Source organism: Muscardinus avellanarius (assembly GCF_963383645.1).
Source record: "Muscardinus avellanarius genome assembly, chromosome: 16".
NCBI classification, from domain to species: domain Eukaryota; kingdom Metazoa; phylum Chordata; class Mammalia; order Rodentia; family Gliridae; genus Muscardinus; species Muscardinus avellanarius.
In genome coordinates, this window is record NC_137802.1 from 35,449,513 (window position 1) to 35,593,691 (window position 144,179).

The 144,179-nt window shown below is 40.9% G+C and overlaps 1 protein-coding gene across 1 annotated transcript; it reads right to left on the reverse strand.

Annotated features, from left to right (window-relative positions):
• Positions 1–2,451: 2,451 nt before the first annotated feature.
• Positions 2,452–108,513, reverse strand: MED13 (mediator complex subunit 13; the record flags this gene model as incomplete). The annotated part of the gene is made up of 30 exons (XM_080713403.1): positions 2,452–2,584; positions 3,435–3,535; positions 7,697–7,870; positions 10,910–11,058; positions 12,577–12,762; positions 12,879–13,037; positions 16,957–17,099; positions 19,007–19,230; positions 19,400–19,591; positions 21,622–21,841; positions 24,356–24,806; positions 26,461–26,650; positions 28,771–28,994; positions 31,359–31,520; positions 39,329–40,245; positions 41,595–41,791; positions 42,060–42,274; positions 42,413–42,503; positions 45,358–45,479; positions 50,733–50,814; positions 52,532–52,745; positions 67,718–68,395; positions 75,238–75,348; positions 75,509–75,671; positions 76,138–76,332; positions 78,936–79,133; positions 80,882–81,027; positions 89,348–89,516; positions 106,638–106,872; positions 108,448–108,513. 30 exons carry the CDS (start codon positions 108,511–108,513, stop codon positions 2,452–2,454), a joined length of 6,507 nt encoding a protein of 2,168 aa, XP_080569529.1.
• Positions 108,514–144,179: the final 35,666 nt, after the last annotated feature.

The window sequence follows — 144,179 nt, forward strand, 5'->3', positions numbered from 1 at the left end:
TTTCTTTCTGAAATAAGTCAAGCGACTTTTTTAATGGCTATTTAATAACTTTCTATTTCAATGTGAACTGATATACGAAGGGAAGAAAACAACTTTATCAGTAAGTCCTGTATGTTTGGGTACTATTCCCTGATTCCCAGATAAACAAGGAATTGTATACTGGGTTCCCTCCTTATGGCTCCATGTAAAAGAAACTGTCAGGGAATAATTTTTTTAAATCGGTTTTCAAACTGAGGTGTGGTTACCATAGGTTAGTGATTTTAAACTGAGGATATAGCTTTTATTTTTTAAAGTCACTATTGAGCTAAGTATATAAAAAAAATATTCTTTTTATAGAAATTCCAAATAAGCATCTTTCCCCTCAAATCTCAGACAAGTTTTTTTTTTTTAAAGAAAGTACAGAACAAAACATGCCAACAGAATCTGTGGTGTTTTAGCATAATTTAAAAACAAACACACAGATGTGACCTTTAAATTTAATATCTAAATATGCTGACCATTGGGATTGCATTATAATCTTGAAGAAATAATTGAAAACTTTTGTAACCAACTGTTTTCTTTATAGAAAAAAAGATTTACTAAGGTTTTCATATACACAATTTGAAGAAGTTAAACTGTTGATAAGAAAGTGGTATTTATGCCAAGCATATAGCATTTACAAAACAAGTTTCAGTAAAAAAATATACTGAATTAAGAGTTTTGTAAATACAATTATTTTTTCCTTGTAGATAATTAAGGAGTATACAAATAAGAATTTTGCTAGACTGTTTCCAGGAAAGATAGGTAGACTTGGCGACTGTGAATTCAAGTCAGCGACGCAGGCGAGGGGCTAACTTGGGCTCTCTTGTGAGCAGCACTGTAAAAAGGATTTGTCAAGGGGGTAAAGCCTGCGTAAAAGCAGTTATATTGGCATGTGCAAACAAGAAGGGGGAAAGCTGTATTGAAGGAAGGGGTGAATTAAAGTCCCTAAAATTCAAGTCCCTTCTTTAGGGAGGTGAGACCTCCTTGGCATACGCCTTACTTAGTTTGAGCTGTGTGATAGAAAGGTACAGACTCTGGTGTTTGGGACTGCCATCTCCAAACCAAGAAAATTAAATAAATAAAAGGCAAAGGGAAACAGATTAAGTTTAGAAAATGGTTCGATCACTAGTGGAATAAGAGTCTGAATACCAGAATTCACTGAGAATCTATTTACACCACAGTTTGATTGCACACACACACCCATACATTTGCATACGCTCACACATTCCCAACCTTTAATTTAAAAAAAAAAAAAAAGTCAAACAATCAAGAGTGACTGCTCTTAAAATAATTTGTAAAATGCCTAGAGCTGGGCTAAATTTCAACCTTATAGCAGATCCTGCAGAAAAACTTCATAATTAATAATATTCCCATGCCTAAATGTGCCACTGTTAAAACTGAAAAGAAATTTAAGCATGTAACATTAAACACCAAAATTAGTTTAAGCATTCAGTAGCAAATGTTTTTCTTGTAAAACTATGTTTCTTTCGCTGGAAATGGCCTGAAATATTAGTCATAGCCCTAAACCATAGTACAAAATATAACTGAAGAATTCTCATTTGATTCTAAGTTAAACCACCTAACAATATCACTTGTATATTGCCATCGTGTTATTCCGTAAAGGTGTGATATATAAAATGCTGTAAGACCCGGTACCTTTTCAATTTATAAACACAGTGAACTTCATTACTGTACATGTACTCTGCAACTACAGCTTAGCTGTAAATCCTCCACACACAATGGTATGGACATTATTCCCCCTCTATCCCCGTTAAACTGTACATTGAGACAATACAAATTTACTGTCCCACCCACCCCTTACAAAAAAATAATACTCTAAAAGCAACCCTACTGCAACTTTTTAATTAAGACGATTACATATATTTTAGACCAATTGCTTTAAAGCAAGAAGGCAGTATAAACCTTCTAGGAAAATTTTTATAAAAGAGGTTAAGAAATATAAGACAATTTATACATTTAAAAACTTACAATAAATAAGAGATGCAGGCATTTTTGAATACTAGATACTATAATCCAATACAAGAACATCTTGGTGTTCTAAAGCCATATGTTGAAAATCATGTTCCTCATGTTTCCTCTCCATGCTTTTAATATTCATTTACCATGACTGGGTACTATGGCTCATTACTTTTCACAAATACTGTGACCAGAAAAACAGGTTAATTTTTGCTACGAAAATGTTATAATACGTTTTTGTATGATCAGTCATCATTCTAAAGAGTTCAATACAGTCAATGAAAAATAGCAGGGTTATAGCCCCTCCCCTCAAGTCAAAACAATATTTGTTGAAGTAATAAGAATTAGACCCCATCACAAATGACTTTTACTGAGAAGATAATTGTAACTTAATCCTGCAGCAAAATATCTTTTTTCCTTGTTCTTTTCTTGCACAGTTCCAACAAATGAAGATCACAGCATATTCATGATAAAGTTATATAACTGATTCAGCACCACAAAATGAATTGGGAGACATGAGCGTCTGTCCTGGATTGCAGGGTCACAGGTTAGCCAGGAGAGTGCATTGTACTGTTCCAAAACAAACCTGAAAAGCAAAGAAAAGAAACTGTGTTAGTCATGTACCTATTTCCAATGTAAAGTTTGGAAGCAGTTTTCAGTTATGATATTCAAGATTCAAAGTAAACTTTTAAAAGAGTGGAAGACAGTCCTTAGAACTAATTTCACAAAATTATTCTCAGGCTAGGGATGCAGCTCAGTGGTAGAGCATTTGCCTACCTGCGAAAGGCCCTGGTTTCAATCTCCACTTCATTAAAAAAAAAATAGCCAGAGCCAGGGATGGTGGCACACCCTTGTAATCCCAGCATTTGGCAGGTGGCAGGTTGAGACAGGAGGATCATGGTTGTGGACAGCCTCAGTTACTTAGTGAAGCCATTTGCAACTCAGTGAGACCCTATTTCAAAATAAAGAATAAAAAAAAAAAAAAAATAGGGTTGAGGGGTGTAACGCAGAGGCAGAATGCCCCTGGAGTTTCATCCCCTAGTACTGCAAAAAAAAAAAAAAAAAAAAAAAAAAAAAGCCAGGGGGTGCTGGTGCACACTTGAAATCCTAGAACTTACAAAGTTTCAGGTTCAAGAACAGCCTGAGCAACTTAGTAAGACTCAGCAACTTAGCAAAACTTGTTTCAAAATAAAAAATAGGGCTGTAACTCAGAGGTAGAATTGTCCTGGGCTTACTACCCAGGACTCCTTCCTCAGCAAATTTTCAGAAGTTAGAGTATTCATGTGAGAAAAGCACTCATTCTGCATAATAGAATTTTTTCTAGAGATCAAAGGTTATACAAGAGGAAACTAGCCAAAAATGAAAAGAATACATAAAAATCTACATTAGATTCTCTTGAAGTTGCAATGGAGAACAGTGAGTAGTAAAAGCTGTACCTGAGGACGTCTGAAGTCTGATTTGAGTCAAGTGGGTGGGAGTGTTTACTGTGAAGCAGCTCATCAGATTGCACTGAAGGCACGTGGAGGTGCAAAGAGGCCTAAAAAGCAACAGATAAGCAGTCAGCACTGGGGGAGAAAAGTCAGATAGTTTTACCTTATTCTCCCAATGTATGCTCCTTGAGAAAATGCATTTTAGTTTTATGTTATGAATGGGAGCCACAACCAAAAATGCTTGGTCTCCTTGCTTAATTAATTGATTACTAAAGTAATTTTTCTTTTTTGGCATACTGGGGATGGAACCCAGGGGCATTCTATCTCCGAGTGACACCCCCAGCCCTATTTTTAATTCTTTATTTTGAAACAGGCTCTCACTGAGTTGCAAAGGGCCTCAATAAGTAGCTGAGGCTGTCCACAAACCGCAATCCTCCTGTATTAGCCTCCCAAATGCTGGGATTACAAGCATGTGCCACCACACCCGGCTTATTAAGGTAAGTTTTTTTGTGTGTGGTACTGGGGATGAGACCCAGGGCCTTTTTCTACCTCCAGGCTATCCTCCCAGACCTATTTTATACTTTATTTGGAAACAGGGTCTCACTAAATTGCTAAAAGCCTAAGTAGTTGAGGCTGGCTTTGAGCCTGTGCAATCTTCCTGTCTCAGCCTCCCAAATGCTGGGATTACAAGTGTGCACCACCACACTCAGCTTCTAAAGTAATTTTTCTTCCTTTTTTTTTTTTGGTGGTACTGAGGCTGGAACGCAGGGGCATCCTACCTCCGAGCTACACCCCCAGCCCTATGGTTTTTTGTTTTTTTTTTTTTTTTTATTCTTTATTCTGCAACAGGGTTTCAGAGTTGCAAAGGGCCTCACTAAGTAGCTGAGGCTGTCCACAAACTGTGATCCTCCTGTTTCAGCCTCCCAAATGCTGGGATTACAAGTGTGTGCCACATGATTGGCTTCCTAAAGTAATTTTTAAGTGCAAAACTTATACTGAGTCTTCCTACTTCCTTTACTTTTACTGTTTTTGAAATCTCATAATTCTTAAAAAAGATCTCCAATTAGCTGGGCGTAATGGCACATACTTGTAATCCCAGTGCTCGGGAGGTTGAGACAGGAGGATCACATAGGTTCGAAGCCAGCCTCAGCTACTTAAGTGAGGCTCTCAGCAACTTAGTGAGACTCTGTTTCCAAATAAAATATAAAATAGGTCTGGGAGTATAGCCCAGAGGTAGAAAAGCCCCTGGGTTCCACCCCTAGTACCACCCAAAAAAAAAAAAAATACCCCAATTATTTTTCTAAGATTAATTTGCCTATATGTGAAAATGTTTAAGGAAATAATAGACTAATAATAAATTTCATAATAGAGGCTATTTCATAAATGGCATATCCACTTATGGCATATCCACTTATGGCAGTGAATAAGAGCAGAAAAAAATGTGCTACTTTTCTTCACATTTTAGTTAAATAAGCTGAATAGTTTTGTTTACAATTCAGTATATATATATAATAGTGTTTAAAAGCTGTGACAACAACCGGGTGTGATGGCACACGCTTGTAATCCCCACGCTTGGGAGGTGGAAACAGGAGGAATGCTCTGGCTTAAGAGACCCTGTTTCCAAATAAAAAGTATAAAATAAGACTGGGAGTGTAGCCCGGAGGTAGAAGGGTTTCCAGGAACCCCAGTACCACCAAAAAAAAAAAAAAAAAAAAAAAAAAAAAAAAAAAACCACACAAAAAAAACCAAAAAGCAGCTGTGACAACAGAATGGTGGTCCACGTTTGTACTCCCAGTACTTGGGAGGCTGAGACAGGAGGATCAAAGGTTCAAAAACAGCCTCAACAAGTAGTGAGACTTTCATGGACCTAGTGAGACCCTGTTTCAAAATAAATATAAAATAGGGCTGGGAGTATATCGCAGAGGCAGAATGCCCAGTGAATTCCATTCTATATACTATAAAAGGTATGTATAAACTCTGTGTAGTATATTCAGGAATATAACCAAAAATATGTATTTTTGAACCATCTATCCATCTATAAACTATTGATTTATGAGTTACAAACAAATGTCTCACATGGCAGATCACTACAAATTAAATGAATGTTAATTAGTAGCAGTGCTAAATTCCTAGGGTACAACCATCTAGGTAACAACCCACTATAATTCCAAGCAAGGAGAAACATACCAGGTGGTACTGCCTACAATACAGAACTAACATGGGATGCATGAGAAACAAGTGAACAGAATCATGGTAAGATATGCCTTACCTGGTAATTCAGAACCAGAAGTCCTAATCTTGTTATACTGTATCTGAGGTGACTGCCCACTTTATACTATCCTCTCTGCAATAAATATTGAGTAGAAAAGAATCTGGATAGTCCCTTGGACTCTTTGTAAAAGTAGTGTTTCCTAAAAAAATGTGCCCTGAAACACTAAGGTTGTGAGTTAGAAATAGGTGTTATACAATTCTTGATTTGTGTATTAAAATAAATCTTGGAAATGCTGGTTTAACAATACTATTGACTGTTATATTTCAAAGCTCTGATTCCAAGGACTACTATTCTGCAGAAACCCCCTTGGGAAGATGTTCTTGGAATGAAACTTGTTTATCTATCAGGAGAGGGAAAAAAAGTCAGAAGATAAAACTACTTATTACCTTGGCTGGCACTCTCTAGATACATTATCTCATTATAGCTTAATGGTACAGTGCTTTTCTTTCTTTTTTTTTTTTTTCTTTTGGTGGTACTGGGGTTCCTGGAAGCCCTTCTACCTCCAGGCTACACTCCCAGACCTCTTTTTATATTTTTATTTGGAAACAGGGTCTCTTAAGCCAGAACAAGCGGCTGGCTTCGAACCTGCGCGATCCTCCTGTCTCTGCCTCCCAAGCGCGGGGATTACAAGCGTGCGCCACCATGCCCGGCTTGGTACAGTGCTTTTCTATGCTAAACAAGGTCCTGGTTCAATCAACCCCCAATACTTCAAAAAAAAAAAAAAAAAATTCAGTCCAGATCTTAGTTGTTGTATTTATGAAAGTGCTACAAAAGTCCATTGTTTAATCTCAAATATCACTGACTCAGTAAGATGTGAGCTAAGGGTACCAAAATTTAATAACAATAAACAAAAAAGAATTAAGAAGCATGATATCTTTAACTGGGCAAGTTGGCTACATAGCTGTAGTCTTATCTATTCAGAAGAATGAGGCAAGAGCTCACATTTGAGGTCAGCCTAAACAACAAAGCTAGACCCTGTCTCAAGAACAAAAAACAAACAAAAAAAGGGGGCAAAAGACCTGTACTATAGGTAAGGTAAACACTAAAATACAACCCCAACAAACTAAACCAAAGTATGTAACTTTACCCTACAAGCAAAAACTCAGCAAGTATTTAAATTTGCATGACTTATGATAAAGAAACTGCCAGGTGGGCAAGATGTACTATAATCCCAGTACTCGGAAGGCTGAGACAGGAGGATCACGGGTTCCAGAGCAGCCACAGCAACTTTTCAAAGTAAAAATAAAAAGCTGGGCCAGACATGGTGGCACAAGCTTAAAATCCCAGTACCTGGGAAGCTGAGACAGGGCTGGGGGTATAGCTCAGAGGTACAATGTCCCTGGGTTCAATCCCTAGTACAAACAACAAAACAAAACCTGGGCATGGTGGAAGGTACATGCTTGTAATCCCAATAACTGGGAAAGTATACAGAAAGCCTCAGCAATTTAGTGAGGCCCTCCAAAACTTTAGTGAGACCCTGCTTCAAAATAAAAAGAGGGCTGGTGGTGTAGCTCATAGATAAACCATCCCTGAGTTCAAACCCCAATACAAAAATAACAACGAAAAAATACCAGAAGTTTCACTTATAAACAGAGGTGAAACTACACATATATTTTCAGGTACTGAGGATGGAACCAAAGGGCATTCTACATCTGAGCTACACCCACATCCCTATTTTTTATTCTTAATTTTGAAAACAGGGTCTCACTGAGTTGCAAAAGGCCTCACTAAGTGGCTGAGGCTGGCTGAGAACCCACATCCTCCTGTCTCAGCCTCCAAAAGGCTGGGATTACAAGCGTGCACCACCACGCCGGGCTTAAAATTTGAGTTATTGCATAACTAGGTAATTCTCTGTGGTATCTATAGAGTCACATGTGGCAAAACATTTAAGAACTTATAATTTAAATAAGCTACAAGACTTCAAAAACCCACTTCTATATTTCTAAGACTCAAGTCAATTATGATTCTTTAGGAACAGGCATAGAAATGGTAATACCTTAAGAAAAAGGGGACACTGATATTGTGCTTGAGGACATGCTGACCAGAACCAGTCAGGTAATGGACCCGCTTTGGCAGTTGATACGAAGTACCCAAGGGCCAATGGTTGCTGAAGAATATTAGTTACTTCATCATGAGATTCTGTTGAAAGTAGCCGATCAGTACCCTGACCCTAAAAACACAAAATTAAAAGTGTATTGTTAGTTCAATAACTATACTTATGTGCCAGATATAAATAACAAATTTCTTAAGTCAAACTCATTACATTATGGAAAGTTTAAAAGAAAAAAACTACTGAAGAACACTGTAAACTCAATGTCTACATGAAATGAATATGCAAAAGTTGCATAAGGAGATGAATCTGCCAACTGTTTAACAAGCTTTTTTATTATTATGCCAAGGGTGTGTGTGTACACATAAACTTTCTCAGGTGAGTAAAAAAATGCAAAATGGTCAATGACATAACTTCTTTCCTAAGAGTCTCTCAAACATTCCCTGACAATCAAGTCCCAAACCAGAAGTGTAGCTCTGTTCATCAAGCACTATCTATAAAATGCACTTAAGAGGCTTTTGGAAAGCATTATGGTAATATGAAGGGAATAATACTAGTGATGTTCATATCCTTTAGATTAAGTCAATTATTTCTTTGTACTTAAACATGTAAATGCAGGAAAACATTCATTACATCAAAATCAATATCAGAAAAAAATACTTAAATGCCCAACACTTTGGGAATGACATAAGAAGTTATGGTATAGCAACAACTTAATATTTAAAAGATTATTGTTATTGAGAGCCAGGCGCGGTGGCACATGCTTGTAATCCAAGCATTCGGGAGGCTGGGGCAGGAGCACTGCGGTTCATGAAGAGCCTCTGCTACTTAGGCCCTTTGCAAATCAGTGAGACTGTTTCAAAAAAAGAATAAAAAATAGAGCTGAGGGTGTAGCTCAGAGGTAAAATGCCCCTGGGTTCCATCCTCAGCACCACACCAAAAAGGATTATACTTATTGAAATTTGAATATAAATATATATAGAGAGAGCCAGGCGTGGTGGCACACGCTTGTAATCCCTGCACTTGGGAGGCTGAGACAGGAGGATTGCACAGGTTTGAAGCCAGCCTCAGCTACTTAGTGAGGCTCTCAGCAATTCAGTTACACCCTGTTTCCAAATAAAATATAAAATGGGTCTGGGAGTATAGCCCGGAGATAGAAAGCCTCTGGGTTCCACCCCCAGTACCACACACACAAAAAAAACCCACTATATATATAAAAAGAAAATAATTTGCCGGGCGTGGTGGCACACGCTTGTAATCCCAGCATTCGGGAGGCTGAGATAGAAGGATCGCGGTTTGAGGACAGCCTCAGCTACTTAGGGAGGCCCTTTGCAACTCAGTGAGACCCTGTTTGAAAATAAAGAATAAAAAATAGGGCAGGGGGTGTAGCTCAGAGGTCAAATGCCTCTGGGTTCCTTCCCCAGACGCTCAATAATAATAATAATAATAATAATAATAATAATAATAATAATTTGCTAAAAGTAAAATTTGTTTTATGAAGGTGGTGGGATGCTGGGCATGTTGGTGCACGCTTGTAATCTCAGCATTTGGGAGGCGGAGACCAGAGAATTACGGTTCATAGACAGCCTCAGTTACTTAGCAAGGCCCTTCGCAATTCAGTGAGACGCTGTTTCAAAAATAAAGACTAAAAATTAAGGCTGGGGATGTAGCTTGGAGGTGGAATGCCCCTGGGTTCTATCCCCAGTATCACCCCTCCCCCCAAAAAGGTGGAGAGATTATTGGTGCATATAGACATACACACATACATAGACAAATTTCAATAATCTCACTTCTTTGCAGTGAGGAAAGGAAGATGCAGCCCAGTGTGGTAGTGCATGCTTGTAATCCCAGCAATTGGGAGGCAAAGACAAGAGGACCGCAGGTTTGCAGCCGGCCTCAGGTACTTAATAAAACCTTGTTTCAAAATAAAGACTAAAAAATAGGGCTGGAGGTGGAGCTCAGAAGTAGAATACCCCTGGGTTCAATGGCCAGAACTACAATGAAAGAAGGGAGGGAGGGATAAATTCAATCAAACCCAATTACTTTTTTTTTTGGTACTGGGGATGGAACCCAGGGTCTCTCTACCTCTGAGCTATACCCCCAGCCCTATTTTTTTTTATTGAAACAGGGTCTTACTAAGTTGCAAAGGACCTAAGTAGCTGAGGCAGTCTGCGAACCACGATTCTCCAGTCTCAGCCTCCTGAATGCTGGGATTACAAGTGTGCGCCACCACGCCTGGCTTAAGCCCAATTACTTTTGATTTCAAACATACACTACAGGCCAGGCGTGGAGGCGCATGCTTGTAATCCCCGCACTTGGGAGGCTGAGACAGGAGGATCGCATGGGTGAGGCTCTCAGCAACTTAGTGAGACCCTGTTTCCAAATAAAGTATAAAATAGGTCTTGGAGTATAGCCTGGAGGTAGAAACCCTCTGGGTTCCACCCCCAGTACCACAAAAAAAAAAAAAAAAAACAAAAAAAAAAAAAAAAAACCACCATACTATAAAAAGAGACTGAATGGCACCATGGTCAATATTTTATCTGTTCTTTGAGAAAATGACTCTTTCCTTCTTTCTTTCTTTCTTTCTTTCTTTCTTTCTTTCTTTCTTTCTTTTTTTTTGTGGATCTGGGGACGGAACCCAGGGGCACTTGACCTCTAGGCCACATCCCCTGTCCTATTTTTATTCTTTATTTTGAAACAGGGTCTCTCCAAGTTGCAAAGAGCCTCACTAAGTAGCTGAGGCTGTCTTTGAACTGTGATCCTCTGATTTCAGCCTCCCGAATGCTGGGATTACAAGCGTGCGCCACCACGCCCGGCTGAATATTTCTATTATGTTCCTCGTCACAGCTGTGATACGAATATAAGCTCTTAAGGCCATATACTGAATCTCAAAGATCCTATAATTCTGTATCTGAAGATGTGGTGAAGGATGCTAATGCCACAAAATCTACAACAGGATTCAGAAAAAGTAGAGCCTTAGAGACCCTCTACTGAATGTCCAATTCAAAGTATTGGTATCTATAAGGTAGAAATGGCATAAAGGTACAATTAATTTCACCTTTTGCTACTATCAAAGAAAACTGTTCTATTTCATTTACTAGTACCTTATTAAATGAATAAATGACATTTAGATAAAGCAAACTTCGATAGCAGAATTACCTTGCCAGCATCACCTCCATGGGGGTAATGAGATCCTGGAGAATGCACAGGAGACGCAGTTGGAGATGCAGGAAGGATATTAATAATATCAGGATCAAGATCATCTCCTGTGTCTAATAAATCAAAGATACCCATTCCATCTGCTCCATCTATACAGAACAAAGGAAAGAAATTAAATACTCCATTTTCCATATCCCATGGTTATTTGTAATTGAGCCAGGTGTGGTGGTGCATACTTGTAATCCCAGTATTTGGGAGGCTGAGACAGGAGGAATGCAGTTCACAGACAGCCTTAGCTACTTAGTGAGGCCCTTTGAAAAATCTGTGAGACCCTGTTTCAAAATAAAGAATAAAAAGTCAGGCTGGGGGTATAGCTTGGAGGTAGAACGGCCCTGGGTTCAAGCCTCTGTGCCACAAAAACATGAATAAATAAAAATTTAAAAAAATAACGTTTAATCAAAATGGGTTAATTTAAAGCCAGGTGTGGTGGCAGATGTCTATTATACCAATGCTTAGGAGATTAAGACAGGAGAATTGCAGGTTCAAGACCACACTCAGTAATTTAGCAAGACTCGCAGCAATCTAGCAAGACCCTGTTTCAAAACAAAAAGGCTATGGTGTAGCTTGAAGATAGAATATCGCTGTGTTAAATCCCCAGTACCATCGCCAAAAATAAATAAATAAATAAATAAATAAACAAACAAACAAACCACCAAGTGGGGTGTTATGGACTGTCTGTCTCCCATAGGTCAAGAACTGTGCTAATGGCCACATAAACAATCATACACTAGTCTGAATAATGGCTTCCAAATTATGTCCATGTCCTACCTCAGCAATCTGCGAACACGTGACCATACAGGATTATGTAGGTGTTATTAAGCTAAGGATCCTGTGATGGGGAAATTATTTTAGATTATCCAGGCAGGCCCAATAATCACAATTTTTTTTTTCTTTCGGAGGTGCCAGGGACCAAAAGCAGGACTCACACATGCCAGCCAAGTGTTCTACCACTGAGTTATCCTAACAGCCCCACCAGGTCCTGATGAGAGGGCAGTAGCACTAGAGTCAAGTCAGGAGGCTGATGACACTACACTGCTAGCATTCAAGATGAGGCAAGAGGGCACAAAACCAGGAATGCAAGTGGCTTCTAAATGCTGACAATGGAAAGGAACAGATTATCCTCAAGAGTCCCAAGTGAAATCAACCCTGCTGACATGCTGAACAGGGTTCAGTGAGGCTGATTTTGGAAACCTTCAGAACTATAAAATAAAGAATGCTCTTTTAAGCCACTCAATATGAAGTAATTTGTTATAGCAACATTAGGAAACTAATAAAATGCAAACAGTATTACAGAAGATAAAAATACTTTTTTGTTCTTTTACAGTACTGGGGATAGAACTCAAGGGACATTCTACCTCTAAGCTACATCCCCAGCCCTATTTTTTATTTTGAAACATGGTCTCACTGAGTTGCAAAGGGCCTCACTAAGTAGCTGAGGCTGGCTTCAAACCTGCGCAATCCTTCTGTCTCAGCCTCCCGAATGCTGGGAGTACAAGTGTCTTCTTAAGTATATGAACTAGGAGTTCACAGCCAACCTGGGTAATAAAACCAGCCCCCAAGACCCTGTCTCAAAAATCAAAAACAGCTTTCAGGAACAATTCACTTACCATTGTTGGGATTGAAAGCTAAATCCAAATTTTCAGTGGTGTAAGTAGCTGAAGCTACTTGTACAGAAGCAGAAGTAGGGAATACAAGTATATGCGTACATGATGTATCCTGTGGGGTATTCAGCTGAGATGTCTGCATATTTAGAGTGGTGCTTCTTCCAAATACAGAACCAGTTGAAACAGAATCTACAAAGAGAATGAAAGGCATTTTTCTCTTTAACAAAGGAAGAATAAATTTTATATAATACTTTAAAACTTAAGTATATGATGCATTAAATCTAATATTAACTAAAAATAGCTACCTGGCATAATAACAAAAGAGCCTTGAGGTTCCATTGCTACCAAGCAAGCACTGAGAATACTGGGAGAGTCTGCAGCAGATATACCACACATCCTACACATGTCTTTGAGCCTTTTACTTAGAGATTGCAAATTTCGACGACTCAGTAAACAGCTCCAATCTGTGGATATCAACATTAAAAAAAAAAAGTAGCATTTAATGTAACAGCACATTTACTATAAAATTGTGATTAAAAAAAGAAATACTTAGCCAGGTATGGTGGCACACGGTTATAATCCTAGCATTTGGGAGGCTGTGACCGGTGGATAACCGTTCGCAGACAGCATCGGCTACTTAGTGAGGCCCCTTGCAACTCAGTGAGACCCAGTTTCAAAATAAAGAATAAAAATATAGGGATAGGGGTGTAGCTCAGAGGTAGAATGCCCCTGGGTTCCACCTCCAGTACTGCAAAAATAAATAAATAAATAAATAAATAAATAAATAAATAGTAGCATTTAACATTAACAGCACTTTTACTATGCTATAAAACGGTGGTTAAGAAAAATACTTAGCCGGGCATGTTGGCACATGCTTGTAATCCCAGCACTTGAGAGGTTGAGAAATGAGGATCGCACAGGTTCAAAGCCAGCCTCAGCTACCTAGTGAGGCTCTCAGCAACTTAGACTCTGTTTCCAAATAAAGCATAAAACAGGTCTGGAAGTACAGCCCCAAGGTAGAAAAGCCCCTGGGTTCCACCCCCAGTAACACACACACACACACACACACACACACACACACACACACACACATACACACACACACGTCCAAAACCATACTACTCAACATTCTTTAGCCCTCTACAACATATGTAATTAGCAACTGCTGAAAGTAAAAGGGGGAACATGGAAAACAACAAGTACAAATAGCTATTAACAGCCAGGCGTGGTGGCGCAGGCTTGTAATCCCCATGCTTGGGAGGTGCAGACAGGAGGATCGCTCAGGTTCGAAGCTAGGCCCACTGGCTTAAGAGACCCTGTTTCCAAATAAAATTATAAAATAGGTCTGGGAATGTAGCCTGGAGGTATAAGGGATTCCAGGAACCCCAGTACTACCACCAAAAAAAAAAAAAAAGCCATTAAGTACATGTATGTAATATCTCCACCTACCCCCCACCATCACCCTGCAGCACCCTAGCACTTGAGAATGAATGAGGGGCATGTTACCTCTGAGCTGTGACCCTGGCCCATTTTATTTTTTGTTTTGAAATAGATCTCACCGAGTTGTTTAGGGTCTAAGTTAGTGAGTCTGGCTGGCCTCAAATCTATAATCCTCCTATCCCAATCTCCCAAGTACCAAGATTATAGGTATGTGATACCTCGCCCAGTCTGTGGTTCTTCTTTAAAAGAAAAGTTTAGCCGGGCGTGGTGGCGCACGCTTGTAATCCCCGCGCTTGGGAGGCGGAGACAGGAGGATCGCGCGTAAGAGACCCTGTTTCAAAAATATATATAAAAAAAATAGGTCTGGGAGTGTAGCCCGGAGGTAGAAGGGCTTCCAAGAACCCCAGGACCACAAAAAAAAAAAAAAAAAAAAAAATAGTTTAGAGCTGGGCGTGGTGGTGCACGCTTGTAATCCCCACGCTTGGGAGGCCGAGACAGGAGGATTGTACGGGTTCGAAGCCAGCCTCAGCTACTTAGTGAGGCTTTTAGCAACTTAGTGAGACCCTGTTTCCAAATAAAATATTAAAAAAAAGGCCTGGGAGGATAGCCCAGAGGTAGAAAGCCTCTGGGTTCCACCCCCAGCACCACCAAATAAAATAAAATAAAATAAAAATAAAGTTAAAAAATTAAAAAAGATAAAAAATAAAAGTTTAGCCAGGCATGGTGGCACAACCACTAATCCCCTTACTTGGAATGCTGAAACAAAAGAATCAAAGGTTTGAAGCCAGTCTCAGCAACTTCATGAGCCCTTCAGAAACATAGACCCTATTTCAAAATCAAATTAAGTGGCTCAGCCAGGTGTGGTGGCACACGCTTATAATCCCAGCATTCAGGAGGCTGAACCCAGAGGACTGCAGTTTATGGACAGCCTCAGCTACTTAGGGAGGGCCTCCACAACTTATTGAGACCCTGTTTCAAAATAAAGAATAAAAAATAGGACAGAGGGGTATAGTGTGAAAGCCGAATGCCCCTGGGTTCCATCCCCAGATCTGCCAAAATATAATAGTAATAATAATGATGATAACAAAATAAATGGCTCAGAGATAGAACATCTCTGGGTTCAATTTCCACTACAACCAAAAAAAAAAAAAAAAAAAAGTAGTTTTGGGCGTATTCATTTCGAGTCACCCCTCCATGCCATTCTGGTATGGAGCTGCATTTCTATTTTCTGTATTTCTATCTTTCTAATAAACTTCTTTAAATCTTAAAAAAAAAAAAGTAGTTTTACTTTACTTTTGCATTTTATTTTTTTGGTACTGGGGATGGAACCCAGGGACATTCTACCTCTTGAGCGACACCCCCAGCCCTACTTTTTATTCTTTATTTTGAAACAGGGTCTCACTGAGTTGTGAAGGGCCTCAATAAGTAGCTGAGGTTATCTGCAAACCGCGATACTCAGGTCTCAGTCTCTCAAATGCTGGGGTTACAAGCTTGTGCCACCTCACCTGGCTCTGCATTTTATTTTATTTTAGTGGTCCTGGGGAAGGAGCCCAGAGGCTTCTACCTCCAGGCTACTCCCCCAACCTATTTTATATTTTATTTTACAACAGGGTCTCACAGCCAAGTGTGGTGACGCACGCTACTTAGTGAGGCTCTCAGCAACTTAGTGAGACTCTTTTCCAAATAACTTGTAAAATAGAGCTGGGGGTATAGCCTGGAGGTAGAAAGCCCCTGGGTTCCAACCCCCAGTACAAAAAAAAAAAAAAAAACAAAAGAAAAAACAAAAACAAACAAACAAACAAACAAAAAAAACCAGGGTCTCACTACGTTGCTGAGAACCTCACTACTTAAGTAGCTGAGGCTGGCTTCAAACCTACGCGATCCTCCCGTCTCAGCCTATCAAGTACTGGGATTATAGGCGTGCACACGCCTGGCTTTAATTTTGCATTTTATTCAGCATATATTTAAATGTGGTCTGAACAGTTTGTAACATAAAACAGAATGGATGAGGGAGCCATGGGGATTGAACCCAGGTCACTCTACCACTGAGCTACATTTCTGGCCTTACTTAAGTCACTGGAGATTGAACTCAGAGGTGATTTACCTCTGAGATGTACCCAGAGTCCTGTTTTATGTTTTTAATTTGTGTCTGTTTGTGGGACTGCAGATTGAACCCAAGGACATTTTACCTCAGAACTACACCCTCAGCCCTAGTTAATTTGGTATTTTATTATATTATATTATATTATTTATTTTTGCGGGTCTGGGGATGGAACCCAGGGGTATTTGACCTCCGAGCTACATTCCCTACCCTATTTTTTATTCTTTATTTTGAAACCGGGTCTCACTGAGTTGCAGAGGGCCTCACTAAGTAGCTGAAGTTGTCTGCGAACCACGATCTTCCTGTCTCAGCCTCCCAAATGCTGCGTTTACAAGCATCCACCACCAAGCCTAGCTAATTTGGTATTTTAAAACAAGGTCTCAAGCTGGGCATGGTGGTGCATGCTTGTAATCCCGGCATTCCATCGGAAGGCTGAGACAGGAGGACCGCGGTTCGTGGACAGCCTCAGCTACTACTTAGGAGGCCCTGTGCAATTCAGTGAGACCCTGTTTCAAAATAAAAAATAAAAATAGGGCTGAGGGTGTTGCCCAGAAGTAGAATGCCCCCAGTACCACAAATAAATAATTAATTAAATAAATGAAATAAATAAATAAATAAATAAACAAGGTCTCCACTAAATTACTGCACACTGGCCTCAAACCTAGGTTCCTCCTGTTTTAGCCTCCAAAGTAATGACATAACAGGTGTGTGCCAACACAATTGGCTTCTTTCAATATAAAATAGGTCTGGGAGGAAACCCCGGAGGTGGAAGAGTTCCTGGGTTCCACCCCAGTACCACACACACAAAAACAAACAAAAAAAACCTAAAAGCCCAATTTTACCTTTCAATTCTCCATGACCTATCCTTCCCAAACGACCAATTACAACTCTCCATGGTAATGAACTCATTTGTACAAGTCCTAAGCACCACTCCCAAAGTTTCTGTAGACCAAATCTTCTAGCAGAACCTTTTTTCCGACGAGCCCTGTTGAGTGAAATAAAAACAAATATTTCCAAAATCAATATGATAACATTTTAAGAGAGTTCAAACTTATGAAATACTGGCCCCTTAATTTTATTTCATTAATAATTGGTATCAGGGCCTCTGGAATGCTAAGCAGTCATTTTAGCAATCAATCGCTGAGCTACACTCATAGGCCTGGTTCTAAGGGCATTCTATCCCTGAGCTATACCCCATCCTACCTTGTTTCTTTTTTCTTTTTTTTTTTTTTTTGCGGTACTGGAACCTAGGGGCATTCTACTTCCGAGCAACACTCCCAGCCCTTTTACTTATTCTTTATTTTGGAACAGGGTCTCACTGAGTTACAAAGGGCCTAAGTAGCTGAGGCTGTCCAGGAACCACGATCCTCTAGTTCCAGCCTCCCATATGCTGGGATTACAAGTGTGTGTGACCACGTCCAGCTCCCAACCCTACTTTTTATTATTTATTTTGAATCAGGGCCTAAGTTGCAGAGGGCCTCACTAAGTAGCTGGGGCTGGCTACAAACCTGTGATCTTCCTGTCTCAGCCTCCCAAGTACTAGGATTATAGGTGTGTGCCATCACAACCAACTATGATTTATAATACATACTTAACCTAATTTTTTTCTTTTTTTAGTGGTGCTGAGGATTGAACCCAGGGACATTCTACCTTCAAGCTACATCCCTATGCAAATTTTATTCTTTATTTGTAAATGGGGTCTTGCTAAATTGCCAAATATGAGTCTTGCTAAGTTGCTGAGGCTGGCATTGAACATGTGATCCTCCTGTCTCAGCCTCCCAAGTACAAGGATTTCAGGTATATGCTATCTTGCCGGGCTCTTAACCTAAAATTTAAAGAAAAGTACAACTACAAACTGCCTCAGTTGAACAGATACCTTGCTTTATGTCAGCAAAAATTTTCTAGGACAACACTAATAGCTTAAGCTTTGCAGGCCATCAAGATGTCACAACAATTCACTCTGCTACAGCCTGAAAACAACCATACACAGTACTGAATAAAAGAAAAGACAAAAAAAAAAGACTGGCCAGATTTGGCACACAAGCTGTAATAAACCAATCTCTGCTGTGTATATTTGGTACTTACTATATACCAAGCTTCCTGCCCAATCAACTTGCATAAAAGATTTCATTTCACCTTATTAATCCTCCAAATACAATTACTCTACAAATTTTAGACAAGTAATTTTTATAGAAGCACATAAGATATAAAATAATTGGAACTGTGTGTGTGTGGGGGGGTACTGGGGATTGAACACAGGCAGGCTCATTCTACTTCTGAGCTCTCTCTCCACCCCTATTTAATTTTTTGTTTTGAAACTGGGTCTCACTAAGTTGTGGAGAGCCTCAATGTGTTGCTGAGGCTGGCAGCGAACCTGTATTCTCCTGTCTCAACCTCCCAAATATTAGGATTACAAGGGTGCATCAGGACACCACACCTGGATGTTTTATTTTGACACTGAAGATTGAACCCAAAGGCATTTTTACCTCTGAGATACACCCCCAGCCTATTTTATTTTTATTTGGAAACAGGGTCTCACTGGGTTGATGAGAGTTTCCCTACTTGTTGAGACTGTACTCAAACCTATGACTATCCTGTAATACCAAGTACTGGGATTACAACTGTGTGCCACCATGCCCAGCTTAATGTTTGCTTTTGAAATAGGGTCTCACTAGGATGCTGCAAGTCTTGCTAAGTTGCCAAGGCTGACCTCGAATGTGGGATCCTCCTGTCACAACCTACCAAGTACTGAAGTTACAGGCATATGCCACCATGCCTGATTCTAAACAGTTTTCTAATTCATTCATTAAAAATTAAACACTGTATGTGTGTGTGTGTATGTGTGTAAAATTTTAAATGGAATCATATAATCATATTTAAGGAAATAAGTACCTATTTGGAACATCGATGTTAATGATACAAGTTTCTAAAAGTTCTCCATATAGATCTGTGCAAGATGCAAGAATCCACCTTTGATCATGTGATAAACAGTAACCAACAAAAAGAACATTATATTTCTGTCCAGCTTCTCCAAATGTTTCTCCTAGTTCTGTTTGTTTGTCCTTCACTGGAGCCAGAATAAAAGGGGGTGTATAAAGTCGAATACACTCGGGTCTCTGTAAAACAGAAAATTAAAATACTATATAGTACTATTAATCCTAGAAAAATAATATTATCTACCCAATTATAATTGGGAAACAAAAGGAAAACAAAAATTGTTCTGGTTTCATAAAAATCATAATATATATATTTTTTCAATAACTTTGGTCATGAAAACATACTTACATCAGGACTTTTAAGAGCAGTTTCCATGGCTAAACCTGGACCAAAGCCAGTCAATGTTTTCACATTGGTTGATGTTGGAAGTGGTCTTCGACACTGAGTAAAGGCCGAAAACGCCAGAGATTTTAAATGCTGGGTATAGATTTGTCTATCTTCATGCTTCACAGGTTGTAACAGGTACTGACAAGGAACAATCTAATAGGTACAGGTAAATATTACAAATGTTAAGTTTCCAACTGAGATTAAAAGAAATTGAGCAGTCAAAACTCTACAAAAAATACTAGCAAAGTATGGTGGCATACATTTATAATCCTAGCACTTGGGAGGCTAAGATAAGAGGATCAGGGTCTCACAGAGTTGTAAAGGGCCTCAGTAAGTAGCTGAGGCTGTCCGCGAACTGCGATCATCCTGTCTTAGCCTCCCAAATGCTGGGATTACAAGCATGTGCCACCATGACCGGCCCCAGCTCTTAGTTTTGAAACAGGTTCTTCCTAAGTTGCTGAGAGTCTTGCTAATAAGTTCCTGGTGCTGGTCTCAAACCTGCAATTCTCCTGTCTCAGCCAGCCACCCAAGTACTGGGATTATAGGCATGGGCCCCCAGGCACAACTTATAGATTTTTTTTTTTTTTTGAGTGGTACTGGGGATGGAATCCAAGGGAATTCTACCTCCGATCTACACCTCCAGCCCTATTTTTTTATTCTTTATTTTGAAACAGGGTCTCAATGAGTTACAAATGGCCTCACTAAGTAGCTGAAACTGTCCACAAACCACGATCTTCCTGTCTTAGCCTCCCAAATGCTGGAATTACAAGCGTGCAACACCACGTCAGGCCATTTATAGATTTTTAATAAATCATCAAATTTAGCAATTGGCCCTGAACTACCTAAAAATCCTTAATTTTTCTACACAGAAATCATATTAATCAATACTAACTACCATGAACTAGTTCTACTGTAATCTATAAAATAAAGAATTTTTTTTTTTGCGGGTTTGGCGATGGAACCCAGGGGCATTTGACCTCCGAGCTACACCCCCTGCCCTATATTTTATTCTTTATTTTTGAAACAGGGTCTCACTAAGTTGCAGAGGGCCTCACTAAGTAGCTGAGGCTGTCTGCAAACCGTGATCCTTTAGTCTCAGCCTCCTGAATGCTGGGATTACAAGCGTGTGTCACCACTCCCGGCTTAGAATTCAAAATTTCTTCAAACAACTCACTGTGGCTGGTCTGCTTTTACTTGTACCTTGTCTTAATTAGAACACTAGGTTAGGCCAGTGTGGTGGCACACGCTTGTAATCCCAGGACTTGGGAGGCTGAGACAGGAAGATCACAGGTTTAAAGTCAGTCCTGACAAATTAGCACAGCCCACTGCAACTTAGTGAGACCCTGATTCCAAGTAAGAAATAAAATTGGACTAGGGGTTTAGTTAAGAGGTAAAATGCTTCTGGGTTCAACCCCAGTGCCACACACACACAAAAAAAACTCTAGGTTATATGGGTCCATACTATATACTTTTCTATTTAGGCTCATGAGTTTAAAAGGTTATTTATAGGCTGGGCGTGGTGGCGCACGCTTGTAATCCCCACGCTTGGGAGGCAGAGACAGGAGGATCGCGCAGGTTCGAAGCCAGCCCCGTGTGCTGGCTTAGGAGACCCTGTTTCCAAATAAAAATGTAAAAATAGGTCTGGGAGTGTATCCCGGAGGTAGAGGGCTTCCAGGAACCCAGTACCCCAAAAAAAAAAAAAAAAAAAAAAAAGGTTATTTATAACACAATACTAGAGAAACATTTTAACAAGCTCATTGTAATTTTTTTTTTTACTCATAAATACTGTGGTATGTCTATCCTCTAAAAATTTCTAACATTTCTAATATTTATTTATATATATTTTTTGCGGGTCTGGGGATGGAACCAGGAGCATTAGACCTCCGAGCTACACCCCCTGCCCAATTTTTTATTCTTTATTTTGAAACAGGGTCTCACTGAGTTACGGAGGACCTCATTAAGTAGCTGAGGTTGTCCATGAACCACGATCCTCCTGTCTCAGCCTCCCGAATGCTGGGATTACAAGTGCGTGCCACCACGCCCAGCTTAACATTTCTAATATTTAAAGTACAAATCATAACAAACCTGACACTGATAAAAATTAATAGAAAAAATTCATATCTAAACTTCTGCCCATCAAGCTATTCTACATACAGTTAACTCAAAACATTTATCACATTTACCTGTACAGAAACAGTACTCTTAATATGAGGAGGAAGAGTCTGGACCATTTCCAGAAAACATCGAAGTAGCCCCAAAGTCCATACATTAGAAGAGTTAGTGCTTTCATCTTTATTTTCATATGTAAAAGGATCAATTATATAAACAACAATTGCAGGTGGATATGTAATTGCATGCGAATCACCATCTGTGGGAATTCCCACTTTATCCCGATCCATTGTGCTAAAATTTGAGAGAGAAATAAGACAAAAGTTTGCTGGTTAGCATCAAGCAAGTTCTCACCTCCACCCCCCCATTTTCTGGTGTGAGGTAATAGCAAGATTCTCTAAAAATTAAGGACATCTTTTCTCTCCCAACAGAGTAATAAATATTATACATATGATTTTATAGTACAAGGTCTCATGCATTAAAATAATAAAATAGACTTCTTAAGATCTAGAATATCAAAAACGAAATCAAGCTTAGGATAAAATAGAAGCAAATATGGGTCTCTGAGACATCTCAGTAAAATTGCACAAAAGCTGGGGGTTTCTGAGACCCATCTCAGTAAAACTGCACAAAAGCTGGCTAGAAACAGAGATAGGCCCAAAAGAAACCAGGTTTCCAGACGTATTCAATATTCTAGTACATTTTTAGACTATACAAACTCATTTCATACTTCTTAATTTCGATGATGCCTAAGAGTCATTCTTCAATGAGTGATTTGTTTTAAAAGTTCAAATTTATTAAGGTAATTAAGATCAGATCAATCTAGGTAATCTTTTGTTTTTACTCATATTTATGACTAACTTTGTCAACATTATGGGTATCAGACAAGAATATAACCAAGCTCAGACTAACATAACCTAAAAGTCAAAAGGAAATTCTCGCAATAGCTGTAGTATAAAGGAAACAGCAGTCTAGAGCTGCCATTATCATTATTATTATAAATAACTTTGAAGCACTATGTGAAGCATTTATTACATTTTACCATATTATTCCCATTTTGTAGATAAAGGTACATGCTCACAAGATTAGAACTTCCCCCAAATCACAAAACAGGTCAATGCAGAGCTGAAATCCCAACCTTGGTAAACCTCTAAAGCCTCTGGCCAGGCTGGCTCAATAGTGACTTCAACTGTTGGAGTGATTAACACAGGCAAAATCTACTTGATAATTACATCACAGGACAGACTTTGGCATCATATGGGTACCTGGTGTTTTGGTTGTTTGTTTGGCAATACTAGAGGTTCAACCCAAGAACATTTTTGGACCTACATTCCTGCACCTTTTCATTTTTTGTATTTATGACATAAAACTGAACCCAAGAGCATTTTACCTCTAAGCTATACCCAGCCCTTTTTATTATTTGGGGGGGGGGGTTACTGAAAATTTAACCCAGGGGAGCTCTACTACTGAGCTATACCTCCAGACTTTTACTTAAAGACAGGATCTCACCAAGTGGCCCAAGCTGGCCTCAATCTTTTAATCTTTTATTCTTTTTTTTTTTTTGCAGTGCTGGGGATGGAAATCCAGGGGCTTTCGACCTCCAAGCTACATCCCCTGCCCTACTTTTTATTCTTTATTTTGAAACAAGGTCTCACTAAGTTGTGGAGGGTCTAAGTAGCTAAAGCTGTCCACAAACTGCGATCCTCCAGGTCTTAGCCTCCCAAATGCTGGAATTACAAGCGTGTACCACCACACCCAGCTAATCTTTTATTCTTGAAATAAGCTCTTCCTAAATTACTGCACTGGCCTCAAATCTGTGATCCTCCTTTCTCATCTTCCCAAATACTGGGAATTGTCAAGTGTGGTAGCCCAATTTGTAATCCTAGTACTTGGAAGGCTGAGACATGAGGATCATGGGTTCACAGCCAGCCTCAGCCACTTAGTAAGGCCCTCCAAACCTCACTGAGACCGTGTTTCAAATAAAGAAAAGAAAAAAAGTACTAGGAAATATAGGCATGTACTACTGCACCTGCCACAACCCCCCCCATGGTAATGAGGATTGACCCTAGGGGCATTCTACCTTTGAGCTACATCCCTATCCCTTTTTTTCTTTATTTTGAAACAGGGTCTCAGTAAGTTGCAGAAGTAGCTGAGGCTGACCACAAACCTGCAATCTTCCTGTCTCAGGCTCCCAAGTATTGGAATTGCAAGCGTGTATCACCACGCCTGGCTCCCTTCCCTTCTTTAATTTGTGGTACTGGAGTTGAGCCAGGGCATTCTACCTCTGAACTACAATCCCAGTAATTTTTCCTTCCCTCCTTCCTTCCTTCCTTCCTTCCTTCCTTCCTTCCTTCCTTCCTTCCTTCCTTCCTTGTGGTACTGGGGATGGAACCCTTCTATCTCCAGGTTACACTCCCAGACCTATTTTATATTTTATTTGGAAACAGGGTCGCTTAAGCCAGCAAGGCTGGCTTCCTACCTGTGTGATCCTCCTGTCTCTGCCTCCCAAGTGTGGGGATTACAAGTGTGCGCCACCAAGCCGGCTTTTACTTTTCTATTTTGAAACAAGGGCTTCTTAGGGTGCCGAGAGTCTTGCTACATTCCTGAGGCAGACCTCCTACCTGTAATCCTCCTGACTCAATTTCCCAAATAATGGGATTACAGGCATGTACCACGACACCTAGCATGCCTGTCTTATTTGGAATTAAAAAAAGGCCTATTTTTCTTCTCCTGACCTCACAAATGTTAAGCACATGCTCTACGATTAAGCCACCCCTGAGCCCCAAAGACCAATATTTTTAACAGTACCTTTCAGACACATCAGGATGTGGCTGAGTTGGTAGTGAAGATGCCTCTCCAGAAATCCCAGCTGTCTGCAGAGCTGATGGCTGCTGCCCTCCTAGCTGGCTACTCTGAACTGCACTTGCTTGTGTAGACATGGATCCTGTACCACTACTGTTCATACTGCCAAAGGGTGGAAATGAAGGTAATTTATTTGTTGATACTCCACTACTCAAACTGGAGGAGGATGAAGATGAAGTTGTGGTCAAAGTTGAATTGGTAACTGAAGTAGATATGCCAACACCTGAAGTCACTGTCATAGTGCTGTTTGCTGCAGATGCCAGAGTAGCAGATGGAGTATTAGTGTTTCCAGTATTTGTCATCTGAGGCGGAGGAATCAAAGACTGGTTTGAAGGGGCAACTAAATTTGGCTGGGAAAGCAGAGAGCTGTCCAGTGGCTGGGAAGCAAGATAAGGACCTAAAGAATAAAAACAGGACATTTAAATCTTTATTTAATTGACTGGATCTTTTTTTATTCTAATATATGAATAAAAAAAATCTAGCCGATGCTTCCTTGGAAATTACTTTTCCTAAACTGCATGCTAACTGTGTAGCTTTGTTAGCATTATCTATTCCAGTAGTAACTAAAGAAATTTAAAATAAAATTTTAAAAGTCAACCAGCATTTTAATTTATTTACTTTTTTGAGGTACTGGGGATTGAACTTGGGGGCATCATACCTCTGAGCTACACCCTCAGTTCTGTGTTTTTGTTGTTTTGTTTTTTGCGGTACTTGGAATGGAATCCGGGGGCATTCTACCTCCGAGCTACACCCCTAGCCCGACTTTTTATTTTGAAACAGGGCCTTCCTGAGTTACAAAGGACCTCACTAAGTAGTAGCTGAGGCTGGCCATGAACCACGATCTTCGTGTCTCAGCCTCCCAAATGCTGGGATTACAAGCATGTGCCACCATGCCTGACTTTTATTCTTTATTTTGAAACAGTCTTACGAAGTTGTGAAGAGCTTCAAACCTGTGATCCTGTCTCAGTCTCCCAAGTACTGGGATTACAAGCATGCACCACCATGCCCAGCAAACCAGCATTTTTATAAATTAAATGATTATCATAAAAAATAATAAAATTAGCTGGGCGTGGTGGTGCACGCTTGTAATCCCCGCACTTTGGAGGCAGAGACAGGAGGATTGCTCAGGTTCAGAGCCAGCCTTGCTGGCTTAAGAGAACCTGTTTCCACATAAAGTTAAAAAAATAGGTCTGGGAGTGTAGCCCGGAGGTAAAAGGGCTTCCAGGAACCCCAGTACCACCAAAAAAAAAAAAAAAAAAAAAAAAAAAAAAAAAAATTATATTTCCTAGGCACAATTATCTAAATGTAAATAACAGAGCCAGGCGTGAGACCTTGTTTCAAAATAAAGAATAAAAAATAGGGCTGGGGGTATAAGCTTGGAGGTAGAATGGCCCTGGGTTCCATTCCAAGTACTGCAAAAAAAAAAAAAAAAAAAAAAAGTAAAAAATAGTATCTACCAAATTTTCTTATACTACTAAAAATTTTCATTATACTACTAAAAGAAGTTGAAGAAATATGTCTATACTGATGGCTAGAAATAGGAGAATTTTATCATAAAGCTAAGGATTACATGAATGTCTAATGCTCTAATTTAATAAGAAAGTATGTCAAGAAAAGAAAGTCTATTGATACTTCAAAAGTATTATAAGAAAGTCTTAAAACAGCAGTCACTTATTTAGCTACAGCAAAAAACTATTTTTAGCCTTGTAAAGATTAACTGCAAATTATTTTATTTCCAAACTATTATATATATTATGAATCTTACCATAAGTGAAAACATGAGACCCTACAGAAGCAAAAAACAGTATAGAACCTATAATTGCCACCTGCCAGGATACCTATATCAGGATCAAATTTCCATCAAAGGTCAGATAGCATTTTTGTCTTTGTAGACCACAGTCTATCAACTACTCAGCTCTGATTCTGCAGCACAAAAGCATGTAAATTAATGAAGATGGCTGCATTCTAATAAGGTTTTATTTACAAAAACAGCTTTGGACCAGCAAACATTTGCTAACACTGGCTTTATACAATAAATGTAAATTCATTACCTAGGTCATATCTGCAGACTTGTGCATAAAGCTTGAGTTTAGAAAATGCTTCACTGTTACCATCAGCTGCCTGAGAAAACCATTCGGCTACCAACTTTTCTGATAATTTCTTTGATGCAGTAGATCCAACTCTCATGATCCCATCAGTCAATAGTCGAGAAATAGGTCTATGCTGACCTAGTCGACAGGACTAGAAACATATATTAAAAAAAAAAAACAAAATTATTGAATTGATTATAGTATGAGTAAGCATTATAAAATAAAGCATTAAAATTATTTAAACTTAATAATTTATAATAAATTAAGATTTAAAATATCCAGGATGAAAATGGAACCATAGGTCTTTCCTTTTTCCTTTAGAAATTCATTAAATTTCTTTAAAAATTAAAATAACTAGCCAGGCGTGGTGGCGCACGCTTATAATCCCCGCGCTTGGGAGGCTGAGACAGGAGGATCGCGCAGGTTCAAAGCCAGCCTCAGCTGGCATAAGAACCCCTGTTTCCAAATAAAATATAGCCGGGCGTGGTGGCGCATGCTTGTAATCCCTGCGCTTGGGAGGCTGAGACAGGAGGATCGCACGGGTTCAAAGCCAGCCTCAGCTACTTAGTGAGGCTCTCAGCAACTTAGTGAGACCCTGTTTCCAAATAAAATATAAAAAAAAAAAAGGTCTGGGAGTAAAGCCCGGAGGTAGAAAGCCTCTGGGTTCCACCCCCAGTACCACCAAAAAAAAAAAAAAAAAAAAAAAAAAAAAAAAAACAAATAAAATATAAAGTAGGTCTGGGAGTGTAGCCCGGAGGTAAAGAAGGCCCCTGGGTTCCATACCCAGTACCACCAAAAATAAAATAAATAAATAAATAAATAAATAAATAACTGTAATAAAAAACATTTACATAAATACAATCATTTGGTTTAAATAATGAAAATTTCTTGAATGTAGAAATAAGCAGGCATAAAAATTCTGCCTTAAAAAAAAAAGCTAGGCGTGGCAACAGACGCTTGTAATACCAGCATTTGGGAGGCTGACACAGGAGGATTGTGGTTTGTGGACAGCCTCAGCTATATAGTGAGGCCCTTTGCAACTCAGTGAGACCCTATTTCAAACTAAAGAATAAAAAATAGAGCTGGGGGGTATAGCTCAGAGGTAGAATGCCCCTGGGTTCCATCCCTAGTACCACAAAAAATAAAAATAGACACATTATAGATACACTATAATTATGCAGAAAACTTATAGGGAAGGTAACCACAACAGACTAACAAATTCACATTGTAAAAGAAATTCAAAAATAAAGAATGGATTTCCAAGTGTTTGTGGGTAAAGGAAGGTATAACGAAAAAAGGCGCTATGTTCCATAACACAGAAAATTTATAATCACTGTGCCTAGTGATAGATAAAGCATGAGAATTTTAACATAAAAGAACAGTTCTTTCAAAACTGAAATAGGTCTTAGAGGTGCTAGCAGACTGATCTTACATATTATGAGAAAACAGGCCTAGTGTTATTACCTGAGGTTCCAGAGAATGAGGACCAGAATCCCCCCTCAACCCTCATACTAGGAATTTAACCCAGGGGTATTCTACCTACAAGCTACACCCCTAGCCCTATTTTTAATTTTTTTTTTCCCCCTGTGGTACTGGGGATGGAACCTAGGGGCATCCTACCTCTGACCTCCAGCCCTATTTTTTATTCTTTATTTTGAAACAAGGTGTCTAGGGCCTCACTAAGTAGCTGAGGCTGTCCACAACCTCTATCCTCCCATCTCAGCTTCGAAGTGTGCATTATCATGCCTGGCTTCCGAACCTTTTTTTTTTTGGTAGTGCTGGGGGTGGAACTCAGGGGCTTTCTACCTCCTATACTCCCAGACCTGTTTTTAGACTTTATTTGGAAATAAGGTCTCACTAAGTAGCTGAGGCTGGCCACAAAACCGTGATCCTTCTGTCTCAGCCTCCCAAGTACTGGGATTACAAATGTGCACCACCATGCTGCTCAGCAAGACTAGAATTCTGATAAATGTATTTTTTTTCCTGATTATTTAATGGTACCCTTTGTTTTAAAAATTTACTTCAAATGAGATCTACAAGACCTCAATATTTCTACCCAATATGGTGTTTTCTGCTGTGACCCATGACAAATATACCTAACAAACAAGCCAGATTAAATTTGGCAGAGTATAACTGAATTATATGAAAACTAAATATCTAGTCAGTCTTTCTCATTTCTATCCACACAGCTGAAGTTCCCCATTATGTTTTATATGAGAAATATAAATTATAAAGTAGTTTTAAATTACCATCTCGTTTTAAAACACCTACCTCATATATTGCAGTAAGATCTCTAAAAAAGCTTTTGGCTCCATTTAACAAAGCTTCATTCTCTGGACATAATACAACATAAGCTATATCTCTTTGAGATCCATAGGGTTCCAGCATAAGTAGCTCCCAGTAAGGGAGAGCAAATGGAGAAAGCACCAGAAAATCATAATCACAACCCAACAAAAACGTGGGGATTGGCAGTGGTTCCGGAGATTCGTCAGTTCCTAAATAAGAAACAGGCATTTTAAGAAAACACTTAAAACAAGACATGTCTCTTTTTTGTAAATGTCAAAAGTCAGTGAAGTAAATATTAGTAGATTAAAGGCAAAATACTTAAAATCAGTGATTGTTACTTTTCCAGAGTTTGAAATTTCCTAGTCTTTACAAAACATGTGATTACCTTAATTAAGTAATTTATTATTTATTTACTTAGTGTAGCACTGGGGGTTGAATCCAGAGGCATTCTACCTTTGAGCTATACCGCCAGCCTGATTTTATTTTTTACTTTATTTGGAAACAGGATCTCACTAGGTTAATGAGAGTCGTACTACTTGGTGAGGCTGTTCTTAAGCCTTCAATTCTTGTCTCAGCATCCAGATACTGGGAAATCAGGTGTGTGCCACCACACCTAGCTACCTTATTTATTCTTTACATTTTTTAATTTAATTTTATTTGGTACTAGGAACTGGACCCAGGAGCTAGTCTCACTAAATTACTGAGGCTGGCCTCAAACCTGCTAGCCTCCTATCTCAGCCTTCCAAGTGAGTAAGTAATTTAACATTAATAACAGTCAACAATTATAATACTTACTATTTGCTATATACTATTCAACAATCTTTACATATGTTGCTTTAGCTAATTTAATCTTGACAAAAACATAAGAAAGGCATTATTATTAAACTCATTTTACAGATGAGAACATTGGAATGCAACAGCTAAACAACCTGTCCAGCATCACACAGAAAGTACCACTGCATGGGTCTGAACCCAGGGAATCTACCCTCACAGTCAGTACCACCCAATCTTTCAAATTATAATAAAATAGCCACTTTTTTCTACTTAGCAACCTACTAGCAAGGGTTTAAGGAAATAGGCACTTAGCTGGTAGGGTTCAAATTGACATTAGAGAGTAATTTGGCCTTACAATTTTAAAATACACACAGGCTTTAAGCCAAGGATGTATGCATTACTGAAAAATAGTTGTAATCATGATAGAAATAATGTCAATAAATAGTACAATGATAAAATATATTATGTTTAAAAAATAATGGAATATATATAACCATGAAAGGGAAAAAATAAGGAAGAGAGTTCTATAAATAGATATTTTCTCCAAAATCAATATGGTACAGAAACAAAGAAATAAAAATCTACTACTGATTATTTTTGGGGGGATGGCAACTATACTGGGGATCGTGAACTCAGGGGTGTTCTACCACAAAGCTACACCCCCAAGCCCTATTTTATTTTTTGTTTTAAAACATAAATCTCCCTAAATTGCTAAGAGTCTTACTATGTTGCTGAAGCTATCCTCAAACTGCAATCCTCCTGTCTCCGCCTCCCAAGTACTGGGATTACAGGCATGTACCAACATGACCAGTTTACCATTGGTCTTTTAAAGAATATAAAAGTTCACACTAAAAAATGTTATAATTAGCCTGCATTTCCCACAGAATGTCAGTTTTTATGACATTTAAACTATTTAGCCATTGATAAAAGGATGAAAAGGAAAATGTAGGCAAATCTACATTTGCATATAATATATTCTAAAACCACCACAACAGTTAAAGATTTTAATGTGAAGAACTATTATTCCTCTATTTTAGCCTTGAACTTGTGATTCTCCTGCCTCAGCCTCCCTGGATTACAGGTATATATCACTGTACCTGCCCAAATATACTTTAAAAATTCCACTCACTTTAAAAGTGAGTTTAAAACTCACTTTTCAGAGACAATTTCCAACAATTAATTCAAACATTTTGAATGATCTTTTCCATGACAGCTGGCTATTAATCTACTGTATGCCTATTGGAAACATTCATTTGCTACTCTGCTATTCTTGTTACAACTAGCAAATGCCCCCCACCCCCACCCCTGGTGGTACTGGGGACTGAACACAGGGCCTTTCTACTTCCAAGTTACATTCCCGGCCCTATTCCATGGCCAGCCTAATTTTTTTTTTTCTTTAATGAAAATCTTGGTGTGTTTTTTTAATCACTGGTATTACCCCCTGAGTTTCCCTTCTACACCTACTTCACACTCTATTTTGAAAAATGGCAATTTATGACCACAGAAGTTTTGTCTTTTAAAGAAATTATTAGCAGTATGACCCTTTCTTAACATAAAATATTACTGGAAAGCAGAATATATATAAAAGCAGACCTGAATGAAGCTACTTCTATAGAAGTGAGGTTAGAAAACCCAGTAAAGTGAATGCTGGAAATCAAAGACAGGCTAGAACTTGAACAGGACCACAATTGTCTTAAGTATGTGCCACAAACATATTTAAGGAAGACTAATCTGCTTAATTAAGGTGGTCACAGATCTAACATAAAATCAGTCATTACATATCACCATAAATTACGCACCATAAGAGCCTCGGCCAGCCATTTTATGAAATTGTTGCCACGTGAGAGGACCTTGAACCCCCCATGGTCTGACTGTTCTTTTTTTCTGAATAGCATCTTGAAGAACTGGCTGAAGTGAGAGGAGCATTCGAAGTATATCCTGTGAGCACTGCATACTGGCATCTACAAGCATTTTCAACAGAAAAGTTAAGAATTGATATTGCTAATACAAGTAAACTTTAAGATAATAAGTATATCTAGGTAAGTTTATCTCTTAACTCACCAAGAAGTTAGTTTAAACATCTGCTTGTGCAGAGAACTGTATGAAGTTCTACAGAATTGGTATGTGGGAACTGGAGGTAGAACTTAGCAGTAAAACATTTGTGTAACATGCAAAGGCACCAGATTTAGTAATAGAATGCCAGCGCGCACGCATAAACACACACACACACACACACACACACACACACACACACACACACACACGGTTCTTCCAGATACAATCAATAATACACATCAAAAAGTGTTCTTTGCAACTCATTGAGATCCTATTTCAAAATAAGGAATGAAAAATGGGCAGGGGGTGTAGCTCAGAGGTAGAATACCCCTGGGTCCCATCCCCAGTACCCACACACACATACAAAAGTAAAGGCCGGGTGTACTGGTTCACGCTTGTAATTCCAACATTTGCGGACAGCCTCAGCTATTTATCAAGGCCCTTCGCAACTCAGTGAGACCCTGTTTCAAAAAATATAAACCAAGCCAGGCGTGGTGGCGCACGCTTGTAATCCCAGAATTCGGGAGGCTGAGACCTGGAGGATCGTGGTTCGCGGACAACCTCAGCTACTTAGTGAGGCCTTCTGCAACTCAGTGAGACCCGGTTTCAAAATAAAGAATAAAAAATAGTGCAGGGGGTGTGGCTCGGAGGTCAAATGCCCCTGGGTTCCATTCCCAGACCCGCCAACACACACACACACACACACACACACACACACACACACACACACACACACACACACACCCCAGCCAGGCATGGTGGCACACGCTTGTAATCCCCGCGCTTGGGAGGCGTAGACAGGAGGATTGTGTATAAAATAGGTCTGGGAGTATAGTCCGGATGTAGAAGGGCTTCCAGGAACCCCAGTACCACACACGCAAAAAACCCCCAGAACCAGGGGTGTAGTTCAGAGGTAGAAAAAAGTCAAGCAGCTGGGCGTGGTGGCACACACTTGTAATCCCAGCATTCGGGAGGCTGAGACTGAAGGATCGCGGTTCATGGACAGCCTCAGCTACTTAGTGAGGAGGCTCTCTGCAACTCAGTGAGACCTGGTTTCAAAATAAAGAATAAAAAAATAGGGCAGGGAATGTGGCTCGGAGAGCGAATGCCCCTGGGTTCCATCCCCAGACCTAAAAAAAAATTTTTTAAAAGAAAAAAGAAAAAAGTCAAGCCGGGTGTGGTGGCACATGCTTGTAATCCCAGTACTTGGGAGGCTGAGACAAGAGGATCCGGGTTCACAGCCAGCCTCAGCTACTTAGTGAGGCTCTCCAAACGTAGTGAGACCCTGTTTCAAAATAAAGAATAAAAAATAGGTTTAGAGAAAGCTGGGCATTGTGGTACATGCTTTTAATCCCAGCATTCTGGAGGCTGAGAAAGAAGAATCACGGTTTGTGGACAGCCTCAGCTACTTAAGTAAGGGCCTTTGCAACTCATCGAGACCCCGTTTCAAAATAAAGAATAAAAAAATAGGGCTAGCCGGGCGTGGTGGCGCACACTTGTAATCCCTGCGCTTGGGAGGCAGAGACAGGAGGATCGCGCAGGTTCGAAGCCAGCCGCGCATGCTGGCTTAGGAGACCCTGTTTCCAAATGAAAATGTAAAAATAGGTTTGGGAGTGTAGCCCGGAGGTAGAAGGGCTTCCATGAACCCCAGTACCACCAAAAAAAAAAAAAAAAAAAAAAATAGGGCTAGAGCTGTGCGCAGTGGCACACACTTATAATCTTAGCATTCGGGAGCCTGAGACAGGAGGATCACAGTTGGCAGACATCGTCAGCTACTTTGTGAGGCCCCTTCCAACTTAGTGAGACCTTGTTTCCAAATAAAGAACAAAAAATAGGGCTGGGGGTGTAGCTCAGAGGTAGAATGTTCCCTGGATTGCATCCCCAGTATTGCAAAATAAATAAATAGATTGGAGGTGTAGCTCGGAGACAGAATGCCCAGTACTACAAACAAAACAAAACAAAAAGTCATTGAAATTCATTTCCCTAAAAAGTCATTATTACTTAGTCAATCAATAAATAATTTCAATAAAATTTTATTTTTGCATTTATCTTACATTCATTCTCTTTCTGGTGCATACAGCTATTTCAACAGGAAGAATTTCCTCACATTGAAATAGGTTCTAAAGCTAGGTGTGGTGGTGCATGCCTATAATCCCAGTATTTGGGAGGCTAACACAAGAGGACTGAAAGTTCATGGCCAGCCTCAGCTACTTAGGCCGAACTTGTTTCAAAATAAAAAGATAAAGCCAGGCGTGCTGGTGTGCACTTATAATTCCAGGACTTAGGAAGCTGAGACAGGAGGACTGCAGGTTCAAGGACAGCCTGAGCAAGTAGTGAGACTCTCATCAACATAGTGAGACCTTGTTTCAAAATGAAAAAATAAAATAGGGCTGAGGGTATAGCTTAGAAATAGAATGCCCCTGGGTTCAATTCCCAGTATTGCAAATAAAATAAAATAAAATAAAATAAAATAAAATAAAATAAAATAAAATAAAGCTGGGGATGCAACTCAGAGGTAAAATGCCTCTGGGTTTAATCCCCAGGGATTGGGGATATTGCTCAGTGGTAGAGCACCTGCCTAGCACATATAAGGCCCTGGATTCATTTCCTATTATTGGAAAAAGAAGAAAACAAAAACAAAACAAAACAAACAAAACAAAAGCAATCCCCAGTACCACAAAACCAAAAACTGGAAATACATTATAAATTGTACCCCTTAATTACCAACATTATGGTAAAATGTTCAGATCAGTAAGATCAGTTGTAATAAGTAATTTTCAGGAAAACAGACTAACAATTCTGAAAATACAGGAACTTGCCTATATATAGTAAGTCTCTTGGTTCAATTCCTAGCACTACACAAAAACAAAATAATCCTGAAATACAGAACTTGTACAGTAACGAATATACTTCCTCAGCTAAGCGTGGTGGCTCACACTTGTAATCCCAATACTTGGGAGGCTGAGACAGGAGGACTACAGGTTCATGTCCAGCCTCATCTACTTAGTGAGGCCCTCTGCAACGTAGTAAGACCCTGTTTCAAATAATGAAAGTAGGCCACTGGGCGTGGTGGCGCACGCTTGTAATACCAGCGCTTGGGAGGCTGAAACAGGAGGATGGCACAGGTTCAAAGCCAGCCTCAGCTACTTAATGAGGGTCTCAGCAACTTAGTGAAACCCTGTTTCCAAATAAAATATAAAATAGGTTTGGGAGTATAGCCCAGAGGTAGAAAGTCCCTGGGTTCCACCCCCAGTACCACCAAAAAAAAAAAAAAAAAAAAAAGAAAAGAAAAGAAAAAGTAAGGCTGGAGGCGTAGCTCATAGTTAGAATGTCCCTGGGTTCCAACCTTAGTACCACACACACAAAAAAAGAGTATGCAAAACCCAATACCCAAAATTCTGATTCTGGTGAGGCTCGGGAATTTGTATTTTGATTCTAATTAGTATGATTCTCATACATACTCTCATTTTAAAAATATATTTATTGGATGCTGGACATGGTAGCACATGCTTATAATCCCAGTAGTTGGCTGGGCGTGGTGGCGCATGCTTGTAATCCCCGCATTTGGGAGGCGGAGACAGGAGGATCACACTGGTTCAGAGCCAGCCTTGCTGGCTTAAGAGACCCTGTTTCCAAATTAAAAAATATAAAATAGGTCTGGGAGTGTAGCCCGGCGGTAGAAGGGCTTCCAGGAACCCCAGTACCACAAAAAAAAAAAAAAAAAAAAAAAAAAAATTCCCAGTAGTTGTAAGGCTGAGACAGAAGACCGTAGGTTTGAAGCCAGCCTCAGCAACTTACCAAGACCTGTTTCCAAAAGCTGGAGGTGTAAGGCCCCGGGTCACATTCCCAGTATTAAAAATAAGATCTATATTTATTGGATAACTACTATGGGCCAAGAAATGTGTTAGCTACTGAGAACACTATGTGAATAAATTCTTATTTATGTGTTTCTGGGTGTGTGGTACTGGGAATTGAACTCAGGAGCATAATTTATTTAAGATGCACTTAATGAGACTATTTTTGGTAATGTTCTGTTTGGGCAGTGAGATCACTTCTAATAAATTCCCAGGTGATGTTTGAAGCCACTAGACTAGGGATCTAGACTTTGGAGACCATTATCCTACGACTGACTCTCCTATTGTCCAATAACTGTTCTCCTCCTACGTTCACTCATCACTGTGTTCACCACGTCTATTGTACAGCATAACATGAACAGTTAACAAGAATGCCCATATTCCAAAAAACACTCAAAAAACAGATTTTAAATGGTCTCACAACAACAACAAAAAGTAGGTGAGGTGATGGGTAAGCATAAACTCTTTGTACAATGCATACATATATCAAAATATCACACACTGGGTATGGCGGCACACACCTGAAACCCCAATACTTGGGAGGCTAAGATCCAGAAGGCTGAACATCTGGGATCACAGGTCCAAGGCCAACCCAGCAACTTAGTGAGGGCCTCTGTAAATTAGTGAGACCCTATTTCAAAATAAAAATTAAAACAGGTCTACAGATATAGGTCAGAGGTCAAATTCAATCCACAATATCACAAAGATAAAAAAATTATGCCGGGTGTGGTGGTGCACACTTGTAATCCCCGCGCTTGGGAGGCTGAGACAGGAGGATCACGTAGGTTCAAAGCCAGCCTCAGCTACTTAGTGAGGCTCTCAGCAACTTAGTGAGACCCTGTTTCCAAATAAAATAGAAAATAGGTCTGGGAGTATAGCCCAGAAATAGAAAGCTTCTGGGTTCTACCTCCAGTACCACCAAAAAAAAAAAAAAAAAAAAAAAAGAAAGAAAAATAATAATACAATGTACTCAAATATATATAATTCTTACTTTAAAATTTTTTCTCTAGATATTCTTTTTCTATATATATTCTCAATATACTTTAAAAAACAAAACAAAAAACTCCAATTCTCTCTTACTCTACCATCTAATTTCTGGGAGACTTACTTAGAGAGTTTAAATTTGCTTCTCACCTCATTCCCTGCTAAACTCACTCTAAGTAGACTGAATGAAATGCTCGTCAGATCATCACCAACACTCAGTGCCGCCACATCCAATGGGCCTGTCAGTTTTCACCTTGTGTTACTCTCTCCTTCAAGTATTTCTCGTACTTAGTCTCCAGAACATGATAGTCCCTTAGTTTTCTTCCTACCTCCCTTGCAGTTTCCTTACCTGGATCCTCCTCCTCTTCTCCATCTCTCAACGTCAACTCCATCCTTGAAATACTCTACCCACAGTCAAACTCTAGGTTGTTATTTCATCAAGTTCCATGTTGTATGTGTGTGTGTTAGTGGGGATTGAACCTAGGGCATTCTACCTCTAAGATACATACCCTTAGCCCTATTTTTATTTTATTTTTTTTAATTTGAAACAGTCTTACTGAGTTGTGGAGGACCTTGTTTAGTTGCTGAGGCTAGCTGCAAACCTAGGATCCTCCTGTCTCAGCCTCTCAAGTACTGGGATTTTCCATATCTTTTAATATCAATAACTCTCACACACAAAAATGTTCAATCTCCAGTCTCCAGTCCCAATCTCTCCTCTGAATTTAATACTCTTTTCTCAACATGTGTACTTACCCCCCAAGGTTTCCCTCCATTATAGTTAGCACCACAACTCATCTAATTGCTCAAACTATCCCAGATGCCTCGATTCTTTCACATATCAGCAAATCCTGTACATTTTATTTTGAGTATAACTGGAACCTACTACTCACACTTCTGTTGCTTTCAATCTTATCTAGGCTGTTCTCATCTTTCCCCTGGACTGCTGCCAACTACCTTCCAACTGATCGATCTACTTCTACTCTCACCTTCACCACCTCCAGCCCCCAAGCTATTTTTTCCACACAATATCCAGTGATCTTTTAAAAAATTAACAGAAAAAGGATCATGTTACTTCTCTGTTTAAAACAGCTCCATAGCTTCCCATCACATTTAGAGTAAACCACAAAGGCATAATTACATGGTCTATAAAAACCCTAAGAGGTGCCTGAGTACCTCCTTAGGTTTCTCATACCAGTTTGCCTATCGCCCACTGAGCTCCAGCAACATTAGCCTCTTTTATGTTCCTCAAACCTATCAAGCACAGCACTCCCTCAATGTCAATAAATCTTGCACTGCTTGCAACACTCTTCCCTCTGTGAGCCACACAGCTCAAATGCTCCCATTTTATGGAGGATTTTGCCTAATGCTACCCCTTAAAAATATCTTCTAACTATACATCAAAAATAGCACACACATTTTTTTTCTTTTTTCTTTTTTTTCGGCATTGGGGATGGAACCCAGGGGCATGTGACCTTGAACAATACCCCCAGACCTATTTTTTATTCTTTTTTTTGGAAGCAGAGTCTCATTAAGTAGCTAAGGCTGGGTGAAAACCCGGATCCTCCTGTCACAGCCTCCCAAATGCTGGGATTACAAATGTGTGCCACCATGCCCAGCTTTTCCTACATTTTTTTGACCCACACTTTCCTGTTACTGGGGATCAAACCCAGGGGCAGGGGCATTCTACCTCTAAGCCACACCTCGTGCCCTGTTTTATTAATTTATTTTGAGACAGGGCTTACTAAGTTGCAGGTGGCTTCACTACCTTGCTGAGACTGGCTGTGAAACTGGGATTCTCCTGTCTCAGCCTCCTAAGTGGTGGGACTGCAAGCCTGTGTCACCACACCTGGCTTGACACTGCTTTTCATCATAGCACTTGTCACTACCTGATATATTATGTGATATTTGTGTGTATACTCTACCCTCCACAAACTATGAGCTCTAAAAGCACAGGGAATATGTCTGATTCATCCAACAATGACCTAGAACAATATACAGCACATACAAAGTATTCAATATTTAATGAGTAAAAGATTGTTGAATAAAGCAGACAATCAGCAATTTTCTGCTAATTAACATTTGAAAAGTACCTTTAGTAGGCCTACAAAAGTACAGTTATGGATTTACAATAACCCTAACTTTAAATGGTGAAATTAAATTAAAAAGCTAAAAAATTTGCCTTTTAAAATATTATCCTTAAGCCAGGAGTGGTGGCACACACTTGTGATCCCAGTACTTGGAGGCTAAGACAGGAGGATTCCAGGTTCATGGCTATCCTCAGCTACTTAGTGAGGGCCTGTTTCAAAATAAGAAATAAGCTGGACCTGGTGGTGCGTTCTTGAAATCCCAGTACTTGGGAGGCTAAGACAAAGGATCAGAGGTTTGCAGACAGGCTCAGCTACTTAGTGAGGCCCCCTGCAATTTATGAGACCTTGTTTCAAAATAAAAAATAGGGCTGGGGGTGTAGATCAGAGGTAGACTGCCCCTGGGTTCAATCCTCATATCACAACACACACACACACACACACACACACACACACACACACACACACACACGTACGTCATCCTTTAAAGAACTTTAAGTCCAAGTTTAAAGAGTCTCTATTAGCTGCATCAGAGGTTGCCTTTAATACTTTCCCTAAAGGAAAATAAAATAAGCAATTAAGAAACCCCTGTTTCAAGCGAGGCGTGGTGGCGCACGCTTGTAATCCCCGCACTTGGGAGGCTGAGACAGGAGGATTGTGCAGGTTCAAAGCCAGCCTCAGCTGGCTTAAGAGACCCTGTTTCCAAATAAAATATAAAATAGGTCTGGGAGTGTAGCCCAGAGGTAGAAGGCCCCTGGGTTAAAGAAAACCCTGTTTCATTACAACACTTACCATTTCTTTTGGCCCAAGGATGTAAGCATGAACTTTTCACAAGTGCTTCATCAACTTTTCCTCCTGACATATTATCCATAAATTGACGCCCATGTTCCAATGCAAGGTAGCAGTCATTGCAACAGTCCCGTTCTTCAACACGAACCCAATTGCTAATTACACCAATTTTGGGGAAAGGATCTTGGTCTGCCGCTCCAAAGGGTGAAAATAAATTAGTGCACTGATCTTGTAGCAATAATATTAACTCATCAGGCAATTTTTCAGATTCCTTTAGACCGGCATTAACATGTTCGGCAGAGGTAGCCCTGAGAGCTTCAAAACGTTTTTCTGCTTCTTTGCCACAGTCTGTGTTGCGTCCTATGATATCTAGTTCATCTTCAAGAAATAATCCTGAATTGTTTCCAAATTTTCTGTTCATGACAGCACTGAACCCGCAGGTACACCTATACTGAACTTCCTGCGTTGGATCTGGAATGTAAACTCCAACATCTGCACCTTTGATGTTCATGTTGCAGACACATATACAGCAACTATCAAAGTTACAGTCCTTAAACAAATTCATAACTGATTCTGAAAGGATGAGGTTTACATAAAGACTGTGTGCTTCAGGGATGGAGGGAACAGTGGCAGGTTCAACAGAATTAAGGGGTCTGCATGTGGATGGGGTGGAAGCTGGTGAATATAAGTCTGAATTTTCATATTTGACTGAACCTTGAGCACTAGCAGGCCCACCAGCTCCACGAGGAGTCCGAGGAGTCCTTGGAGTTCTTGGAGTTGGAAACCTAGGGGTGGATGGAGAAGGAAGAATTCCTGCTCCACTGTTACTAGGAGGTGCGCTGCTGGGAGGCATTCCAAAAGAAGTATGGGTCTGAGGTGTATAAGCTGGGCCATAATCTTGATCCATATTACTTCCATCACTGTGGTCATCAGGGCAAAAGAGAAGATCAAATATATACATAAAACAACACATTAGAATGTAAAATACATATAAAAACTTCCCAAATGTTTTTCAGTAATAGTGAGTATTGTGATAAGACAATCAGTATAAAAATTGTAAGTAGGATTAATACTTATTTCTGGTTTATCTGTCCAGTGGTGACTGTTGTGGGCCAAGGATCAACCAACTAGTTTCAAAATTGTAAATAAAATGCATATACACTTTTCCAAGCCTAGACATTCACATATACTGTCTATAAATTTCTTATAGAAATACTTCTTTAATTTGAAGATGCACTAATTTTTAAAACACATTCTGGTTTCAGAGATGTTCATGTATACAAGAGACAATACTAATTTTAAGATGCTATACAACATAAAACCCAGCAATCCAGAAATGCTGGGCATGAGAATTGTGGGAAACATGACAGCTGTGCCAACACAAGGGATTTAGAAATGCAGGCCAGAAAAGAGAGCTGGTTCTGAAACTAGGCAGTCAAAGCATGACAACCTGATACTTTCTAAAGGTATTAGCATTACTACTATTAGTACTGGGTATTAAACATAGGGGCATTCTACCTCTAAACTACATCCCCAGCCCTTTTTTTTACTGTTTTATTTTGAAACAGGGTTTTGCTAAGCTGCTAAGGATCTTGTTAAATTGTTGAGGCTGGCCATAATCCTGTGATCCTTTTGTCTCAGTCTCCCAAGTACTAGGATTATAGGTGTGTGCCACCACGCCCAGGTAATTTTTAGAATTTTCAAAACCAATATTCTATGTCAGGAGTAGTGGTGCATGCCTGTACTCTCTGTACTTGGGAGGCTGAGAAAGGAGAATTGCAGGTTTGAGGATAGCCTCAGCAATTAGTGAGACTCCTCAAACTAGTAAGTCTCTGTTTCCAAATAAAAAATAAAATTGGGCTGAGGACTGTAACTCAAAAGTAGAACGCCTCTGGGTTCAATCCCCAGTAAAACACACACACACACACACACACACACACACACACACACACACACACACACAACTTTATTCCAGCATACCAGGTACATCTATAAAAAAATAAAGTCAGGTATGGTGGCACAAGTTTGTAATCCCAGTGCTTGGGGAGGCTGAGATTATGAGGAAAGCCTCAGCAAACAGTGAGACTCTCATTAACTTAGTGAGATCCTGTTTCAAAATAAAAATCAAATCTACTGGAGGTAGAGCTCAGAGGTAGAATGCCCCTGGGTTTAATCCTCGGTGCCACGAAAATAAATAAATAAGTAAATAAATAACAATAAATACACCTATAAAAGCACTGCCATACTATAATAAGAATATAAATCATACCCCTCTTTGATGAATGGCATTGCAGACCCTGAAGAAAGCAATTCTAATTTTCCAACAGTCCAACTCTGACGGTAAATACACTCTTCTGGCAATTTGATGGGGGGTAGACATTGGCTTGGTAGAGTTTTTAGAGGTGCAAACATGGAACATCCCACTAGAACTTGACAATTTTCAGGCTTATAGACATAAGAAAAATCCTACAATATAAAGACCATGGATTTTCAGTATTATATCTTCCAGGAGCAAAATAAAAACAAAAAAATATTTTTAAACAGAAAAAAATAATTACTATTCTATTCTATTCTTAAATGCGCTCTAATAGTGCTACCACAATTCAATGCTAAAAATGAAAATGTTACCTACAAAAGTAGAATCACTGGGAAAAGATTTCGGAACATAAAAACAAACTAATTCTAAAAGAAAATATAGGAAGTGAATTGTTTTCTAGAAAAATAAAATACTTACTTTAATTTCAGAAGGTTTGGGGCTACAGAATCCCTCATCAACCTCAATTTTGAACTGTGCTCCTATACTAGAACTATTTCCTTCTAGAACAGTTCCTCCAGGTGTTGTATCCATACTACCATATTCTTTATTATTCATATTCATTGGGGAAAATCCCATAATATGTTGTTCCAATGATGGTGGTGTAGGATACATCTTATGAAGATCTGCAGTGCCTATATTTAATAAAACACACATTTTAACGTAAGACTAAAGAAAAAGGTGAATCTGTGTTTAAAATAAAGGGAGTGGGGAGCTTTGTTGTGATTTAAAATTTGCAAAATTTATCTGGAGCACAGATTTGGGAAGCTTACTTATGCAAGATAATGGATCCAGATTTCCTGTCTTTGATTCTTTGCAGCTGGCTTTATCGTCTGATCCATTCGCTGATTTTTTAGATCCAGGCTATTTTAAAAAAAGCACATATTTATCTGAAATACAATGTGATCTCAAAGTAGTAATCTTTCAGATATAACTTAAAATAAATCACATTCATCAAAAATACTTTTAAATCTATGACAGTGTCAAATACATCCTAGATACAGTTTAAGAACACAAAATATATCTTAGACAATTGCTGAATAGTTATTTGACTACTCTCCCAATTAAAAGAGGGAAAAATTCCCCACCAATATTTTCATAACAATGAAAATGACCAGTACTTTCATAACAAAAAGAAGCAAGAATAACCAGTAACTTAAAACCTAATTTAAGCCGGGTGTCGTGGCGCACATTTGTAATCCCCAGCTTAGGAGGCAGAGACAGGAGGATCGCGCAGGTTCAAAGCCAGCCTCTCTGGCTTAAGAGACCCTGTTTTCAAATAAAAAATATAAAACAGGTCTGGGAGTGTAGCCCAGAGATATAAGGGCTCCATCCCCAGTACCACAAAAAACAAACAAACAAAAAACCCACCTAATTTAAAAATGGATTTATAAATTAACATTACACTTGCTTCTTAATAGATCTCATACCTAAAAACAAGGTCTCTAATAAAAAGAAATAAGTTTTAATATGCTCAACAAACCCAAATTTTTGCATCTCAAAGTTATTACCAATATTCTTCAAAGCTGACACTTGTTCCATGTCTTCTGTTGGATATTTAGTGATACATATATAACTGAGCTCTGAGTATACCCTTTTTACTGCAGGAGCCACAGCTGATGAATGAATGGTAGCTGAGAGAAAGCAAAAATGTACTCAAGCATTCAAGAATATACTCACCTAGTGAACCATACCCCAATACACACGGCGTTACAGGATACAGAGCAAAAGTCTGTGTATTTAAGCTTTTCTTAAGGCAGACATAGCTATATATCAACATGTGTATATATACACACATACACAGTGGCAAGATTATAATTCACACACAAAAACACCAAGTGCCCTCTGCCCCCCACCCCACTCCACACACACGTCCCTCCCATCGTGGGGCCTGGACCACTGAGCTCCATGCCCAGCCCTACTTATTGTAATAATACTGGGGATGGATCTAAGGGCATCTACCTCTGAGATATGCCCTGACCCTACTTTTTTATTTTGAAGCAGGGTCTTATCAAGTTGCTAGGATCTTGCTAAGTTGTTGAGTCTGGTCTCAAAACCTGAAATCTTTCTGTCCCAGCCTCCCCAGTACTAGGATTACAGGTGTGTGTCACCATGCCTGGCTTTATTATTTTATTTTGAGACAGGGTCTCAACAAGTTGCTGAGGCTGGCCTTAAATTTGTATTTATTTTTATTTTTTATGGTACTGGGGAAGGAACCCAAGGGCATTCTACCTCTGAGTGACACCCCAGCCCTATTTTTTATTCTGTATTTTGTTTGTTTGTTTGTTTGTTTGTTTTGGAGGGTTCCTGGAAGCCCTTCTACCTTGGGGCTACACTCCCAGACCTTTTTTTTAAAATATATTTTATTTGGAAACAGAGTCTCACTAAGTTGCTAAGAGCCTCACTAAGTAGCTGAGGCTGGCTTTGAACCCGTGTGATCCTCCTGTCTCAGCCTCCCAAGCACGGGGATTACAAGCGTGCGCCACCACGCCCAGCTCAAGGCTGGCCTTAAATTTCTAATCCTCCTGCCTAAGCCTTCTGAGTCACTGGGATCACAGGCACACGCCACTGTACTCAGTAACAGCACATTTGTAGAAAAAGACTAAATATGCCATAGTCAGTGCACAGGCTACTCTTACACAGATGAAAGAATTCCCTTTTATGAAAATACAGTACCGAGCGAGTTCATTAATTTTCCAAAGATTTGACATTCTATGGAATCTCATTTTGAGCTCTATTTTTTTTTTTTTGCGGGTCTGAGGATGGAACCCAGGGGCATTCAACCTCTGAGCTATACCCTCTGCCCTATTTTTTTTATTCTTTATTTTGAAACAGGGTCTAAGTTATGGAGGGCCTCACTAAGTAGCTAAGGCTGTTCACAAACTGTGATCCTCCAGGCTCAGCCCCCCAAATGTTGGGGTTATAAGCATGCACCACACCACGCCAGGCTAGCTCTAATTTTTTTAATCTTCACCTTTTTCTTGGCATAAAGGTATTAAGATCAAATATTAATTTTTCTTCATTGTTAAGGTATGTTTCTATCTTACAATAGATGTGATGCCTACAAATTCAAAAGAAGTTATTGTCCTTAATGAATAAATAAGGCATATAATTTAATTATTTATATATTCTGTAGACAAGCTGATTCCAGAGTAATTTTTTTTTTTTTTTTTTTTTTTTTTTTTTGCCATACAGGGGATGGAACCCAGGGGCATTCTACCTCTGAGCTACACCCCCAGCCCTATTTTTTTATTCTTTATTTTGAAACAAGGTCTCACTGAGTTGCAACGGGCTTCCCTAAGTAGCTGAGGCTGTCCACAAACCACGATCCTCTTGTCTCAGCCTCCCAAATGCTGGGATTATTAGCATGAGCCACCACGCCTAGCTCATAGTCATCTTAAACTAGAAAATCAAAGGATAAAAAAATTATTCTGCTTCCTAAGGACTACAGAAAAAGATCATATGACAGTTCAAATTTAGCTTTATCATGGTATTCTTCAAACACACAAAGGGTAAGAAAATCTCAACATTTATAGAAAACTATATCAGGATGACTCATACATGAGATTAAAATAAAAAGAAACCAATTAACGATATCTTAATTATAAAAGACTTCCTACAAGAGATAAAACATAGTATTCACACAAATCACTTCAAAAAAATCATATATAAAACCAAGGAAAATATGTTTAATCTTAATCATTAATGGGATACTCACTGTTAATTCATCTTCATCAGAATTGAAGAGATTATCAAGGTCAGTATAAGAGACAGCCAGGTCTGAGTCATAAATCAAACTGGTTGATGGAGGACGGGCATGACTAGTAGGGCGTGGAACATCTACATATGTCAATCAGAAATATAAAATAAAAAACTCACTATGACCAAATAAGTATTATTCTACTTAAACTAAATATATACTGTTACGTGTCTAAGATTATTCAACACAAAATGTAATTTATTTATTATCTAAAAATTTTTTATAGAAACTTGCAAAAAAATGATGGTACATTCCTTAGGAAGTGCTAAAAATAATGTAATCTATAACACATATAAGTACTCTATGTGAATAATAAAAATGTAATAAGCTATTGGACAGTAGAAATAAAAACTTTTCCCCCTTCTAAATGAGTGAATTTTATCCTATTTAATTATTTTTCAGTAAAGATGCTCAATAATGGGGAGTTGCTCAATGGATATAATGTTAATTATGCTGGGTGTGGTAGTACATGAATGTAATGTCAGCTATTCAAGCTGAGGCAGGAGGACCATAAGTTCAAGGTCAGCCTGTACAACTCAGGGGGAAGGAGACCCTGTCTCATAATAAAAGCAAAAGGGTTGAGGATATAGTTCAATGGCAGAGTGCTTGCTTAGCAATGTACAAGTCCAGGCGCTTGATTCCAAGCACCACAGCAATACATAGCCGGGCATGGTGGCACATGCTTGTAATCCCAGCATTTGGGAGGCTAAGACAGGGATATCTGGGATCACAGCCTCAGCTACTTAGTGAGGCACCTTGCAACTCAGTGAAACCCTGTTTCAAAATAAAGAATAAAAAATAGGGCTAGAGCCAGGCATGGTGGCACATGTGCACACTTGTAATCCCCGCGCTTGGGAGGCAGAGACAGGAGGATTGCGCAGGTTCAAAGTCAGCCACACTGGTTTAAGAGACCCTGTTTCCAGCCGGGCGTGGTGGCACACACTGGTAATCCCGGCATTCGGGAGGCTGAGACCAGAGGATCGCGGTTCACGGACAGCCTCAGCTACTTAGTGAGGCCCTCTGCAACTCAGTGAGACCGTTTCAAAATAAAGAATAAAAAATTGGGCAGGGGGAGTAGCTTGGAGGTCAAATGCCTCTGGGTTCCATCCCCAAACCTGGAAAAAAAAAAAAAAAAAGACCTTGTTTCCAAATAAAAATATAAAAATAGGTCTGGGAGTGTAGCCCAGAGGTAGAAGGGTTTCCAGGAACCCCAGTACCACACACACAAAAAGATACCCCACAAAAAACAAAAAACACAAGGCTGGAGCCAAGTGTGGTGGTGCACGCTTGTAATCCCAGCACTTAGGAGGTTGAGACAGGAGGATCACACAGGTTCGAAGCCAGCCTCAGCTACTGAGTGAGGCTCTCTCAGCAACCTAGTGAGACCCTGTTTCCAAATAAAGTATAAAATAGGTCTGGGAGTATAGCCCAGAGTAGAAAAGCCCCTGGGTTCCACCTCCAGTACCACCAAAAAAAAAAAAAAAAAAAAAAAAAAATTGGGCTGGAGGTGTAACTCAGAGGTAGAACGCGCCCGAGTTTCATCCCCAGTATTACAAATAAATAAATAACAGAATGAATGAACTATACAAGACATCTGTTGTATAACACAGTATCTGCTGACAAAAATCCAACATTATACTCAAATATTTGTTTGGAGGATAAATCTCATGTTGTGCTCTATCTCTGTGTGATGACTAGAAGGTGAGAAGAGTGCTCAGAGCCAAGACAATAACAGGGGCCAAACAGCTAAATAAAAGGAATGAGTCCAGTGTTTACAGTGGGATGACTAGAGTTCACAGTGACCTAGTGTGTGTGTGTGTGTGTGTGTGTGTGTGTGTGTGTGTGTGTGTGTGTGTTGTACTGGGGATTGAACCTAGGGGCATTCTACCTCCATTCCACTTCTATCCCTATTTTTTATTCTTTATTTTGAAACAGGGTCTCACTAAGTTGCCAAGGGCCTCACTAAGCAGCTGAGGCTAGCCATGAACCTGCAATCCTCCTGTCTCAGCCTCCCAAGTACTGGGGTTACAAGCATTCGGCACCATGCCTGGCCCTTTTTTATTTTAAACAGGGTCTCACTAAGTTGCTGAGACTGGCCAAAAAACCTGTGATCCTCATATTTCAGCCTCCCATGCACTCCTCAGAGTGCACCACCAAGCCTGGCTCCTATAAGGAAGCCTGAAGGCCAAAATAAGAACACAGAAATACTAATTGTACTGATTTAATCAGCAAGTGTGGTATGCATGTCAAAATATACTATACACTATAGAGATGTACGATTACATGTTAACTGAAAAAAAACACATTTTTATTGTTGTTTTCTTGAAATGTAAAGGAAGCATAGTACAAAAATTAAGAGCTGTAGTTCCTGAGTCAGACTATTAATTTGAATCCCAGTTCTAAGCAAGAGCATGACTTCTAACATATTGCTTAACCTCTCTGTACCTCAGAAATGGCATGCATCAAGAATTTAATATGATATGGAGCCAGGCATGGTAGCGCACGCTTTCATCCCAGCATTCAGTAGACTGAAAACAGGATGATTGTGGTTCGTGGACAACCTCAGCTATTTAGTGAGGCTCTTTGCAAGTCAGTGAAACCCTGTTTAAAAATAAAAAATAGGGCTGGGATGTAGCTCAGTGGCAAAGTGCCTGCCTGGCAAGTGCACTGCCCTGGGTTTGATCCCCAGTCCAAAAAAAGAAAAAGACAAAAAATAAAATAAAATAAAAAATAAAAATAAAAAATAGCCGGGCGTGGTGGCACACGCTTGTAATCCCCGCGCTTGGGAGGCAGAGACAGGAGAATCGCGCAGGTTCGAAGCCAGCAGCGCACTGGTTTAGGAGACCCTGTTTCCAAATAAAAATGTAAAAATAGGTCTGGGGGTGTAGCCCGGAGGTAGAAGGGCTTCCAGGAACCCCAGTACCACCAAAATAAATAAATAAATAAATATAAAAAATAAAGCCGGGCGTGGTGGCATACGATTGTAATCTCTGTGCTTGGGAGGCGGAGATAAGAGGATCGCGCTGGTTCGAAGCCAACCGCGCTGGCTTAGGAGACCATGTTTCCAAATAAAAATAGAAAATAGAAAATAGGTCTGGGAGTGTAGCCCTGAGGTAGAAGGGTTTCCAGGAACCCCAGTACCACCAATAAATAAATAATAAAATAAAATAAAAAATAAGCCGGGCTTGATGTCTTGGATATTATGAAAAGTGCCTCAATAAACATGAGTATGCAGGTATCAGTATGAACACACTGATTTTTTTATCCTTTAAATTCATACCCAGTACTGCAGTTGTTGGGTCATAAGGTGGTTCTATCTCTAATTTTTTGAGGAAACTCCATAAACATATGTACTTTATGTACTTAAAAAATGACCATGATAGCCATACTAATTTATTTCCATCAACAGTGTACAAAGGGTCCCATTACTGCACATCCTCATCAATGCTTAATATCTATTGTATTGTTGATAACAGCCATTCTATAAGGTGTGATAATATAACTCAGTGTGGTTTTGATTTGTATTTTCTAATGATTAGTGAAGTTGAATATTTTTCACATGTCCAAATGTCTTCTTTTCAGAAACGTCTAATCAGGTAAATCCTTTGCCCATTTTCTAATCAAGTTTTTTTTTTTTTTTTTTTAGGTACTGGAATTGGACTCAGAGGCATTCTACCTCCGAGCTACACCCCAGCCCTATTTTTTATTCTTTACTTTGAAACAGGTCTCACTAAGTTGCAAAGGGCCTCACTAAGTAGCTGATCCTCCTGTCTCAGCCTCCCAAATGCTGGGATTACAAGCGTGCACCCTCACGCCCAGATCTCAATCAAGTTGTTTTCTTTGCATTTCTTTATACTTGTGATATTAACCTTATATCAGATTTATGGCTCACAAAAATACTGTCACACATGTTAGGCAAATGCTCTACCACTGAACTTCATTTGAATATTAAAACAAAACTTTGCCTCAGTAGATACACACCAGTTAGGCATGGTGGTACACATCTATAATCCCAGTACTTGGGAGGCTGAGAGAGGAAGATAACAGATTCGTGGTCAGCCCTAGCAACTTAGCGAGGCCCTCTGCAACCTAGTGAGACCCTATTTAAAAATAAAAATAAAACAGGGCTGGGGGTTTAGCTCAGAGGTAAAATGCCCCTGGATTTAATCCCTAGTAACACACACACACACACACACACACACACACACACACGAAAAAAGAAAAATGGAAGCCACCAAAAAATTGGTGGCTCACGCTTGTAATCCCAGTACTTGAAATACTGAGACAGGAGGATTATAGGTTCATGACCAGCCTCAGCTACTTAGTGAGGCTTCTGCAACTTAGTGAGACCCTGTTTCAAAATACAAAACTAAGAATAGGACTGGGGCTGTAGCCTGGGGGTAGAATGCCCCAGGTTCAATCCCCAGTACCACACACAAAAACAAAAAGTTAAAAGGATTTTGCTGTATATTACGGTGATTAAAGTTAATATACTTTCTACCTCACACTTGCTAAGAAATAGATTTTAAGTGTTCTCACCACAAAAAGGTACCTATGTGAAGAAATGTATATGTTAAATAGCTTGATTTAGCCATCCCATAATAATACATTAATTAAAACAAGTTGTATGTAATTTTTACTTTTCAATTTAAAAACTTCTTAAAAGTTAAATAGATTTTGTAAATGAACTATTATACTGTCTCCATTTCATTCAAAAGGAACACAACCCAGATACTTTCAAAGTGTAATCTTTACCACTGTATCTTCAATGCCTAGAATCCATCACAGGTATTCAATAAACATTTGTTGAATTAATAACCTCAAAACAGCTCTCTTGTGTATGAGGGAGAAAAAACACATCAATATTTCAGAAAGTTTAATTTAAATAAAAAGTGAGTTTTTAGCCAGGCACAGCAATGCACACTTGTAATCCTAGTACTTGGGAGGCTGAGAAAGAAGGCTCATAGGACTGCATCCAGTCTCAACAACTTAATGAGACTCTGTTACAAACAAATTAATGAATTAATGAGTTAATTCATTAATTTTAAAACCAAAAAGTTTTTAGATCTAAGAAAGTTTGAGCAATGATGTTATCCAATCCACTCATTTCATGAGCAAGAACTAATTTTTTGTTCAGGAAAAAAAACAGTTGCAAAAACTTCAAATGGAATTTCTTTCATCTGAATATAGTTCTTCCAATAAAAGATAAATAAATCCACTCATCCTAGGAAGCATATGAATTATGCAAGAAGGAATACTAAAAGTCCAGCAATGTCAGATCATAATAATAATCCTGGAACACAGTAATTTTGTTTAGGAAATAAACATCTTACCTTGCTTGACAGAGGGATTAAATAATGACATAGCATCTTCTTCATGTGATAAAACTGTAACACTAGACGTCCCATCTTCTACCTACAAACAGTATTACATATTAGCCTAAACTACATAATTTGCCAACAAAATCTACTAATTTTTGAATAGTCATGTGTCAAGCATTCTGTTAAATGGTCAATTACATTATAACCAATTATTTTAATTAGCAAATAGATAATATACTCATCTTTCAGACTTAAAAAAAAAAATTCCTAAGCCTGGCGTGGTGGCACTTGCTTGTAATCCCAGCATTTGGGAGGCTGAGACCTGAGGATCGTGGTTCTTGAACAGCCTCAGCTACTTAGTGAGGCCCTCTGAAACTCAGTGAGACCCGGTTTCAAAATAAAGAATAAAAAATAGAGCAGGGAGTGTAGCTTGGAGGTCAAATGCCCCGGGTTCCAGACCTCCCCCCAAAAAAGATTTTCTAAAGAATCCATCCCAAGAATCATGTCTGATAGTGGGAGATGGAACTTTAAAGTACATCTAAAAAATTCTAAAGTCAGTATTCTTCCATTATAACTGTAGACTTCTCAGCTACCATTTTTTTTTTTTTTTTTTTTTTTTTTGTGTGTGTGTGTGTGTGGTACTGGGGTTTCTGGAAGCCCTTCTACCTCTGGGCTACACTCCCAGACCTATTTTTACATTTTTATTTGGAAACAGGGTCTCCTAAGCCTGCGCGCGCTGCTGGCTTAGAACCTGCACGATCCTCCTGTCTCTGCCTCCCAAGCGCAGGGATTACAAGCGTGCGCCACCACGCCCGGCTAGCTACCACTGTTTTCACACTGACTAAAGGACAAAATTTTAAGTATGTGGCACATACCAGAGCTAAGTAAAACGGTGTAAAATTCTTTGTACTAAGCATATTACTAGATTCTTTTCACAATTTTACAGCTTTCGATTTTTTTTTTCTTTTGTGGTAGGTATCTGAGCTACACTCTGAGACCTATTTTTATTCTGAAACAATCTAAGTTGTTGAGGCTGGTCTTGAACCTGCAATCCTCCTGTCTCTGCCTCCGAAGGACTAAGATTACAAGCATGCACTACCACACCTGGCTTTTAAGGCAAAATTCTTATCTAGCAGAGTTATTATATGTTTAACAGATTCTCAAATATTTGGTTTTAAAAATTATAATAAAAGCTTGTTTTCATTTCACTAATGTAAGTTTTTGCTTTAGGGAACTATATTTTTTCCCTGAATTACACATTCAAAACTTTCATGTGACATGTATTTTATCTTTGAAAACTAATTATTTCACCTGTAGCATTCTGGCATCAGGAGAGGAAAGGAGAGGTGTTACTGGAGACTGAATCCAGGGGCATTCTACTTGTGAGCTACGCCCTGAGTCTACTTTACTTTTTATTTTGAAACAAGGTCTACGTTGCTAGGGCCCTCACTAAGTTGCTACAGCTGGCTTCAAACATGGGATCTTTCTATCTCAGCCTCCCAAGTTCTGGGATTACAGACATGCACCACTACACCTGGCTTACAGCATATTTTTAATTTAATGTCAAAATAGTTTACCTAAATGGATTTCAATTGTAATACAAGTTAATATTCTTTATCCAAACCAGAAATGTTAAAACAAAAAATCTTTTCAATATGAGAGAACAGCCATAAGGTGTACCATGTACTTAAGTAAGTTAAAACAATTATTCTCTATAAGAAAAAATGTGATAAGTATGCTACCAAGTGTGTTAATACATGTAGGGCTACAAAATCATCAGTGAACCTTTGGTATACTGTGATTTTTCTTACCTTGTGTTTTTTCCCAGCTTCTCTTTCATTGTTTTGCCTATCTTTTTTATCAGGAAAAAGAAATTCCTCGTCTCCTTCAACAAATGCATAAGGATCAATTTTAGGCTCTTGTTCTGCATCAGATGCTATTGCTGAAAGATACTGATTTTTAATTTGATATTGCTGCACTAATTCATCAGAAACTTTTAATCGTTTCTTGCACTGCACCATTAACCTGTATAAAAAATAAATTAGAAAATTAATTATATTATCCAGAAAAGCATGAAAATTTGCCCAAACAACTGAAGTATCATGAGGTTTCTTAAAATTAGATTATTCAACCTTTAATTTCTCATTTTATAAAAAAAGAAACTGTGAGGCCTAAATTGTGATTTGTTAAAGTCTTAAATTTAGCAATAGAGAAGGGGAACTAAAATACAGATCTCCTATCTATATGGCCTTCCACCAAAATATGTGTCCTTCACTTTGTTCTCAGATCCTCAAGCACACTAACTTGTCTAAACCTATTCACTGAAAGGGGGGTCTTAAATGCTCCTAGACAGTGACTCTCAAAGTATGGACTTTAAGACAAGATATCTTAGCCGGGAGTGGTGGCACACGCTTGTAATCCCAGCCATTCGGGAGGCTGAGACCTGAGGATTGTGGTTCGCGGACAGCCTCAGCTACTTAGTGAGGCCCTTCAACTCAGTGAGACCCTGTTTCAAAATGAAGAATAAAAAATTGGGCTGGGGGTGTAGCTCAGAGGTCCAAATGCCTCTGGGTTCCATCCCCAGACCCCGCAAAAAAAAAAAAAAAAAAAGACAGGATATTTTTATTCACTTTATGCATTTATATGGTGAAAATGATTATCCTCTATTACTGACATGATTGGTGTTTTTTAAGTTTAAAGTTTTTGTTCTTATTTGAAGTGTTGGTGATCAGACCCAGGGCCATGCAGATGTCAGACAAGCACTCTACTACTGACTACAGGTAAAATATTTCTGAAAGCATGATTTGTGCAACATGAAAATAACACTATGATGATTATCTTGGCAAGATAACAAGGTCAAGTGAAGTATCAGTGCCAGTACCTCAGCGCTTTACTAATCACACTGGAAATTTCTGGTTTAACATGGTGGCTATAAATGTATGGTTTTCTGTATTCTACTAATATAGCCAATAAAATGGCAAAGGAGGACAAAACAAGAGAAGAGACAACTGCCTCTGAAAAGACAAAGTAGTGGAAACTGACAAGAGAAAGTTAAAATCTAAGGTTAAAAGGGAAAAGCCATAACAACAAACAAGCTACTCTGTACCATAGAACCTAGAAAGCATCAGGATTTAGATCTTCAAAGACCAGAGTCTTTGTTTTCCTAAAGACTAGTTTCTGGTTTGTAAAAGACAGAAAACTCTCAAATCCCTGTTCTCTCAAGTTTACAAAGCTAAGGCTCCTAAGTTGTCAGAACAGAGGCAGCCAGGCTCCTTACCCAAAACATTCTCAAAATCCTGCAATGACTATTTCACCCTGCGGGGGGAGGGGGCAAACTCCATAGAATATTCAACCTAACACTTCCATGATCTGGCTTCTCCTTTGCTCTCCAACTTCTTCTACCTCTATTCAAGTCCTCTCTCATTCATGCTGTTTCTAAGAGCTTCCTTGATGTTTTTTAAATAGTAAAGACTCTTGACTGTTCCCTTTGTTTGGTTCATTCTTCCTCCAAATATCTATCTGGTGAATTCCTTTACTTACTTCAAATGTGTGTTTCAATATCACTTACTTTGTAAGTCCTTGTTATGTCTGCTTTATTTAAAATTACAATGAGCCGGTCATGGTGGCACATCTCTGTGATCCCAGTAACTGGGAAGCTGAGACAGGAAGATCACAGATTTGAAGCAAGCCTCAGCTACTTGGTGAGGCTTTCAGCAAATTAGAGACCCAGTTTCCAAATAAAAAATGAAATCCATTTGAGGCTGTGTAACTTGGAGGTAGAATGTCCCTGGATTCAATCCCTAGCAATAAACACACACACACACACACACACACACACACACACACACACACACACACACACTAAATTGCAATATGATCATCTGCCTAAATACTGATGCCCCTTACCTGTCTCTATTCTCTCCCCAGTTAGCAACTACCTATTTTTTTGGGGGAGGGGAACAATTGGGGTTGGAGCTAGGGGGCTCTACCATGGAGCTAAATATCCAGCCTTTTTTATTTTTTTTGCAGATCTGGGGATGGAACCCAGCGGGGGCATTTGACCTCCAAGCCACACACCCTGCCCTGTTTTTTATTCTTTATTTTGAAACAGGGTCTCACTAAGTTGCGAAGGGCCTCATTAGGTAGCTAAGGCTGTCCGCAAACCGCAATTCTCTGGCCTCAAGCTCACAAATACTGGGATTACAAGTGGACGCCACTAGGCACAGCTAATTTATTTTTTATTTTGAGACAGGACCTCACTAAATTGCTGAGCTGGCCTTTACCGTGAGATCATCCTGTCTCAGCCTCCCAAGTACTGGGATAACAAACAAACGCTACCATGCCTGGCAGGAATTACTTTTTAATATATCATATAAAATTGATTATATTCATAGTTGACTATCATTTCCTTTAGAATAAAAGTCCCACAAAGTCTAAATTCTTGTCCTTGCCCACTGAATTATCCCAAATTCCAAGAGTGCCTGGTACATAACGGCAGCAAATAAGTATTTGCTAATAAACAAGTGAAATCTTAAAGCCACACAGCATTGAGATGCTTTTGCATTAATAATCACAAAGTACAGCAGCTTGGATTGTAAAACGAACCATTTTTACACATTAGAAAGTATTGATGCCATTGTTTATCTGCTATGGGTATTTAGACCAAAATCACATAAGATTTAGGAGTAATGAAGGTATTAGATTGTCAAATGCTCAAATGTGTATCACTATTTCTAATATGCCTCAGATTCCTAAAATTAAAATTAAAGACGACAAAAACATTGTTCCATGGAAATACGATGCTAACATAATTGCTAGTGGTTATTTTGTGGGTGTGTGATACTAGAGACTGAACTTAGGGGGCATTCTACCACCAAGCTGTCCCCCCAGTCCTTTTTACCTTTTATTTTGAAAAAAGGGATTTGCTAAGTTACTGCATGCTAGCCTTGATCTCGCAATCCTTCTGTGTTAGCCTCCCAAATACTGGGATTACCTGTGTGCAACATGAGCAGCTCAACACGGATATATTCCTATGCATCTCTGAAATAGTTCTGTTCTAGCCAGGCGAGGTGGCACATGCTTGTAATCCCAGTACTTGGGAGGCTGCGACAGGACGAGTACAGGTTGGAGACCAGCCTCAGCAACTTAGCAAGACCCTCTTTCAAAATGAAAAATAAAGTTGGGCCAGAGGTATAGCTCAGAGGTAGAATGCTCTTGGGTTCAATCCCCAGTACAAGAAAGAAAGGAAGGAAGTGAGGAAGAGGGAAGATCTGTTCTAAACAACAACAACAACAAAAAACCAACATACATTTATTTCTTGAGAGCAGCTCTACCTCATCCATTAAACCAGAACAACTGTTCTGGTTTACTGAAAAACTACTGGATATTGTAACATAAATCTTTTCAAAATACTATTATCTACTTAGACGTGTACTTTCTCATTTAATACTTAAAATAACTTCACAAAATAGGAAATGGAAGGTAGTTTTTCTAACTTTGATGTGGGAATTATGCAAAACCTTGATTTTAGGTAATAAAATGGCAAGGTATGAATAAAAAGATTTAAGCATTCAAATTCAAATAACTATTCATAAAAAAGTAACTGGGCATGGTGGAGCACACTTGTAATCCCCATGCTTGGGAGGCGGAGACAGGAAGATCCCGCAGGTTCAAAGCCAGCGGTGCTGGCTTAAGAGACCCTGTTTCAAAATAAAAAAGTATAAAAATAGGTCTGAGAGTATAGCCCAGAGGTAGAAGGGTTTCCAGGAACCCCAGTACCACCCCCCCACACAAAAAAGTATAATTACCCCCCCAGCCTGAAATAAATTCTGTGCAAAGGCGAATAAAACAACTGTATTTCATACTAAATTTTTCTCTGGCAGAAGCATTAAAAGCTGCCACCCTACTTACATACACAGTTGCTGAACCAATGCACAGTAACATTACTAAAAGGACTAATTCTATTGCACAAGGCTCTATTAAAAATAAAAATAAGTAAGCTGAATGCATTGCCTAAAGAAAGTGTTCATGTGATTTTATTGAATTATTCTCACAAACATTGGTATATGCAAATATTTTAAATGTAGTCAATAATATACCACAATAAATTTCAAAATACAAATCACTTACATTACAATTATTCTATATTAAAAGTTGATAAAACTGTCATTTTGAGGTATCTGATTAAAAACTCAAATAATAATTTTGTCACTATTAAATACTACAATATTCTTTTATGACAAGGAACAAGACCTCCTCTCCTTTCTTAAAAGAACTTTACACAGCCAAATACTTAACTACAGATACAGTTTCAATTAGATATAAAGCTAAATACAGACATACTGGAGACAGATCAGGTACAGCCATAAAGAAAAAGCACTGCAAAGCCCAAAGCAAATTTAAATTTTCCTTTATATCATTAATTGCATATCTTTCCTTTCACTACAATACCTCCTGAAATGTACTTGTATAAAATTTAACATTGGTAGCATATACTTTCATGCATTTATTTAATAAAAAATTATTCAAGACAAGGAATGACAATGTTAAGATGTTAAGATCAACAATTATAGGAGATAAGCTATAGAAGGGAATGGTAAAGAATAAACTTAATGCATCTCAAACTTCTCCCCTTTTATTTACATGCAACTTTACCTAGTACCATCTCCATTTAGAATCAGTCCTTGAACTGAATCAAACTAGATATTAAAACTATAGCTTTTGAGCTGGGCATGCTGGCACATGCTTTTATTCCCAGCATTTGGGAGGGTAAGAGAGGAGGATCACTGGTTTGCAGCCATCCTCAGCTACTTAGTGAGGCCTTCCACAACTTAGTGAGACCCTGTTTTAAAATAAAGAATAAAAAATAGGGCAGAGGGTGAAAGATTGGAGGTAGAATGCCCCTGAGTTCAAGAGCCAATACCAAAATAACAAAAAGCCATAGCTTTTGTTGGCTGAGCATGGTGGCACACACCTATAATCCATTACTTCAGAGTAAGAAATGGGGATTACAGGTTCAAGGCCAGCCTCAGAAACTTACTGGAACCCTCAAAAACTCAGTGAGAACCTGTTTCAAAAAAATTAAAGCCAGGCATGGTGGCGCATGCTTGTAATCCCAGCATTTGAGAGGCTGAGACAGGAGGATCTAGATTCATGAACAGCCTCAGCTACTTAGTGAGGCCCTCTGCAACTTAGTGAGGCCCTGTTTCAAAATATAGAATAAAAAACAGGGCTGAAGGTATAGATCGGAGGTAGAATGTCCCATCCCCAGTACCGCAAAATAAAAAAATAAGAGGGCTGAAAATGCAGCTCAGAGGTAGAATACCCCTGGGTTTCACCCCCAGTACCAAAACAAAAACAAACCAAAATAAAAAAAACTAATAGCTTTCTTTTTGTGTTACTAAAGATAGAACCCAGGGGAATTCTGCCTCTGAGCTGTACCCCAGCCCTATTTTTTAATTTATTTGAAAAAGGGTTTCGCTCAGTTGTAGGGGGTCTCATTAAGTATAGCTGATGCATACTTGTAATCCCAGTACTTGGTAGGTTGAGAAAGGAGGATTCCAAGTTCACGGCCAGCCTCAGTTACTTAGTAAGGTCTTCCACAATGAAGTGACACCTGTCTCAAAAGAAATTTAAAAAATAGGGCTGAATGTGGGGCGTGGTGGCACACGCTTGTAAACCCCGCGCTTGGGAGGTGGAGATAGGGGGATGGCGCAGGTTTGAAACCAGCCACACTGGCTTAAGAGACCCTGTTTCCAAATAAAAATATAAAAAATATATGTCTGGGAGTGTAGCCCTGAGGTAGAAGGGTTTCCAGGAACCCCAGTACCACCAAAAAAAAAGAAAAAAAAATTAGGGCTGAGGGTATAGCTAAGAGGTAAAATGTCCCTTAGTTCAACCCCAGCCTCTTTTTCTTTTTTCTCTTTTCTACTTACTAAGTAAGTAACTTAGTAAGTAACTTAGTAAGGAGGGCATTCTACCTCCAAGCTACAACTCCAGCCCTATTTTTCACTGAGTCTCCATTTTAAAATATAAGAGCTATCAGCAGGGCATGGTGGCACACACTATAATCCCAGCATTTGGGAGACTGAGACAGGAGAATTGGAGTTTGCAGACAGCCCCAGCTACTTAGTGAGGCTCTTTGCAACTCGGTGAGACCCTGTTTCAAATAAAGAATAAAAAATAGGACTGGGGTATAGATAGCTTGGAAGTAGAATGCCCCTGGGTTCCATCCCCAGTACTGGGGGTTGGGGGGTGGGGATCTATCATAGCCAGGTATGGTGGCACACTCTTATAATCCCAGTACTTGAGAGGCTGAGACAGGACAGCCTTAGCAAGTAATGGGACTCTTAATCAACCTAGCAAAGCCTTATTTCAAAAATAAAAATGAATAGGGCTGAGGGTATATTGGAGGTAGAATGCCCCTGGGCCCAATTCCCAGTAAAACACACACACACGGTAACATGGACTATTTATATTATCTAATTAGGACAACAAAATACCTACACATATAGTACCATATATACCATATACCACATACCTTGTTCCTAAACTTTATAATCTACCGATAGATATAATCTAACTTATGTCTATCTAGAGATCTTCCCATATAAGCCTATATAGCTTTCCTTTGCCCAGATATACCAAATTTATTTTATATCCCAATAACGCCTCTCAGAATGTTGCATAAAAGAGAAATTTGCTTTATTCAAAAAGATCAAGAAAATATATCTTTAAAGGATATAAATTTTAAAAAAGGAAAGATAAGACAGGTATGGTGATGCAAGCCTGGAATCCTAGTACTTGGGAGGCTGAGACAGGAGGATCGCAGGTAGCCAGTCTCAGCAACAGACCCTGTTTCAAAATGAAAACTAAAAGAGGGCTGGGGTGTACCTTGGAAAGTAGAATGCTCCTGGGTTTAATTCCCAGAGCCACAAAAAATAAATAAAAAAGATTTAGCAACATCTCTAGCCTCTACCTACCATGTTAATAGCACACCTCCAGTTGTTATAAACAAAAAATGCCACCTGGGGGATGGAGCTGGGAAGATGGACAATTACTTCCATAGAACAGTAACTCCAGAAAAAAAAGAATCATCCAGATTTTTTAAAAATACTAACCTGCCAAAAATAAAACTATTAAGTTCCAAAAATGTTTCTTTGTTCGTAAAGGAGCTAAACCTCTGATGGTGAACCTTGAGTAAAATTGACTGTATCTTCTAATGTACTATTATGCTATAAAAATAGGGCTTGTATTTAAAGGTGAATCCTGACACAATACAAATTTTAGTAACTATCTTAACAAAAACAATGCTCACATGAAACACAGAATTACACAATAATTTTTAAAAAACCTTTTATTCAATCATGTTTTTTTCTTTTCTATGAAGAAAAACTAGTGGCCAGTAACAGGCAGAAACAGAAGCCGCCATTCCTTAACTTACATGATCATGACCCGGCACCACTCTGCTCTGCATGCTACTTTTCTACATTATGTTCCTTCCTTCTCATTCTTATTCAGAGAGAAAAATGTCAAAGAAGTTTGGAACAGATTCTATGGTTAAGCTCTATAATAAGGTTAAGCAACCAATGTATTTATTTAAAGTCATGGCTAGAAATTTTAGATCTTATGAACACAACCTGACCATAAAAACTTACTCTAAGTATTTTTAAACCAAAAATATTCACACCATCACATTTTTATATACATTAAATAAGAAAATATAACCTGGAAAGAAAGTAAATTCTAAAACAGTATTCTAGGGCCACACTGCTGTTTGTTTCATCCAAACATTTCTTGAATTTCTACAATTTATAGGGTACTGCATATGTTTATGTTAGAGGAATACAGCAGTAAACAAGACAGAGTCCTTGCCCTCATAGAGCTTACATTCTAAAAGAGAGAAGGCCATTAACAAATACATAATCTCAGATTGAGATATACTAAAGAGCAACTAAAAAACAGTATACAGATAAGACAGGTTTGGAAGAGAAGTGAGAATGATCAGGAAAATTCTACCCGAGAAAGTAACTTCTGAATAGTACTGAATGCTAAGGAGTGAGCGAGCAGTTTTTCACTATCTGTAATGCAATTCAGAAGGCCAAGCATCAAGATCATGGCCCTTGAAGAAGAACAAGAAGACTGGTGTGGCTAAAATGAGAAAGCAAACAGGTGAAGTCAAGTGAGGCACAAGACAGTAAACAATCTCACAGATCAAGAGAAAGGGTTTGGGTTTCATTTTTAACTTAAAGGCTAACTATTGGAGGAAAGTAAGTAAATAATTAGCAGAATTTAACTACTGTGGCTACTGTGTAAAAATGCAAGTCAAAGCAGGCAGGGGGGTACATGCCTGTTATTCCAGTACTTAGGAGTTGGAGATAGGAGGACCACAGGTTCAAGGTCAGGCTCAGCAACCTCTTGAGACCCTCTCCAACTTAGTGAGACCCTGTTTCAAAAATAAAATAGGGCTTAGGGTATAGCTCAAGGTAGGCAATCCCCAGTACCACAAATATATATATAGAGAGAAGTATAAAAACAAGGCTTGACAGTTTCAGGCAAGACCTAAGGCTGGCTTAGACTTTTTAATTACGTTTAAAACAGGTAAAGATCATTTCCAACCATAAAGATCTTTTATAGTTGTAATCCCAGTACTTGGGAGGCTGAGACAGGAGGAATGCAGGTTCAAGACCAGCCTCCACTACTTAGTGAGACCTCTGCAACTTACACCCTATTTCAAAATAAAGGATAAAAAATAGTGCTGGGGGTATACTTGGAGGTAGAATGGCCCTGAGTTCAATCCCCAGTACTACAAAAAACCAAAAACAAAAAAACAAATCTTTTACAACTTGTTTCCAAGACATTATTTGCTTTCAAGAGTTATAGACTTTCATAATCAGAAGAGTAACCTTTCTGAAGTCCTTCACTTTTTTGGGGGGTGGTGGTGGTGGTGGTACTGGGAATGAAACCCAAGGGCATTCTACTTCTGAGTTACACCCCCAGTCCTATTTTTTATTCTTTATTTTGAAACAGGGTCTGAGTTGCAAAGGGCCTCATGAAGTAGCTGAGGCTGGCCATGAACCTGGATCCTCTCATCTCAGCCTCCCAAATGCTGGAATCACAAGTGTGCACCACCACAGGCGTGGTGGCACACCCTTTTAATCCCAGAGCTTGGGAGGCTGAGATAAGAGGATCACACAGGTTCAAAGCTAGCCCCAGCTACTTAGTGAGGCTCTCAGCAACTTAGTGAGATCCTGTTTCCAAATAAAGTATAAAACAGGTCTGGGAGTATAGCTCAGAGGTAGAAAAGCCCCTGGGTTCTACCCCTAGTACCACACACACAAAAAAATAAACAAATAAAAAATAAAAATAAATTAAAAAAAAAAAAAGTGTGTGTCACTACTCCCAGCTGAAGTCCTTCAATTTTAAATCCAGATTTTTTTTTTCTTTTGGTGGGACTGTGGATTTAATTCAGAGGCATTCAACCTCCAAGCCACATTCCCAGCCCTATTTTATCATTTTTTATTTTGAAACAGGGTCTCACCAAATTGAGAAGAGTTTTGCTTAGATGCTGAGGCAGGCTGCAAACCTGTAATCCTCCTGTCTCAGTCTCCCAAATGCTGGGATTACAAACTGAGCACTACCACTCCCAGGTTATAATCCAGATTTTAACTAAAAATAAAATCATATTCAAATCCTTTTAGATTCAGACTGCTAGCTAGATAAAGAACATGTTTGCTAAAATGAAAATAAGAGAATTTTAAATGAGAATACATTTCTAACAGTAGGAAAAAATGAAGAAACTATAAATGAACCAAACAAAAATAAACCTCAGAGTTCAAGATCAAATGAAATACAGCAGTTCACAGACTAAATTATGTAGGAGAGGACTAAAGGCAAACTATATAAACAACAGGACAGTCAAACTGCTTTAAAAAAAATCTGGATTTAACATATCTAGTAAAAAAATGAGAAAACACCTGAAAGTGTGTGTGTGTGTGTGTGTGTGTGTGTGTGTGTGTGTGTGTGTGTGTTGGGGGGTGTTTACTAGGAAACCAAACCTAGGGGTATTCAACTACAGAGCTACATCCCAGTAGCTTTCCTTATTGTGGTTTATTTTGAGATAAATAACAGTTATTTTTTTAATGTATCAGTCTTACACTGATACATAATTTACACTAAAATATTGACTGAATGAGCAGGACTGCCAATCAACAAGCATGACCTACATACACAAAATTTCCAATTTATTATCTCACTATAAAGTATACATACACAAATAAGTATCAGAAATATAAGAAACACAGTAAAAATAAAGAACAAAAGTAATTCTACAGCAAGCCAGGTGTGGTGGTGCACACTTGTAATCCTAGCATTTGGGAGGCTGAGACAGGAAGATTGTAGTTCATGGATGGCCTCAGCTACTTAGTAAGGCCCTTTGCAACTCAGTGAGACCCTATATAGGACTGGGGTTGTAGCTTGGAGGTAGAATGCCCCTGGTTCCATCCCAAGTACCACAATAAATAAATAAATAAATAAATAAATAAATAAATAAATAAATAAATAGTAAAATTAATAAAGAATAAAAAATACGGCTGGGGTTGTAGTTCAGAAGTATAATGCCTCTGGGTTCCATCCCTAGCACCACAAAAAAAAAGTAATTCTATAGCAACAAAACACCCACAAAACATTAACCTAGAAGGAGATGGTGGTGTTATTTTCTTAAATAAAAGATGAGAGTCTAAAAAAAATTGTAATCACAATTTTTAAAATCATGAGAGGCTTTACATGGTGGCATACCAGTAATTATAGCTACTTGGAAGGATGAAGAATTGAGTTCAAAGGCAGCCAAGGCAACATAGCAAGACCCCATCTTAATATTTATTTATTCTTTGCAGTACTAGGGATGGAACCCAAAGGCATTCTCTGAGCTACCGCCCCCCAGCCCTATATTTTATTCTTTATTTTGAAACAGGATCGCACTGAGTTGCAAAGGGCCTCATTAAGTAGCTAAGGCTGGCCGCAAAACGCAATCCTCCTGTCTCAGCCTCCCAAATGCTGGGATTATAAGCATGTACCACCAGGCCTGGCTATAAAAGCACTGCATGTTGGACAGTGTCTAGCATGCTGACTGAAAAAAAAAAAAAAAAAATGCTATACCTACACATACTCTTGTAAAATTTCCCAATTCTAAAGCTAAAGAAAAGACCCTAAATGCCTCAAAGAGGTAACAGATCACATTCTTTAAAATTCCTTTTAAGGAGGCTGGCCATGGTGGTACACTTGTAATCCCAGTGCTTGGGAAGCTGAGACAGGAAGATTGCAGGTTCTGGGGCAAATTTAGCTACTTAGTGAGGCCCTCCACAACACAGTGAAACACTACTTCATTTAATAAAGAATATAAAATAGGGCTAGAGGTGTAGCTTGGAGGTTGAATGCCCCTGGGTTCAATCCCCAGTACTTAAAAAAAAAAAAGTGATGAAGAATGAATGAGACCAGTATTACACATTACACATTCTTCTTCTTTTTTTTTTTTTGTGGTACTGTGGTTCCTGGAAACCCTTCTACTTCCGGGCTACACTCCCAGACCTATTTTATACTTTTTTTTTTTTTCCAAACAGGGTCTCTTAAGCCAGCGCGGCTGGCTTCGAACTTGCGTGATCCTTCTGTCTCCACCTCCCAAGTGTGGAAATTACAAGCGTGCGCCACCACGCCCGGCCGGTATTATACATTCTTAAGCAATGCTTAAGAGTTCTAAGGGTAAACAATATCCAACTTAAGAATCTACTACATAGTCAAATTATCAATACAAGCAGAGGGCAAAAATGAAGTCATTTTCAGACATGCACAAATATCAAATATATCTCCACAGTCTCTCACTGAGTTAAAGATGTTTGCCAACAAAATAAGGCAAAATCAAAGAGAAGTTATAAGAAACAGTGCTATTGACTTAGAAGTCTATTAAAAGCAATTTAGCCAAATTATAACCAAACACTGTAAAAAGAGTTTTTTCAAATATCTATATGAGCCGAGCATGGTGGTATACACTTGTAATCCCAGCACTTGGGAGGCTGAGACAAGAGGATCACTCACAGGTTCAAAGCCAGCCTTAGCTAAAAAAGTGAGGCTCTTAACAGCTTAGTGAGACCCTGTTTCAAAATGAAATATAGAATAGGTCTTGGGGTATAGCCCAGAGGTAGAAAACCCCTGGGTTCCATTCTCAGTACCCCACACACATGCACAAAACACCATATGATAGTTATGTTAGAGTCAGGCATGGTGGTACACTCCTGTAATCACACTCAGGAGGCTGAGAAGGGAGGACTGCAGGTTTAAAGCCAGCCTCAGAAACTCAGTAAGGCTCTCAACAACTTAGAAAAACAGTACTCTAATTTAAAAAAAAGTCTGGGGGATGTAGCTCAGAGGTAGAGAGCCTTTGGGTTCAATCCCAAGCACTATAAAATTAAATGAATAAATAAATAGTTATATATGAGTAGAAATAACATATACACAAATCATGTAAATGTAACATTTTAGTCAACTAATAAGTCTAAGACATCATTTAACCTTTATTGCATATAAGCAATAGAAAAAATTCACTACAATGAAATGAGAGAAGGAAATATAATTTTTGCATAAATACTTGGCCTTGGACTAATAAATAGGTAGATAGTTCTGAGAAATATGGTAATACAGTGTGGTTGGTTTTCATCTTTTAGAAGCACACATACACATTGCTTATTGGCCTTTTGGCTAAGATCAAGTGTAGAAACATACACACACACAAACATATTTACATACATATATATGTAATTATACATTACTATGTCTTACAAGAAGCCACTTTTAACAAGTGGCTTCTTTGTTTTTGCCTTAATACACACACACACACACACACACACACACACACACACACACATATGTGTGTGTGTGTGTGTGTATATATATACACACATATATATACATAAAGGCAATAAATATCTATATGCAGAAGTTTAAATGGATATGTATTCAGAACAGAGAGTATAAAAAGACACCTGAAAAAAGTCTTCTTCTGCCCAAAGTATGCCATAATTAAAGTAAACAAAGAAAGCAAACTACAGCAAAAAAAAAAAAAAAAAAAGCAAAATATAGATGGAGGAAGTTATAAGCACATATAACTAATACGGATTTAAAACTCAGAATATGATGGGTGCGGTGGTGCACGCTTGTAATCCCAGCATTCAGGAGGCTGAGACAGAAGAACTGTGGTTCGAGGACAGCCTCAGCTACTTAGTGAAGCCCTTTGCAACTCAGTGAGACACAGTTTCAAAATAAAGAATAAAAAACAGGGCACGGGATGTAGCTCAGAGGTCGAATGCCCCTGGGTTCCATCCCCAGATCCGCAAAAAATAAAAGGGTGTCTTTTGAAGGGTTCCATGCCCAGTACAGGGGGCGGGGTGAAGGGTGGGGGAGACTCAGAATACGAGGCCAGGCATGGTGGTACATGCTTGTAATCCCAGTATTTAGGAGGCTAAGATAGAAGAATCACATAGGTTTGAAGCCAGCCTCAGCTACTTAGTGAGGCTCTCAGCAAGTTAGTGAGACCCTGTTCCCAAATTAAAATATAAAATAGATCTGGGCAGTATAGCCCAGAGGTAGAAGGCCCCTGGGTTGCAACCCCAATACCGCACACAAAAATAAATAAATAAATAAATAAATAAATAAATAAATAAATAAATAAATAAATCTCAGAATATGGAGAATAAATCGGGGGTGGGGGGAAGGGACTAAAAAAAAATAACCATGCAATTGAGAGAAAATAAAATCTAATGTTTAATAAACATTCTAAATGATGTTTAACCTCACTGGGAATCTGGAAAACTTGTATTAAGACAATTGCACACAGCCAAATTAAAAGTTTTGTAATATCAAGTATTGAGGAAAAGGAAGAACAGCTAGTCTCATGGTTCATTAAACTATACCAGTTGTTTGGAAAGCAAATTGCCGAGTCTTTTTTTCTTTCTTTTCTTTTCTTTTTTTTTTTTTTTGGTACAGGGTATGAAACCCAGGGGATTATAACTCTGAGTCCTATTTTTTATTTTTAGTCTTTTTATTTTTGAAACAGGGTCTCGCTGAGTTGCAAAGTGCCTCGCTAAGTAGCTGAGGCTGTCTGCGAACTGTAATCCTCCGGGTCTCCACCTCCCGAATGCTGAGATATAAGCATGCGCCACCACACCTGGTGCCAAACAACTTAATGTTGAAAATGGACATACCTCATGGTCCAGCAGTTCTAATTTTAGATGTATTTTCTTAGAGAAATTGTTATACAAGTACAGGAAAAAAAAGCGTGTACAAAAAGTTCACTGCTATATCCTGTTTTACTATGAAAAACAAAATAATCAACATATCCATCTTCTAGAGGGTAGATTATAAATAGTATAGTCATAATAAACAAAACAATTATATAGAATTAACTAGAGCTACACATATAAAGACATGTATAGAAGTTATACGCACCAAAATCAGGACAGAGGAAGAATGAAGAAAAAAGTAATACACAGGGATTCTAACTGAACACAAAATACTTATGTTGGCTAATGGATACTTAAGTGTTTCTCTATTATCTTCTCTATTTTTCTGTGTATAAGATTTTTTTTTTCTACCTCCGGGCTATACTCCCAGACCTATTCTATACTTTATTTGGAAACAGGGTCTCACTAAGTTGCTGAGAGCCTCACTAAGTAGCTGAGGCTGGCTTCGAACCTGTGCGTTCCTTCTGTCTCAGCCTCCCAAGCGCGGGGATTACAAGCGTGCACCACCACACCCGGCTGTGTATGAGATATTTTAAAGAGGTTCCCTGAGAACCTTTAAAGAAAGAGGTCTTTAACAGAGTAAATTATACAACTACCCAAAGGATTTATTATGTAAATCCTAATTTGAAACCAATCCTGTAGTACTATTAAGAACTTACATACTTCTACCCTTAACTTATAGTAGTGACTATTAAAAAAAATACATACTCTGTAACTGATGTTACACTTTCCTGTCCAAAAGGTCCAACTGGATCATCCTTGAATTTATCGCTTGGAAGTTGAGGTGGTAAAAATTCAACATCTTTTTTCTTTGGGACCTTGTAATACTTCCAGGCTATGTTTGCTTCATCTTCTTCCAAGTTTACAGCTGTACCAACATATACTGTAGGTTCTACAGCTTCCTGGAATTGAGGTGGGAAAGACTGGGACAAACTGTCTATCCTATCTTCCATTGGTTTAGTAGGAACCAGGGGATCCGGTGTTGGCATTTGATAAAAATGCTGGCTCTGAGGAGTTGAAGGTGTTTTAGTCACTCCTTCATCAACCACATCACATGGGTGAGGACTAAGTGGGGGTGGTTGAGGTGAATTTGCCATTTCGGTGCCATGCATCTGAGGAGTCTTTGCTACATCATTAGTTCGGATGTTTGAAAATCTCACTTGACTGTCTGAGGCAGAGATCACAAGTCTTTGGCTGGCTGAATCTGTGTCCATGCCAACATCATCACTAATAGATATACGATGGTGAAAAGGAGTCAGAGGGCGTTTCTGTGGCTTTTCACTCTTTTCTTGCTTCTCATTGGTCTTGTGCTTAGGAAGTACTTGTTGCTGACCTAAAGCTGGTGCCTGTCCTTGTCCAGCATTTCTTGGTTTGAGATTTTTGTGCCTGGAAAGTTAAAAGAAATGTTTCATATTTAGAGTATCACTATTATAGCCAAGTGTATAAAGTTAACACTATTAGACATTTCAGATATCATTTGTTTTTCAAATATGAAATTACAAAGACTATCATTTGAATTAACATAGAAAACATACTTTGTTCAGTGACATAAGAACATGCAGAGTGATTCATCGAAGCTAACTTGCTCATGTTCATTTAATAGCTTATGTGATCAGACAGTTAAGGATGATTAGCTAGTGATTTGCCTATAGAGCCTAAATATCTTAGTATCTAAATACAAAGGGAAGATTCTAGTTATTTTCAGATAAAAAGGTATAAAAAGTTTGAAATTCATGTTATTTTTCTTGATATTTCAGAATAACTTATGAAATAATGGCTTGGGTGAGCTTGGCAATCAGCTACAATTCTAAAACAAGTGACTAGAAAGTATATTCCACTCTACTGAAGTAGAGTTACATCAGTGTGAGGGCTACAGAGTAGCTCAGTGGTAGAGCACTGGCTTCGTATGTGCAATGCCCTAGGTTCCATCACCAGCTTGGACAAAAAATAAAACTTAGATCAGGCTGGACAGTGCTGGAGCCGGATGACTGACTGGCCTCACAACAACCCTATCTTCTCCCAAGACTTAGCACAACAGAATCAACTGACTAGAAAAAAACAATGCCTAAAATAACTTCTTCCTCATAATTTGAAGCAATTCTAAACTGAAAATTTAAATCCTATGTCTAAAAATCTAATAATTTTGCTGGATCTATCCTTTCAGTCCACTCTAAAATTTCCAAACTAACTGAAACTGATACATATATGTATGTTAAATTTTTTGTGTGCATATACAAATACACACACATCATATATACTTATTTTGGTAGTGTGGATTGAACCCAGAGGCAGTCTACTTCCAAGCAACAGCCTCAGCCCTTTTATTTTGAAACAGTATTGCTGAGGCTACCCTTAAACCCTTTTAATGCTTCTGTCTCAGCCTCCCAAGTACTGAAATTATAGGTGTGTGCCACCACACCCAACTAAAATATATTTTTTGCACTAAGAAGCTACTGCTTTAATTTATTTTTTTCAGTACTGAGGATGGAACCCAGTGGCATTCTACCTCCGAGATACAAACCCAGCCCTATTTTTTATTCTTTATTTTGAAACAGGGTCTCACTGAGTTGCAAAGGGCCTCACTAAGTAGCTGAGGCTGTCCACAAACCACAATCCTCTTCTCTCAGCCTCCCAAATGCTGGGATTATAAGTGTGCGTCACCACACCCGGCAAAGCTACTACTTTAAAAGTCAGAGGAAGACATAATGGCACATGCCTATAATCCGAGAACTAGAGAGGGAGACAGGAGGAGTGCAGGTTTGAGGCCAGCTTTAGCAACTTAGTTATAACCTTAAATTAAGGAGACCCTGTTTTAAAACAAAACATTTAAAGTAGGGAGATAAAGCTCAGAGGTAGAGCCTCTGGGTCAATCTCCAGTACCCCCCCACATATACACAAAGTAGTTAGATAAGGAGTTTATGTGTTTGCCCATTAATTTATACAATATTTATGTGTTAATAATTATACTATTTTTTAAAGTAGCAGCAGGCAGTTTTTCAAAGAACTTCCTGATAAACATGCTGAGACATATTTTCATACAGAGTTCGAAACAAGTTATTGTGCATAGGATGAGAAGCATCAAAGTTATCAAAAAAAGAGGATAAATCCACTATTATTCAAATACCAAAACCAAAGATGTGATAAGAAAATCATAAACCAATATCCCTTAAGAACAAAGATAAAAATCATCAACAGATGTAAATAATTATTGCAAAAGTACCAACCCAACTGGCCGAAATATAAAGGAATAATACGGCATGACAAAATGGGGCTTTATCCTAGGAATATAAGTTTTGGCATTAAAAATGGGGGAAAAATAAGCATTATTCATCACATTAACTTACGAGAGCCATATTATCTCAATAAATACATAAAAACATACAAGATTCAACACTACTCATATTAAAAGGCTCAGCAAGCAAGTACTGGAAGAGAACTTGCTCAATATGTTAAAAACAGCTACAAGTAATAACTAATTACCACACTCAACAGAAGACTGAAAAAACTCTAAGCAGGAATATTAATTAAACATTTCCATTTAACATTTTATTAAAGTTTTTCAATAATGCACCAAGGCAAGGAAAAAGAAAGATATTAAAGATTTCAAAGGGAGAAAAGCCAGGCATGATGGCACATGCTTCTAATTCCAGTACTTGGAAGGCTGAGACAGGAGGATTGTGGTTCGCAGCCAGCCTCAACTACTTAGTGAGACCCTGTATCAAAATAAAAAATAAAATAGAGTGGGAGGTATTATGTCCCTTGGTTCCATCCCCAATACTGCAAAAATGGGGGGGTGGGGGGGACCTGAACAACAGACACTGTGTCTTCTGATGTAACAAAATATAAAGCAACACAGCTTTATCTAGGTTGAAGCCAGGTACATTTTACCTCTGAGCTACGCCCCAGCCCTATTTTATTTTGAAACAAGATCTCACCAAGTAGCTGAGGCTGGCCTCAAATATGTGATCTTCCTTTCTCAGCTTCCCATGTACTGGGATTAAACATGTGCACTACTGGCCCTGGCTAGAAAACAACTTTTTAAAAATAAAAGTTCGCCAGACGTGGTGGTGCACGCTTATAATCCCTGCACTTGGAAGGTGGAGATGGGAGGATCGGGCAGGTTCGAAGCCAGCCTTGCTGGCTTAAGGGACCCTGTTTCCAAATACAAAAAAGTATAAAATAGGTCTGGGAGTGTAGCCTGGAGGTAGAAGGGTTTCCAGGAACCCCAGCACCACCAAAAATAAAATAAAATATAAAAATAAAAATAAAAATAAAAGTTCAAGCCAGGCGTGATGGCGCACGTTTGTAATCCCAGCATTTGGGAGGTTAAGACCAGAAGATCACGGTTTGCGGACAGCCTCAGCTACTTAGTGAGGCCCTCTGCAACTCAGTGAGACCTGGTTTCAAATTAAGAATAAAAAATAGGGCAGGGGGTATAGCTCAGAGGTTCTACCCCCAGACCTGCAAAAAATAAATAAATAAAAATAGAGCCAGGCGTGGTGGTGCATGCTTGTAATCCCCGCACTTCAGGCGGAGACAGGAGCATCGTGCAGGTTCGAAGCCAGCCGCACTGGTTTAAGAGACGCTGTTTCCAAATAAAAATAGTATAAAATAGGTCTGGGAGTGTAGCCCAGAGGTAGAAGGGTCTCCAGGAACCCCAGTACTACCAAAAGTAAATAAATAAATAAACAAACAAATAAATAAAAGTTCAGCCGGGTGTGATGGTGCATACTTGTAATCCCAGCATTGAGTAGGCAGCGATCAGAGGAATGCAGTTCGCGGACAGCCTCAGCTACTTAGCAAGGCCCTTCTCAACTCAGTGAGACCCTGTTTCAAAAAATAAAAAGACTAAAAAATAGGGCTGGGCATGTAACTCAGAGGTAGAATGCCCCTGGGTTCCATCCCCAGTACAAAAAAAAAAAAAAAAAAAAAAAAAAAATCAGCGTAAAGACCAAGAATTTAAATTGATGCTACCAAATGCATTTGAGTGCCTTTCCCTAAAACTGCTTTAGACAAAACACTCAAAATTACATCTTTTCAAAAAGAATAAAAGTCTTGATTAGGCTCCAAAAATTAAAAACTGCTTGATAAAAAAAAAATGTCAGTATTGGGAAAGAAATGCCTAATTTCATTCAAATATATTGGTCTTAGTCTAGAGATTGGCAAATTATTCTGAAAGCAACCAGACAGTAACTATCTTAGGCCCTGGGAATCAGGGAGTCAGTTTCCAAACCACACCCATGTGCAGTGTAACAATGATGGGATGCAGATATAACAGTACTCCCATGACATTATACTGCCCAGTGACAATGTAGCTATCAGTTTGGGGAAATATACTTTATGCTATTTGCACTATGAAATCCCCTAACTTCTCATCAATATATCACTGTTAAATGACCCATGCTTGTATTACACTCTGTCACTATGGGACAAACATACCATAGACAATACATAAATAAATGAATGTGACTATTTTTTAAAAAATCTTTACTTATAAAAACTTCAGTCAAACCTAAATTCCACTTAACTTTTATGTATCACAAAATACACCAGCCCATATTCTCACATAAGTTATATTTAAAAAGTTGCAGTTGTATTTATTTTAAACTGCTAAATAAAAGATAACATGTCCATATTTTTATTCTAATCTATCAACAATAAAGGTAAGCTTTTGACAATGTTATCAGACTTTAAAAGATTACCATTCTTTAACCAAAAAACACTCGATCTATACAGAAATATACCACAACTCTTGAGATTGCCATTATATTCAAACAAATAAAGCTAATGTAGGATAAACCTTGGCCCTAAACTGTAGGCACTCCATTCCTTTGGTTCCCTTCCAATGGAAAGAAGGCTGGCAATTTATCCAATGACAAACTCCTAGTTAGGTACACCAACACCATTATTGGTTTCTTGACTATAAAAGCCTGTGATCTACCTTTAATAAGGATAAAACAGCCAGGTGTGATGACACATGCTTGTAATCCCAGCATTTGGGAGTATGAGACAGGAGGATTGTGATTCGAGGGCAGCCTCAGCTACTTGGGCCCTTTGCAACTCAGACATTTCAAAATAAGGCTGGGGGTATAGCTCGGAGGTAGAATATCCTGAGTTCCATCCCTAGTACCACACAGACACACAAAGAATAAAATAATAAATCAAGGTTCTGATAACCAAATCTCATCAAAAAGCCCCAAAATATAAAATGAAAAAACTGCCTAAAGAAATCCAAGTTCACGCATTCTGTTACAAATCTTTCAACAACACAATTAGAAAGCTTGTAGTTTGCAAAGAAGGATCATCACAAAAAAGAAAAAACTACAGTTCTAAAAATACAACAGCTTTCAAGCCGGGCATGGTGCTGCTTGCCTGTAATCCCAGCACTTGGGAGGCTGAGACAGGAGGATTGCACAAGTTCGAAGCCAGGCTCAGCTACTGAGTGAGGCTCTCAGCAACTTAGTGAGACCCTGTTTCCAAATAAAGTATAAAAGAGATCTGGGAGTATAGCCCAGAGGTAGAAAAGCCCCTGGGTTCCAACCTCAGTACCACAAAAAATAAATAAATACAAACATACATACAAAAATAAATAAAGTAAATTTAAAAAAATACCACAGCTTTAGTTCCTTTCAATTTCAGCAATTCACCAACAGCCGCCCAAGGAGTGCTTTAAGAACTTGCTGTACAAAACACTTATCTCGTATTTTAAAAATAACTGGAAAGTCAGTTATGGTGGCACACACTTTTTACCCCCCCCTTTGATGGTACTCGGGGTGGAATCCAGAGGCTTTCTACCTCCAGGCTATACTCCCAGACCTATTTTATATTTTTATTTGGAAACAAGGTCTCACTAAGTTGCTGAGAGCCTCACTAAGTAGCTGAGGCTGGCCACGAACCGGGATCCTCCTGTCTCAGCCTCCAAAGCCTGGGGATTACAAGCATGCGCCACCACACCCGGCTATGGCACACACTTTTAATCCCAGCATTTGGGAGGATGAGATAGGAGGATCCCAGTTGTGGCCAGCCTCAGCTACTTAGTGAGGCCCCCTGCAACTTAGTGGGATCCTGTTTCAAAATAAAGAATAAAAAGTAGGGATGGGAATGTAGCTCAACAGGTATAATGCCTCCAGGTTCCATCCTCTGTTTTGTTTTTGTTTTACTTCAAAACAAACAAACAAAAAACCCCCAAACAAACCTGGAAATTTTTATATAGTATATCTTGTATCACCTCTTTTTTTGTGGTACTGAAAGTAGAGCCTAGGGGCCTTCTACCTTCAAGCTATATCCCCCAGCTCTATTTTATTTTGAAACAGGTTCTCACTAAGGTGCTGAGTCTGTAATCGACCTACAATCCTCACATTTCAGCCTTCCAAGTACTGGCTATATCATCACAACCAGCTGTATGATCTCTCTTATATGAATGCTTGGGAGAAATGCCTAAGACATAGTGCCCTCGAGAAATGGCTATCTCAAGAGGTATGTGTGTCTTTTATCTTACAAAAAATTCTCTTTTAGCCGGGCATGGTGATGCACTTTTGTAATCTCAGTACTTGGAAGGATGAGACAGTAGGATCGTAGGTCCAAAGCCAGCCTCAACTACTTAGAGAGGTGCTTTGCAACTTAGACCCTGTTTCAAAATAAAGAATAAAAAAATAGGGTTGGGAGCACAGTTCAGAGTTAGAATGCCCCTGGGTTCAATTCCCAGTACTGCAAAAAAATAAAAAATAAAAATTCACTTCTACTTGGCTGCTAGAAAAAGCTTTTATAGTCTATCTCTGGTTATTGTGTCTACTTCCATAGTCAACTTCACATTACTGATCGTGTGTGTGTGTGTGTGTGTGTGTGTGTGTGTGTGTGTGTGTGTGTGTGTGTGGTGGTACTGGGGGTGGAACCCAGGGGCTTTTCTACCTCCGGGCTATACTCCCAGCCCTATTTTATACTTTATTTGGAAACAGGGTCTCACTAAGTTGCTGAGAGCCTCACTAAGTAGCTGAGGCTGGCTTTGAACCTATGTGATCCTCCTGTCTCAGCCTCCCAAGCACTGGAATTACAAGCATGCACCACCACGCCCAGCTGATTTTTTCCCCTCACATTTCTTTAGGAAACAAATCTTAATATGTTGTGTTTACATAGGCCACTGAAACAAAATAAGGTGTAAGTATTTAGTAGCATAAAAAACAATCACATGCATACACATGCTAGCATTAATCAGCTGGAAAACAATTTACCTCAAACAACTGCAATTTGTTCTTTGTGTGACTTCGACAAAGTCCCAGCATGCTACTTTGTTAGCTGTTTCTTCTTCACATAGGCCACCTGATGAAGCAGAATACTTCCTCCTAAAATTTAAAATTATATAATTCTTCAAGACTCAATTTTCTGTTAAAACTTGAATTTAGCATTAACATTAATTTTTTTAAAAAAATCAGTTGACTGTTTTACCTAATTATACATAATTACAAACATGAAACTTTTAAAACTTGGAAATGAAAAACATACTTGTTCTGTGCTCTGTTCATATTGCACTCTTGCCAAACTCTATCCACCACATGACTTGCTAGTTTTCTGGGTATTTTCCCACCATGGTGGCTAGTACTATCAGAGTTGAAGCCATCAGACACTGAAGAAAATTTGACCCACTTCTGGGCAGACTGAGGATCAACTGTAAACAAACAAACAAAAAAGAACAGGCTGTAATAAAGTAGGTTTAAAATAACATTATTTGTGGGTTATATTAATTTCTGATAAAATTTACTCTAGCTATCTGATAAGCCTACTTATATTTTTAGTCCAAAAGCATTTACTGTAAATAAAGAAAGCAAAAACCTTAAACTGGGAGTATAAATTGGATAGTAGTATGTCAATGTTGATTTCCTGATTTGGAGGATCAAATATTATTGGGGCTGGGGTTATAGTTTATAGGTAGAGCGCTTGCATGAGGTAGTATGCATGCGGCCCTGGGTTCAGTCTGCAGCAAGACACTTAAATAAATAATGTACATATACAGAGATGATGATGAGCAAATGTTAAATGTGAGAATCTATCAGATAAGGGAGGCTACTCATATTATACTTTCAACTTTTCAGTTAGTTTACAACTACTTCAAAATAAACGAGTTAGTGTAATACCTGTTTGGACTTCCTCAGGAGATGTAGGTGGTGTAAGAGTAACCGAAGACATAGCAGGATCTCTTGTAGAAGCAGGCACTTGGTGGACACCCAAGCAAGAAGTTGAACAGTGAGAGGAACCCACAGAACTAGGAGTAGGAATGTCTGACTGAGGGACTAGAACAAAGCATGCTGGGTAGATCATTCGGACACCAGCTAAAAGGGAAAAAAATGGGACAGGAAAATCAGTTACTATTGAGGATGTAGTGAAATTAGTTTCATTCAAAAATACTATAAAGGAAAAGTAGATATATCATTTGCTTAATAAAAGCAATTTTAGCAACACATGTTCTTTTGACATAAAGTGTTTTTTTTTGTACTGGGGGTTGCTATACCTCCAGCCCTCTCTCTCTCTCTCTCTTTTTCAATTTTGAAAGGGGGCCTAAGTTGCTGAGGGTCTCTCTGAATTGCTGAGGCTGGCCTCAACCTGTGGTCCTCCAGACTTTGCTTCCTGAGTACTGAGATTACTGGGATTACAAGCGTGTACCACCTTGCCTGGCTTCATCTTTTTTTTTTTTTTCCAGAGAAGAAACTACAATAAGGTATTAGTGGTTACCTTTAGTGAAAGAGACTTAAAAAAGAAAACAGTTTACTCTTTTCATTGTTAGTTGTTCTATGAGTGTTTGGGGGTGGTTTTATTGTTTGTCTTGTTTTTTGTGGTATTGGGAATTGAACCCAGGAGTGTTCTATCTCAAAGCTACAGTTATTTATTTATTTATTTATTTATTTATTTATTTATTTATTTATCTATTTATTTTTCCTATACTGGGGATTGAACCCAGGAACATTCTATCTCTGAGCTACACCCCCAGCCTGTTTTATTCTTTATTTTGAAATAGGGTTTCACTAAGTTGCGGAGGGCCTCACAAGTTGCTGAGGCTGGCTGGGAACCACTATCCTAACTGCCTCAGCTTCCCAAGTACTGGGATCCTCCCAAGTGTGTGCCACTCCTGGCTCAGTCCATTATTTCTTATATGGAAACAGGATCTCATTAAGTTGCTAAGACTGGCTTTGAACCTGTGATCCTCCTGTCTCAGCTTCCCAAGTACTAGGATTACAGGCATGTGCCACGACACCCAACTTTTTGCTCTTTTTTTTTTTTTTTTTTTTTAACTAGGGAATGAACCCAGGGGCATTCTACTCCCAAGCTATACCCCCAGCCCTATTTTTTTATTCTTTACTTTGAAACAGAGTCTAAGTTTGCAGAGGTCTCACTAGCTGAAGCTGGCTGGCCACAAACCTCAGCCTCCCAAGTACTGCAATTATAAGCATTTACCAGCATGCATGGCTTATATTTGAGTTTTTTAAATATCCTTTTGTACATCTGGCTCACTATACTATGTATTACTTTTTAAAATTTTATTTTAAAAATTTAAAGGTAATCTGGGCACAAGAATTATGGACCATTTTCTGTTTCTTCTCTCTATATATCTATTTTAAATGTTTATTAGGTATGTGGTACTGGGGATTAAACTCAGGGGCATTCTACCTCTGAGCTGGACCGTTTTCTGTTTCTTCTCTATGTATAATTTATTTATTATTATTATTTTATTTATTTATTTGGTGTGTGGTACTGGGGGTTGAATTCAGGGGCATTCTGCCTCTGAACTACACCCCCAGTCCCATTTCTATGCTTTACTTTGAAAAAGGGTTTCAATAAGTTGCAGAGGGCCTCATGAGGTTGCTAGGGCTGGCCAAGAACCTGAAATACTCCTGTCTCAGCCTCCCAAGTACTGGGATTACAAGCATGCACCACCATGCCTGGCTTACGTGTTTATTTTAAAAGCCTTATAAATATTTGTATTCTGTTTCTGTCACAACTATTCTATTGTAATGACTTTATTGAAACTGCACACTGGTAATCCTTCTTAAAAAATGTGGTACAATCTTAATACAAAACATTAATACTAAATTACAGTATTATAGATTCTAATCCCAATTGTTTGTTCAATTGCACATTCCCCATGTCCCCTAAGGTAGAGTACACATATATATATATGTCCTCACCCCATCTGTCAAGCATGGCTGTCTGACTTATTCTGAAATGTGATATATGGCATGTGGGAAATGATATATGCCACATCCTAAGAGAAGCTTAAACAGTCCTTGCACAGCAGGGTCAGTATAGCCTCTTCTACTTCTATCTTTTGCTATGAGATTAGTATGGACCAATTAAGAGACATCCTGTTAACGAGGTCTTTGAATGAAAAGTCACACAAAACAGAGCCAATCTGAAAAGAGCTGACCCAAGCAGAGCACGCCAAAGCCACAAGTGGAACATATTGTTACTGAAGTGAGTTTTACTAACACAGTTTGTCAACTTTTCAGTATTCAAATATTAGTTCACTCATAACTATTCTTGTCCCACCTCTACTCATGCTTCCCTCTAAAGAGAATATATTTCCCTATCCCAAAGACTTTGACTTGGTCAGGAAACTATGCAATATGAGTAAATGTAAAATATACTGTATCCCAGGAAAGCTTTAAAAACACTTAGGTGGTTAGGCGTGATCCCTATTATTCCCTTGTTCTCACAAAAACAGCATGTCTCAGATACTGGGTACTCCTTTAACCTAGATTGCAGAATTAGAAAATATATAGAGCCAAACCATGGTCAAGCTTTAAGCCTTATGCAATATGAGCAGGAAATAAATATTTGGTATTAAAAGCCAGTGAGGCATTAGAGTTCTTTGTCATTCAGCAAAATCTACTACAGACAGCCACAGTTGCCCTTTAGGATTAATACTCAGAATTCATACCAACAAGAACTTCTACGGCAGCTAAAGAATCATCTTCCCAATCCATATCTTCCTGTTTTTCTTCAGACATCTCCTTCAAGCAACATGAGATAGGATAGAATTGTTTCCATTCACCAATCAATTTTTTTGTAGCTGAATCAGACATCTTGAATGCCTGTCCTGTGAGAGTGCCATTTAGTCCAAATGGGCTTAAGATAACTAGAAACCCAGAGCAGACATCAAATAAATAAGTAAAGACTTACACCAAATAAGATCACACTGAACACTGTGGCAAGTAAGTATGCAATTCTAAAACAGAAAAGGAAATCCATAATGATCATTCCATAGAAAAGCAAGTTATTATGCTTCATAATTTGAAGATAAAGTATAACACCAAAATTATTAAAACGGTTAAAATTTGTCTGCCCTCAAATTAGAAATATGTAGAATTCTAACATGAACTAAGGGTATCTGTATATCCTTCAATTTCTCTTGATTCCTCCAAAGAAAAATAACTTGAGGAAAAACAATGTAAACATATACATCAAAGTATTTATGATGTATTGACACATACATTCAAAGCAAACACTAGGCTTAAAATTAAAATAATAAAAAACTTCCCCTTTTTTGCGGTACCAGGGGTAGCACCCAGGGGCATTCTACCTCTGAGCTATACTCCCAGACCTTTTTTTCCCCCCCTTTATTTTGAAACAGGTCTCACTGAGTTATAAAGGGCCTAAGTAGCTGAGGCTGTCCATTAACCACAATCCTCCTGTCTCAGCCTCCCAAATGCTGGGATTACAAGTATGCACCATCATGCCTGGCACCCATCCCTAATTTTTATTCTCTATTTTGCAGAGGCCTCACTAAGTAGCTAAGGCTGGCCACAAAACTGCGAATCATCCTGTCTCAGGCTCCCAAGTGCTGGGATTACAAGCATGAGCCATCATGCCTGGCTTTTTATTTTTGAAACAGGGTCTCACTAAGTTGATAAGAGTCTCACTACTTGCTGAGGCCATCCTTTAACCTGTGATCCTCCTGTCTCAACTTCTCATGTACTGGGATTATAAACATGTGCCACCATGCCTAGCTCGAGACAATCTTATAAAACACTTCTGCTAGAGCTGAATCATATTTGTGGTATAAATTAGATCAAATAGCAGGGGGCAGTAACACCTGCTTGTAATCCCACTAGGGAGGCTGAGACAGGAGGATTGAAGGTTCTCAGCCAGTCTCAGCTACTAAGTGAGGCCTTCAGCAACTTAGTGAGAGCCTGTTTCAAAAAAAATAATAAAAAAATTAAATAAATAAATAAATAAAAAATAAGCCGGGCGTGGTGGCGCATGCATGCAATCCCTGCGCTTGGGAGGCGGAGACAGGAGGATCGCGCTGGTTCGGAGCCAGCCTCTCTGGCTTAAGAGACCCTGTTTCCACATAAAAAAGTTAAAAAAATAGGTCTGGGAGTGTAGCCTATGGGAGTGTATCCCGGAGGTAGAAGGGCTTTCAGGAACCCCAGTACCACCAAAAAATAAAAATAAAAATAAAAATAAAAATAAAAATAAAATAAATAAAATAAAAAATAAAAAGTAAGCTCGGGGGTGTAGCTCAGAGGTAGAATGCCCCCTGGGTTCCACCCCCAGGAAAAAAATTATATCAATACTCCTATGTACCTATATTAAACATGGTTTATGCCTGGGAAATATTAATACATATATCAGAAATATTCTATTTAATAGAATATTTTAAAATTGTGTATAAGTACTTAAAAATAATCATTGTGTGAAAAAAAATTTTTGTTTACTTACTCCTATAATGGGGTAGAAGATAGGAAACACATTATATTATTGCTAGGATAAAGATCAGGAGGGAATTCCACCAAAGCCAAAATGTAAAATTATCGATTTCAATAAGGATCTTCTTGAAGTAACAGTAAAAGATCATATGCCTAAGCCAATAAAATCCTCTACCTTGAAATGGGGTGTTAGACTGTTGTGCAAGGGTGATATGCTCTTCACTGAGAAGGTATACAGGCTGATGTTGGTTAATTTCCACACTGGTACAAACATTGCTGTCTCCATGCAAGAAAAAGGTGAAGGAGCAGGACAAGTGTTCACTAATAAAAAAGAAAGAGTTGTATTTAGTGATAAATAAAAAAGTTACACCACAAAAGTGCATATTCTCTTTACCCAGAAATTCTTCATTTTCTGAAGAAAAAGACCATGAATAGGAGCAAAGATTTAGTGTAAGAAATGTTCTTCAAAGCACTATTATAATTTCTAAAAATCTAAAAATAGATTAACCAGTTAAACAAGATAAATATATCCACATAAACAATTATTATATAGCTACATAAGTTAAGTTGGGGAAGGGAGTTCAATGGAAAGTAGTAGGGTTCCAAAACAGTATGGTCTTTTTTTTTTTTAAACCAGGGATTGAACCCAGGGGCATTCTACCTCTGAGCTACACCCCCAGCCCTGTTTTTTATCTTCTTTCTTTTCTTTTGTGGTACTGGGGGTGGAACCCAGGGGCTTTTTCTACCTCCAGGCTACACTCCCAGCCCTATGTTTTTAGTCTTTTTATTTTTGAAACAGGGTCTCACTGAGCTGCAAAGGGCCTAAGTAGCTGTCCACAAACCTAAGTAGCTGTCCACAAACCAGATAATTTTATTGGTTGATAGGAGATTATATTGATTGGATATAGCCCAATTCAGAAATAATAAATAATAATAAATAATAAACCAGGGTGGTGCTGAACTCATGGGCTCAAGCAATCCTCATGCCTCAAGCCTCCTACATGCTGGAATTACAGGCATAAACCATCACACCCTCCCTTTTGTTCATTTTCTTACAGGAAGAAGAAAGGGAACAAATGCAAAAATCATAACCATTAATTATCTTGCCAATCTAAATTTTAACTAAGGAGAACTTTCTTCCTATTAAAAAAAAAACTTTTGAGCCAGGTTGTGGTGGTGCATGCTTCTAATCCCAGTGCTTGGGAGGCTGAGAAAGAAGGATTGCACAGGTTCGAAGCCAGCCTCAGCTACTGAGTGAGGCTCTCAGCAACTTAGTGAGACCCTGTTTCCAAATAAAGTATAAAATAGGTCTGGGAGTATAGCCCGGAGGTAGAAAAGCCCCTGGGTTCCAGTAGCACAAAAATTAACAAACAAACAATAATCAACTCAAAACCAATTACGTATATGCCCTCATGAATTTTTTCTGGACAAAACACAACATAATGAATTGAACTTAAGTTGTAGTAAAGTAATGCTAGAGCTAACAAGTGGAAAAATAAAAGAGGTAAAAACGGGAAGCCGAGGAAGGAAGATTCAAAGATTGTGGCCAGTCTCAGCAACTTAGTAGGATCTGTCTCAATAGCTAAGTGGGTTCTATCTCCAGATCCCCCACACACATACACAGCTGAAAAATAAATACAGAACTAAGAATGTATGTGAATGTGTGTGTGTGTATATATATGTGTGTGTATATATATATATGTATGTATATATATGTGTGTGTATATATATGTATGTATATATATGTATATATATATATGAGTTAATACATAATGTCCAATGTTGATAAAACAAATTAAAATTGAAGTATACTATTTAAATTTTAAGAGTACCTGACAGACACTGGTTTGAAGGTATGAATTAGCTCAAATGACTGTTTATAGTCAGAGATTAAACTGGTTCGCCTCATTCCTCCTTCTCACTACTGCACTTGACTGATCCAAATCTTTTTAATTTATTTTAAAAGTAGCTAAAAAAGACCATTGGTATAGCTTATTAAAAGTTATAGCTGGTCAGGCATGGTGGCGCAAGCTTGTAATCCCCGTGCTTGGGAGGCAGAGACAGGAGGATCACACAGGTTCGAAGCCAGCCTCGCTGGCTTAAGAGACCCTGTTTCCAAATAAAATATAAATAGGTCTAGGAGTGTAGCCTGGAGGTAGAAGGGTTCCATCCCCAATACCACCAAAAAAAAAAAAAAAAAGTTATAGCTAGGCATGGTTGCATACGTTTGTAATCCCAGCATTTGGGAGACTGAGACCAATGGAGGATCACGGTTTGTGGACAGCCTCAGCTACTTAGTGAGGCTCTTTACAACTCAGTGAGACCCTGTTTCCAAATAAAGAATAAAAAATAGGGCTGGGGGGTGTAGCTCAGAGGTAGAATGCCCCCTGGATTCCATCACTAGTACCAAAAAGAAAATAAAAAAGCTGACCCAAAAAAAGAAAAATTTATATAATAAAATTTTTTGTCAGGTGTTGTGATGCAAGCTTGTAATTCTAGTACTTGAAGGCGAAGACAGGAGGATCTCAGGTTTGAAGCCAGCCTCAGCAGCTTAGTGAGATTCTGTTTCCCAATAAAATATAAAACAGATCTGGGGGTGTAGCCCAGAGGTAGAAGGCCCCTGGGTTCCATCCCCAGTTCCACCCAAAAAATAATGTTTTTTACAGGGTCTGGTGCGTCGCGCAAGGAGGATCTCAGGTTCAAGGCCAGCCTCTGCTACTTAGTGAGGCACTCTACAACATAGTGAGGCCCCATTTCAAAATAAAGAATAAAAAATAGGGCCAGTTCTGCTTAAGCAATAGTCTCTTACTCTCTTCTCCCCTTCAGACAAGAATTCTTCACTATCACTCACATCTAAAAGGGTATAACTCAACAATAAGAACCAAGAAACTATAATAAGAAACTGATGTGTCCGCACATGCCTGTAATCCCAGTACTTGGGTGTCTGAGGCAGGATGTTTGCAGGTTCGAAGTCAAGTTAAGCAACTTATAGTGAAGCTCTCTGTTCCAAATTAGAAATAAAATCAGGTTGGGGATATAACTTGGAGGTAGAATGCCTCTGGTGTTAATCGAAGAAAAAAAGAAAAGAAAAGGGGGCGGGGATAACTATAAGAAAATTTCAGTGGGAAAAAAAAAATGTTTAAGAACTCTTTCTTAAGCCAGGAGTGATGGCACACGCTTGTAATCCCAGCATTCAGGAGGCTGAGATCAGAGGATCACAGTTTGTTCGCAGACAGCCTTGGCTTCTTAGTGAGGCCTTCTGTAACTTAGTGAGAACTGTTTCAAAGTAAAGAATAAAAATAAGGCAGAGGATCAGCTAGGCATGGTGGCACACCTTGTAATCCCAGCATTTGGGAGGCTGAGACCGGGAACCAAGGTTAGCAGACAGTCTCGGCTACTTAGTGAAGCCCTTTGCAACTCAGTGAGACCCTATTTCAAAATAAAGAATAAAAAATAGGGCTGAGGGTGTAGCTCGAAGGTAGAATGCCTCTGGGTTCCATACCCAGTACCACAAAAAAAAAAAAAAAAAAAAAGGAAAGCATGAAAATGTTAAAATCTGACCATGTAAATCTAGTAATTCAAGCATCATAGACAAATATCATAGGCAATAAGTGTAATTATATCATCACTCAAGACTTCAGAAATGTGATATCAAATAATATTGACAACAGATATCAGGAACAAACTAATAAAAGACATTATCTTCCCATACTGGGATTACAAGCATATGCCAACACACTGGTTTCTTATCATAGTTTCTGGCTTCCGGTTCTTATTGTTGATTTATACAAATCAGCCTTTTTAAACTATTTGTCTTCCTGAGAACAAGTAAAACAATGTATCATGCCTGAAGTAACTACTCAGCAGACAGTGGGTACTTGACATAGATATGAGGTTCTACCTGCCTGCTAGACTCTAGAGCAAACTAAAAATTTAGCAGACAATTCTAGGAGAATTTGCAGACCATAAACACCACACCAAATTCAGTTAGTCTTAAAGCCCTAGAATCATGTTTACAGTCAATATACACATGTAACTACTGATGAACTGAAATGTAGTGAATCCAAAATGAGATGTACTTTAAGGATAGAGTACTAGGTTTCAAATGCTGAGTAAAAAAAAAAAATAAATTATTTTATTAATATCTTTTGTAAATTTAATTATATACTAAAATATCATTTTGTATATAATGTATTAGGAATTAGTTAAATTAGTTTCATCTGCATTTTGGTTTTTGTTTTACTTTTAATGGCCTAGTAGAAAATTTAAAATTACATGATTCATATTTCTATTAGATAATGCTACCCCAGAAGACAGGAGAGGAAACAAATCCTTAAATATCATAAGAGCATGCCAGGCATGGTGGCTCACGCTGTAATCCCCGCGCTTGGGAGGTGGAAACAGGAGGATCGCGCTGGTTCGAAGCCAGACTCGCTGGCTTAAGAGACCCCGTTTCCAAATAAAAAGTATAAAATAAGTCTGGGAGTGTAGCCCGGGGGTAGAAGGGTTTCCAGGAACACCAGTACACCACACACACACACACACACACACACACACACACACACACACACACACACACACAGCATCAGCTCTTAGCTTCTCTAGAAGTTCAGGCTTTCAGTTAGTATGAAACCCAACCAAAGGATAACCTAAAGCTACTAACAGCTCTATTATCTTTCTAGCAGAGATTTACATCTCATGGTACTTAGGAATCAATTTTTGTAGATCAGGAGATCATGTAAAAGCCATGTGATACAGAAGATAAGCACAGCTTTATGGGTAAAACTTTAAGCATATTTTCATCTACTATGTATGTATGTATGTATGTATGTATGTATGTATGTATGTACTAGGAATAGAACCCAGGAGCACTCTACCACCAAGTTACATCCCAGCCCTTTTTGTCTCATTTTTATTTTGAGGTAGAGTTGCACTAAGTTGCCCAGGCTGGCCTCTAATGGGCACTCCTCCTGCCTCTGCCTTCCCAGTAGCTGGGATTACAGGAATGTACCACCATACCTAGCTTCTACTGTTTTTGTTGTTTCTTGGTGGTTTTTTTTTTTTTGGGGGGGGGGGAGGGTTGTTTGTTTAGGAATATTCTACCTCCAAGCTACAACTTCAGCCCTTTAAATTTTTTTTTCTTTTAAATCTTGAAATGGCCTAGTGTGGTACCACCAAAAAAAAAAGAAACAGTCTCACCAAGCTGCTGACAGGTCTCACTAAGCTGAAGAGGCTGGCCTCAGACCTGCGATCAGTCCATCAACTACTGGAATCACAGGTATGGTCTACCATGCCTGGTTTCTACTGTCTAAAAAACAAACCTCAGCCAACTTCCTTAGTGAAGTACCAAAAATATAGTTTTATTTTTGTTTTTGCAGTACTGGGAACTGAACCCAGGAGCATTTTACCTCCAATCTATATCCCCTAGTTCTATTTTTTTTTTCTTTTATTTAGAAACAGTCTAAGCTGAACCTGCATCCTCCTGTCTCAGCCTCCCAAATAACTGGTATTACAAGCATGCACCACCATGCCCAACTTTAAAAAAGTATAGTTTTAATTATAAACACGACTCTTGTATAAAATACCAATCAAAAAAATTTTGCACAATGACAAAAAAGGTACTATATATCAGTCACTGCCCAATACATTAGTCATTAGTCATATAACGTGCACTTGAAATGTGGCTTGCAAAACTAAAGAACTGAATTAATTTATGTATTTTGCAGTACTAGAGATCAAAACCAGGGTCTTGTGTGTACTGAGCATGCACTGTACTACTGAGATACATCCCCAGACCTAATTTCAATTAATTTAAATAGCCATGAGTGGCTAGTACCTACCATACTGAATAGCAAGATCCAAAATACCTTTTTTTTTGGTGGTACTGGGGTTCCTGGAAATCCTCTGCCTCCAGTCTATACTCCCAGACCTATTTTATACTTTTTATTTGGTAAAAAACAGGGTCTCTTAAGCCAGCACAGCTGGCTTCGAACCTGCGTGATCCTCCTGTCTCCACCTCCCAAGCACAGGGATTACAAACCTGCACCACCATGCCTGGCAATCCAAAATACCTTTTTACGTGTGGGAGGGAGAGAGTGGTAGGGACTGAGGATTGAACCCAGAGGCATTCTACCTCTGAGCTATATGCTGAGTTCTTTTTATTTTTTATTTTGAAACTGAAATTCATGAATATGGCAAGGTTGGCCTCAAACCTGTAATCTCCCTGTCTCAGCCTTCCAAGTACTGGGATTATAAGTGTGCAACACCACTCCCAGCCCAAAACATCTTTTTCCCCCCATGGTACTGGGGAATGAACACAGGGGCATTCTACCTCTGAGCAACATCCCCAGCCCTATTTTACTTTTTATTTTGAAACTAGGTCTCACTAAGCTGCTGAGGGCCTCACTAAATTGCTGAGGCTGGCCTCAAACCTATGACCCTCCTGTCTCAGTCTCCCAAGTATAGATGTGCGCCACCATGCCCAGCCCAAATATCTTTACAAGGAAACAAAAAAAACAAAGGCTGGGAATGGTGATTTACACCTGTAATACCATCTACTCAGGAAGCTGAGACAAGAGGATTACAAATTCGAGGCCAGCCTGGCCAGCTTAGTAAGACCCTGTTTCAAAAAGTAAAACAGGCTAGAGGCTCAGTGGAAGAGCACCTCTGCATTTAATCCAATAATGTACCACAAAGGAAAAGAAAAAGAATAAATTTCATATTTTGCCCTAATATTCACTTTATTTATTTATTTATTTATTTATTTATTTATTTATTTATTTTTGTGGTGTTAGGGATGGAAACCAGGGCATTCTACCTCAGTGCTACACCTCTAGACCTATTTTATATTTTATTTGGAGGCAGGGTCTAAGTTGCTGACAGCCTCACTAAGCTGCTGAGGCTGGCTTCGAACATGCAATCTTCCTGCCTTGACCTCCCAAGTGCTGGGATTACAAGCATGCGCCAACATGCCCAGCTATTGCCCTAATATTCAACTTGGCACAAACACTTAGGAATATAGTCCTCTCATTTCTGTGCGCTTTTACTACATCAACACACAAAACCAAAATTTCTCTTTGTGGAGTTCTTTACTAAAATTTAATTCTATGTCCCCAGATACGGACTGATGAACATACTGAACCAGACATTTGACCTAATCGTCTCCTTTACCATTATAGTCAGCAAAGATTTTATCTTGTATGTATGCACATATGCATGTATTTATACAAATGCACACATTTTATATTGCCTTTTGTTTTTTTTTTGTGGGTCCGGGGATGGAACCCAGGGGCATTTGACCTCCGAGCTACACCCCCTGCCCTATTTTTTATTCTTTATTTTGAAACCAGGTCTAAGTTGCAGAGGGTCTCACTAGCTGAGGCTGTCCGCAAACCACGATCCTCCAGGTCTCAGCCTCCCGAAGAAACCATGGGATCATAAGCATGCGCCACCACGCCCGGCTTCTATATTGCCTTTTAAAACTGGAGCTAGCCGGGCGGCTAGGGCGTGGTGGCGCACGCTTGTAATCCCCCGAGCTTGGGAGGCGGAGACAGGAGGATCGCGCAGGTTCGAAGCCAGCCGTGCTGGTTTAAGAGACCCTGTTTCAAAATAAAAACAATATAAAAATAGGTCTGGGAGTGTAGCCCTAGTAAAAGGGCTTCCAGGAACCCCAGTACCACCAAAATAAATAAATAAATAAATAAATAAATAAATAAATAAATAAATAAAACTGGATCTAAAGATAACTATCACAGCCAGGCATGGTGGCACATGCCTGTAATCCCACTACTTGGGAACCAAGACAGGAGTATCACAGGTTCACAGCCAGCCTCAGCTACTCAATGAGGCCCTCCGCGCCTGGCGTGGTGGCGCATGCTTGTAATCCCAGCATTCAGGATCGCAGTTTGCGGACAGCCTCAGCTACTTAGTGAAACCCTCCGCAACTTAGTGAGACCCTATTTCGAAACAAAGAACAAAAAATAGTGCGGGGGTGTAGCTTGGAGGTCGAATGCCCCTGGGTTCCATCCCCACACCTGCAAGAAAGAAAGCAAGGAAAGAAAGGAAAGAAAGGAAGAAAGAAAAAAAGAAAGAAAGAAAGAAAGAAAGAGAGAGAGAGAGGCTCGGATGTAGAGTACCCCTAGGTTCAACCCAAGTACTGCAACTAAAGAAATAAAAAATAAATAAAGCTGGGCGTGGTGGCGCACGCTTGTAATCCCAGCATTCGGGAGGCTGAGACCGGAGGATCATGGTTCCCGGACAGTCTCAGCTACTTAGTGAGGCCCTCTGCAACTCAGTGAGACCCAGTTTCAAAATAAAGAATAAAAAATAGGGCAGGGGGTGTAGCTCAGAGGTTGAATGCCCCTGGGTTCCATCCCCAGACCGGCAAAAAAAAAAAAAAAAAAAAAAAAAAAGAAAGGCAAAAAAAGAAATACTTAAAAGTAGGAATATAGTACTGTGATAGAATGTTTTGCTAAGATCCACAAGGATATGGGTTTAATCCCCAGTACTGCAAAGAAAAAAAAAAAACAATACGAAAGTTAACCTCCTGAACATGCCAATAAAGTATTTCATTCCATATTTTTTGTAACATCATAGAAATGAACAAACCTAAAGAAATACCAAGTTAAATAAGATAGCTTACCTTTTATTTATAGGTTTCTCATCTTTTTCATAAGGCTTTACAAACCACTTGCCAATGCGCACAAAGTTACGGTTCATTAAACACCGCTCCAAGAGATTGTGAACTGCTTTAAAAAGCAAAGTACGGCATTCATAGGAAAGTCCATTCTCCCACACTCCATCTTCCTCTTCTAAAAGAGAAATGAAGGAAGCAAAAAGTAAAGTACTAAAGAAGGTCACAGTTTAAGATCTATAACCATAAACTCCATTTTAATTTAGAAATGAAGTTACAATCACTTCAATCTCTCTCTACACATCACAGTATCAGATCTCAAAGTTAGTCCATAAGAAATAAAAGGTATAAGTTTAGCATTCTATTAAACAGCCCAGAAATAATTTTTCCACAATGTAAAATATGGTAATGATATGATAAACATAATGACTTGGTTTCCATATCAATAAAAGTACACTTAGTTGTACAGCCTGGGAAATACTAAGCATACTCTATACCTCTAATGCCAATTTTGAAAGTGGCTCATTTATTAGGTTACTCTGTCCTAATTTATCCAAACATTCAGCATGCCAAGCAAGCAAACAAAAACTAGCTAGTTAGTAATGAAAATGATGGATCAGCATTCTAATCCACAACTCAACTATAAAGTGATAATAATAAAAAGGAAGCTACAGGCAAAGAGACTAACAAGCAATACATTATCAGCCACTGTTAAGTCCCATTTCAACAAATGAGTCCTATAATTATTATTCAGTATAAGATCCTGTACTTGGGGAGAAAATATGAAGACTTAAATATTGGCTGAGCAAGGTGGTACATACTTATAATCTCAGTACTTAGGAAGTTAAGATAGGAGGATCACAGGTTCATGGCCAGCCTCAATAACTTAGCAAGAGCTGGGCATGGTGGGGCACGCTTGTAATCCCAGGAAGTGGGAGGCTGACACAGGAGGATCTCAGGTTCTCAGCCAGCCTCAGCTACGTATGAGGTCCTCTGCTACTTAGTGAGACTCTTTTTCAAAATAAAGAATAAAATAGGTCTGGGAGTATAGCCCAGAGGTAGAAAAGCCCCTGTATTGTAGCCTCAGTAACACACACACACACACACACACACACACACACACACACACACACACACAGCTGGAGGTGTACCTCAGAGTTAGAATGCCCCTGGGTTCAATTCCCAGTACTGCAAATATGAAAAATAATAAAAAATAAAAAGGGCTGAGAGGTAGCTTGGAGGTAGAACACCTCTGGATTCAAGTGGCAGTATGTACATATAAACATATTCTAAATATGAGTCATCTAGCCGGGTGTGGGGACGCACACTTGTAATCCGACATTTGGGAGGCTAAGACAGGGGAATCCAAGTTCCTAGACAGCTTTGGCTACTTAGTGAGGCCCTTTGCAACTCAGTGAGATCCTATTTCAAAATAAAGAATGGAAAATAGGGCTGGAGGTGTAGCTCGGAGGTAGAATGCCCCTGGGTTCCATCCCCAGTACCACAAAAATAAATAAAATAAATAAATAAGCCGGACGTGGTGGCGCACGCATGTAATCCCAGCATCCAGGAGGCTGAGACCGGAGGATCGCGGTTCACAGACAGCCTCAGCTACTTAGTGAGGCCCTCTGCAACTAAGTAAGACCTGCTTTCAAAATAAAGAATAAAAAATAGGGCAGGGGGTGTAGCCCGGAGGTTGAATGCCCCTGGGTTCCATCCCCAGACCTGCAAATAAATAAATAAATAAATAAATAAATAGTCACCTTCAATTAAGAAAACTAAATATTTCTCATTTAAGTACCCTATATAAGCTTTTGAATAAAAGCAGAGATGTTACCAAAAGTAACACACTGTTTATATTCAAAATTTATACAACAAATGGGTAGAATAAATATTTACTAAAAAGCCTGACAGTGCACTTTTAACTGCACTAGCAACTCTGTACCACTGGGAAGGTTAATGATGACTATATTGTTCTTTCAACTGTTTCCTAAATGACAGAAATCTTTCAAAGCAATGAATTATGATTTTTATAATAAGGTAAGCTTTAAAATAATAAGGTGTGGGTTTTTTTTTTGTTGTTGTTTCTTTGTTTGCAGTACTGGAAATTGAACTCAGGAACATCTACCTCTCTCTGAGCTATGCCCCTGAGCCCTATTTTTTATTCTTTATTTTATATTTTTTTATATTTGGAAACAGTGTCTCTTAAGCCAGCAAGTCTGGCTTCAAATCTGCACGATCCTCCTGTCTCCGCCTCCCAAGCGCAGGGATTATAAGCGTGTGCCACCACGCCCAGCTTCCTCTACTTCCATTTAAAGCTAAATACAAAGCCGGGCGTGGTGGCGTATGCTTATAATCCCAGCATTTGGGAGGCTGAGACCAGAGGATCGTGGTTCAAGGACAGCCTCAGCTACTTAGTGAGGCCCTTTGCAACTCAGTGAGACCCGGTTTCAAAAAAAAAAAAAAATAGGGCAGGGGGTGTAGCTCGGAGGTCAAATGCCTCTAGGTTCCATCCCAGACCCGCAAAAAAAAAAAAAAAAAAAAAGCTAAATGCATATGGATTTCATTTTCCTAAAAAAAGGTATTAGGGTAGGAGGAAAGAGAAATTGCAAATAGTGACGTCACTTTGATTATTTAAAGGTCTAGATTATATTTGTGAGTTGCTAAGGGAAAAAAAAAGGACTCTTAATTGATCTGCTTTCAGAATAATGAGGATGTATTATTTCTTTTGTTTGTTTGTGTGTTCACGCGCGTGCGCGCGTGTGTGTGTTGTGTGTGTGGTGCTGGAACCCATGGCATTCTACCTCCGAGTTAGACATTCAGCCCTATTTATTTATTTATTTATTTATTTAGTGTGGTATTGGGGATGGAACACAGGGGCATTCTACCTCTGGTCTACACTCCCAGACCTATTTTATATTTTATTTGGAAACAGGGTCTTACTAAGTTACTGAGAGAGCCTCACTCAGTAGCTGAGACTGGCTTCAAACCTACACAATCCTCCTACCTCAAGTACTGGGATTACAAGCATACGCCACCACGCCCAGCTTCCCAGCCCTATTTTTTATTCTTTATTTTGAAACAGGGTCTTCAACTAAGTTGCAGAAGGCCTAAGTAACTGAGGCTGTCCGTGAACCATGATCTTCCTGTTTCAGCCTCCCAACTACTGGAATTAAAAGTGTGTGCCACCAACCAGCTAGGATCTATCATTTCAAAATTAAGTAGCTACATTAAAACTTTTATCTCAGATTATGACTTATGAAGCCGAATGTGATGGCACACACTTATAATCCCAGCATTTGGGAGGCTGAGACAGGATGATCGCAGATCACAGCCTCAGCTTTCTAGTGAGGCCCTCTGCAATTCAGTGAGACCCTGTTTCAAAATAAAGAATAAAAGTGGGGCTGGGGGTATAGCTAGAAGGTAGAATGACCTTGGGTTCCATCCTTAATATATATATATATATATATATATATATATGTATATATGGTATGCATGACTTATGCTTACTAGAAATACATATTCCTAAATCCATTAGAATTATGTCTAGAGTATCTCCAAATTCTTCATATTATCAACTCAGTATCCTTTATTTATTTATTTGTGGGGGGGTACTGGGGGTAGAACCCAGGGGCTTTTCTACCTCCAAGCCATACTCCCAGACCTATTTTATATTTTATTTGGAAACAGGGTCTCACTAAGTTGCTGAGAGCCTCACTAAGTAGCTAAGGCTGGCTTCGAAGCTGTGCGATCCTCCTGTCTCAGCCTCCCAAGTGCGGGGATTACAAGTGTGTGCCACCATGCCAGGCTTTATCCTTTATTTTTATTACCTCTTACCTGAAATATCTCTACCTTCTAAGAAGCACAAGGGTTATATTTGCCCTACATATGTATACATGAGCAAAGTATTTCCCTAACTACTCTTGTAAGTTGTTTTGCAGTACTGGGAATGGAACTCAGGGTCATTCTACCTCCCAGTTACACCTCCAGCCTGATATTTTATTTATTTTGAAACAGTATTTCACTAAGTTGCAGATTGCCTAACAAAGTAGCTGAGGATGGCCACAAACCTGCAATCCTCCTATCTTAGCCTCCCTAGTTACTCTTGTGTTTTAAATAAAAGACCCAGGATACAGTTACTATTATACATATCAAAGTCACATAGTTACTATAAACTTCAAATAAACTACTAAAATTTAAGAATGAGCTGGATATGGTGGAGCCTGTAATCCCAGCATTTGGGAGGATGAGACAGGAGGATCCCGGTTCAGGAACAGCCTCAGCTATTTAGTGAGGCCCTTTGTGACTCAGTGGTGTTTCAAAATAAAGCATAGAAAATAGGGTGTAGACTGTAGCTTGGAGGTAGAATGCCCCTGGGTTCCATCCCCAATACCGAGAATAAATAAATAAATAAATAAATAAATAAAACTTAAGAATGAATATGCCTTACTCACAAAAAAGTTTAATTAAGACTGTAAGTACAAAGTTCCATTCATTAAATATCATTCCAACAGAATAGCATCTTCAGACTATTAAAAATTATAATTATTGCTGGGCGTGGTGGCGCACGCTTGTAATCCCCGCGCTTGGGAGGCGGAGACAGGAGGATTGCGCAGGTTCGAAGCCAGCCGTGCTGGCTTAAGAGACCCTGTTTCCAAATAAAAATATAAAAAATAGGTCTGGGAGTGTAGCCTGGAGGTAGAAGGGTTCCCAGGAACCCCAGTACCACATACATACATACATACATACATACATACATACATACATACACACACACACACACACACACATAATATATTTAGTTATTTATAAATTTTTACATATTCTGAAAATGTTAGTTTATTTTGGTACTGGGGGTTGAATCCAGAGGCATTCTACCACTAAGCTACACTCACCTGCTCTTTTAATTCTTTTCTCTGTGTGTGATACTGATGATGGAACCCAAGGATGTTCCACCTCTGAGCTACATGCCAAGACCTATTTTTAATTTTGAAACAGGGTCTCTCTAAATATCTGAGGGTCTAAATTGCTGCGGTTGGCCTCAAACTGGCGATCCTCCCATCTCAGGCTCCCAAGTACTAGCAAGCATGCACCTCCACACCTGGTATTACAGATTTATTCATTTATTTATTTTTGTGGTGCTAGAGATTGAACCCAGGGGCATTCTACCTCCGAGATACTCTATTTTAAAACTCTATTTCGGTGAGGCATGGTGATGCACCCTTGTAATCCCAGTAATTGTGAGGCTGAAACAGGAGAATCACAGGTTCAAGGCCAGCTTCAACTACTTAGTGAGGCCTTGCACAATTTAGTGAGATCCTGTTTCAAAATAAAGAATAAAAGCCAGGCTTGGTGGCACATGGTTGTAATCCCATTACTTGAGAGGCTGAAACAGAAGGACTGCAGGTTTTAAGCCAGCCTCAACAACTTAGTAAGGCCCTCTGAAACTTAGTGAGACCCTGTTTCCAAATAAGAAATAAAAAGCCGAGCGTGGTGCTACACACTTGTAATCTCAGCATTCAGAAGGCTGAGACAGTAGGATTGCAGATTGTAAACAGCCTCAGCTACTACTTACTACTTAATGAGGCCATGTGCAACTCAGTGAGACCCTGTTTCGAAATAAAGAATAAAAACTAGGGCTGGGGGTATAGCTCAGGGGTAGAATGCCCCTGGGTTCCATCCCAAGTACTGCAAAAGAAAAAGAAAAAGAAAAAGAAAAAGAAAGAAAGAAAGAAAGAAAGAAAGAAGGAAAGAAAGGAAGGAAGGAAGGAAGAAAGAAAGAAGGAAGGAAGGAAAGAAAGAAAGAAAGAAAGAAAGAAAGAAAGAAAGAAAGAAAGAAAGAAAGAAAGAAAGAAAGAAAATTGTCCGGGGGCTTTAGAGCTCAGAGGTAAAATGCCTCTGGGTTCAATCCCTGGTGCCACAAAAAAATTAAAATAAAAATAATAATAAAAAACAGGCTGGTGGTGTAGCTTGGAGGTAGAATGCCCCTGGGTTTAATCCCAGTACTTGAAAAAAAAAAAAAAAAACTACACAAACTCTATTTCAGTTAGACCTGCAGTTAAATGATTTAAGAATACTAAATGTGATTTAAAAAGCAATCAGTATTAATTTTCAAGCATTTCTCCCTCATCATTCTAAATTTTATCTAGAGAAACTCATGTGAACTTAATTCTTTCAGAAAGGAATCTCATTCCCCCAAATGCACACAATACTCATTGACAATGAATAAAAGTCGTACAGTGGGTACATACACTGGGCACAGTGGTGGCGTACCTGTCATGCCAGTACTTGGGAGGCTGAGACGGAGTATGACAGGTTGGAGGAGCTATAACTAGCTCTTTTGAACTAAAACAACCACAACCTAATTGAAAAAGTCTGCTTAATATATTTAAATAAAAATTTTTATAGCCAGACATGGTGGCACATGTCTGTAATCCCAGTATTTGGGAGGCTAAAACAGGAGAAGAGTCTCAGCAAATAGTGAGATTCTCATCAACCCATCGAGACTCTGCTTCAAAATTTAAAAAATAATAAAATAGGACTAGGGACATAGTAGTTGGGAGATAGAATATTTCTAGGTATAATCCACAATACCAAAAAGAAAAACAAAGTATTTACTTGCAGAATATAACACAAAAGTCCAAATGCTAAATGTAATTAAATTTTTCACAGAGGATAAAGATTCTATTTATACCAAAGTATATTATAGGTAATGAAAGTAATTCTCTAACAATGAAAAAAAAAAGCACAATCAAAACCCAGTTTTAGCATCTTCTCAAAACTAATATGATTAAATATAATAAATATAAGTAAATATCTTAAAAAAAAAAAAAAAAAGCCAGGCATGGTGGCACACCCTTGTAATCCCAGTACTTGGGAAGCTGAGACGCTGAGACAGGAGGATCACAGACTCACAGCCAGCCTCAGCTACATAATGAGGCACTCTGAAATTTAGCAAGACCATTTCAAAAACAAAAATAAAAGGGGCTAGAGCATATCTCAAAGGTAGAATGTCTCTGGATTCAATCACTAGTACAGAAACACACACACACACACACACACACACACACACACACACACACAAATAAAACTGTCTTAAGCCAGGAGTTGTGCCACACACACTGGCAATCTATTTGGGAGGCTGAGCCAGGAGGATTGTAGGTTTGCAGCCAGCCTCAGCAACTTAGTGAGACCCTATTTCAAACTAAAAAATAAAATGGGGTTAGGGTGTGACTCAGAGGTAGAATGCCACTTCCCCAGCACCAAAATAAATAAATATATAAATGTGTGTATATGTGGTATAGAGGATGGAGCCCATGGGCATTTTACCTCCAAGCTACACCCAAGACTTATATTTTATTTGAAAACAGGGTCTTGTTTAAGTTGCTAAGGCTAGCTTAAAACATGTGATCCGGCCGGGTGTGGTGGCACACGCTTGTAATCCCCACGCTTGGGAGGCTGAGACAGGAGGATCGCGGTTCACGGACAGCCTTAGCTACTTAGTGAGGGAGGCCCTCTGCAACTCAGTGAGACCTGGTTTCAAAATAAATAATAAAAATAGGGCAGGGGGTGTAGCTCATCTCCGGACCCACACACACACAAAAAAAAACACAGCCCAATATGTGTGATCTTTGATTTGAATACCTAAATAATATCCTTTTTTAGCTGGGGATGGTAACAAACACTTGTAACACCAGTACTTTGGAGACTGAGATAGGAGGACTGCAAATTCAAGGACAGTCTCAGAAAATAGTAAGATTCATTAACCTAACTAGACCCTGTTTCAAAACAAAAATTAGCCAGGCATGGTGACACATGCTTGTAATCCCAGCATTTGGAAGGCTGAGACAGGAGGATAGCAGCTCACAGCCAGCCTCAGCTACTTAGTGAGGCCCTCTGCAACATAGTGAGACCCTGTTTCAAAATAAAAAGTAAGAAATTGCGGGGTATGGTGGCGAATGCTTATAATCCCAGCATTTGGGAGGCTGAGACAGGAGGACAACAGTTTGCCAACAGCCTCAACTACTTAGTGAGGCCCTTTGCAACTCAGTGAGACACTGTTTCAAAATAAAGAAAAAAAAAAAAATAGGGCAGGGGTGTGGCTCGGCAGTAGAATGCCCCTGGGTCCCATCACCATTACTCCAAATAAACAAATAAATAATAAAATAAAATAAAATAAACATTGGGCTGGGGGTGTAGCTTAGAGGTAGAATTCCTCTGGGTCCCCATCCCCAGTTCCACGCACACATAAAAAGCAAGAAAACACCTTTTTTGTTCAAAAAGAACAGTCATAACCAGGCATGTTGGCACATGCCTGTAATCCCAGTACTTGAGAGGCTGAGACAGGAAATATCACAGGGTTAGGTTCAAGACTGCCCTCAGTAATTAAGCAAGACCAGTTCAAAATAAAAACTAAAATAGGGCTGGGGCATATGCCTAGGTAGAATGCCCCTTGGATCAATCTCCAGTACCACCAAAAAAAAAAAAAAGGGCACAGAAGAAATACAACAAATGATGTCGCCTAGAAAACTAGCTGATATAAAAAACTAGACCACAAGTAAGCTTTGATTAACTCTTTAAACTACCTAAGGCACAAAACAATCCTTTTTAGTTTGGCTGTCACTAGATTCCTATGCTTGGCTGCTGTTTATATATTTGTCAATCCTATTAAAAGCTGTCATGTAAAGTTCACTACAATTAATAGCCTTCAATAAAAGCATCCAAAATAAAGTTTGGAACAAGAGCCCATTTAATTTGGGCAGTATGCATTATGATGGCATTCTGGTAAAATAAAAGTATTTTGAAAAGTCAGGGTAGTAGGGCACGCTTGTAATCCCAGCATTCCCGAGGCTGAAACCAGAGGATCGCGGTTCGTGAACAGCCTCAACTACTCAGTGAGACTCTCCGTGACTTAGTAAGACCCTGTTTCAAAATAAAGAATAAAGCCGGGCGTGGTGGCACACGCTTGTAATCCCAACATTCAGGAGGCTGAGGCCATAGAATTATGGTGCATGGACAGCCTTAGCTACTTAGTGATGCCCTCCGCAACTTAGTGAGACCCAGTTTCAAATTAAAAAATAAAAACTAGAGCAGTGGGTGTAGCTCAGAGGTCAAATATCCCCGGTTTCCATCCCCAGGCCCACAAAAAAAAAAAAAAAAAAAAAAAAAAAAAACAGGGCAGGGGGTGTTGCTTGGAGGTTAAATGCCCCTGGGTTCCATCTCCAGACCTGCCAAAAAAAAAAAAAAAAGTATTTTGAAAGCCGGGTGTGGTGGCACACGCTTGTAATCCCAGCATTTGGGAGGCTGAGACAGGAGGATTGTGGTTTGAGGACAGCCTCAGCTACTACTTACTGAGGCCCTTTGCAACACAGTGAGACCCTGTTTCAAAATAAAGAATAAAAAATAGGGCTGGGAAGTAGCTCGGAGGTAGAATGCCCCAGTACCAAAAAAAAAAAGTATTTTGAAATGTTACTGAAATCCAATATAGATAAGATCCCAGAAGCCAGAAAAAAACATTTTTACCCCTGAATGAAATTATATATATGTGTATATATATATATATATATATATATATATATATACTGATACATAGATATAAATATATAAAAACATGAATGTAATTTTTTAGTTCTCAGTATCAGTTTTCTCTGAGAGTTCCATCATACTCAAACTTAATTATGATTTTTTATTTATTTATTTATTTTGCAATACTGGGGGTTGAACCCAGGGGCATTCTACCTCTGAGCTACACCCTGAGCCCTATTTTTTATTAATTTTGAAACAGGGTCTTAAGTAGCTGACACTTACCATGAACCTGCGAACCTCCTGTCTCAGCCTCCCAACTACTGGGACTATAAGTGTGAGCCACCACTCCCACCTTTTTTTTTTATGACAATCTCTGGAGATGTATTTTGTTTTTGTATATTTATTTATTTATTTATTTTTGGTGGTACTGGGGTTCCTGGAAACCCTTCTACCTCTGGGCTACACTCCCAGACACCTATTTTTTATATTTTTATTTGGAAACAGGGTCTCTTAAGCCAGCACGGCTGGCTTTGAACCTGCGCAATCCTCCTGTCTCCGCCTCCCAAGCGCAGGGATTACAAGCGTGCGCCACCCAGCTTGTTTTTGTATTTTTAAAGAATGGAGGGAAAAACTGGTGACAGCATAAAAATTTCAAAGAAGTTGGGACACAATAAAAATACAAGCCAGGTACAATAGTGCATCCTTGTAATCCCATCTACTCAAGAGGCTGAGGCTGGAGAATCACAAGTTCAAGACCAGCCTGGGCAACCAAGCCAGGCATGATAGTGCATGTCTGTAATCGCTGTATTTGGGAGGCTGAGACAGAAGGATCACAGGCTCAGACAGCCTTAGAAAATACTGAGCCTCTCATCAACCTAGTGAGACCTTGTTTTCAAACAAGAAATAAAATTGGGCTGGTGGTATAGCTTGAAGGTAGAATGCCTCTGAGTTCAATGTCCAGTATCACAAAAAACAAAAATAAATAAATAGGTCTGAGGGTATAGCTAGCTCAGAGGTAGAATGCCAAGTTCAATCAATCAAAACCACACACAAAAAAAAATCTGGAACCTGATTAGACTCTTCAGAACTGTCAAAATTACTAAAAGCAAGCTGGGCATGGTGAGGCATGCTTATAATCCAAGTACTTGGGAGGTTGAGACAGGAGGATCACACAAGTTTGAAGCCAGCCTCAGCGAGGCTCTCATCAACTTAGTGAGACCCTGTTTCCAAATAAGATAAAATCAGTCTGGAAGTATAGACAAGAGGTAGAAAGCCCCTGGGTTCCATCCTTAGTACCACACACACAAACAAAAAAAAAAATTATTAAAAATGTCTAAAAAAAACAGTTACAGTCTTGAATACCTGAAGGACACATGAAACTAAATGGGATTCTAGGACAGAAATGAAACAGGTAGGTAAAAATAAAAGGACGGGGGTGGTAGCATACATTTGCAATCCCAGTACTTGGGAGGCTGAGACAGGAGGACCTCAGGGTTCAAAGGCAACCTCAGCAACTTATGTTCTAAGCAAACTTATTGAGATCCTGTTTCCAATAAAAATAAATAGGTCAGCCAGGCGTGGTGGTGCACGCTTGTAATCCCAACATTTGGAAGGCTGAGACAGGAGGATCACAGTTCATGGTGAGGCCCTTTGCAACTCAGTGAGACCCTGTTTCAAAATAAAGAATAAAAAATAGGGCTGGGAGTGTGGCTCGGAGGTAAATGCCCCTGGGTTACATTTCCAATACCACAATAAAAAATAAAAAATAAAAAAGGTCTTGGAATGGAGCCCAGAGGTAGAAGGCCCCTGGGTTCCATTCTTACTACCACAAAAAAAAAAAAAAAAAAAAAACACTACACATATACTTTACAATATGTTTTTGTGTGTGTGTGGTATTGGGGGTGGAACCCAGAGGCTTTCTACCTCCGGGCTATACTCCCAGACCTATTTTATACTTTATTTTTGAAACAGGGTCTCACTAAGTTGCTAAGAGCCTCACTAAGTAGCTGAGGCTGGCTTCGAACCTGCGCGATCCTCCTGTCTCAGCCTCCCAAGCGCGGGGATTACAAACGTGCACCACCACACCCGACATAAAGCATCAATATGAACGTGAAAAATAAACCATTCTAATATAGATGTTAACAGCAAAGTTAACTAAATTAGGGAGTTATATAGGAACTTTATACTAACTTTGCAACTTTTATGTAAATATCAAACTATCCTAAAATAAAACATTTATGATGAGTAAGGTGGTGCACACCTGTAATCCCAGTATTTGAGAGGCAAAAACAGGAGGATCATAGGTTTGAGGTCAATGCATGGTAACAGTGAAACCTGGTCTCAAAGATTAAAAATATATCTGGGCATGATTGCGCATGCTTTTAATCCTAGTACTTGGGAGGCTAAAACAGGAGGATCACAGGTTCAAAGCCAGCCACAGCTACTTAGCAAGGCCCTCTGCAAATCAGTGAGATCCTTTAAAAAAAAAAAAAAAAAAGCCAGGCTGGGCGTGGTGGCACACGCTTGTAATCCCACTTGGGAGGCAAGAGACAGGAGGATCGCGCAGGTTCAAAGCCAGTCTCACTGGCTTAGGAGACCCTGTTTCCAAATAAAAATATAAAAAATAGGTGCCTGGGAGTGTAGCCCAGAGGTTGAAGGGTTTCCAGGAACCCCAGTACCACCAAAAATAAATAAATAAATAAATAAATAAATAAATAAGCCAGGCATGGTGGCACACACTTGTAATCCCAGTACTTGAGAGGCTGAGACAGAAGGATCACAGGTTCACGGCCAGCCTCAGCCTCAGCCTCAGCTACTTAGTGAGGCCCTCCACAACTTAGTAAGACCCTGTTTCAAAATAAAGGATAAAAAAATAAGGCTGGGAATGTAGCTTGGAGGTAGAACATCCCTGGGTTCCATCCCAAAGGCCACAAGAAAATAAATTAAAAAAAAAAAAATAGGGTTGGGAGTATAGCTCAGAGGTAGACCGCCCCTGGGTTCAAACCCCAGTTCTGCACAAATAAATAAATAAACAAACAGGACCTGGGTTCAATTCCTAATACATCTTTTTAAAGTTTATTTTTAAAATACACTATGGATGACACAAAGATGAAAAGGAGGTTAAACCAAAGCAATACTGAGTATTCAATTAGAAAAACTGAAAATTTTAATTTTTGCAAAAAGGAATGCCTTGCTGAGCATGGTGGCATATATACTTGTGATCCTATATATATATATTGCTGAGACAGGAGGATCTAGGTTAGAGGCCAGCCACAGCTACTTAGTGAGGCCCTCCATAACTTAGTGAGACCCTGTTTCCAAATAAAGAATTAAAAAACAGGGCTGGGGGTATAGCTCAAAGATAGAATGCCCGAGTTCCATCTCCAGTGCCGCAAAAAAAATAAATAATAAAATAAATAAATAAACAAATAAACAAATAAATAAAACAAGCCAGGTGTGGTGGCATATGCTTGTAATCTCAGTACTTGGGAGGCTGAGACGGGAGGATCACAGGTTCACGGTCAGCCTCCACAACTTAGCAAGGCCCTCTGGAATTTGGTTAAGACCCTGTTTCAAAATAAAGAATAAAAAACTGGACCAGGCCGGGCGTGGTGGCGCACTCTTGTAATCCCCGTGCTTGGGAGGCGAAGACAGGAGGATCGCGCTGGTTCGAAGCCAGCCTCACTGGCTTAAGAGACCCTGTTTCCAAATAAAAAGTATAAAATAGGTCTGGGAATGTAGCCTGGAGGTAGAAGGGCTTCCAGCAACCCCAGTACCACCAAAAAAATTAAAAAAAAAAAAAAAAAAACTGGACCAGGGGTGGAGCTCAGAGGTATAATTCCTCTAGTTCAATCACCAATACCACAATAAAAAAAAAAAAAAACATACATATATAATAGAGCTGGAGATACAGCTCAAAGGTAGACTGCTCCTGGGTTCAATCCCTAATACCAAAGAAAAAAAAGGGGGGAGGCATGCTTTCCCTCCTCTCCCTACCAAAAAAAAGAGGGCAATATTATCACCATAACCACAAACATTTCAGTAATAAAATGTGGTAGGTGCTAAACCAAACAGAACATTCCCTGTGCAGAGCAGTAGACGAGAGCTAAATTATCCAGCTTTTTAGTTACCACCTGGGTCCTTCCAGTTGCCCTGTCCTCAGTGCTACACCTCCACTTGTAACTCAGGATTGCCTCCTGCAGCTGATGCCGCCCCTACTGTCCAGCTGCTCTCTTCTCAAGGGAGCTTAAACGAAGGGAATGGAGTGCCACAGATGGGAAGAAATAAAGAAGGTTAGCGAGAGAGACATAAGCAGACTAATTACCCCAAAAGGGAGGCAGACGGTGTCCCTGGAGCAAAGAAAGGGGCAAGACAAATACACTCCATCTGAAGAGAGCTTATTATTCTTTAAGATATATCTGATTTAAGTAACAACATTCTAAAGTAAATGACAGTTTAAAATCTAAAAATTAATATATAAATCCCACTGACTATATAAACTGTAAAACAGCATAAAATAGGCTTTGGAACAATATGATCACATACAACTCCCAATTATATTTCAGCTTATTGTTGTACTTACTTATATTTTGGTTTTTTTTTTTTTTTTGGCAGCACTAGAGATGGAACCCAGGGGCATTCTACCTATGAGTTACACCCCTGCCCTATTTTTTAATTCTTTAATTTGAAACAGGGCCTCAGTAAACTGCAGAGGGCCTCACAAGTTGTCGAGCTGGCCGCAAACCCCTGATCCTTCTGTCTCAGGCTCCAGGCGCGCACCACCATGCTTTGCTTCACATTTCTTTAAAAGGCTTGTAACTCTCAAAATGTAGGCCTACTTTTATCTTTGATTCCAAGAAAATGTGTTTCATGGAATCTGTTTGGTACTAAGGATTGAACCCAGTGTACCTTTAAGCTACATCCTTAACCATTTTTATTTTTTACTTTATTTATTTATTTTGCTAGCTCAAGGGGTGGAACCCAGGGGCTTTTCTACTTCCGGGTTATACTCCCTGATCTATTTTACACATTATTTAGAAACAGGGTCTCACTAAGTTGCTGAGAACCTCACTAGCAGAGGTTGGCTTTGAACCTAAGCAATCCTCCTGTCTCAGCCTCCCAAGAGCTGGGCATGCGCTACCACACCCAGCTTACTTTTTATTTTGAAATAGGACCTAAGTTGTTGAGATTGGCTGGAAACCTGAGATCCTCCGGTCTCAACCTCCCCGGTTTACAGGTATGCACTACCACGCCCAGGTCACAGAATCTTTTTTTTTTTTTTTTTTTTTTGGTGGTAGAGGGGGTGGAACCCAGAGGCTTTCTACCTCCAGACTATACTCCCAGACCTATTTTATATTTTATTTGGAAATAGGGTCTCACTAAGTTGCCAAGAGCCTCACTAAGTAGCTGAGGCTGGCTTCGAACCTCCTGTCTCAGCCTCCCAAGCACGGGGATTTACAAGCGTGCGCCACCACGCCCGGCTCTATTCTTTATTTTGAAACAGGGTCTCACTTAGTTACAATGTGCCTCACTAAGTAGCTGAGGCTGTCCCCTAACAGCGATCCTCCGGTCTCAGCCTCCCAAATGCTGGGATTACAAGAGTGCGCCACCACGCCCAGCTCACAGAATCTTTTTTATAAAAGTTTTTTCAGATATTCTGCCAAGTTCATTTAGAAGGCCCAAACTTGCAATCAGCGCTGTGTGTGTGTGTGTGTGTGTGTGTGTGTGTGTGTGTGTGTGTGTGTGTGTGTTGTGGGAGACTGAATCAAGGGACTCCTGAGTGCCTGGCAAACACTTTACTGCTGAGCTATACCCTTAAGCCCACTGTTTGGAGCCTTTTAATGTTGACAGACTATCTGTAAACAAACTATTGATAAACTGAAATTTTCTGCAAGACATAATTGTTGATAAAACTACAGTGCTGCTTGGGATGAAACTCAGTGGTAGAACACTTGCTTAGCATACATGAACCCCTAGGTTCAATCCCCAGCATCACAAAAAAAAACCCCAAAAAACTCTCCAAACATTTTAATAAAGTATTTATGATAACTTAAAATAAAGATTAAAATAACTCAAGTATAACCAAGTCAAATGAAGAAAAAGGAAGCTGGCAGGCTCAGCTTCTGTTATGACAATTATAAAGTATCATCTTACTAAAACTACTAAGAAATTTTAAATCCTGAACACATATCCATACATCACCTAATGCCTATGTACAAATATACACACTGATTTGAATTGTATCGCATACTTAAAACTAAGGACTAGACTCTCCAATAGGCATCTTTTCTGGAAAGCTTTATCATAAAAGAATTGCAACCACTGCTCAAAATTAAAAACACTGATAAAAGTGTGTACATTACAAGGTAAAAAGCAAGTGTCAAAACAAATGTAACAAACATTCAATACAAATGTTGGTTTTACTAAGTACCAGTTATAGATAGAGACACCTGTATTACATTTCATCCCAAAATAAAACAGATCCCATGGGTCAGACAATAACAGGAATTTCAGAGTACTCAATTTCAAATAAGAATGTCTTGTTTTTTTTTGGTTTGGTTGTGTGTGTGTGTGTGTGTGTGTGTGTGTGTGTGTGTGTGTGTGTGTTACTGGGAATTGAACGCAGAGGCATTCTACCTCTGAGCCATACCCCCAGCCCTGTTATATTTATTTTGAAACAGGGTCTCACTAAGTTGTAAAGGGCCTCACAAGTTGCTGAGGCTGGCCACAAACCTGTGATATTCCTGTCTCAGCCTCTCAAGTACTGGGATTACAAGTGTGCACCACCACACCTAGCTCCATAAGCATGCTTTCTTAAAATATGATCTAAAATCCTAAATTAACCGTCAGGAGTCATTATTGAACTAATTTCCTTAAGTATTTGGTTCCTTATAGCATACAGCTAATCATTTACACTCCTATCATCAAAAGCAGCTAACAATGACTCTTAGAGTCTAAAACAAACACAAGTGTCAGTAATTACATAAAGAGCAATAGTTTTTCTTTCTAAAACAGCATCTGGTCCTAAAAATCAAGAAAAGAATAAGGAAGCTTTGATTTGCTCACAAAACTATTCCTGTGTAGCCTTTTAGATTATGACATGTCCTATAAAAGCTAAACAAGTTGGCACTTGCCTCACATTATCTTTGATGTAACAGTATCTAAAAAAGAGTCACTTTCCAAAAATAACAAAATTAACTGCTTCATATGCTAATAACAATCACCAATAACAAAATAACTATATACCTGAAAAAAATATACCAGAGCTTTAGTTACATTTAGATAATCCTGCAATGTCTCCATTTAAAAAAAAAAAAAAAGCAGCAGCAGAAGTGACTCAAAGGGGAGTTCCATTTAGCTTCAAAAATATCATCAGTTTTAGAAACTTTATGCTCCCAGATGCCATTTTTCTTAGGTTAATGTAACATGCCTTCCATGGGCCCTTAACTTCCTCTGAGAAATTAAGGAAGCTGGTCAGTGGAAAAAGAAAGTTATTTAAGGCTTAAAAAAATCTCCCACAGAGTTGTGGGGGTCAATCACTTGCCTGGCATGCACAAGGCTTTGGATTTAAAAAAGAAAAAAGCCTCCTACACAAGGCTAATTTAGGTACAATAAAATAAATGGTAAAACATGGAGATGCATTTTTATCTGCCTTCATATCTAACACTGCACCCAGGCAAACACATATACACACAAACACTTGATATACAGTACAGTGTTTTGAGAAAAAGTATACATTGTTGCTAGGTCATGAGATATGATCAATTGTTTTCACCTGATAAGTCATGGTGAATGAGATCGGCAAAACTTGGGTCTTCACCCCACCAAAATATCCACAACTCTCTTCTTCCAGGTCTTTGATCTCGTCGCCAAACACCAAGTACATCTGCCTTAAGGCAGCGACTAAAACTGCTCAAAATAGGGTCTTCTTCAGTCACAGGAAACAGAATAGGGGCAGAAGTTGGACCTTGCCATACATATCTTTTCCATTTAATTCCTGTCAAGTCAGCCTGAAGGAAAGAGAGCATGACTTTTTATTGCTGCACATTCACTCAAAATCAAAAGCATTCACTACAAAATTCCCAGTTTTATTAAGATGTCAAAAATTTTCAATGCAAATTTAAGACACTAAGATTATGACCCTCTCCCATGCCCTTTAAATAATTCAGATAATTCAACAACAGAATTTAAGGAAAAGAAACAGTTAAAAATTAACATCAATATGTCTTTGAGCCATCAACAAATATGTGTCTCAAGTAAAAGAAAAAATGTTAACTATAAACATATACTTTGTTACTGCATACTGAGTATATATTTCCTCTAAATTCTATTCTAACTGGTCACTTTTGATTCTCTGTGTCAAACTTTGAACTGATAGTTCCTAAAGACTCCTCATTCCAAGTTTATGGACGTCCCGACGATTTTTGAAAAAAGAGCCCTGCTAATTCTTCACACACAGCTCTTTAGGAAAAAATCAAATTAGCTGCTCCTAAAGAACTGTCAGATTCGTGTTAATCTATCTTCAAAGAACATGATGCTAAAAGTACCAAAAATAGATGCGGATGTAGATCACAGAAATGTTAAACCTGCAGCACGTCTCTTTGCATCTGAAAAGATGCTGATTAACGGATGTTAGCAACAAAACAAAACAAAACCAAACAGCATTTTATAAGAGAGAAGTGTAATAAAGTACCCCGTTTGGCATCACGAAAGAAATCCAATGAAGGGAATTCAGTAATTCTTTGACTTAAGGTGGAAAGCATAACGTGCCAAAAATGAAACTGCTGATACATGACTGGCAGTTTACACTTGCCAACTAGTTGTGCTCCGCCCACCTAAGTCACTCACCTATCGTACACTGTTAAATGTTTCTCATAGCACAGGAAATTTTTTGGAAAAAAAAAAAGAAAAAGAAAAGTCACTCAAACTTTAAGTCATCGATAAAGCTACGCTACTGTCCAATTCGGGACTAGAATATCTGCAACCGTCGATACTTTCAAAAGTCTTAAGTGTTGGATGTTACCGGACCGGGAGCTACCTAAACAATTGTCATCCCTCCGTCCAGCTTGCCCAGACTTTTCATTTAAAGGTCAAATAAAACAAGGAGCGGCCGCCTTAGAACACATTCTAAAGTTCAAGGAAAACAGAACAAATATAGAAACATTTAATGCAAAACCACAGCACCCCCTCCCCGGCTCCCTCCACACACACACACACAGACACACACACACACACACACCCGTCCTAATAAAAGCAAGATGGCTAGGAATTGTCAAAACGGCAAAAGTGTTTGCAAAGTTTCAAAAGAACGCGTATGAAATGTCATCCGCCGGGTTTTCCACCCAGATCCGAAGTCACCCCGGGAAGACAACGAGCCCGGTGTCGGCTCGACTCGTACCCAAAAAAAGTAAGACGAAAAGAGGCTTAGAAAAAATAAAGGGGGGGGGGGCGGGTCGGGGTCGGCTCCTCGCGGCCGGCGGCGGGGGGGCCCGGGACGCGGCCGGCCACGGCGCGCACACGCACACGCGCGCACACTCACACGCGCGCACAAAAAGCCGGCGAGGCCCGCGCCGCCGCCGACTCACCAGGCAGAAGAGGTTGCAGTGACAGTCCTCCAGGCTGGCCCCGTTCTGCACGAAGGAGGAGCTCATCGTCCCTCACAGCAGCCGCCGCCGGCGCCGCGGCCCACCATCCGCCATTACCGCCGCCGCGGGCCGACGGGGAAGCGCCGAGCGCGGGCCGCGCCGAGCCGCGCACGCCCGCCGCCCGCTCCCGCGACGCGCGGCCGGGCCTCGGGGCCGCGCACGAGCGCCGGGCGGCGGGGCGCGGGCGGCGGCCGGGCCGGGCCCGCCGCGGCTGGGGCTCCGCGCTCAGCGGCCGAGCTGGCGGCGGCGGCGGCGGGCTCGCTCCATGCTCCGGCCGGCTGTGCGTGCGCTCCCGGGGCCCCGCGCGCCTCGCGTCCGCTCCCCGGCGGCCTCACCGCCCGGGCGCCGGAGTCGCCCCCATTTTGTGGGCCCGGCGGGCGGCGTCTTTCCCCCTTTAATCCGAATTCACGGGTTTTCCCTTCGCTTTAATGGCGGCCACAGGGACCAGCTCGCCCTCTCCGCCCGCCCATTGGCCGCCGCGGGGTCACGTGGGCGGGCTCCGCGGGGAGGGGCGGAGGAGCGGGGAGGGCCGGGAAGCGTTCGGCCGAGGCGGTGCGCCCCGGGGACCGGGCCGCGGGCGGGCGGCCGCGCCACAGCGCCCCCTGCCGGCCCGGCCCGGCGGGAGTGCGCGGCCGCGCGGGGTTCCCTTCGAAAGCGAGGCGGGTCGCGGGGACCTCGGTTAGGGTTCTTCGGAAGAGAAAGTTGGCGGAAACCCCAACACCTCCCCGAGTACTCCTGCGGGCCGGCGGGGTGCAGCGCCCGCCCCGAGGCCCCGCAGGAGGACAGATCTGGCCGCTCCCAAGTTGTCCGAGGAGGAAGGAAGGGCTTGGGGTTGAGAGTTGGGGTTCAGAGCCGCGGTACCGGGGCCGACGGCGCGAGCCGACAACCGAGCCCGACTCGGTTTGCCCATCTGTGAAATGGGAAGGCCTCAGAGGCTGGGTGTGACTCGCCCGGCCCGGAGCAGCACGGCGCATCCTCACCTCCCGGTTAGGGTGAGGAGCGAATGAACGCCAGACTGCGCGCTCCGTGGGAATCCGGACTTTGTTTTGTTTACTGCTGTCTCTCTAATGTCTAAGGTTCCTAGCGCACAGTAGGTGCTAAATATTTGTAAATTCCCAAACGAATGAGGGGTAAGAAGTTGGCTAAATAAAATGATGATGGGGGCTAGGGATGTAGCTCAGTGGTACAGCGCTTTCCTAGCATTTATGAGGTCCTGGGTTCAATCTCCGGTACTGAAAAAGGAAAAGAAAAGAAAATGTTGTTGTTGCTTTCCCCATATTTGGTTCTTGGCTGGATTACACTCTGTCTCTCTCTCTCTCTCTCTCTCTCTCTCTCTCTCTCTCTCTCTCTCTCTCTCTCACACACACACACACACACACACACACACACACACACACGGTACTGGGAATTGAACCCAAGGGCATTCTACTTCTGAGCTACACTCTCAAACACCCCCCCCCTTTTTTTTGAAACAGTGTTTGGCTAGGCTGCTGAGGGTCTTATTACTAAGTTGCTGAGGCTGGCCACAAACCTGCAATCCTGTCTCAACCTCCCAAGTACTGGGGTTATAACCCTGCGCCACCACACTCAGTTTGGATTACTCTGCAATGCAAGAGAGTGTTATACAAGGTTACAACAAAGAAGAAAGAGAGGAAAAAAAGCTTCAGAAGATAGAAACATCAGGAGCTATTTTATATTTATTTATTTATTTATTTATTTATTTATTTATTTATTTATTGCAGAACTAGGGATTGAACCATTCTACCTCTGAGCTATACCCCAGCCCTATTTTTTATTCTTTATTTTAAAACAGGGTCTCACTAAGTTGCTGAGAGCCTCACTAAGTAGGTGAGGCAGGTCGCAAACCTGGGATCCTCCAGTCTCAGCCTCCCAAGTGTTGCGATTACAAGTGTGCGCCACCACACCTGGCCAATCTATCCATTTTTCATCTGTGGTGGTTAAGAGCCCAGATCTCAAAGCCAAAAGCCTGCAGGAAAAGTTCTGCCACTTTCTATTGACCTCAAATCAAATTTGACCTTAGATCAAATTAATTTATCTTACTCTCCATCATTGTAAATTGGGGATAATAGGAGCCCATTTTTCCTAAAGTGTCTGGTGAGTGAAACAATGTAGGGAGGGTGCTTGCTACAGTGCTGACTTAATGTTAACTATTAATATAATTTGAAAGTCATTACTGAGCACCTGTTGGCTCAATTGAGTGTGCCCCAGGTCTACACTAGGCCTGAGATACAAGATATGTGCCTGCTTCCCCAGATTTCTTTCTCTTTTTTTCTCCTCCTCCTCCTCCTCCTCCTCCTCCTCCTCCTCCTCCTCCTCCTCCTCCTCCTCCTCTTCTTCTTCTTCTTCTTCTTCTTCTTCTTCTTCTTCTTGTTTTTGTTTTGTTTTTGTTTTTGCAGGTGTGAGGATGGAACCCAGGGGCATTCGACCTCTGAGCTACATCCCCAGCCCTATTTTTTATTCTTTATTTTGAAACAGGTTCTCACTGAGTTGCAGAGGACCTTACTAAGTAGCTGAGGCTGTCTGCGAACCTCGTTCCTCCAGTCTCAGCCTCCCAAATGCTTGGGATTACAAGTGTGCACCACCATGCCCGGCTTTTTTTTTTTTTCTATTTTCTTTCTCTTTCTTTCTTTCTTTCTTTTTATTGCGGTATTGGGGATGGAACCCAGGGGCATTCTACCTCCAAGCTACACCCCCAGCCCTAATTTTTATTAATTTATTTTTTTGTTTGTTTGTTTGTTTTGGTGGTACTGGAGTTCCTGGAAACCCTTCTACCTCAGGGCTACACTCCCCGACCTATTTTTTATATATATTTTTATTTGGAGACAGGGTCTCAAGCCAGCGAGGCTGGCTTCGAACCTGCGTGATCCTCCTGTCTCCACCTCCCAAGCACAAGGATTACAAGCCACCACGCCCAGCTATTTTTTATTTTTGAAACAGGGTCTCACTAAGTTACGGAGGGCCTCACTAAGTAGCTGAGGCAGTCCGCGAACCTCGATCCTCCAATCTCAGCCTCCCGAATGCTGGGATTACAAGCGTGCGCCACCACGCAGGGCCACCTCCAGATTTCTGAAGAAGCAATAGAGAAAACATTTCCCACAGAATAAGATAAAATGCAGTAGGATAAAGTATGTGTCAATAATGTATCAGTATTAGGAAGGACAGAGTGGCAATTCCATGCCAGCAATTCTAGCACTTGGGAGGCTGACACAGGAAGATCACAAGTTCAAGGACAGCCCAGGGTAACTTAGACCCTATTTCAAAATAAAAAAACAGGCACTGGGGGTTTAACTCAGAGGTAGAAAACCCCTGGGTTCCATCTCAAGCGTCCCCCCCCCATACACAACTAATAATAATAATACAAACAATAGAGGAGGAGCACCAGAGTCAAGAAGGCGTCATAAAGTAGGTACATTTGAAATCAGATTTGAAGGATAAAATGAATTCTTATAAAGCCCTTTGAAGCAGTTAAATCTTGTTAAACCCAATTCAGATCCAAAGGCCACATATCAAAGTCAATTATACGACCAGGACTAATTCAATCCAGGAGCTCGGATCTACTGAGGTCGGCATCCTTGATGACTGAGTGCCAGCACTAGGAGAGGGGGAGCCCCAGCCCATCTCGCTCCACGCCGGTACCCACAGGTCCCGCTCCGCCGCTCCCATCAGCATGAAACATCCTGCCTGGCTCCTTATTGAAAGCCTTCCCAGTGTCCTTCATTTTGCCTCTGCTGCCCCCCCGCCCAACTTGAGCACCTTCCTCTGGACACTTGATTGACCTTTCATTTGAATGTCAACCTTCTCAAAAAGAAGGGAGGGATAGAAAACAAGAAGAGGGGTGAGGAGTATGAAAGTAGCAGGAGAGAGAAAGAGAACGGAATGAGGAAACCACAACCCAGTATTTGGGAGACTGACACAGGAGGATCCCAAGTTCGAGGACAGCCTCAGCAATTTACCAAGACCCTGTTTCAAAATAAAAAGGGCTGGGTATAAAGCTCAGAGGCAGAATACCCCGGGTTTAATCTCCAGTATAAAAGAAGAAAGGAAGGAAGGAGTAAGCGAAGAAAGATAGAATGGGAACCAGGCACAGTGGCCCACACCTGTACTCCCAGCACTTGGGAGGCTGAGACAGGAGGATCAAGGTTCGTGCTCAGCCTCAACTACTTAGTGAGGCCCTCTGCAACTCAGTGAGACCCTGTTTCAAAATAAAGAATCAAAAGTAAGGCTGGGAGTGTAGCTCGGAGGTCGAATGCCCCTGGATTCCATCTCCAGACCCACAAAAATAAATAAATTAATTAATTAATATAGGGCTGAGGGTGTGGCCTGAAGGTAGAATGGCCCGTATTCAATCCCCACTGCAACAAGAGTGGGCAGGGGAATGGGAACCAGAGCCGGGGAGCCCAACAGTGAGGGGACCCACAGAGAGCACGTCTCGACCTTCCTGCACTGTGCTAAAATTACCCGAGCAACTAGTGAGACCTTGTCTCAGAATAAAAAATAAAAAGGACTGGAGCTCTAGCTCGGCGGGAGCGCACTCCTCGGCTCAAACCCCAGTACTGAAAACAGTCCATGACAGTACCTACTTAGCTCTTATCACATTTCTGCGGGGCTGCACGGCTCTATGTATTTTTCATTTTTTATTTTTTCTGGCACTGGGCGTTGAACCCAGGGACATTCTCACTCTGAGCTATACCTCCCAGCCTTTTTTACTTTTTGTCCTGAATTAGAGTCTCATGGGGTTCCTGAGAGTCTCACTACATCCCTGAGGCTGTCCTCAAACCTGCGCGGCTCCTGTCCCAGCCTCCCAAGTACTGGGATTCCAGGCGTGCGCCACCATACCTAGCAATTGTATCGCTGCTCTAGGCCTTGCAATTTTCCCAAATGGAGTGGAAAGCACTGGCCCTAAGGTGAGGCTGTGCCCTTCCCTGTCGCCAGCGATGCAGCGGTGTCCAAGAAGGCGGCCAGGTAGCAGTCTGCAAGCCAGCGTTCCATGCCACCAAAAAGGACGCCCCTAAAAGGCAGAAGAGGCTAAAAGAGTTTTAAGCGTAGGTCACTGAGTGAGTCCTTAGTTTAAGGAGCAGAATCAGCCATTAATGACTCCTGGCTCATTCTAAAACTCACCTTGAGATTTCTGTCTTTCTTATTTTATTTGGGTTCTTTCTTTGAGTCATTGTGTCACCTTTAACATTTAGTGCTGTTCTTACATACACACTTTAAAAATGCATTAACCAATGTTAGAGGGCTAGTAGGTGTAGCATGTTGATCCCAGTGGGTCCAGCTGTCCAGGACTTCTATCTCAAAAGACCCCCCCCCCTCTCTCTCTCTCTCTCACACACACACACACACACACTCACACACTCACACACATACACGGGCTGAACCCAGGGCCTCAGGCATGCTAGGCAATTGTGCCACCAAGCAACATCTCCTGCCCTTTCTTTAGCAAGATGGCAAGCTCCGCTCATGGCCTCCGTTCTGTCTGTGCATGATCAGACACATGTTAGATGGTCAACAAATGTGTGTAAACAATGTATATAGTATGACCTCAACCATATAGAAAAAAACAGAGAGGGAAACCTGAAAGGAAACACATCAAAACGTTAAAGGATGATTAACTGCACACCTATCATCTCAGTACCTGCAAGGCCGAGACAGGAGGATCCCAGGTTCAAGACCAGCCTCCGCAACTTAGCAAGAACGTCAGCAATTTAGCGAGACTCTCATTTAAAATGAAAAGGGCTGGGGGTGTAGCTCAGAGGTGGGATCCCCTGGGCTGAATACCCAGCACCAAAAACAAACAAAAACAAACAAACAAACAAAAAAAGTAGTTAATTATGATGTAGGGACATTTGGGGAGTATACCTAAATTTTTCATCTTTAACTTCTCTTCTTCTTACATTAGCTAATGTATATGTACTGTTTTTACTTATATTACTTTTTTTAAATTTCATCTCCACACAGTACAGTTTCCCCCATTATCAACATCCCCCACCAGAGTGATATGTATGTTTTTACAATCAGCGAGTCTATATTTTGATATCACATCACCCAAAGTTCCTATTTTCATTACTTCCTCCCGTCCCATACTACGGATCGCACCCAGGGATGCTCTACTACTGAGCTACATCCCGAGGGCTTTTCTTTTTTGCTTTCTCTTTTTTTCTTTTTCTTTTCTTTCTTCTTTTTTTTTAGACAGAGTCTCACTAGTTTGTGGAGGCTGGTCTCAAACTTGTGATCCTCCTGCCTCAACCTTCAAGTCATTGTGATTACAAGCATATGCAACTACACTCAGGTTTAACTTGATTTTTCATTAGCCACATTAAAAAAAAAAAAAAAGTTTTAAAGCAAAACTAAAAGCCAGGTGTGGTGGCGCACGCTTGTAATCCCCGCGCTTGGGAGGCTGAGACAGGAGGATCACACAGGTTCAAAGCCAGCCTCAGCTACTTAGCGAGGCTCTCAGCAACTTAGTGAGATCCTGTTTCCAAATAAAATATAAAATAGGTCTGGGAGTATAGCTCGGAGGTAGAAAGCCCCTGGGTTCCACCCTCAGTACCACCAAAAAAAAAAAAAAAAAAAAAAAAAAGAAAGCAAAACTAAGCCAGGTATGGTGGCACATGCTTGTAATCCCAGCATCCCAGCATTTGGGAGGCTAAGACAGGAGGATGGTGGTTCGAGGACAGCCTCAGCTACTTAGTGAGGCCCTTTGCAACTCAGTGAGACCCTGTTTCAAAATAAGTAAAAAATAGAAGCCGGGCGTGGTGGCGCACACTTGTAATCCCCGCGCTTGGGAGGCAGAGACAGGAGGATCACACAGGTGTGAAGTCAGCCACAGTGGCTTAAGAGACCGTTTCCAAAAATTAAAAAATTGGTCTGGAAGTGTAGCCCGGAGGTAGATGGGTTTCCAGGAACCCCAGTACCACCAAAAAATAAAATTAAAAATAAATAAATTAATAATAGGACTGAGAGTGTCTCTTTTTTTTTGGGGGGGGAATGGAATCCAGAGGCATTTGACCTCTGAGCTACACCCCCTGCCCAATTTTTATTCTTTATTTTGAAACAGGGTCTCACTGAGTTGCAAAGGGCCTCACTAAATAGTTGAGGCTGTCTACAAACTGCAATCCTCCAGTCTCAGCCTCCCAAATGCTGGGATTACAAGCGTGCACCAACACGCCCGGCTGAGAGTGGCTCTTGGAGGTAGAATGCCCCTGGGTTCCATCCCCAGTGCTGCAAAAAAAATTAATATATTAAAATTATCCTAATATATCAAAAATTGTATTTCTCTCTTTCTTTTTCTTTCTTTCTTTTTTTCTTTTTTTTTTTTTTTTTTTTTTTTTTTTGGTACTAGGGATTGAACCCAGGAGCATTCTACCTCCAAGCTCCAGCTCCAGCCCTATTTTTTTATTCTTTATTTTGAAACAGGGCCTCACTAAGTTGCAAAGGGCCTCACTAAGTAGCTGAGGCTGGCTGCAAACCTGTGATCTTCCTGTCTCAGCCTACCAAAAGCTGGGATTGCAAGCATGTGCCACCAAGCCCAGCTAGAAACTGTATCATTTTCTATGTTGATATACACTTTTTATTGATTCAGTGTGCATTCCCCTTTAGAAAACCCCAAGTGTTTTCTCACTTAAGGCACATTCTAATTAGGAAGAGCTACATTTCAAGTGCCCACCAGCCACATGTGACTAACAACCACTGTGTGGGGAGTCCAAGTCAAAAGCTGGGAGCTACGGAGGCAATTACACTGCATAGTGAGCGGTCCTGAGCCTCGGGACAGTATTGATTTTCTTAAGGTCATGGTAATGGATTAATGTTGTACTTAATTCAATACAAAAAAAGGCTAGGAAGGTAAAAAAAAAAAACATTTCATTTAGTGAATGTACAGACACTACTTCATTGATGATAGCGATGAGCACACCCATGAGGCAATTATAGAAACATTTCAATTCTTTGTGTCAAAGATACTGAACTGTCTCAAAAGTTACCCCAGTTTACCTTCCTTCCTTTTTTCTTTTTTCTTTTTTCTTTTTTTTTTTTTTTTACTGGGGATGGAACTCAAGGGCATCCTACATCTCCTGAACCGGGTATAGTGGCACAGGGTTGTATTGTAATTCCAGTACTTGGGAGGCTGAGGATGTAGGATCAGAGCTTCAAAGCCAGACTCAGCAACTTAGTGAGGCTCTCTGAAACTTAGTGAGACCTGGTTTTTTTTATTATTATTTTTTTGGTGGTACTGGGGGTGGAACCCAGAGGCTTTCTACCTCCGGGCTATACTCCCAGACCTATTTTCTATTTTATTTGGAAGCAGGGTCTCACTAAGTTGCTGAGAGCCTCACTAAGTAGCTGAGGCCGGCTTCGAACCTGTGAGATCCTCCTGTCTCAGCCTCCAAAGCGCAGGGATTACAAGCGTGTGCCACCACGCCCGGCTGAGACCTGTTTTTTTTTTTTTTTTATAAATAAAATAGGAATGTTCAGAGGTAGAATGACCTGGGTTTAATTTCCAGTACAAAAAAAAAAAATAGGATTTTGCTAGGTTGGGGAGAATTTCACTGTTACTGAGGCTGATCTTGAACCTGTAATCCTCCTTTCTCAGCCTCCCTAGTACTGGGATTACAGGCATGCATCACCATATCCAGCTCCACTTCTCTTAAAAATGCAGTATCCAATCCGGGCGTGGTGGCGCACGCTTGTCATCCCAGCACTTGGGAGGCTGAGACAGGAGGAGTGTGCAGGTTCGAAGCCAGCCTCAGCTACTTAGTGAGGCTCTCAGCAACTTAGTGAGACCCTGTTTCCAAATAAAATATTTTTAAAAAATAGGTATGGGAGTGTAGCCTAGAGGTAGAAAGCCCCTGGGTTCCATCCCAGTACCACAAAAAGAAAGAGAGAAAGAAAGAAAGAAAGAAAGAAAAAAAGAAAGAAAGAAGGAAGGTAGTACCCAGCCTGGCGTGGTGGTGCACACCTGCAATTGCAGTACTTGGGAGGCTGAAATCGGAGGATCATGGGTTCAAGATCACTCTTAGCAACTTAGACCCTCAAAAACTTAACAAGACCCTGTTTCAGAATAAAAAATAAAATAAGGCTGGGTATACAGCTCAGAGTAGAATGCCCTTGGGTTCAATTCCCCAATAACCCCCCCCCCGACACACACACACACACACACACACACACAAATAGTGTAGCATCCATGCTGAACCTCAAGTTTTATTCTTTTTTTCTGCAGTACTAGGGATCGAACCCAGGGGCATACTACCTCCAAGTTACACCCCCCCAGACCTATTTTTTATTCTTTATTTTGAAACAGGGTCTCACTGTGTTGCAAAGGGCCTCACTAAGTAGCTGAGGCTGTCCATGAACCCCTATTCTCCTGTCTCAGCCTCCCAAATTCTGGGATTGAAAGTGTGTGCCACCACGCCTGGCTTCAAGTTTTATTCAAATGGTTCATTTTAACATTAAATTTAAGCCGGGCCGTGGTGGCGCACGCTTGTAATCCCCGCGCTTGGGAGGTGGAGACAGGAGGATCACACAGGTTTGAAGCCAGCCTTAGATGGCTTAAGAGACCCTGTTTCCAAATAAAAATATAAAATAGGTCTGGGAGTTTAGCCTGGAGGTAGAAGGCCCCTGGGTTCCACCCCCAGTACCACCAAAAAAAAAAAAAAAAAAAAAACCCACCAAAACATTAAATTTAAAATCAATTCCCCTCATTTCCTTTCTTTGAACCAAGGTTTGTAAACCACAAGCACACAGAAGACACCCTCCTTCCCCACCTTAATTCACTGCCTGCCAATTATTTAACCCCTCTGGGTCTCTGTTTTCTCAAACCTGATGAAGAGATTGAATTAAATAATCACCACGACATAACACTTAATATGTGACCCATAACATGTGTCAGTCAGGGTGCTAAGTATCCTGGCCACTGGGCTTCTGAGGTTGAGGCAAGTACTATATTAACCCAATTTCCTAGATTCAGAGATGAGCTTGCCTGAGGCCCAGGAAGTCCCTGAAGTGTGCTCAGGGAACCTAATACATCAAGAGGGCTCCAAAGATCCTTCCTGGGGGGACAGTTGAAATGCAACCGTGAAGGATGCGCTGGGGGGAGGGCTGTCGGGGGAAGGGGACGCGAGGCACAGAAGAAAGAGCCAAAGGAATGGCTGCCCCGGGACTGACTGGGGGAAGATTTGGCTGGAGAAGAAATCCCAGGGTCAAATCATGAAGAGCTTGGGTTTTCTCCAGAAAAGAATGAGTAATGGCTGAGAGACTAAACATGAGAGTGACGGGACCAAGATTTGTTTTTAGAAACGAGATACCAGGAGACTTGTTGGGGGCATTGTGGTAATCTGGGCAGGAAGTGAAGAGGGCTGAACTCATTAAGAGGCGCTGGTCTGCAAACATCCTTTCTGTTTCCTGGTTATTCCCTCTGTCCAGATGGTGGGGAAGTGGAGGAAGCCGCTACTACAAAACTGCTCAGCACTTTTTTTTTTTTTTTTTTTTTTTGGTAATACAGGGGATGGAACCCAGGGGCATTCAACCTCCGAGCTTCACCCCCAGCCCTATTTTTTATTCTTTATTTTGAAACAGGGTCTCACTAAGTTGCAGAGGGCCTCACTAAGTAGCTGAGGTTGGCCACGAACCGCAATCCCCCTGTCTCAGCCTCCCAAGTACTGGGATTACAAGTGTGCACCACTACGCTCGGCTCTCTACACTTTTCTTACGGAGCAGATGATTTTTCTAGTGGCCAAAGCTGGAAGGAGATAAGTGCAGTTCTTTGCACCTATTTCTCCTGCTTAAAAAAAAAAAAAAAAAAAAAAAAAAAAATCCAGGCAGGACTTTGGTCTCACAAGATAATAATTTCTACCTAGATATAAACTGATTTGCAATTTTATCATTCTGTTCCCCCAAGAAATGGTTCAAAAGATATAAGTAGCCAAGAAAAGAGGAAAATTATTCTAGAATATCTTGCTTTTACCAGGATCTTATAATGTAATTAATAATAATAGAAAAATAGGAGCCGGGCACAGTGGTGCACATCTGTAATCCCAGTTCACGGGAGACTGAGAGAGGAGAAGTGCGGATTCAAGACCAGCCTCAGCAATTTAGTGGGACTCTCAGCAACCGAGCAGGACCCCGTTACAAAATAAGAAAGGGCTGGGGGCATAGACTGGCGGTGGAATGCTTCTGGGCTCAATTGCCAGTACTACTCACACATGTACAGAGTGATATAAAATCAGAGTTCCACGTGGTGGCACAGGTGTGTAACCCCAGTACTTGGGAGGCTGAGACACGAGGATCACACTTTGGTGGCCAGCCTCAGTCACTCAGTGACGTCCCCCTCAACTTAGTGAAACCGTTTCAAAGTAAAAGAAAAAGAAAATAGGGCTAGGGCCGGAGCTCAGAGGTAGAATGTCCCTGGGCTCAATCCCCAGTACCACAAAATAAATAATAATAAGTAAATAAAATCAGAGTTCCGACTGTGTGTCGTGGCACATGCTTGTACTCCCAGTACTTGGGAGGCTGAGACAGGAGGATCTCGGGTTCGAGGACAGCCCTCAGCAAGTACTGAGCCCCTCATCAACCTAATAAAACTCTGTTTCAAAATAAGAGTAAAAAACAGGGGGTATAGCTGCGAAGTAGATGCATTTGGGTTCAACCCCCAGAACCCTCCATACACACACACATTAGAGTTCCATACCATTTCTACAACTAGTTTCAATACTTGCTCACTCTGTCATTTGCTTAATACGTGATGGCATTTGCTCTATGAAGGTTCTGTATCAGGTGCTGTCACAGCGGGGCACAATGCAATGGTGCATCACAAACACATCTGACCTCAACGGGTTAATTAATTCTCAGACAATCAGACATGAATGGTTTAACTGTGAATTGGGGATTTTATTTTATTTTATTTTATTTTTTTGTGTGTATGTGGTACTAGGGAATGGAACTCAGGGGCATTCTACCTGCAAGCTACACCCCCACCCCCCCAGCTCTATTTTATTTTTTATTTGGGAACAGCGTCTTGCTAAGAGCCTTGCTAAATTGCCGCTGCTGGCTTCAAACCTGCGATCCTCCTGTCTCAGCCTCCCAAGTACTGGGATCACAGGTGTGTGTCACCACGCCCAGCTGTAAATTGTGTTTTAGAACACTTAAAATCAGTGTCCATTGCCCAGGCGTGGTGGCGCACATTTGTAATCCCAGCGTTTGGGAGGATGGAGGTTTGAGGACAGCCTCGGCTATTTAGTGAGGCCCTTTGCAACTCAGTGAGACCCTGCTTCAAAATAAAGAATAAAAAATAGGAGGGGGGGTATAGCTTGGAGGTAGCAGGCTCCTGGTTCCATCTCCAGTAACACACACACACACACACACACACACACACACACACACATAAAAATAGGGCTGGGGTTATAGCTCAGTAGAATGCCCGAGTCCAATCCCCAGTACTGCAATAATACATAAATAATAATAAATAAATAAATAAAGTGGATATTAATTGGTGAATAAAATTTGACTTGCAGAGATGATTTGTTTATTTATGCTTATTCATGGCACTGGAGATTGAATCCAGGAGTGCTCTACTACTGAGCTTGTTTTTGGTAGTGGAGATTGAACCCAGGGGTATCTTACCTGTGAGTTAAACTCCCAGCCCTTCTTGTTTTTTTATTTTGAAACAGGGTCTCACTAAATTGCTGAAGCCGACCAGGAACCTGCAGCTGTCCGGTCTCAGGCTCCCAAGGACTGGGATTACAGGTGTGCACCCCCATGCCCAGCTCCAGTCTTTGTTTAAACTTTGAAACAGGATTTTGCTAAGTCACTGCATGCTGGCCTTGAACCTGCAATCTTTCCGTTCAGCCGTCCAAGTACTGGGATGATAAGAGTGCACTACCCTGTCCGGCTTGCTGTGATTTTAGGAAGAGCAACTTAGGCTAATGTTTTCCCAATTGGGATTTGAGGACAAGGTTCTAAAGAATGCCTATTGGAGATTCTGTGTCAAAGGGCTTCTTGGTGGAGTGGTAACCTGCCTGGTTATTCTTAGACGCAGCTCCTTCCCTCTGTCTGCCCTGTTCCACACTGCGGGAGGCTGATCTTTGCAGGCTCCCTTATCAATTTCCATGCCCTTTGATTTGGCCAATGGAAGGAAGGCCGACAGATGGAGGGGCTGTAAGGACACTCCTCTCTCTGGCCTCCTCTCCCTGTGCTTCAGGCAGTCTCCCTGGTATTTAGGAATCTGCAGAGACAGTGACCAGCTGCTTCTGGCTCAGGGTTTCTGCTGAGGTTGGAGTCCAGACGTTGGCTGGGGCTGAGATGGGTGGCACACACCTGTAATCCCAACGCTTGGGAGGCTGACACAGAAGATCACAGGTTTGAGGCCAGCCTTAGCAATTTAGTAAGAGCCTATTTCAAAGGGAGGAGGAGGTGGGCGAGGAAGGTGTGGTGGCGCACACCTGTAATCCCAATACTTGGCGGCTGGGACAGGAGGATCCCAGGTTCAAGGATAGCCTCAGCAAATAGCGAGACTCACCAACCTAATGAGACCCCATTTCAAAATAAAAATAAAATAGGGTAGGGATGTAGCTTGGAGGTAGAATACCTCTGAATTCAATCCCCACTACCACAAAATAAATAAGTAAAAAGGGGGAGTGGGATGTAACTCGAATGTAGATTGCCCATGGATTCAATCTCTAGTACTTTCCTTCCCCCCAAAAAAGGAAGATGTTGGCTGGGGCTGCAGTCACCTCAAGGCCAGAATAGGGATGGAGGATGCTCCTCCCAGCTCACTTCCGTGGTGGATGGCGGGACTCAGCTCTCAGATGCCTGTCTGCCAGAAGCTGCAGTGTTCTGCCAGGTGGGCTTCTGCGGGGACTGTTCACCACATGGCAGCTTGCTTCTTCACCCGGGAGCCATCCAAGACGCAGAGAGAAAGGAGAGTCCCAGATGGAAGCCACAGCCTTTTTGTGACCTACTCTCAGAAGGAAGCTACCATCGCTTTGGCTACATGCTACTGGTCACACAGGCCAACGTCGCTACAGCTATGAGTGCCAGGAGAAGGGGGGACTGCCCACCCAGGAGACTAGCCACCGTGGTCCCCGCTCCAGCCCCTCCTGCAAAATACGCTGGCTTCCGCCCCAAGTCACTGAAAGTCTCATCTCATTTTAGCATCAGCTTGAAGTCCAGAATTTTACTAAGTGAAGTCCAGAGCCAGCTGGAGTTCCTTGGGTATAGTTCCTTAAGAATAGCTCCCCCCCACCAGCTTTTTTTTTTTTGGTGGTGGTGTTAGGGATTGAACCCAGAGGCATTTGACTTTGGAGCTATACCCCTAGCCCTTTTTTTACTTTTTAAAAAATCTTTGCTGGGCGTGGTGGCGCACGCTTGTAATCCCCTAGCTTGTGAGGCAGAGACAGGAGGATTGCGCTGGTTCAGAGCCAGCCTCACTGGCTTAAAGACCCTGTTTCCAAATAAAAATATAAAAATATGTCTGGGAGTGTAGCCTGGACGTAGAAGGGCTTCCAGAAGCCCCAGTACAACCAATATATATACATATATATATATAATCTTTAAATAGGGTCTCATTAAGTTTCACAGGATCTTGCTAAACTGCTGAGGCTGGTTTTGAACCTGCAATCCTCCTGTCTCAGCCTATCAAGGTAGAGCTCCTTGAATACAATTCCTATCCATCTGTGAAACTAAAGAGACAGTTTATCTGCCTCTTCATAGACCTAACATAAAAGGATGAGGCAGATATAACAGGATAATGGCTGTAGATACTCTTGTTAAAAAGGAAGAAAATAGCCAGGCGTGGTGGCGCACGCTTGTAATCCCAACGCTTGGGAAGTTGAGACAGGAGGATCACACAGGTTCGATCAGCCTCAGCTACTTAGTGAGGCTCTCAGCAACTTAGTGAGACCCTGTTTCCAAAAAGTATAAAATAGGTCTGCGAGTATAGCCCGGAGAGAGAAAAGCTACTGGGTTCCACCCTCAGTACCATTAAAAAAAAAAAAAAAAAAAAAAAAAAGGAAGAAAATGAACTGGACATTGTGGCATATTTCTGTAATCCCAGCAGTTGGGAGGCTGAGACAGGAGGATTGCAGGTTCGAGTCCATGCTCAGCAATTTAGTGACACCCTGTTTCAAAACAAAAAATATAACAATTGGGGATGAATCTCAGAGATAGAATGGCATTGGATTTGATCCCCACTACAAAAAAAAAAAAAAAAAAAGTTAAAAATAAAGCCAGGCATAGCTGGGCGTGGTGGCGCACACTTGTAATCCCAGCATTTGGGAGGCTGAGACAGGAGGATCGCTGTTTGCGGACAGCCTCAGCTACTTAGTGAGGCCCTCTGCAACTCAGTGAGAGCCTGTTTCAAAATAAAGAATAAAAAATAGAGCAGGGGGTATAGCTCAGAGGTCGAATGCCCCTGGGTTCCATCCCCAGACCTGCCAACAAACAAACAATCAAACAAACAACAGCCAGGCTTGATGGTGCATGCTTGTTATCTCAGTAATTGGGAGGCTGAGACACAAGGTTAGACTCAGCAAGTAGGAAGACCCTCATCAACCTAGCAAGATCCTGTTTTAAAATGAAGACAAAAAGGCTTGGCCGTAGAATGCTCCTGAGTTCAACCCCATGTACCACACACAGAAAAGAGGAAAATGGCGAACACAAAGTAATCACTGGTCCATTTTCATTCTGAAATTCAGCTGAGCAAATATTGAAAGTTCCTTAGGTCTCAAGGCCTGGGAATAATTTCCCTGGCTCCCTATTTCATGTTATGGTGTCTTGGTTTTGCTTCCTGAGTCATACTCTTTTTTTTGTTTTTTGTTTTTTTCAGTACTGGGGATTGAACCCAGGAGCATTGTACTCTGAGATACATCCCATCCCTATTTGTTATTCTTTCTTTCTATCTTTTTTTTTTCTTTTGATGGTACTGGGGTTCCTGGAAGCCCTTCTACCTCCGGGCTACACTCCCAGACCTATTTTTTATACTTTTTAATTTGGAAACAGGGTCTCTTAAGCCAGCGCGGCTGGCTTTGAACCTGTGCGATCCTCCTGTCTCCGCCTCCCAAGCGCGGGGATTACAAACCACCACGCTCGGCGTGTTATTCTTTATTCTGAAACAGGGTCTCATTAAGTTGTGGAGCTTAAGGAGCCGAAGGTGGTCACAAACACACGATCTTCCTGTCTCAGTTTCCCAAGTACTGGGATTACAGGTGTGCGCCACTACGCCCAGGAATGCTTTATAGTTTTGTTTTGTTTTTTGCAGAGAATATGGAAAACACCCCTTTACTCTCTTTAGAGGACCTGTCTGACTGATAGTACCCTGAGGCACAGCCTTAAATCTTCCTGAGATTTTAACAAAAGATTGTATAATCACATGCTTTGTTTCTTTATCTTTCTTTTCTTTCTTTCTTTCTTTCTTTCTTTCTTTCTTTCTTTCTTTTTTTTTTTTTTTTGCAGGTCTGGGGATGGAACCCAGGGGCATTTGACAACCGAACTACACCCTATTTTTTATTCTTTTTTTTTTTTTTTTTGGTGGTGGTGGTACTGAGGATGGAACTCTTCTACCTCCGGGCTACGCTCCCAGACCTATTTTATATTTTTATTTGAAACAGGGTCTCTTAAGCCAGAGAGGGGCTTTGAACCTGCGCGATCCTCCTGTCTCCGCCTCCCAAGTGCCGGAATTACAAGCAAGCGCCACCACGCCCGGCCTTTATTCTTTATTTTGAAACAGGGTCTCACTGAGTTGCAGAGGTCCTCACTAATAGCTGAGGCTGCCCGCGAACCTCAAACCTCCAGTCTCAACCTCCTGAATGCTGGGATTACAAGCGTGTGCCACCACGCCCGGCTTAGTTTCATCTTTAGACCATGTTTTTCTGGGTTTTGTGTGATTTTTTTTCAGGTGCTGGGGATCAAACTCAGAACCTCCTGCAAGCTAGGAAAGTCCTGTGCCACTGACACCACAGGCTCGGATCACTTTCACCTGACAGTGCCCTGGATTTAAGTTTTGTGTCAGGTTATGTTTTAATTGCAGCACGGCTTGCCCTTTAGAAAGACCGAGAGTTTTCAAAACCACAAAAGTCTGTCCTTTCTTTGCTTAACTTTCTTCTTTTAGTTTACCTGGCTCCTCTTGGTTTTGTGTTTGTTTGTTTGTACTAAATTACCGAGGGCCTCACTAAGAAGCCGAGGCTATCCTTAGTGTCTCAGCCACCCAAGTACTGGGATTGCAAGTGTGTGCCACCATGCCTGGCTGCTACCCTTGTATCTGTTTCATTTTATTTATGATAAGCAGGACAGAGAAATCTTTTTTTTTTTTTTTTTTTTTTTTTTGGTGGTGGTACTGGGGTTCCTGGAAGCCCTTCTACCTCCGGGCTACACTCCCAGACCTATTTTTTTACATTTTTATTTGGAAACAGGGTCTCCTGCGCCAGCGCACGGGGCTGGCTTCGAACCTGCGCGATCCTCCTGTCTCCACCTCCCAAGCGCGGGGATTACAAGCGTGCACCACCACGCCCGGCCTAGTACGGAGAAACCTTTGCTTGGAAAATCTTAACTAAATTAAGCTAGACGACCCAATTCATTAGACATATTTGCTACTTTTCAGTTACTGTGAGACAATAGCTGTTGCTGAACATTTTTCCAAGGAAAGGATCCCCTTTGCTCTAGTTCTGAGTAACAGTAGCTTGCTTTCTTGCAGCCATATCAAAGATCAAGGTGTATCTACCAACTGTTTCTGCAAGATGCTTTCAACTTTGACAGTGTTCTCAAAATGACAGCCAGCTTCCAAAGTCACTTTTTTTTTTTTTTTTTTTTTACCTTGGAGCTACACCCCCAGCCCTATTTTTTATTCTTTTTTTTTTTTTTTTTTTGGTGGTACTGGGGATGGAACCCTTTTACCTCCGGGCTATACTCCCAGACCTATTTTATATTTTTTATTTGGAAACAGGGTCTCTTAAGCCAGCGCGGCTGGCTTCAAACCTGCGTGATCCTCCTGACTCTGCCTACCAAGCAGGGGGATTACAAGCGTGCGCCACCACGCCCGCTATTCTTTATTTTGAAACAGGGTCTCACTGAGTGCCAAAGGGCCTCACTAAGCAGTAGCTGAGGCTGTCCTCAAACTGCGATCCTCCTGTCTCATGCTCCCAAATGCTGGGATTACAAGCATGCACCGCCACGCCCGGCTCAAAATCACTTCTGAATTTAAAAATTTTGTCACGGCAGAACCCCACTTTCAGATACCAAAATCCACTATCTGTTATTGCTCTCTTTGTAGCAAGTCACTGTGATACTTAGCAACTTAAAACAACAAATATTTATTATCTCACAGTTTCTGAGTATCAGGAAGCTAAAACTCAGAGTAGCTAGGTGGTGCTGGCTCAGAGCTCCTCAGAAGGTTACAGTCAAATGCAGCCAGATTACAGATACAAATTATTCATGCATCAAAACACCACACTCAACCCATAAATGTGCACAACTATTGCATGTCAATAATTTTTTTTTTTTTTTTTTTTTTTTGCGGGTCTGGGGATGGAACCCAGGGGCATTCAACCTCCGAGCTACACCCCCTGCCCTATTTTTTATTCTTTATTTTGAAACCGGGTCTCACTGAGTTGCAGAGGGCCTCACTAAGTAGCTGAGTCTATCCGGGAACCGCGATCCTCCGGTCTCAACCTTCCAAATGCTGGGATTACAAGTGTGCGCCACCACCCCAGGTCTCCTCCCAATACCATTATTTATTTATTTATTTATTTATTTATTATTTATTTTTGATACTGTGGATGGAACCCAGGGGTCTTCTACCTCCGGGCTATACCTTTAGGCCTATTTTATTTTTTATTTGGAAATAGGGTCTTGCTAAGTTTCTGAGAGCCTCACTAAGCTTCTGAGGTTGGCTTTGAACCTGTGTGATCTTCCTGTCTCAGCCTCCCAAATACTGGGATTACAGGTGTGTGCCACCAAGCTTAGCTTTTATTTTTTTATGATGGTACTGGGGATTGAAACCAGGCATGTTCTACCTCTGAGCTACCCCCCAGACCCCCTTTTTTTGTACCAGAAATTGAGCCTAGGGGCGTTCTACTTCCAAGCTACACTGTTTTTTATTTTTTATTTTGAAACAAGGTCTCACTAAATTGCTGAGGCAATCCTCAAACACAGAGAAGGATCCTGTGATCCTCCTGTCTCAGCCTCCCAAGTACTGAGATTACAGGCATGTGCCATCATACCCAGCTTTGTTTTTTGTTTTGAAACAAGGTCTCACTAGGTTGCTGAGAGGCTCACTATGTTGTCTTGGCTGGTCTCGAACCTATGATGCTCCTATCTCAGCCTCTTAAGTACTAGGATTGTAGGCATGTGCCACCATGCCTAGTTCCAATATTTTTAAGTTAATTTCTCATACAGAGTCCTGTATCAAACTTCCTGGCATAGGTTCTATTTTTTTTTTTTTTTTCTGGATACTGACTGATCCAATAAGTCTTACTGAGTTGAACAGATTTCTTTACTGAAGGACTTCTGAGAGCTTTTAATATGCTAACAAGCATTAAAAATCTCTTGAAGGCTGGCCAGGCATGGTGCTGCACACTTGTAATCCCAGTACTTGGGAGGCCAAGACAGGAGGATCGGGGTTTGCAGACAGCTTCAGCTACTTAGTGAGGCCTCCACAACTCAGTGAGACCCTGTTTCAAAATAAAGAATAAAAATAGGGCTGGGGGTGTAGCTCAAAGGTAGAATACCCTTGAGTTCAAGCCCCAGTACCATACCCCCCCCCTACACACACAAATTCCTGAAGGAATCTATAACATGCAGCATGTTTTAAACTCTTTTGGTTGTGGTCTTGTTTTTGTTCTCCTCCTCCTCCTCCTCCTCCTCCTCCTCCTCCTCCTCCTCCTCCTCCTCCTTCTTTTTCTTTTTTTTTTTGGTACTGGGGGTGGAACCCAGAGGCTTTCTACCTCCGGGCTATACTCCCAGACCTTTTTTATACTTTATTTGGAAACAGGGTCTCACTAAGTTGCTGAGAGCCTCACTAAGTAGCTGAGGCTGGCTTTGAACCTGCACGATCCTCCTGTCTCAGCCTCCCGAGTGCTGGGATTACAAGCGTGCGCCACCACGCCCGGCTCTTTTTTTTATATACACCTAGTAGCTAGTATGCAAAGAACATGAGTGAGAGACATTATAGTTTAGTTTTTGTTGTTGTTATTGTTTTACATGCTCCATACTTTGTTCTTTTATTTTTGGAAGAAGGTCAACTTATGGGTGTGTTGTCCTTTGCTTTTTAATTTTTTTCCTTTGCTACTGGAGATTGAACCCAGAGGCATCCTACCTCTAAGCTACACCCCCAGCCCTATTTTATTTTTGTTTTGAAATAGGGTCTCTAAGCTGGAGCAGTGAAGCCTACTTGTAATCCCAGTACTTGGGAGGCTGAGACAGGAGGATCACAGGTTGGAGGCTAGCCTCATCAATGTAGTGAGATACTGTTTCAAAAGAAAAATTAAAAATTCTGGGGGGTCAGGCAGGCATGGTGGCGCACGCTTGTAATCCCAGCATTCGGGAGGCTGAGACCGGAGGATCACGGTTCGCAGACAGCGCGGACAGCCTCAGTTACTTAGTGAGGTCCTCTGCAACTCAGTGAGACCTGGTTTCAAAATAAAGAATAAAAAATGTGGGGGTGTGGCTCGGAGGTCAAATGCCCCTGAATTCCATCCCCAGACCTGCAAAAAAAAAAAAAAAAAAAAAAAAAAAAAAAAAAATCCTGGGGGGTGTATTTCAGAGGTAAAATGTCCCTTAGGATCAATCTCTAACACAAAAACAAAACCAAAAACAAAACCCAGGGTCTCACTAAGTTGCTGAGGTTGGCCTTAAACCTGTGATGTTCTTGTCTCAGCCTCTCAGGTACTGGGATTGCAGGTGTGTGCACCACGCCCAGCAGATACCAGATACCTTTACCGTGTGTGTGTGTGTGTGTGTGTGTGTGTGTGTGTGTGTGTGTGTGTGTGTTCATGGTACGGGGACTAAATTCAGGGGCACTCTGCCTCTGAATTACATCCGCAACCCTATTTTATTTTTATTTTGAAAGAGTCTCACTGAGTTGCTAAGAGTCTTGCTAAGTTGCTGAGGCTGGCTGCCAACCTTTGATCCTCGTGCCTCAGCCTCCCAAGTGCTGGGGTTACAGGCATAAGCAATCATGCCCTTATTTATACTTTTATTATCTATCTTACTCTCCAGAAGAAATTCTATTAAGGATGGACAGGACTTTGTACGTGAACACTTGCTGAATGAAAGAATAAATGAAAATTATATTGAATCTTATATATAGGGCCAAACATTTTTTTCTAATACATTTTTATGGCTTTGTAGCTTCTCACTAATTTAACCCCCAAAGACCTTCGAGGCCCTTCCTGCTGTATCTGTGATAAAATGACTTAAAACCAGGCATGATGACCCATGCTTGTAATCTCAATACTTGGGAGGCTGAGACAGGAGGATCACAGGTTGAAGGCTAGTCTTAGCAACTTGGCAAGACCCAATTTCAAACTAAACTAAGATAGAATAGAATAAAATAAAAACGTAAAATAGGGCTGTGCATGGTGGCACACACTTGTAATCCCAGCATCTGGGAGGCTGAGATAGAAGGATTGGGGTTCAAGGACAGCCTCAGCTATTTAGCGAGGCTCTTTGCAAGTCAGTGAGACCCTGTTTCAAAATAAAGAATAAAAAATGGGGGGGGTGGCTTGGAGGTAGAATGTCCCTGGGTTCCATCCCCAGTACCGCACACACACATAAATAAATAAATAAATAAATTAAATTAAATAGGTCTGAGGTGTAGTTCTGAGGTAGAGTGACCCTGGGCTCAACCTTTAATACCAAAACTAAAAGTATTCTTAGCACTTTCCCTATAACTTCAGTATATCAACTTGACTGAAGATAAATTATACAGAATCAATCTCTCTCTTCCTTTCTTTTTTCTCTTCTCTTTTTTTTTATTTTGAGAGACTTGCTAATAGGTCAAGTCTGGCTTTGTACTGGCAATCTTCGTGTGTGTGTGTGTGTGTGTGTGTGTGTGTGTGTGTGTGTGTTACTGGGGGGCATTCTATCCCAGAGCTACACCGCCAGTTCTATTTCATTTTTATTTTGAAACAGGGTCTCGCTAGGTTGATGAGAGTCTCACCACTTGCTGAGGCTGACCTGGACCTGCGAGCCTCCTGTCTCAGCCTCCCAGCTGCTGGGATTCCAGGCGTGCCTGGCTCCAACTGGCAATCTTTCCGCCTCAGCTTCCCAAGTCACTAGGATTACAGGTGTGTACCACTGCACCTGGCAGGCAACATCACCTCTCTCGGAGTTGTTGGGAGATAGGACCGAGTGAGGGTCAGAGCCAGGGTGGAGACCTCACGAGGCCAGCAATGAGCCATGGTCCGTCTGTCCCCACTATCTTTGGAGAACAGAGATGCTTGATACTGTCAGTCAGTGATTGGGCTCCAAAACCCTCTCTCTGGGCAATGCTTGACTCTGCGTCCCTTCGTAGCATTAAAGCCCAGTCCTGTTTTGTTTGCTGTAATCCTAGCTACTTGGGAGGCTGAGACAGGAGGATCTCTTGGGCCAAGAGTTTGAGACCCGATACCAAAATGCTGCTGCTGCTGCTACTACTACTACTACTAGCATTAAACATTTGTAGAGTATTTATTTATTTATTTTGGTGGTCCTGGGGGTGGAACCCAGAGGCTTTCTACCTCTGGGCAATACTCCCAGACCTATTTTATACTTTATTTGGAAACAGGGTCTCACTAAGTTGCTGAGAGCCTCACTAAGTAGCTGAGGCTGGCTTCGAACCCGCGCGATCCTCCTGTCTCGGCCTCCCCAGCGCGGGGGTTACATGCGTGCGCCACCACGCCCTTGTAGAGTATTTAAACATTTACAAAATGATTGACGTAATTTTACCTCCATGAGCAATGTAAATTTTCTTTAATCTAGTTGTCTTTAAACATCAAACATATAGCTACATTTTTTTCTGGCAAGAGATCTAAGTGAGCAATTAAAATAACAGATATAGGAGAAAATAAGTTTTACAGATATTGAGTTATAGTCTGACTAAATGCTAACACTGTAATCATAATTAGAGCAAAGCTGGTTCAGGTATTACAGTCTGGACAGAACTGATGTATCACATTCCGGAGGCCTTTTCTTCTGCCCTCTGCTCTCTGGATTGTCCATAATTAGTTGTGTGGGAAGGCTTGTACTGCTCCAAAAGAATGTAGATCCCACTTGTCTCTCATTTGAGTAGGTACCTAGCTTTATTTTTTTTCCTTTTCTCCTTTTTAATCAATCTTTCTTTCTTTCTTTCTTACTGGAGGTTGAACCCAGAGGAGTATTATTATTATTTTTCAACAAGGTCTCACTAAGTTGCTAAGGCTGGCCTCGAACCTGTGGCCCTCCTGTCTCAACCTCCCAAGTGCTAGGTTGCAGGCACGCGCCCCCATGCCCAGCCTGGAGCTGTGTTTCTGGGGACCTGGAAGCGGCCCTCCTCATCTTGCTCCTCCCTTTCCAGGTCATCTGTCTCCTAGGCTGGCCCCTTGCCTGTTGGGGCTGTTGCTAAGAAACAATTCTGTTTTGTGTTCTGTTATCTCTCCCCTCAGTTCATTTTCCTCTCCACCTGACCTCAGACAATTTCTATTTTTTCTTCTTGCTGTTCTTGTTTTGATACTTCCTGCATCTGCACTCCTGGCTTCTCTTTTCATCTTGCCTGTGGCAGCTGATGACCAGTTCTGTCCCCACTATCTGGGGTTAACCATTCCCCCATGCTCTTGGGGATTAATAACTCAGGTGCCCCAGGAACAATGATATCTCAAAGTCATCCCACTACACTACTTAACTACGGCCTGGATAATATGTTGAGGGCTCTGGTAATAATAAAACAAAAAATAATTACCATTATTGAGCATTTTCTAGCATTTAGTGCTAGGCAATTGACATAGACAATTTTTTTTTTCCAGTACTGAGGATGGAACCCAAGGGTGTTCTACCTGCAAGCTATACCCCAGCCCTATTTTTTATTCTTTTTTTTTTTTTTTTTTTTTTTTTTTGGTGGTACTAGGGGTAGAACCCAGGGGCTTTCTACCTCCGAGCTATACTTCCAGACTTTTTTTTATATTTTATTTGGAAACAGGGTCTCACTAAGTTGCTGAGAGCCTCACTAAGTAGCTGAGGTTGGCTTCGAACCTGCGCGATCCTCCTGTCTCAGCCTCCCAAGCACGGGGATTACAAGCGTGCGCCACCACGCCCGGCTTTATTCTTTATTTTGAAACAGGGTCTCGCTGTGTCGCAAAGGGCCTCACTAAGTGGCTGAGGCTGTCTCTGAACTGCGATCCTCCTGTGTCAGCCTCCCAAATGCTGGGATCACATGCGTGCGCCACCACACCTGGCTAACACAGATGATTTTATCTAACCTTCTCCACAAACCTGTGAGATGAAATTCTATCTGGTAGGCCAGATTTGGTGGTGTACAACCGGTAATCCCAGGATTTGGGAGGCTGAGACAGGAGGATCACTGGTTTGAGGTCAGCCTTACCAACATAGTGAGACTCTTAGCAACTTGGTGAGACTCTGTTTCAAAATAAAACTTAAAAAAAAAAAAAAGGACTGGTAGGTCAAAAAAGGCTTAATTGGCATGATTCTAAATTAAACCATATACAAAAAAGAGTGACTAGGTAGGGGGGAGACTGAGGTTTATGACTTAGCTCTATGTGCTGAGAGCCCCAGGCATGCAGAGAGCGTTTTACAGAGATTATATCTGATGTGTGCATGGTACTGGGATTGAACCCAGGGGGATTCTGCCCCTTAACTAGAACTCTAACCCATTTTATTTATTTATTGGTACCGGAGATTGAACCCAGAGGCATTCTATCTCTAAGCTATATCCCCAGCCCGATTTTATTTCTTATTTGGAAACAGTCTCACTAGGTTGCCGAGAGCCTTCCTAAATTGCTGAGGCTGGCTTCAAATCTGTGATCGTCCAGTTTGAACCTAGCAAATACTGAGATTATAAGTATGTACCCCCACGCCCAGCTGATTATTTATTTATTTATTTATTTTTGGGTGGTACTGGGGGGTGGAACCCAGGGGCTTTTCTACCTCCGGGCTACACTCCCAGACCTATTTTATACTTTATTTGGAAACAGGGTCTAACTAAATTGCTGAGAGCCTAAGTAGCTGAGGCTGGCTTTGAACCTGCGCGATCCTCCTGTCTCAGCCTCCCAAGCTCTGAGATTACAAGCATGCGCCACCACGCCCGGCTCTTATTTTTTATTTTGAAACAGGGTCTTCCTAAATTGCCAAGGTCTCGCTAAGTTGCTGAGGCTGCCTCTGAACCTGTGAATCTCTTATCTTAGCTTCCCGAGTATTGGGATTACAAGGTCTACATCACCATGCCTGGCTAGAGATCATACCTTATAGAAAACGTACCCCGAGTTGGGAGGGAGGTAAATTCTGCCATCCATTTACTAAATCTAATAGATGAAGATAAAACTGATCTTAATAGTTCTTGTGAAAGTCAGTTACCTTAGGGGTCCCCATCAACCTTCAACCAGGGGTCGGTCCCTGATTGTTTTAGGGAATAGAAAGAATATGGCCGCAGAAACCCTGCACCTGTTCCAAGCTTCAGCCTGAAGAAGGCCTGGCGCCTTCCAGTTTCACGCTGTTTGGAGCGCTGAGCCACCATTTGCAGAGACAGGGAGAGAGCGAGAGGTCCTGGACTATGTGGTGAGAGCCGGTGGTTGACCCCTACCAGCATCGAAGCACAGCAGCCTTTCCCGCTCACTGACAGACACCTGTCAGACACAGAAGTAAAGCCACCTGGCCGTAGCTATGTGAGAATGAGAGGCCCAAACGGAACCAGAAGAGCCGGCCAGAGGACACCCCCCCACTCCTGGCTGACACGCTCATGAGAGTGTGTGTGTGTGTGCTACTGGGAGTTGAACCCAGGGGCATTCTCTGTCTGCGCTACACCCCTCAGTTCTATTTTATTCTTCTATTTTGAAACAGGATCTCTCTAAATTGCAAAGGGCCTCCCTAAATTGTCTATGCGGGTCTCAAACCTGTGATCCTCCTAGCTTAGCTTCTCATGTACTGGGATCATAGGCGTGCGCCACCACCACCCACTCAAAAGATTTTTTTTCCCCTTTTGGCAGTACTGGGGATGGAACCCAGGGGCATTCGACCTCCAAGCTATACCCCCTGCCCTAGTTTCTATTCTTTAATTTGAAACAGGGTCTCACTAAGTTGCAGAGGGCCTCACTAAGTAGCTGAGGCTGTCTGCGAACCGTGATCCTCCGGTCTCAGCCTCCCGAATGCTGGGATTATTATTTTTTATTTTTTGGTGGTACTGGGGGTAGAACCCAGAGGCTTTCTACCTCCGGGCTATACTCCCAGACCTTTTTTTTTATATATTATTTGGAAACAGGGTCTCACGAAGTTGTTGAGAGCCTCACTAAGTAGCTGAGGCTGGCCTCGAACCTGTGCGATCCTCCTGTCTCAGCCTCTCAAGCGCAGGGATTACAAGCGTGCGCCACCACGCCCGGCTTCGAATGCTGGGATTACAAGTGTGCATCACCATGCCCGGCTTCAAAAGAAATATTTTTTTAAGATTTTTTTTTTAAGCCAGGCGTGGTGGTGCAGGCTTGTAATCCCAGTACTTGGGAGGCTGAGCCAGGAGCATCACAGGTTCGAGGACAGCCTCAGCAAGTAGTGAGACTCTCATCAGCCTAGTGAGACCCTGTTTCAAAATAAAAATAAAATAGAGCTGGGGGTGTAGCTTAAAGGTAGAATGCCCCAGGTTCCATCCCCAGAACAACAACAACAAATGGTTGGAGTTTAGATAGCATCAGGTCAGGAGGCCGAGAATGCCAGGATTCTACCTCAGCTTGACAGCTTTATCCCAGCCTCACCAAGGTCTTAAGGAGAGACAGACACAGGAGAAGTGACAAAATGAACAAATAAGTCAGGGTGTGATGGCGCACGCCTGTGACCCCAGTCCTTGGGAGGCGCCGCCACACCCCGCTCCAAGCTGTATCTTTTTTTTTTTGGTGGTACTGGGGTTCCTGGAAGCCCTTCTACCTCCGGTATACACTCCCACGGGCTACACTCCCAGACCTATTTTTTTAACATTTTTATGTGGAAACAGAGTCTCTTAAGCCAGCGAGGCTGGCTCCGAACCAGAGCGATCCTCCTGTCTCCGCCTCCCAAGCGCGGGGATTACAAGAGTGCACCACCACGCCCGGCTCCAAGCTGTATCTTTACCTTGTGGCTGGCAACTAAGTCTGAGCCCAAGCGGGGCTGGAGCGGCACTGCAGTGCCCTGGGAAGGGCGCAGAAGAGCCCCAGAAAGAGCCACACCTGTGTGCAGGCACATCCTGCGTGGCCTTGACCACCTAGGAAAACAGCCTGCTGAGACTGGCCAGGCCAGCTCCTGCTCACTTCAGGGGAAGGGAACCGCGGGAGGCTGCAAGGAAGAAGCTGAGAAAACCTGGCGAGGAGGCACACATGTGTAATCCCAGCACTTGGGAGGCTGAGACGGGAGGATGGCAGGTTCAAAGCCAGCTTCGGCAACCTAGTGAGGACCTCCGCAACTTAATGAGACCCTGTTTCAAAAAATAAAGAAGAGCCGGGCGTGGTGGTGCACGCTTGTAATCCCAGCATTTGGGAGGCTGAGACCGGAGAATAGCGGTTCAGGGACAGCCTTAGCTACTTAGTGAGGCCCTTCGCAATTTAGTGAGACCCTGTTTCAAATTAAAGAATAAAAAATAGGGCGGGGGGTGTAGCTCAGAGGTTGAATGCCCCTAGGTTCCATCCTCAGATCCGCAATAAATAAATAAATAAATAAAATAAAATAAAAAATAGAGCCGGGGTGCACGCTTGTAATCCCAGCATTCGGGAGGCTGAGACAGGAGGATCGCGGTTTGCAAACAGCCTCAGCTACTTAGTGAGGCCCTCCACAACTCAGTGAGTCCTTGTTTCAAAATAGACAATAAAAAATAGGGCTGGAGGTGTAGCTTGGAGGTAGAATGCCCTTGGGTTCCATTCCCAGTACCTCAAAAAAAAAAAAAAAAAAAAGAAAAAATAGGGCTGAAAAAATTAAAAATAGGGTTGGGGGTGTACCTCGGAAGTAGAATGCTTCTGGGTTCAATCCCCATACGGCATAATAATAATTATTATTATTATTATATTGTTAATAATAATAAACTAAAAGCAGGCTAGGGGTGTAACTCGGAGGTAGAATGCTTCTGAGTTCAATCCCCTGTACAAAAAAAAAAAAAGAAAGAAAGAAAGAAAGAAAGAAAGAAAGAAAGAAACTGTGACACTGGCCTCGTCCCTGGAGGCCACACATATTATCTGATTTACCATAACTCTGAAAGGCCATCTTTTTCGTCTGACATTACCCAGAGGAAAACCAAATATTGGCGCGGTTGAGTAACGTGTTCCACGTCACACAGTATTTGCTGTTATGGAGGGGAGCGGGAGTTGCCTGGCTGGCGGGAGGCAGGTGGTTTTTGAGTGTGGCCCCTTGGGAAGTCTCTCACCCTGTCACCTCAGCTGTTTATTGTTGAAGTGGAAACACCAGGTCAGATGCGGTTGGAGGCACGGGGCGGGCCGCTCTTTCCTGCGGCTCGGTGGGTCGTGGAGCAGGTGGAGGGGGCCTCTCTCTCCACTTCAGCTCAACAGCTGCGGTGGTGACACGAGTCACTGAAGGGCGCGGGAGCCTCCCCTCCCCCTGCGCGTCCTTGGGAGATACAGAGGGACGAGCTCCTGCGGCTGGGGCTGCTGCCCGCCCGCCCTGTTCTCCAGCCCCACAGTGCCCGGAGCGGGTGTCACACCAACATGACATATCTGAGAAAATGCTCTTTGTTCCACCCCCCTTCCCTACTCAAGTTCCCAGGAGTTCGCAATTATTCTTAAAAGATGTTTCCAGACCAGGCTTACTCAGCTTTGCTTTTCCGTAGGATGAGATTGTTTTGTATTTTTCATTGCTTTAAACTTGGCTGATCATTGTCCTCCTCCCCGGGACTGGCTCAAACCGCAGATCGCTTCCCATCTGTTCACCTGCTTTTTTTTTTTTTTTTTCCCTACTGTCCCTGGATTTGAGTTCCTATATACTGATTTGATATCTGCATCTCCCTCTTTGTTTATTTACTTACTTATTTATTTATTTATTTATTTAGTGTGTGTGTGTGTGTGTGTGTGTGTGTGTGTGTGTGTGGCACTGGGGATTGAGCCCAGGGGCATTCTACCTATTATACCCACAGACCTTTTTCTTTCTATTTGTTTTATTATTATTATTATTATTTTTTTTTTTTTACGGGTCTGGGGATGGAACCCAGAGGCATTTGACCTCCGAGCTACACCCCCTGCCCAAATTTTTATTCTTTATTTTGAAACCGGGTCTCACTGAGTTGCGGAGGGCCTCACTAAGTAGCTGAGGCTGTCCTCGAACCACGATCCTCCAGTCTCAGCCTCCCGAATGCTGGGATGACAAGCGTGCGCCACCACACCCGGCTTATTTGTTTTATTATTATTATTATGATGGATTTTACTTTTAGGTGCTGGGGATGGAACCCAGAGGCATGCTCTTTCTTAGCTACATCCCCAGACTGATTTTCTTATCTGGAAACAGGGTCTCACTAAGTTATAAAGGGCCTCCGTAAATTGCCAAGGCTGGTTTTGAACCTGCCTTTCTCCTACCTCAACCTCCCAAGTACCAGGATTCCAGGAGTACACCGGCACATTTAGCTCCCTCTTTTTTTTTTTTTTTTTTTTGTACTCTCCTTTGCGCCTCTTGGACTTTGACCTTCTGCTCAGTTTTCTGTTATATTAACTCCTCTGGCTCGGTATCCTGTATTGACTTAGCTGAGGTACTCCACACTCAGTGTCAGTACTGGAGAATTTCACCAGCCAATTAGACCTGGATGGCATGTATTATCCAAGCCCTGTACCTTAGGAAGACTCACCACCTGGAAAAAAAAAAAAAGAAAAAAAAAACATAGCCGAGTGGAGGGAAGGGTTTTGCTTTTAAACGGTACTTGCTGGGTCAGGCATGATGATTCATGTCTATAATCCCAGTCCTTGGGAGGCTGAGACAGGAGGATCGCGGGTTCAAGGACAGCCTCGCAGAGTAGGGAGACTCTCAACAACCTAACAAAGACTCTGTTTCAAAACAAAAGAATAAAAAGAGTTGGGGGTGTAGCCGGGAAGTAGACTGCCTCTGGGTTCAATCCCCAGGGCCCCCCCAGGTACATTTACTGGCACTACTAGCCAAATTTCTACCTATCTTCCTCTGCACCCTTTCATTCTGATTCCCGAAGACTTAGGAAATATAAAAGAATCTCCTTGGTTACAATTTTGGGAAACTGGCAGTATCTAAGTAAAACTGAACATATGCCTATACTCTCTACCCAACAATTCTACTCCTAGATACATTTGCAACGAAAATGCATACGTATGTTCATTAAATGACACACACAGGAACGTTCATCGCAGGACTTCTTATAACAGACAAAAACTAAAAGCACGTCAAATGTACAGCAGCGGCGGAATGAGGACTAGCATGGGGGTGCACGCCTGTGATCTCAGTATTTGGAAGAGCGAGGTAGGAGGATTGCTATCATCGTCAGCAATTTAGCAAGGCCCCCCTCAGCATAGGGAGACTTAGTGAGACCCTGTTTTAAAATGAAAAATAAAAGCCGGGCGTGGTGGCGCATGCCTGTAATCCCAGCATTCGGGAGGCTGAGACAGGAGGATCGCAGTTTGCGGACAGCCTCAGCTACTTAGTGAGGCCCTCTGCAACTCAGTGAGATCCTGCTTCAAAATAAAGAATCAAAAACAGGGCTGGGAGTATAGCTTGGAGGTAGAATATCCCTGGGTTCCATCCCCAGTACGGCAAAAATAAATAAATAAATTAATTAATTAATTAATTAAGGTTGGAGGCGCAGCTCAGAGGTAGAATGCCCTAGGTTCAATCCCCAGTACTGAGGGGAAAAAATCAAAAAGGATGGAAAGTATGGGAAGTTTGTTAGTGGTAGAGCACTTGCCTAGTATGTGAAAGGCTCTGGGTTAAATCCTCAGTACACATGCAGAGAAAAAGAATAGCATATTCATACAGTAGGCTGCACAGCAATAAAAAGGAAAATCGTGGTTGTGCACAACATGGATGAATCTTACAGATACAGTGCTAAACAACAACAACAAAAGCCACAAAAACAGTACAGAATGCATACTCCAGTCATATAAAATTCTAAAATGAGCAAAATGCATCCACAGGGAGTCAGAAAAGTGATTTTCTCCAGGGGAGTTGCGACCAGGTAGGACGGGAGAGGGCTGGGCTCTCGCGATGCTCTTTTTCTTCGTCTGGGTCATGAGGGAAGTGTGTCCCTTACTCAGTGATCTCACCGGGTGAACACATTTGCTGAGACGTTCTCAAATGATTCTCTTCATGAATGTCAGCCAAGAGAAGCATAAATAACGAATTCTGCAAAGAAGCACGTTCTGGGATGTGCAAGCATGAAACACAAGAATGCAAATTAAGCCGGCGTGGTGGCTCACCCTTGTAATCCCGGTACAGGGAGGCTGACAGGAGGATCGCAGGTTGGAGGACAGCCTCAGCAAGTAGTGAGACTCTCATCAACCTAGTGGGACCCTGTCTCAAAATAAAAATTAAAAAAATAGAGGCCGGGCGTGGTGGCGCACGCTAATCCCCGCGCTTGGGAGACGGAGACAGGAGGATTGCGCTGGTTCGAAGCCAGCCTCTCTGGCTTAAGAGACTCTGTTTCCACATAAAAAATGTTAAAAAATAGGTCTGGGAGTGTAGCCCGTGGGAGTGTATCCCAGAGGTAGAAGGGCTTCCAGGAACACCAGTACCACCAAAAAAAAAAAAAAAATAGGAAGCCAGGCGTGGTGGCCCACGCTTGTAATCCCAGTACTTGGGAGGCTGAGACAGGAGGATCGCAGATTCTTGGCCAGCCTCAGCTACTTAGGCCCTCCAAAACTTAGTAAGACTCTTGTTTCAAAATAAAGAACAAAAAAAATACGGCTGGGGGTAGCTCGGAGGCAGAATGCCCCTGAGTTCAATCCCTAATATCGCAAAAAAAAATTATAAAACAATACAGGGCTAGGGATTGTAGCTTGGCGGTAGAATGCAATGTCCCTGGGCTTAATCCTTAGTACCAAAAACAAAACAAAACAATTACAAATTAATGCCAACAAGGTGGCGTATGCCTATAACCGCAGTCCTTGGGAGTCTGTGGCAGGAAGATGGCACAATAAAGGACAACCTCAGCAACGGAGCAATGTAGACTCTCGGTAACCTAGGGAGACACTATTTCAGAATAGAAAATAAAATAGCACTGAGAATACCCCTGGATTCAATCCCTAGTACAAAAAAAAGCACATACACACATACACACACACACACACAAAAACAAAACAAAAAAAAAAAAACAAATTAAATTGCCCTGCATGGGCAGCACACCTATAATCCCAGCAACGCAGGAGTCTAAAGCAGAAGGATCTCAGGTTTAAAGCCAGTCTGTGTGCTGGGTGTTGGTGGCACACACTTGTAATCCCAGCATTTGGAAGGCTGAGACAGGAGAATCCAGGTTCACGGACAGCCTCAGCTACTTAGTGAAACCTTTGCAAATACAGCCTTTGCAACTCAGTGAGACCCTGTTTCAAAATAAAGAATAAACAATAGAGCTGGGGGTATAGCTCGGAGATAGAATGCCCCTGGGTTCCATCCCTAGTACCACACACACACACACACACACACACACACACACACACACACACACACACCAGCCTGTGTAAATGAGACCTTATTTCAAAATAAAAAATAAAAAAAGTTGAGGGTATAGCTCAGTGGTAAAATACCTTGGTTAAATCCCTAGTGTGGAACAAAAAGAAAAAGGATACAAATTAAATACCGAAATCACATCACACAACAAGAAGCACAAGCTTGTTAAGAAATTTTTAAAAAGCCGGGCGTGGTGGCGCACGCTTGTAATCCCCGCGCTTGGGAGGCGGAGACAGGAGGATCGCGCAGATTTGAAGCCAGCCGCACTGGCTCAAGAGACCCTGTTTCCAAATTTAAAAAAGTATAAAATAGGTCTGGGAGTGTAGCCCGGAGGTAGAAGGGCTTCCAGGAACCCCAGTACCACAAAAGAAAGAAGAAAGAAAGAAGAAAGAAAGAAAGAAAGAAAGAAAGAAAGAAAGAAAGAAAGAAAGAAAGAAAGAAAGAATTTAAAAAATCTAACAATCACAGTGGAAGATCAGCTGATCTCAATAAATGATTTTCAGGGAGGTGGTCTAAGGGAAGGGGCGGGGGATGACTGAGACTCATTAATGGGAATACTACCTTTGACTATGTGTACATGTGTGAATATACCAACGTCAGCCTCAGTGCTCTGTATTGGGAAGGAGGGAAATGGGGAGGCGTGGGGGCACCAAGTGCATGCATGTCACTGTCAACTTTATGATTTACTTTAAATTTATGATTTACTTTATGGTGTGAGACTATAATGCACCAGTAAAAACACATTTAAAAAAATAAATGGCTTTTGGCTGGAGAGCTGTGGGAAGCGGCTCCAAGGTAGTGTAGGTTGGGTCTGCCTGTACAGAATTCTGTTGCTGTTGTTGTTGTTTGTTGTTGTTGTTTGTGGTACTGGGGATTGAACCCAGGGTTTTTATTTACTTCCAAGCTACACCCCCAGCCTTATTTTTTATTCTTTATTTTGAAATAGGGTAGCCAGGCGTGGTGGCTCACACTTGTAATTTCAGCATTTGGGAGGCTGAGACAGGAAGATCGTGGTTCGAGGACAGCCTCAGCTACTACTTAGTGAGGCCCTTTGCAACTCAGTGAGACCCTGTTTCAAAAAATAAAGAATAAAAAGTAGGGCTGGGGATGTAGCTCAGAAGTAGAATGCCCCTGGGTTCCATCCCCAGAACTGCAAAAAAATATATATATATATATTTTAAAAATATTTTGAAATATGGTCTAAGTGGAGGAAGGCCTCACTAAGTAGCTGAGGCTGGCTGCAAACTTCCTGTCTCAGCCTCCTAAGTACTGGGATTACAAGCGTGCCCCACCACACCCAGCCAGAATTCTTTTTTGTTTCTTTTTTCTTCCTTTTCTTTCTTTCTTTTTTTTTTTTTTTTCAGTACTGGGGATGGAACCCAGAGGCATTCGACCTCCAAGCTATACCCCCTGCCCTATTTTTTATTCTTTATTTTGAAACAGGGTCTCACTAAGTTGCGGAGGGCCTCACTGAGTAGCTGAGGCTGTCCGTGAATCGCGATCCTCCGGTCTCAGCCTCCTGAATGCAGGGATTACAAGCGTGGGCCACCACACCTGGCTTTATTCTTTATTTTGAAACAGGGTTTCACTTGAGTTGCAAAGGGTCTCACTAAGTAGTAGCTGAGGCTGTCCAAGAACCATGATCCTCCTGTCTCAGCCTCCCAAATGCTGGGGTTACAAGTGTGCGCCACCACGCCCGCTCCCCCTTTTATTCCTTCCTTTTCTTCCTTCCTTCCTTTCTTTCTTCTTTCTTTCTTTGTACTGGGGATTGAATCCAGGGATACTGTACCACTGAGTGACTGACACCCTCAGTCCTTTTTATGTTTTCAAATAGGGTCTCATGAGCCGGGCGTGGTGGCGCTCCCTTGTAATCCCCGTGCTCGGGAGGCGGAGACAGGAGGATCACACAGGTTCGAAGCCAGCCTCAGTTACTTAGTGAGGCTCTCAGCAACTTAGTGAGACCCTGTTCCCAAATAAAGTATAAAATAGGTCTGGGAGTATAACCCGGAGGTAGAAAAGCCCCTGGGTTCTACCCCCAGTACCACCAAATAAATAAATAAATACAATTTATAAGCCAGGAGTGGTGGTACATGCTTATAATCCCAGCATTTGGGAGGCTGAGACTGGAGAATCATGGTTTGCGGACAGCCTCAGCTACTTAGTGAGGCCCTTCACAACTTAGTGAGATCCTGTTTCAAGATAAAGAATAAAAAATAAGGCAGGGGGTGTAGCTTGGAGTTCGAATGCCCCTGGGTTCCACCCCCAGACCCAAAAGATAAAAGAAAAAAGAAATAGGGTCTCACTAGGTTGCTGAGAGTCTTATTGCACTGCTGAGGCTGTCCTCAAACCTGTGATCCTCTGTCTCAGCGTCTAATTACTGGGATTATAGGCGCACATTCATGGAGTTGGTATCTCTCTCCCCCTTTTCTTTTTTTACTTTCTTTCTATTTATTTTTTCTTTTTTTCTCTTTCTTTCTTTCTTTTTCTTTTTTTGTACTGGGTATTGAACTCAGGGGTACTGTACCACTGAACTACATTCCAGCCCTTTTTATTTTGAGATAGGGTCTGGCTAAGTTAGTTGCAGGCTGGCCTCAAATTTATGATCCTCCTGTTTCAGCCTCCCAAGTCACTGAGATTACAGATGTGTGCACCTCTGCTCCCAGCTGAGTTGTGATAGCTGGAAAAGTGTTTCTGTCTTCTTTGCTGGCTTCTTGGGTCCAAATTCATCTGAATTTCACTTATATAGAAAGAGAGGGTTGGTTGGTGCTTGGATTTGATCAGTAAATCCCTTGATCAGTAAATCCCCATGGGCAGTCCTCAAATCCACAGGCCTCCCAGCCAATAAAATG